We start from the raw sequence: 108,283 nt of genomic DNA, 5'->3' as shown, positions 1-108,283 counted from the left end.
CTCCAACACAGCACGGCTTCTCAGTGGGCTTGTTTTTTCAAAGGGTAATCTCATAGGAGGTGGTCTGGGTACAGGATTACTCATAGAAGGACAATCTCATTAATAGCTTCCCCTCCTGAGATAGATGCATTTATGTATTTTTGGCAACTCTTCATTGTTGTTAGTAATATAATTCCACTAGAGACAATGTTGACCAGAAGTTCTCTTTAAGCCAAGCCAGAAACTCCATTTGCCTTTATTTCCCAACGTGTTTATTATACACACAGACTACAAACTAACAGAGGTTCAAATATAAAGCACCATCTCTTTTCAAAGCAAGGCAATTTGGAAATGGTGAAACCTGCTCTCACTTTGAGCCTAACATGGATGTCACACAGGACTCTGGTCATTATGTTTGTCTAACATTTAAATCCAAGACCTAAAAGCCTTAGAGCCCAGATAAAACAGCTGCAACAAATGATTCAGTCAGTTTTCAAAGGAGAGGCTTTGGGGGGTTTCCTAGGCAGACATTTCAAACATGTGTTAAAACCCTTTTTTAATCCCGTTTTTGGTCAACAAATAATTTATCAAGCTTTTCTCCCTCCCCAGTCCTACATAAGAGAAGTATTTTAATTACATCTGACACCTCCTGCAGAAAAGTTCACATGAGGAATTTCACATGGGTTCTTTCTGTTTCCTTTGTTTTCTGAAACCTTGGCTCTGTGTGGCATAAACTTCAGTAATCCCTGACTTCTGTGAATAAACTTCCTGTGGTAAAGGAGATGTGCTGCTGGATGTCTGAGGGACAGAAAAGTCAGTCCCAGTTTCACACAGCTCTTTGCTTTGGGCAGGTTAAATGTGAGGCAGCAGGGAAAGCCAACAGCATGCTGGTTTGTGCCAACTGAAGCACAGCCAGGAGCTGGAGGGAAGCAATGACTGCCCTTTCCTCAGACACAGGGATAACCTGGCAGGGAAGGAGTTCAGCAGGAAGACAGTGCCAGCAAAGCCAGGCTCTTCCCAGTGCTGCATGGCAGGAGGATGAGAAGGTGAAATAGAAATGGCTCCATCTAGATACAAGGAAATCATTGTTCACTCAGAGGATAAAAAACATCACAACAGGGGCCCAGAAACAGGATTCCATCTTTGGAGGGATCTGGACCCAGCTGAACAAAGCCCTGGACAGCCTGGTGTGACTCCAGTCACATTTGAGCCCTAGATGACCTCCAAACTTCCTTCCAACCTGACTGCAACACCTATGACTTGTGCCAGTTTCACAGCAGAAGTCATGTCAAACCTAAGGGTAAGCAGGCCATCACTACTCGGTCAACAGACAAACTCATATCGATAGTTTTATCTGAACAACAGCTATCTTGGGTGTACTTATTCTCTGTTCTAAAATTTCAGGCTGTGATGCTCTGGAGAAAACAGGTACAAGTACAGAGTGTTTTATTGGTAGACCAGTAGCACCCAAGACTGCTCCTTGATTGATTCTGGCCAATAGATTATTTTCAAGTGATTTTATTCTCCAAACATATTTCTGGATAGAATCAAACTGCAGGAGCCCATTTGTCTGGCCACAGATCTGTTAGAGAGAGACAAGCTAGACAATAGAGCCGATTGAAAATCAGGCAAACACAACTTCTACTTGGTTTCCCAAGTCTTTCCTAATAAACTAGCCCATTACAGCTACAAGAAACAAAAGGAACTGTTGCTGTAATTATTTCTTTGATACCTCACTGTATTTTCATTAAATTCTTAAACAATTAACTACAGTATATACAAAACAGCGAGTGAGTCAGTAAGATACGTAGGTTAAGGAGGAACTCTGGCACACAATATTTATTATAGCTGCCAAGTAATGAATTCATGTGGAAATTAGCAAGAGCACCAAACTTAATTTGTCCCACTGTTTTAATGGGAGGTTCATACATTGGCAGGCAAAACAGCAAGTCTTCCCACTAACTGTGGAAACAGATTACCACTGGCACTGCAAAAGAGCCTGCCAGCATTTGGCATGATGACAATGAACAAAACACTGCCAACTGCCCTTCCCTTAACCAAGAAAGCATTGAAAATATCATTGTCTTCTATTTTACCAGTGGATTAGGAGAAAACTGCTAGAAAATTGTTTTCAGTATTTGCAGATGTTTCATTAGAGAATCCTAACAAAATTAGGAAAAAAATATTTTTGATACCTTTCTTTTGGCTACACTAAGACACACTACATTTTGTTAGATTGTTGCTTTAGGTAACAATAAAATTTTAAGGTGCCCTGATTTCATCATACTCAACTGGAAAATTATCCTCATCTCTTTAGAACTATACCACTGGCTGTGTTTTCTTCAGGAGGATCTATTTTGATTTTTAATGCTATTTATCCAGATGAAGGACTATGTAATTATCTTTCATTTGGAAGAAAATAAATAAGGGAAGGCAGTTCTCCATCAGCTAAAACTTCTGGGGTATTTGAGATTTACAGCTCTCACTAGGAGCAGGGTTTGCTAATGAAGCTTTTGAAGCCACAGTGGCAGTGTCTGATTGTAATTGCTGAAAGGTGACTCTTGAAGAGCTTTATTTGCACTAATCAACACCACGTTGTGCCTCAAAGCTAGAGTTCCCTTAGAAGCACTGTCCCTACTGAGTTATTCTGAAATAACTAAACAGGCTTTTCTGTTTACTTCTGTTTTCCAGAAGCAAAAACTTATCTATGTTTTTCAATGGGATCCTTTGGAGTTGCACTCCAAGCCTGTTATGCAGTTAAAATTTCATCATTTCTTTCTAACACTTTTCTCTGGTATTCCCAACCCTTTCTCTTCTGGTGCCAGAGCCAGAGACCATCTGCAAAAGTGTTGATGTAAAATATCCAAGGGCTCAGGGGTGGCCTGGGAATATCAAACCTGTTAGATGTAGAGTCACAATCATTTCTTATCTTCCTGATGGTGCCCATTTGGAAACTTTACATTCACAGTGCTGAACTCAGCTGGACAGTATTAGAGAGTGATTCTGCTTCACAGCTGAAGCAGCTCTGTGCTTCCTTTATGTTAAGTTGCCAGCAAACTGTTCAATTGTTTTCCTGTAAAGAGGAAACACCTGAACTGAGTAGCTGTGTGAGAAGATCAGTTAGAAAGGTGAGCTTACTGTTCATGTGTCATAGGAACTCGATCCACTAGCAGCCACCATATCACCAAATACATTTTCAGAAAAATAATATTGGTGCCATAGAAAAAATGCAACAACTCACCCCAAACTTGTCCCCAATATGTAGTTTTGGACTTGTTTAATTATCTTGGAATAAACTGTTCTAACTCTGCTCTAAATTCCTTTCAGAACAGTTTGCGCTGCAGTCCATGCTGTCACATTATAGAGATACCCCTATTTTATAAAATCCTCACCCATCAACACTGAGCTCACTGAATTGTTCTAATGCTTATTAACATGAAGCAGTTGTGGAGCTCAGCACACAGCACAGTAATGGTGTCCAACTCCCCGGTCTCTGCAGGCCAGTTACCAGTGGATATCTGTGCTTGTGTCACATATGTGAAAGGAGTATCTCTACAGCTCCATTTGAAGGCATTTTGAGCTGCATGAAATCCTGGTCTGATGAATCATAATATCACCTTCAATGCACAGAGCAATACATGAAGAACAACATCATTAAGTGAAAGGCAGGACCCACAGTGAGATGACTTTTGGCTTTAATGATGCTACTTTTGGAGTTTCAGTGCAATTGCTGTGGCAGCCTAAGGCAATTACAGATGTTGCCTTAACAAACAGACCTTTCCTGCATAGACCCATTCCCTGGATGTGTATAGTGCCTGTGGGAGGCTGTCACTGAAGCCAATTATGGAAAAAAATTGAAAAGTCTGTAAAGGTGTCTGGGAAGTGAGAAATAAATCCCACCTGTCATTTCTTACTCAATCCTGCTAGCAAATCATAACCCTCAGTCATCACCACCTCGGACCTTGGAGCACGGGAAGGATCTAGCTATGAAGAGCAAGAACTGCATGTCACTTTGGGGACTGTGATTAGCCCAAGCCTTAAGTAAATGAGTTTGGATCTGTCAGTTCAGTCAATACTCTAAAGCCACTAAGCAGGGCTGGCACACGCGGTCCCCACCGGCTCTCCGCCTGCAACAGCGGCTTAGCGGGAGCGAGCCCCTGGCTGAATTACGACTCCTCCCGCAGACAGGGTGAAGCTTTCGGGCGAGGCTGAGCTCATCGGCCAGACGCTGCTGAGGAGCCATCTGCCCAGAACACAAATAGAAAGCAAGCACTTCAGTAAACAAAGAGGCTTTTGCAATAAATTAACATCTTCTCAAGAGTGGGACAAAACCATACGAGGGTCTCAGCCACCAGGACTGTGTTTGACCTCTGTAAGGAAAAGGTGCTGCCTGTGCCTGCTGGGCACTGCCGGAGTAAGGGATAAGGGACACTCACGGGGTCCCTCACCTCACCCAGGCTCATTCTTTCCTTCAGCCCACTTCAAAGAATTCCCCCCAGCCTGGCACATTACCAGCACTCGGTTTTGGAAAGGCTTTAAGACACAAACTACCAAACACAACATTATGATACTTGGGCCACTAGTTGCTGCCTGTGTTATGTCTCTCAGCCCTGGAGAAATATTAAGGCAGCATAGAATACCTGGAGTTATTTGACCTGGAGATCAGAATTCAAAGTTGGATTTAACTCCCTTAAGACATAGTTCTGTAAGGTCATTGCCACATGAATTTTCAGAACAGCAAAGCCTTCCCTTGCTCATTTAAGTATACAAATGCCTTATTTTGGTCATAGATTAAGTATTTCTCATGGGTACAATTTTACATTGGACTGTAACAAAAACCAATCTCAGAAAAATTTATTAACATTTTGAGGCTCTCTGAAGGTGATATGTAATCAAGATTTGAGGCAAAAAGAAGGAGATACTTGTCTAAAGCAAACAGAAATTTGATTAGCCTTGAAACCTTTCAATCTACTCGGGCCAAAGCCTTTCCTAGTAGGCAAAGGAGTTACCCTGCTGTAAGTCAGGGTAACAAACCTCGTCCAAAACTGACATGCAGAAGGTGAAGCTTCATCTGAGTGTTTCCAGATCTCATGCCAATGACTGGAATCAATTTTAAGACTTCAAAACTTTAGAAAAAAAACAAGCCCCCAAAAAATTCAGTCAAAATATTTAGAGCCGCAGATGCTGAAGCCATGTGACTTTAGGAGGTACTTAGTTGTCATTAGAAACATCTCATCCACATGATTGCTCACAATCAAGTAGTCCAATTTCAGATAAGGAAAAAAAAGCTCCAAATTTGTTGCACTTTAAATTCAATCTGCTGGGTTTGGCTGCTGGTTTTTGTGTATGTGGAATCAGCAGAATGAGGAAGGAGTGGACTCAATCAATCAGTAGGTCTTTTTTCTTCATCTGAATACTCAGGGAATTGTCATCACCAACAGTAAAGTCTAAAAGCCACTTAGCCAAGATTTACAATATGGATGAATAAGGAACCTCCTTTTCTCAAAGTTGTGGTATGCTCAATCCATGTCCAGATGACACTGACTGTATTTTTTTCCTCACCTTTCTCCTCAAAATGCAGATGTTTTGATTTTCCACAGAATGTAAAATCAAACATCCCTTCACTCCTGACCTACATTTGCTGCAGGTCATTTAATTATGAATGAAAATGTCACTTTGTTTATATAAGTTCAATTTATGACAGAGATTAATTTATGAAATTTGTTCTCCTGGCATCTTATTAATACTGCTCTGCTGTAAAATTCCTCAGGCAACAGGCAAAATAATGACTTAAAACTGCAATGAGATAATTACCTAACAGTGCAGGCATTCTGAAGAGACGTAACTCTGGATTTGAAAACACAATTTTTAGGACCTTATCCTTTATATAAAGGGTATAAAACACTTACAATTACCTTAATTTATTTTCACGACATTTTGGTTTAGATGCAATCAATTCCTAGTACATTAAAGAAAATTTTGTCATTATTCAATAACAGGATTTAGCTATTCACAGCAATTTTCTTAACCTTTAATTCTGAAAAGGTAAGTCTTCAAATCTTGGCAAAATTACCTTTGTGCCATGATGAAACACTTTGATCTATACACTACCTTTATTGCATCTGGTATGCCAAGATGCTTTGATGAATGAAAAAAAAAAAAAGAGCAAATTCAGCACTTCCCATCAACTTCCAGCTGAAATGTAGTTGTACATGTGCAGAGAAGCCAAGTCCTTACTGATGAAAGAGGATTCTTCTGAAGAATCTCTAAAGCAGATGTCATAAACTACATCTAAATCTTAAGTGGACACAATTAATTAATTTATTTTAATTAGCTCCCTCTACCCTTTCAAATGGAAGTAAATAAAATTTCTCTCTGCTTAGTGATAATTCACACAGCTCAGGATCATGAACTTTCCTAAGCATCCCTTTACAGGCAACACCTGATGTAGAAATAGCACAAGAGATGAATCCACAAGAGCGGAGCGGGTTAAACTCCTGGGAAAAGATCTTTAATATAGTGCTTTTCCCCCTAGTCAGTTCTGCAAGGCCAAGAGTGCCAGAGGGGACACCCTGCCTTCTCTACACATGGATCCAGCTCCTCACTGGCCTGCTTATTCACTGTCACAAGAGGACCCCATTAATATGGGAACATTGTTATTGATGAAGATGCACAAGCCCACGGAAACAGTTCACTGTAAACCTACTCTCTGGTGTTCCAGGTACACAAAGCAAAACAACTTGAACCAACCAGGCAGGCTGGAGAAAGTTTTCCATATTTTTCTTATTCCAACTCTAAAGTTGCAAGATTCTAGACAAGCAAGGTGCTTAACTTTGTCATTTCCCCACACAGCTCCAAAACAGACATGACTTACTCAGACACTTATGGTCAGAGCTCACATTGGTTTTCAGAGAAACATTACCCTTGTGTTTTTTCTCCCCTGTAAGAAAAGCAAGACTACTGTCAGGATACAGTCAGGACAGTCTTTCACAAATAAAAAACATCAATCAAACAGGAACCAAAGGAAACATACAGGTCTTTCTGCTTGGACACCAACACATGGGAGATGGCAACCCAGCAAATGGGAACACAAACAAAAATCAGTTGCCTCCTGAAAGTGTTTTCTGACCTTTTTGCAACTAAAACTACAACATCAGTTTTTGAAACTAAAGGCTAATTGGGAACATACATTCCTGCCCCCACTTACAGCTGGTCTTCATGATGATTTCTGAGATAATCTAAGCATCACATTTAGAGAGCATGAATACGAATACTGTAATATATGTGAAAACATTGAAGTTTGCCCCTGATTCTGGTTTTGCTTTCCTGGTTTATTTTTTTAACAGATACTACTAGCAATTTCTGAGAATAAATGTAACGGTTCCCCAACAATCAAAATAATTTTCTGTCTCCATCAAGTGAGTGTAAAAGAAAGGTGAAAGCACTGTCTCTGAGCAAGAAGATGGCAGTTCTCCCCTGTAGCCTCCTAGCACAATCCACCACTCTGAAAAGATTTCAGATGTTCAAAAGCCATTAAGAGCACAAGCAGACAGGATTTATAGGGGTTTAATTCCTCATGCACTCCAGATGTTGTTCTGAGTGTAAATTACAGTTTATAAAAGCTAGCAAATATTGTCCTTTCATGCAAAAACACCCATAATGCCTGTAACATTTAGCTAAGGTCAGACATATTAAAGAAGTGATGACATATGGTTATATTAAAACAAACAGTTTGTAATTTGTCATTACTGTCTTCCTACAAAAACAGCCTTGGAATGAAAGTTCAGGATTTGCATAGGGACAACGATTAGATGCCAACACACATACGGATGTCTTGGATCCAAACTGGTAGCATCATGTGTGGTACTGCATTCTTGTTTCTTGTTAATTCTAAACATGGATTTTTAAAACAAACCTGTCTCATTGGTCCTTTGTTCCCTTCCTATTTTGCAAATGCAGCTTTTATATGTGCAGAATCTCATTTTGATAATATTAATTACAAAAGGAAGTAGTTGCAGTAGGTATAAAAATCCCAATCATTTACAGAAGGCATCGCTAAAAAGTAAGCAAGATGTTACTGAACTGGGCCTTCCAAATGGAAACAACTGAGAGCAGAACAGAAGAAGCCTCTGTGGAAAGTTCTGTACAGAGGAAGTTCTTATCTGCATGTTACATGAATTTTCAAGAGAAGATTTACACAAAACAATGTTTATCACTTGGGCAGAAGGAGATGAGGCTTTTCAGTAATCTTTACTGGCATACTCTTACTGTTTTACACCCAATGGAGAAACACCTTCATTGTATTCCCTTTCTTTAGAAGTTTGAACAGCAAAGTGGTCCTCTTAGCTATTCAACAATTAAAAATAAAGGAAAAAAAAACCCCTCCTATTTTTAATATCATCTGTTTAATTTACTATTAATTAATTAATTAAAACCACAGCACAAAAACCTGTCTTGTTATTTTTAGGCACATCAGCTATGCAAAGAGTTTTCAGTGCAATCCATCAGGGAGAGGCAGCTGATTGCAAAAGGCTGAGGTGTGTGAACTGTGCATATCACAGAGCCAGCAAGCACAGCCAGCTTGTAAAGACAGCACAATCTCTCTCTAGGTTCCTGTCCCCTGCTTCAGATTTACAGCTGATAACTTACATTAGCAATGATCCTCACTCCAGTTCATGGCATATTCTTTAAAGCTTCTTCAATGTGTGTGCATGCACAGCACAGTGTGCACACACCCACACACATCCCACAGTGTCACCAAGAGGACGTGGAACACACCGGTGCCTCCTTTAACTGAGGACCGAGTGCCACTTACCAGGACCACGCAATGAAAGCCTGGCTGACAGCTCAGCTCAGCAGAAATTGATGGTATTGCTGTAATGGAGTTATCAGTGACAAATACCTCCTATGCAACTTCCAGGTCACACTCACTTAAGCAATGATAAATGAGCATGAAACACTGTTAGCACAAAACAAGATCATAAATACTCAATTCTGAGCTTAAAAAACCCAACCATTTCAGACAGCTGTTGTATCTTGTAGTCTCCATGATTTTATGGATGTTCTCACTCTTGTCACAGAGGTGCCAAAAAACAGAAAAAGATGACTTTATTCAGATATTAAAAAAAAAAATTAAAAAAAGAAAGAAAAAACCCAAGTCATCCATCCAGAGCAAACATTGCATCACCCTACACTGGCTAATAAACAATTACCTCAGTGAACCTGACAGAGTCTGTAACAGCTTTTGGAATCCCAAGGTCTGACATCCATCTGTCCATCCTTCTGTCATAGAAAGCTGCTCAGAATCAGAGGATGCAGACTGTGAACACAAACATGAAAAGTTGTGAAACTCAGGTGGTTTGGGATTCCTCTGACCAAACACTGACAGAGGTGGGAAAACAATGGAGAAAATGAGGGAAAGTCCATGGTGAAGCAGCCCTTGGAATTGTGCTTTATCCTCAGGGTTACCTCACAGGCTATGGTTGCCTTTAAGAATTAATAAAGTGTATTCCTGAGGGTGTTTGCTGGTTACAGTGAGATCAGAAAGCTTGGGACAGACTGGCAGCTGCTTCTGCACTGCAGCAGCACAACGGGAGCACCTTCTGTCTCCCCTGCACCTGGGACTTCCGAGGTACATGAAGGGCATCAACCCTTCTCTCCCTTACCAGTTGTCACTCAACCAAAGCCCATCCAGCTCATCCAGAAATTATCCAAACACTGCTTGTGAAAATGGGATCCCTCTGGCCATTTCCACGAGCAGAGCTATCTAGGCACAGTGCAGGAAGCTTCCTGCTCACCCATGACCAACCTGCTCATTCCTGCTCCCCCAGACGTGTCTGTTGGTCACCATTCTTGTTTCCATTGCTGATGTTTGATGGATGAAATCCCTTAGTATCAACAGTGCAAACATCATAAGCACAACTACATATAAAACCTTAGGGAAAATCAAATTATACCTTTATCATAATTTCCTGTAATGCTAAAAAATGTAATTCCTTACTGTCTTAAAACAACATTTTGGAACAAGTTTGAAATGGTTCTATTTAGGAGGATCTCAGCCCAACTCTTACAAACCATAAAAACCCTTATACAACATGTTAATTATTTATACATTTTAGGGGGTTATTTGCTTTTATTTAGTGACATTTCCTTCATGAAGTTTAATGAATAATCCAACATCTACTTGCTTATCAAAAGTTTGGAAACATCAGAATATCTGCATATGCAGATGAAACCTCACACTCCCACTGACACCCATCCAATTTACAGTAGCTAATTGTATTTTACATTGCTATGCAGACAGAAGTAACCTCACAATACTGTACAGGAAGAATAAATTTCTCAGCTCTGTGTAACGTGTCAATTTACTATTGTAACTATTCGCAGTATTATGCCCTGTGCATTCAAATGTGCTGGAATTCTTCTGTCCTGGAAAGCATATTAAGTGACAAGTTACACAACATGGCTTCAGTCAGAATTTTTTAATTGTATTCCTACAAAATTATGTAAACATTAGCATACAGATCCAGAAAAATCAATACAATATAATGGTGCATAAACTGTAAGTTTAGAAGAATGTCAGGAACACTTCATCAGTTTATAAATTAATATATACAGTATTGGATATGCCTCATGGGATAAGGAAACCTCAAAACAGAGAAATCTAGGTGCAAGAGCTGTAGAACAACAGAAGTGCTCAGACACCAAACTTGACTATGAGACAACATTGCAATCGACATGACTGCTTGTTGTTTCATTTTAAGCATTCAATTTAGCTGCTAAAAAGTTCAAAACAAAAGTTTTGGTAGGAAGTCTATTTTTATTGGAAATCATACAGCAAACATCCCTAAAATAATAAAAAATCCCAAACCCAGAATACTCCATCACCAGGTTTCTGGAAGAGTGAAACTGAAGCTTTCTAGGCTGCACAAGGAGATCACTGGCATCTCCATTCCACACTGCTTCCCCCGAGCACTGAAGGCATTGCCAGCTAAAGGAGTTTGGAAATGGGGAGTGGTGGGTGGGGAGAAAAAGAAAGATGTAGAGCACATATTGGGCTGACATGCAGCAATCTGGGCAGTTCAGCTTTTTACTGAATTAGAACATCATGGGAATGTAACACCACTGTTAACTAATTCTGGGCTATTTTGCTTTAAAAAAACCCAAAACAAACAACAACAACAAAATAATCTTCAGCCTGACTGTGATCAAAATCACATTCAAAGCATTCTTACAATGCTGCCCTTTACAAGATCAGGAACACACCACAGAACCCAGGATATATCACTTATGTTATTCAGACAACATATGAAATTAAAAAGTAGTTATTTTCCTTTGTTCCTGTCCATACAAGCATAATTCACAAGAGAAAAAAGCATGGTAAACATATCCTAATGAATGATCTCAAACAAAAGGCATTCTTCCCCATATTAGAAAATGCTCAGTACTCACTGAAACAACAGACTGCATAAAAAGACTAGGATTATCCTGGAAGCATTTGACACTGCAAGAACTCTTTTAACTGCATACCTATAATATGATCATAAGAGAATCTCTCCAAAATTAAATTTTTCTGTTTCTATAGTTGAAGTAGAATTTAATTCCATCATATTTTGGTCCTTTTTTCATACCTGACCAATCACTCCTCACAATGACAATATTGCACTAATGAAGAAGTATTTATATATAATAAGGGGGAGGTAATTTCTAGCAATCTAAAGCTTTTTGTTGTATTTTTTCCAGTTGTTTAGGAACAAATTCTGTTAATCTCTTCTATATGAGATCCTGAGTAGTAAGGTGAAAAAGGTTTGGCTGATAGCACCAGTTTTCCATCACTTGTCATAATTCACAGGGTATATCTATAATCGGCAATACATCTAGAAGCACTATCATAACTTGAACCTAAACGCCCAAATAAGAGCTAATGAAACAGTTATTCCTATTGCTAGAATCTGAGCCAACACTGAAACACTAAGAGCAGGAGAAAAGATTTCTGCTAAATCTGAGGACACAGGTTGCAAACAGAAAAAAGCCTGAAATTCTAGCCAAAATCTCTTCCTTTTAATAGATGGGGGTGGAGAAAACTACAGCTGGTGGGAATAACAGGAAGAAACTTCTGTGTCCATCATTTCCCAAGTAACACACCTGCAAGCTGCCCACTTAGAATTAATGCCAAGGTACAGCACCCTGAAGGTGTTTATAAATGACCCAGACTCTTTCCTGTTTCTTCCCCCAGAGCAGATCAAGCAGTGAGTGATTTATTCTGAGCCAGACTGGCAACAGCTTCTAGCATTTAATTACCATGGTGTGTTTGAGGCTTGGAGAGTTTTATCTGACATAACTCAAAAGGATTCATTGATTAAGAAACTTGGGTCACTACATTTCCTGCTGAAGTTTTTACTTGTATTGCTAACTTGTAATAGCAACTATGACAGACAAAAAAAAATCTAACACAGAAGAGGTTAAACTTAGGAATGAAGGCTGAAACTTAAACTGGGCTTAAACTACGAATAGACAAACGTATCACTGGATTTTCCCTGTACATAGACCTGAAAATGTTTATCACAGATGTATCTGCAGTTTTGTGTAAACTATTAATGTACTACAGCAACACTAATTTGGTATTCACAGATAGTAAAAGCACGGGTTTTACACGTTTTGCCAACTCTTCATTGTTATTCCCATGTCTAAAATGACACAGGCAGAAACTCCTAACAAGACCTCATGTTCTTATCTGTAGCCTGTAGGCTTTCCTCCCACTGATACGTGATTTGTTTCCTCACTCACATATCCCATGGGGATCTTATACTCACATATATGCATACTGAGATAAGGGAGAACTGATATGACAATATAAACACAACTAGCAGACCTTAACTCAAATATTGCCAGCAGCACTGAACCTTGAGAAACTTCCAACAGACTAATGTGTCAAAGACCTTGTTCAATGTGGTAACAGCACCAACAAAATGGTATTGAAGAGTTTCACGTGAAAATCTTTCCCTCTGCTTCCAGCTTTGGTCACACTTCTGATTTTCCCACTCTTGTTGTTTTTCCTCTACTTTTTCATGCTAACTTTTATGTCTAATTTAGTAAAGACCCTGCAGTTGTGAAATACATTCTTGGCTCCCCCAGAACTTTTCAATTTTTAACCATTTATTAAAAAAATAAATTAGACCCAGGACATTTTAAGTTAAATGATGAAAACTTTGGTAAGAACACTGATGGTACCTTGGCACTCTTAAAGATTATGACGATTTTCAGCAATCATTAAAATACTTCTCTCTAACATCATCCGAGGAGTCACACAGCTGTCTGTACTCCAGCTCTAAGCCTCTGTGAGAAATCTACATAAGAGCTCTGAAAAATAAAGGCAAAGGAGTACAGGGAAATCTAAAGTTTTTCAGTAATCTTGAGTGAAATATGCACGTGTACCAAAATATTCTACTTAACAAGGTATAACACAAACCTGACTTACCAAAGAATTTTTTCTGTACACACATGAACAAGATTTTCATGTATGAAACCATCAAACAAATAAATCTTGACTCTCAAAGCTGTTTGTGGGGTTTTTTGTTTGAGTGTTATACATAACTACCAATGCAGTCAATATAAATTAAGCCAGCTCATTCATTATGTCCAGCAATTCACACAATATACCAGTGGGAGGAGATAAACATTCTGATCAAATACATTTCTTTTAATCTTCAAAACACAACCCTTTTTCTTCTTCCTCGTCATCATCATCAGTAGAATCTGCATAGGACTCAATGGTGTTGTATATGAAAGAGTACAGCTTGATATCTGGTCCTGAAGTAGAACAGTTTCTGCATTGTTCATTGTAGTATCTCAGCAACAGCCTATAAATGTCCCCTTCAAAAATCAGAAAGAAATCATTAAGCATCATGTAAGAACATGCCATATGAGCAAAGTATGATTGCAAAGGAAGGCTAGAAATGCACATGCACACTGAGATAGTGGCTAGAAAGATCTCCAAATGAAGCAGTGACAGTGGAGGCAAACCACTGTGTAATGGGAATGTCGGCAGGTTATTCAGAACATAGGATAGGCTCCCTCAACTTCCTGCACAAGCTATCCTAACATTAGGCTTGCATAGACATTACTTACAAATGTATTGCCAATTACCCAGCTTTGTGCTTCTGGCCCAGAAATTAAAAGACACAGAACAATTACAGTAGGACAATGGATACAGTGCTTTTCTAGTATTGCAACTGGATAACATGTCACACCACATCTAGCAGCATCAAGACCAGATCAAGACCAGAACCACTGGAAGACAAATTTATATCAAGAATGCCTAAGCAGCTTTTCCCTTTTCAAAGCATTACTGAGTTACATCAAAACCTTTTGCACATGTATCTGTATTTTTCAAATTCTACAGCATGACTCCTAAGTGAATCAGAAAAGCATTTAGAAGTCTTCTAACTGATTAGCACTGTGCAGTAGATCCCGAATCAGAAATTCCCCATTCTGAAAACAGGTACAAATAAACCAAGACCCGTTTCCTCGTGTTCAGGACCTAGTGGTGAGAGTTCGTATTGGTAAATTTCTACTTAAAGAGATGGTTATGTCTCTTTTGTGCACAAAGATTTCTTTTTGCTCACCAATAGTTTGGCCCTTCTCACAGAGAAAAGTATGCATGCTGTAAATGTCCCGCATCAGCTCCACATCTCCAAAGGTAAAATAAACAATATCACGTCCAGCCTCAGCAGCTGCCAATATCTGAATTAAGGCTGAAATAATGAAAAAAGATTACACATAAATATATGATAAAACAATTTACTGAAGGAAAAAAAACAGCTTAAGTTTACAGCAAGCAACCACAGCATCCATTCCCACGTGGATACTGCAAAGCAGAACAAACAACAGGTAGGTAAGTATTACTTCCATTTTTTAAATTAAGTAAAGAACGCTGGGCACTGCAGGTCAAAAGCGTTCTAGCACTCTGCTAGAGCTGTTAGTGACATCCACCCTTACTTCCAGATAAACAATGTGCTTAAAACTGACAGGGGTTTATTTTGGTCCATGTCTGCCCCCAAGCAGCATGCAGCCATTAATTGGCCAATAAACGCCTGTGGCAGCAGAAGGCAACAGAGCAGCACCTTCCATCCTGGTTTAAGCTGCCCATACAGCCACAGACAGTGGGGTAAAAAGCATCCATGAGCACTTGGCAATTTCCATTCTGTGCCACCTGTAAGAAGGAATGGAGCCAATCCTTTCACTAGGTAAGCTATGGAAAGTGAGAGCTGACCCAGCTTTTAGCTCCAAGAGAAGAACTATGGTTCTGCAGCCTCTTCCTGCATAATTTAAGGTGTCCATAATACCTACAGTAGAAGTATGGAGCATGGAATACGATGGCTTATTCTGACCTGTGAGGGGTGATGTCAGCAATGCAGTTCATGTTATTTAACTTCCAGCTTTCTGTCAAACTCATTGGTTCAAGATGCATCCCAAATTCTGCCAACAGCTAACATTACAATATACACAGACTTTGTTCCTCTATACGCAAAAGAAAGAAAAATGTTTCCTATCTTGGAAACAGTTTTTTGAAGATTCACCTTGAGAAATCATCTGTACTATTCAATAGTGCTGCTGAGCCAAGCTAATGACCCATTGCAATTGGAGAAAGTAGCTCTGGTCCACTTCTCACCCAGCTTCTGACTTCTCTGCAGCTCTCTGGTGCAACTGATGTTCACCAGACATTGTGCCAATTCCATTCACCAAACTGGCAGAAAAGTTATAGATGAAGAATAAAAGCTAATTGCTTGCTGCTAGAACAGCAGCTGAATTGGCAGAGTGAAGGGTTTGCTAAGAGCCAGAGCTGAGGCAAGGGAGGGCATCAGACCACAGAACTGGGAACAATGAAGGGGGAGAAGAAACTATGAGGGGAAGAAGAAAACCAGGATCCTTTTAGGCAGCACCAAACTTAAAAGAGTGCAGCTTTCTCACCAGCCAGCACTACCAAGCTGGAGTGCCACAGAGGTGTCCAGTCAATCACAGGTTCATTTCAGGGAACTGCAACAGTCCAAATAATGGACCCCAGCAACTATTTCATCTGCTGCAGCCTTTCTTCAGAGCCTGTTGGTGTAGCTCTGATATTAATTTTTCTTTTTTCTACCCAGTAAGTAGAGTTAATTAAAATGTGATTAATATTGTCTTTGTAAAGATTAGTTTTAAATAAAACAGCGTACATAGTGCATTACCACCAGCTAGTGGAAGCTAAATAGAAAGCTGTTCAGAGCTCAGCTCAATAATCTTGCACATTTTTAAACAGAGACCTATTAAAACACTGCATTCCTTAATCAAAAAAACCCCACCACTTGTAAACCCATAGCCAAAATTATAAATTACATGATTCACATGTGAAATTAATCTCAATCTGGGAATGATATTTTAATTAAACTACTGAACCAGCTGTGGATTTAGTAAAGCTTCAGTAGTTCAGCTTTTAAAGAGTCTAATTAACTAGCTTGCATAGGGGAACAGAACCTAATGAATCTTATTATTCATTCCAAACAAACAATGCAGTTTCACTTTAAAATATATTAAAAATATCCTACTGTTTATTTTGAATTGCTACAGATCTTATGAAACCAGGATCAAAATTTCTGTCAAGAATCAGACTTCACAATCTCCTGGACATTAATGATACACAATACTGGTATACCATGATACTGATACAGAAAGAAGCATCAGAGCAACAGAGCCTGTGGTATCAGGGTCTGGAGGGATCTGAGCTCTCTTGCCCCTTGCACCCAGCTGATGTAATCCCACTTAACTGCTGGACTCGCAGCTGAAGCAATGGCCGTACTGACAGCCCTTCTACATTACAAAACCATACATGGGATACTACAGTTCAAATACAAGATCTTACGCAAATTGAAGTATTTATTAAATCTTCCTAATATAAATCAAGTATGCTCAGATCCTACAGTAAATATTAGTTGTGGTATTGATAAGATATGCATCTGACAGCCTATTTTATCTAATGCAAATCAAAAAACAACTGCCATGAACTCATTGAACATTGAGAAAAAAATATGTACTTTATGAATTTCGTTCTTAATGAAATTAAGCTGATAGCCTGATGACTGTCTCACTGTAGCTACCTAAAGCTGTTCTGAAAAGCACATTTTAAATACTCTCCAAATGCTTGGAAACAACAAAAAATGTAAATTTTTATTTAGGATTTTATGAACCAAGATATGAATTTATATGTCAGGATCTATCACTTCTTGAATTGATGGAAAAGGTCTTAAATGAATGTAGGCATGTGATATCTGCTGCATTATAAATACTCTAATTAAATATAAAAGAACATGAGAAGTCAGGAAAGAAAGCAGCATGACTGAGTGACTGGCATACAGCAATGTATTAAGCAGTAAAACTAAACATCCATTGCCAGCAAATTTGTGAAGCCTTGCAAATTACCAGGTACTTTAAACAGCTTTGCAGAGATATGAATTTCAGGCAGAATCTAAAAAGACTGCTCCAGAAAGGTCAACTGATTTACATGACTGACAGCTGCAATGAATATGTTCTTCTGTAAACTAAAGCTGCATGTTTGTGTTTTGGAAGGTTTCAGTGCTACAAGTCCTTGCAAACTCTTGCATTTCACCATCACAAGCTTGCCCAAATCTTTAAACTGAAAACAGCATAAAAGTTTAAAGCACAAAGAATAGAGTAGAATGCTCTTTTATTGTTTAAGGCCACATTACTCATGGCCTAAAGATCAGCACTAATGAACCAATTCTATAGAATGCCATTTCTTGGCAAAAATGTATTCACTAGAATGAAAGCAAAAAATGTACTTGAACAAAAACATATGGCCCAGGATCAAAATGTAAGTTATTTGATTAATTTGAACATTAACTAATTGTTATGATTTACCTTTTAATCGGGAGTCCCCTCCAAAGGCACCACATCCCCAGTTTCCTGTGGCTATTGCAGAGAGATGCTGAGGTGGAACGCTGGGACGAGAGAAGCCACAGTAGGCCTGCATGTACAAGAGTCAGAGATGGATTTGAGAGGCAACCTGGTGCCATATTTTCAAACAATAAAATGATAACAAAAATCAGTATTGTCTTCTAGCAATATCAAATTCAAACTACTTCAATATGCCATTAGTCTTCCTTCAAATTCAACATCAATAACAAAAAAAATTAGGGCAGGAAGACTTTTGCCTTATTTGGACCCAAGTTAAAAATTAAAATACAGGTCCTGAGTCCTAGGCATTTCATCACAGCTACAGGAAACTTTTCTGGACAGCCTGAACAGAAAATTAACTCAAGACTTAAAATTTTCTTTATATACCAATCAGTCCTCATAAAAAAACATCAGCAAAGCCAACACACCTTATAAACGTTGCAGTGACCTACCATAACTTATTTTAAAAACCCAAACCAAATCAATACACTGAAAATTGTAGGCAGATCATAAATTTACTGATGTAGGTAATTAGAATTTTGTACTAAGGTATCAGTGAAGTTTATAAACTGTACTTAGCTGTCTTTTTTAGCACTAATTTCATTACCAACCATGAAGAAACAAGCTGATGTATGTTACTTTAGTCAAGATGCTAAGGTTTCACAACTAATTTAAATTAGTCCTTCAGCACTACACATCATTTCAAGAGGGTGTATTCCCTTTCCAGCTGAGAATTAGGGTGGTGTGTTCCTATGTTTAAATTTATTTAAAATACATTCTAGAATACTCTATACCCTCCTGTACTGCAGAAAGCAGGAGGCTTTAACAACAGTAGCATTGAACTCTTATATTCAACACCCACTGCATCTGTAAATGTAGAATCACACTAAGAAGACTCATCAGCATGTTTTGATCCCAAAAATTGGCACATCAGCAGAGTATATCTGAATTAGCATTCTTGTACTTCACTGCCCAGTGAAAACAGCACTGCCACTTCTAGAACAGTACACACACCTCTCGCCACCTATGCCTTATGCTGGGGATGCAAGGCCCTAGTTCTGGCCCATTAACTTTCCTATTAACTTAGGAGAATCTGCTTGGTGACCTGGAGACTGATTCCACACACAGCATGTCACCAGATAAAATTTGTGCATGGGATAACTGCAAAAGCCTTGAAAACATTGGCACAACCTAAGGTCTCATAACCACAAACAGCTCACTGATGGCAATTACTAGTCCCTGTAAAAGTACAGCCTTAGAAGTCGGGAAAAGATTGCTTTAGCTTCAACAAAAGAGCAGCAGCAAAACAAGAAGAAAAACAAGTGACAGGAAAACCTTGGCTATGCAGACAATAAAGCACCTGACACAGCTTGGGAAAATAACCCAATGTTCCCAAACATTATGTAGCATGTAATTCAGGGCAGAGACCAAGGGCTGGGAAACATCTCAAATATCTTACTTAAGGACAAGATCCCAAAGACCAATGGCAGAGAAGAGAAAAAAAACCTATGTCCACCACAGTTCCAGCTTCCCAAAGAGCTCTTCAGCCTGGCATCTTTGATGTGTGAGATTATCAAGGACCACAGTCACTGCAAAGTGCAGTTTTGTACGCACACAGCTGACTTAGGGGAGGGTCAAGGACTGACAACTTTGAATATTTAATGATAATGATTAATAATGTTCAAGAATTATTAGTAGGAAGTGTGTTAGTTTTGAACATCAGCCCAGAAGTTTTGTTTTAAGGATTAAAACTAGCCTGCATTGTCATTTTTGATTGTAAGCTCTGACTGGCATGTACACACACATATGTAGTTACAACAGCCCTTACAGCTATTGCAAAAATAAAGAGGATTTATGAACAGCTGGATCTGATCTCAGAAGACATCAATATAGAAAAAAGTAAAGTCCCAGGCAATATGTCAGTATCTCAAGAGCAAAGAAGAAAAGTGGAAGAAAAGCAAGTGGCACCATATTTATGAACTGCCCCATGTTAAAACATGAGGCACCTCCTTTTCCACCTTGACTGCACAGCTGAGTAGGATTCAACAGCACAAATCATATGGAAAGGACTTATAATTTAGAATTATAGAATAGCTTGAGGTGAAAGGGACCTTAAAGAGTACCTCATTCCAAACTGCCTGCCATGAGCTGGGATGCAATTCACTAGCTCAGGCTGTTCAGGGCCCCATCCAACCTGGGACTGAACACTAGCAGGGATGGGGCAACCACAGCTTCCCTTGGCAACCTGTTCCAGTGCCTCATCACCCTCACAGTAAGGAATTTCTTCCTAATACCTAATTTAAACCTTTCCTCTGTCAGTTTAAAACCAGTGCTCTTTGTATTGTCACTATCTGCCCATATTAAATGTCCCTCTCCTTTGTTTTTTAAAGCCCCTTTAGGTACCGAATGGATAAAATAAGGTCTCTCTGAAGCCTTCTCTTCTCCGTGATGAGCAACCCCAACTTGCAGCCCATCATTTGGAAGCAGGACAGGGAAGAGTTAACAAAATGTATATCCAAGTTTCATTTATATCTTTGAAAGTTACATAAAATAAAACTTTGAATAACACATCAAAGGACAAGAAATATATTTGACAATCTTTTGCTTTACCATTGGACAGCAAAACCCTGTTGTGAGACACAACTAAGGAAGAACTACTTTAGAACAAGACAAAAACATAAAAATATTTGAAAAGGTTGTATAAACATTAAACTGCAGGCTGTTGTAAGAAGTTACTGGCCTTGTTGAGCTCTCTTCTAATTTTCTCTGGACCAAACTGGTCAAGGAAACGTCTGAAGTGAAATGCATCTATAGCAACAATTTCAGTGTAGCGTCGTTGCCATTCATCCCTAAAATTGGAGGGGGGAGAAAAGCAGATGACATTAGTTGTTTAATATCAGCCATATAACCCCAATTCAAAATGAGCAATTCCCTTCAGAACTTCTCTGCTCTTCTCTGCTGAAAAGAAGCTGAAAAGTTGAACTGATAACAGTCAATGGAATACTTCTTTGTGGGTTAGGAACAAAAGCAGAAACAGAAATGAGACATGCCTCCCCATAAATTTAGAAACAACTCTGGCTAGACTTTGGGCATGAAAGTGAAACAAATCTAATTACACAGCACTATTTATCAAGTATGTAAGAACACTGCAAGGTCAGTGTTTCTCTGTCTTCCTCCAACATTTAAATGAGAGTACATTGTGTATGTTTCTATACCAAACGAGTAATTTTGTGTATACACTCTAATAACACTGCTGGAGAAATAAATTCAAGAGCTCAGAGCTTTCTACTCAGATTCATGGTATTGATTCTTATTTTGCAACACATCAGCTGCGCTGTGGCATCTGAGGTATTGCTGTCAAACTTCTTGTGACATTGCAAACCATAGTTCAGTCAGTATCTTAACAAAAATGTGCATTAAATACTTGTATCTCTAAACTGGAAAAGATATTGGTCTAAGAACTGACATAAGGGCAGGTACCACTTATTAGCATTAGTATGGTATTACCAACATGATATAAACTTTCTTAGCTTGTTGGTTCTACTGAAGAGAGCAACATCAAGCAAATGTTAGGGAATACTTAAAATTACCACGTTTTCAAATTTCTAACATTTATTTCTTCCCTCACTTAAAATACTTAGGTGGAACTTTACCTAGGGGTCTTATCTTCATGGCTCCTTGCCCAGCGGTAAGTCTCTGCATAGCCTGTGTACTCACTGTACTGCTCAGTACCTGAAACAAATGATTTTCCAGATTACATATAAAATATGTACATATTTTTTTCACTTGGCAAATCTTTGATAGGAATCGCTGCTTCTCCAAATGAACACGCAGCTCTCAGAAGCAATGGGAAACAGAATTTGTATCTGCACCATGAATACAAGATTTCCTTGTAAAGCTCCCTTTCCACAGGTGATGAGGAGCACCCACCACAGAACATCACGAGTGCAGATCTATATATGCTGCCCAGTATATAAAGAGAAGTGGTCAGCACCAACAAGCTACCTCTGTAAAAGCACAAAGACCCAAAAAACCACAGTTTGGAACATACTTGGCTGCTCTTGAAAAGGTCCAACAGGGTGTCTTGGCAGGTAATAAAGGCTGTCAGAAAGCAGCTCCTTAAGGCCACTAAAAAAAGTAATTTTAGCTACTGTGCTCTGCTATACCAACTCCTTTTCAAAGGTTTATCCCAAGACAAAGAAAGTGCAACTGAGAAGAAGGATCACAACCTTTCTAAAAGGCTGTCTTTCACCTCACTTTATAGAGCTTCAGGACCTTGCCTCAAAACCTGGGCATTGCACAAATGCTTCAGAGAAATACCCCTGAAGTAATGCCACAAAATCACACCTTTTCCCCCTGTTCTGAGCTCACAACAGCTGAGTTTCAGAAGAAATCACAGAACAGTCTGGGTTGGAAGGGACCCTCAAGGATCATCAAGTCCAACCCTTCAGTGAACTCACAACATTGGCATTATTGGCACTGTGCTCTGACCAGCTGAGCTGACTTGTTTGGAGGTTCATGCAGGTATAGCTTGGCACAATTATAAATAGTAAGAGTAAGAAGAGAACTGTTAAGCAACCTCTTAATTTGTGCCACCAGCTATGCCTTTAAATAGAATGGGGAAAAACAGGTTTTAAAGAAACGCAAGCTGACAGCGTAAAGCATCTGATTACTAAGACAAGAATACTGCCTAACTATTGCACAATCAGCAATACCCTGAGAACACAAATGTTGAAATTTAATATAAGTTTTCCAATCCCTACATAAAAATGCAATTGAAGTTGAACAATCAAAAACATAAAACTATTAACTTTAAACCTCACTGACAAGGAAATTTGAATGTTTACCTCCAGTAGTCTCAAGCAGAGGAAACAAGCTGTTAAAAACTGTTTACGATGATGCATATATGTCAAGATATTTTCCTCATTTACCTAAACTGATTTTAACTGACAAGACTTATCAATGCTCATTTAACTCATCTACCCTGTTACCCACTCATTATTTATTTAGTCTAGAAGATTAATAATTCTGAGGGCGCACAAATCTCACTCAAGGCTATTTTGAAAAGTTGCTATGAAAAATGCAAAATGAGTGGGATAGCACGAGATTCCTCACTGAGTTCACTTCCTGATAAATCAACTGAAAAATGTGGATAAGAAGATCTGCCTATGTATTCATACACATCCATGCTCTTGAACAAAGGACAACCACAAGCAGCTTCCATACTCAGAAATCAGACTTCTAATTGAATTGCAGGCTATCAGCCTTCACTAAGACTTTTCCTGACATGAGTAAAATTTAGTTCTCTTGATATGCTTGGTAAAATTGTTGAGCACAGAGCAAGAAAAGTCAGATAAGGAAAGTATGTGACTCTTTTGAGAACTCTTTTTAGGGGACAACCTAGCAAAACTTCCAGCTTGAAAAAGGAAGCATTTCCTTTGGTGTCTAAGATGGTGAAAGAGAACTCAAGGTCATCAAGATATAGATAAAGGATAGATTACATGATAAAGTATTAGGCTGGCTTTTTCAAGGTTCATTGTTTTCGTTAATTTTTATGGAAGTGTAGTGCCTGATGACAAAAGCACCAGGAAACAAACAAACAAGCAAATACATATATATATCTATAAAAAAAAAATCAATACTGGAGAAACTCAAGGAAATCAGACAGACTATAAAGTCATGTCCCAGAAACCTGAAGTTAATGAAAATCAATGACTTTTCATAAGTGAAGCTCTGGAAATTTGTCAGACAAAAATGATTATTCGACTGGCAACACTTCTGCCTCTGAACTACTGGGATACAAACTTCTGTTACTGGGAGAACAGAAGCAGTATGGGATAAGCTGCATACATTAATGTTTCTGGTTAATCTTTCTTCCTACTAAAGAAAATATAGAGGTGAAAAAAGGCAAACCACAAATAAAGTTCCACCAGAACTGAAAAGCAATCTACAAAACCTAGAAAAGCCTACCTAAAATCAAAAGAACATATGTACAAGTACCATTCAAAAATTCATCCTCTGTGAGACTTGTAAAAGTTACAGCATCAGCAAAAAGAAAACTTGCCAAGTGTTGGTGTTTATGGGACCTCACCAATTTAGGCAGGTTTGCAATTATTACTAAAAATAAATATACCTTTCTCAGACTCCATAGTCTAGCTTTACATTTGCATATGATCTGTACAGCACTATAATGTTTCCAGAGATTGGGAAAAATTCCGCTATAGTGTTCCTCTAGTATTTCTAAAAAGCTAGAAATTATACTCCTGAAAAGGCAGGACCACTAGCACTAAATAAAAAGTAGATGTGAAAATTGCAAGAGTTTAGTTTTGTAGTCATTGACATAAAGGCACTTTTAGTGCCATAAGTGAGAGGAAGGTGCTTCTTTCCCTTTCAATCAGTTCTTCCAATCCTTATCTTGTACCACCATTAGTCTTTGGCTCTCCCAACACTGGCACAACCAGCCTGCTAAGTCCAGCTGAAAACAAATTTTCCTCTCTGAATATATTTTCAGCCAAACCAATTATCTCTTTTGCTGCCTGGCTAACGTGGTCAGAAGTCTCCAAAACTACCCTGCTAAAATGTAGTCCTGACTGACCATTGGTAGATCTTTTTTTAAAGAAAACAAGGAACACAGCTTCTTCATCTGCTCTTAACACTGCCTGAGGATGTGTGAGCTCAAACAGGGGGGAAAAAAGAAAGAAAGAAAAAAATCTGAATGAAAACCACTCACACTTATTCACAGCTCTACCAGAAATGCAGGGAATCTCTGGTGTTGCTGCTGACATTTCTGTAGGTAAATGTCTGTGTTGAAGAACTTGACTGTTTGCATGACCAGTTTCATAGTCATTACAGCAGTGATCTTAACCAGATACTGTGAAATCACAACAAATTTAATTTATCTCCCAATTTCTTGGGCTCCTCTGCAAATTTAAGCTACAGTTATATCCATTAGGCTGCCAACTCAAGATGCATCACAAAGAATGTAATTTATCAAGAGGATCGTGACACAGAGGAGACTTGGCTAAGAAACAAGGTGGAAAAGCTCCTAGGATTAAATAAAAATGATGGAATGGATATTTCCATTAGGGAAGAACTCCATATCCCAAATACTAATTGCAAAACACTGCAAGATACAATATCAAGAAAGACAAATGATTGCTGCAGCGAAAAAACATTCCCACCTTTACTTGTCCATGCCAAATCACCATTTTTTTTTGCAGGGAAATGGAAGAAGGTATTTCAAAACACTAATTTAGTGTTTCTCCTAATCAGTTATTACCCAGATTGAAAGCTGTGCTCTGTTTTTACCCTTACCAAAAAAGTCTCTCCCAGAGGACAGTGCTTAAAATATGTTAATATAGTATCATATAAAAACATGGAATAGAAGTCTCTGATGGCCAAGAACCCTTTTTCTGATTAATTTTTTGCAAATGTAATCACAAAAGGCAATTTATCAAAAACTTTTCACAGAAAAGGTATTAATTCTGACAGAGTGGAAAAACAAAATAAAACATCGTCTTAAAAAGATTACCAAGCATAAGACAGGAAGCAAAAGGTGCTCTGCCCAGTACAATCAATAACTCAGGACAAAATAAGACCTGCAAGATTTAAGCTCAAATTTCTACTGTATATGCATGTAAGAGAAAGAATTGCTATTGGATTTTTCCAAGAAATGTGTTCTAATACCTACAGAAACTCTTGACTTTTAAGACAGCTCAGGTAGCTAAACCAAACATTTCTGCTATAGCAGATTGAAAAATATAAACATAGTCTATTATACTATTTACCCAGATGACCTCTCTGATCATATATATTTTTTTTATAGTTGCTCTTTAGTGCAAATAAAGTAGTATTATAGTATCATTTTATTTCTTCGGTCATGAAAAATGCTCATTCATGCATAGAACTGAGACTTGCAGCACGACCTTGGCTGCTCCAGTTCTTAGCAGGGACATTTGGTTTTTCATGCTAACTGTTTTAATCCAATGGATAATAAAAGAATCCAAGTTCTATGAAGAGTGGGAAGCAAAAGAAAAAGCCCTTTCAGCTAAGCTCTGGATAGACAGGAGGTCTCCACACACAACCCCTCAGCGACATACTGAAGAAGCAGGTTTTTTTTGATGTAATTAGGAACCCATAATTAACTTACAAGTAACACAGATGTGGAACTAACAAGACCAGAGACAGTTCCTAGCTTTCTACCCTTTTCTAATGGATGCAGATTTGCTACTCTTCCACCTCCTCCCCTTTTAGGTAATCAGAAGGTAGCTCCTCTTCCTAAGAGTGTTCAATTGCACTGATGACATCAAATGTTATGAATTCAGGAGAGGAAAAAAAATCCCACATCACTGAATATAAGAGAAGCAGTATCAGCTAATAGCTGGAAATTGTGGGTGTTACCTACATTGCCCATCAGCATTCTTTAGCTAAAGACACAAATTCCTCAAACACATTTACAGAGAAGAAAGTAAGTTCTTCTGCTTGCTGTCACTTCTCTTTTCTCCTTTCACAAATCAACTATGGAACAGTGTCCCTTGTGGTGCTAGGTGGGATGAAGCAGGAGGCTCATTGTCAAATGAGTGTCAACTTTTTTTTCCCATTTTTTTTAATCCTTACAGCATTTAACCATACTAAACTTCAACTTGAAATGTATTTTATATATATAAAACCAGAATTCGATGTGAAACATTTTCTGCAAAGACTAACCTGTGATGATAAGACATTCATTGTGATCCAAGACTTCAGTGATGAGCCTTGATACAATCAGCTCTGGATTGATTAAAAACCGAATTTCTTCTTGTACTAGTCCTGCCCCAGTCACACCACCTCCAACAAAACGGTTTGCAAAATCAACCTACCAAAAATACATTCAGGAGGATTATGATAGGATAAGCAAAAAAAAAAACAAAAACAAACAAACAAACAAAAAAACAAAAAAACCTTTCATTACCAAATTAAATAAAATACTGTACAAATTCCAATTATTTTGTTGAAATCTGCTGCTATCACTTAAAACTACAAGCAGAGAGACTGATTAACATGATCATGCCTCTTTTTTTCCCTTCAACTTCTCAGAAAACTTATGACAAATGAGACATTACACAGCAAAAGAAATCTTGAATCTCAAATGCTCCAAATACAAGTTGTGTGGGTTTCCCTTGAAGAGGCATATATTTCAGAATAAAACACATTTCAGTAAATGTGAAAGATGAAAACAGCATTCTTTTCAGGGACATTGAAAAATCATTAGTTTGTCCTTTGGCAAGCATTCTCCCCGAACTGTCTACACTGAAGTATCTTTAGATTAGCACTGTCAATGTAACAGCTCTATACCAAAAAAACCCTCTAACGAATTCTTCTTGAAATGTACTGACAATATCTTACCAATTGTCCATGAAATGCATTTGAACAAGGCAAATAATTTTGACTCTAAAGGTTTCTGCTTGAAATAGAGATCTCTGGACTATTTTTTGCTGCAATAGTACATATTCTGCCAATTACATTTTTGTACAGACAACAGTTTTAAAAGGAGTTTGTTTAGTCAATAAAGTAATTACTATTCACTCAAATTAACTACCCTTATAAAGTTATAATTTTAAAAGTTATTTCATCTTTTGAATGCTATTAACTTCTTACTAGTTTTTACTTAGGTAGCTGATGACAGCATAGGTACAGGAGGAGGACAGTAGTTGCTGGGATAACATGAACACCTGTATAGATTACAAACTGACCCAGAAGGCAGGGTCCAAAGCTCACCAAGAGCCAGCCACTACAGCAGCATGTGTTCCTTTAGTCTATCCTGGAAATACCAACACATTTCAGTTGTTTAGGATTTGCTAAACTTGACTATGATAAAAAGTTATATGAAAACCACTCAGATGTGCAGCGTGCCAGGGTCCCAAAGCACTGGAACTGTGCTGAGCAGCCTCCCCTGGGTCCCCGACCTTGTCCCGCACAAACACCTGCCCTGTCCTGGACCTCACCTGAGACACATCACATGTGGGCTCAGGTCCAGCCCTTTGTTCTGCTGATGCCCACGTGCTGACCAGACATCTCATTGTCCTTGGTGCCCTAACTCACCACCTTGCCTTTGTCTGATGGCCACCAGCCAGTCAGCAGAAACTGTGATCGTCACTGTCCCTGCCCAAGGCTGGGGTCACTGTGGACTCCTGCACTGTCCTGCCTTGGTCATCCTGCTCCCTGCTGGAGTGGCAGCTCTTCATCTGAGCAGAGACCTTTTGTTTGATAATACTTGAAACAGCCAAGAGGAAAACGATCACATCCTAGGCAATACTCCCTTATACAGACTGCAACACTAGAAAAATGGTCTTTATCGAGCAGTTGCTGAGTTCTTCATAATTTCAGCACGCATATGAGTGCTCAAGTTTCATAAATTTATGAGACATTTTAAAGTCTGAGCAAAAATCGTTGCAGAAAAAAGTTCTCATTCCTTCCTCCTCATTCAATGCATTACTTTGTCCCTGGCTAAAAAAGTTCTAATTTTTACTTCATTTTTTGTAAAAGAATTCTAGAAGGCATACCCATTTTAAAAAACAAAAAAAAAGCATAAAGCAAACAACTAATTTGAAAACTCAAACATGTTCCTTCCCATAGATATGGACATGACATCCTCCTTATGAATTTCTTTTGCTGACTGCCTCCCAGACTGAAACAGTGGTGCTGGCAGCAGCAAGAAAGTCTCCTGGAGCACTGACCTGGTCACTGTCTGGGGCACAAGAATAATATTTTTAAAATAAACTGAAAGTTTATTTTTTCACAAGTCATCACGATTACAGCCTGAATCTTTTGTCTTGTCAATCTTTGATCCTGGCTTGAACCAGAAGACCTGAAGCTGTCCAGGACTCGTGATTTTCTGTCAGCCCTTTCTGTAACAGGTACACATGCTACCTCGATGATCTGGGAAACACTGACAGTACTAAGACTGCCCATGGAATTAATTTTGATGGGGTTTTTTATGCTGCATAACATCTTGTCATTTAAGTTAATTGAAGATAAACAAGTAACTTTGTTAAGCTGGCAGACCATGAAATTATGACAAAAAACATGAAAGCCACACAAACTGTTATATGCACTTACCTGTAGCATACCTTGTCCATTGCTTTCGATGGTGCCTTCATAGGTGACATGCAATCTAGATAGTTTTTTCTGAGATCTACCATTGAGGAAAAATATTGTACAGAAAGGATCATTTCAGAAACCCCACAAAAACACATTCATTTTAAAACAAAATTCACTCAAACCCAAACTGTTTACACACCTTAAATATAAGGTGGTTTAAAAAAAAACAACAAAAAACCTGACAGATTAAAGAAAACATGTTTGCCTTGCAGAAACAAGGTGGGAAAGTTTAACAGTCATTTGTTCAGTTTCTTCACCTTTTACCATAAAACTCCAAAACTGAAGCTTTTCTTGCTCCCCAGCAATAAAGCTGCAATGTTTGTGCTCATGCTGGTCATCACCCATTCTTCATTATATTTCCTGTCATTTCTTAAATCAAGCCATCCCTCTCTTTTTTCCCCCCACTCAAGCAATGCCACCAAGGATATACTACTGTTTTAAAACTTCATCAACAACTTGCTTGCTTTACAGACAAACATATGGGAAAACTCTGGACAGAAACTACTTGTGGCAATTCACCCATTGCCCTCTGTATTTCTTTCTGCAACAGTTCATAGCAAAGATTGTTTCCTGTAGTACTTCTATACCTGAATCAATTCCAAATGAATGACATTCAGTTATTGAGGACTTAAGAAATGTCTTGCATTGAAAGGGTGTTTGACTTACCTCTCCCAGTCTGGAAACTCCTGCAGACACTGCCTTGTAAACGTCACCAATCCTGTAGGTTCTACAGGCAGAGCAACCCCAAAGGAAAAAGTATTGAGTGTGGGAGCTTAGCCCTTAGATTATCTTAACTGGCAAGCTTTGAAAACTACAAACACCACTCTTGGTAGATACCAAGAGCTTAACTTTCTTCAAGAGTGACTCTGATTTTACCCCTGACAGCCCATGCTCTAAATGAAGACAAGTAACATGAAGACCAAAATATTACTTCTCTTCCCACTTTGCATTTTGAGTATTTTAGTTTTTCCAGATCTAAGAAAAACTATTTCTTACGTGATTTTCACTTTAACAACACTAAATACTACTAGAAAGACCCAGTATTTGAAGTAAAATGTGCTGCTTTAGAGAAAAAAAGATTGTAAACCTTTAAAATCAACTGCTCAGTGTGAACAGACAATCTAGAGAGTATTCAATCCATGGAAGGAGAAAGCAGCAGCTCGTGTTTCTAAGAAAGTCCAACTACGTCAATAAGCAAGCACTGTTAGCAGATTCCAATTCAAGCAGTTTTTAACCCTGCCAGGATGCAAGTGAAATTCACTGTATTCCAACTGAGAAAAGACTCCCGCCCTCGAGGGAAAAAGAGGAGCAGTTGCTCATTGCATGAAGGATGCAGTATCATCTTTTCTCCTCATTTCACTCAAAAAAGTTCAGTTTTGCAACAGAAAGAAAATATCAACCTTTTATTAGGTGATATAATCTTAATAAAAACTTCAATTAAGACTTATTTCTCTGCTACAGTAAGTCAACTGTGATTTGTGAAAACACTGAGAACACTATGTAAAGCACAAATGCATCCTTCCAAAAAAGCTTTCATGGGTCCTACACTTTGCTTTAAAATTTAGGTTAAAAAAGGGTTACTTTCTCTGAAGAAAAATACGTAACTTTCAAGCACAGTAATCAAGTGCTCTTTCACAATGGAATTCTGGTATCAGTTGTGGTATTCTACAAATCAAGCATTCACCTTTTGAGCACAAATCCTTCAGTTTCCACTGTGTCCTTTTACAATTATTATTAACAATATAAAGAGTCACAAAATTATTATTGTAATTTATAGAACTAAGCTACTTCAGCCTTACTAATTCCTGGGACAAAAAAAAAATAATAAGAAATGGGATATTTTAAAGATATGATAGGAATTTTTAATTCAATAGAAGAGCATTCAAGAATCTCATTAAATATTATTTAAAGTTATAATGTTAGGAAATCTAATATGGTAGCTTCATAAATCATGTTCCCATCAGATTTCACATGCTCAGGGGCTCAAGAACAGCTGCCTAAATTTAGGATTTGGTTTGCACAAAAACATTATTACTCAAGTATTAGAAAAAGCTGGTACACTCTATCTCTTCTCAGTCCCACATATAGATCACAAGTTACTTTTTACCTCAGAGATTTAGTTCTACTGATATTGCTTAAAGTCTGACAGCTGAAACTGGATATAGCAGCATTTATTTTGATGAAGATGGTCTGAACCAAGTAAGGGGCTTTTATATTTAATAGTTTAAATCTGTCTTTTAAAACAAACCCTTCTGAGAAAGTATGAAGTTAATAGTAAAATGCTGACATATCAAGAAAAAGTTCTTAAAAAAATACTTTTGTAAGGGTATTGCTGCAGATCTGATGTATGCTACTACAGTAAAATCTCTTTCTCCCAAAAATGCAATATATAGTAGTATATATGTATATATGGTAGTTATCACAAAAATAAATCTGTTTTTGAAAGCTTATGCAAATGTTCAAATCTCTGGTAATAAGAGAAGATCTGACTATGCACTAAATTCTCCAAGAGCAGCAGATATCCCATGTCTTGCTATCATTTGTTTTATTTGAACTGGGCAAACTTAAAAACAGCTTTGCTTTGGAACCATAGAAGGGAAAAACCTGAAATACAATACAAGTAGGGGAAAATCCCTCACAATGACAAGCATTACAGTCAAAAGACTATGCATTCTGCAGGAAAAGTGAAGCTTGACTAAAAATCTTTCAGCTTGTTATTTTAATGGCAGTAATGGTGCCAAGTTCCCTCTACATCCTCACTTTGATGTGGTATATATTACTAGCATTATATATACACATATATTTATATATGAACATCTATACAATGATACACATACATATTTTTAAATATATATATATATCTATATATATCTACAGGGGGCTAAAAATATACCTCTGTATTTTACACTCACCCCGTATATTCATACATATATATTTATATATATTTATCAGAAAAAAATAGAATACACTTTGGGCAAATAATTTGCATGCAAGGATCATAAATATGGTAAAAAGTACCATTAGTATAAACATCAGTGTACTTTGCAAGCTGTCTTTTGTTAAATATTTTTATCATGCCTGCGTAGCCATTTCTAAATTTAATGGGATTAAGTTTTTCATCTATCTGCTTTGCAGCTCAAAAAAAGAATAAAGGATATACTTTTTTCTGTGACTCTTCTAAAATAGCAGAAAAGGGTCTTAAGTTTCTCAGGCTTTCTTGGTGACCTCCCTTCAAACAATCTGAAAAACAGGAAATAAAAGCAAACAATTAGATCTCAGGGATATAGTGCAGAGCAATTAGTGCTACTTACTAATTGCAATTTGATTTTTTGTAATTATTATGCACACATTTCATTAGCCTTGCATTTAAGTACTGTACTGTTGAAAGAACACTCTAGACAGCCCCTCTGTAATTCAAGATTTTAGGACTAAGGAGTTTACTAACTTCCTATATTTCTGATGAAGATGCCAAGTGAATGCTTCTCTCAGTTTTCTAATACCAAGAAATGTAATTTCAGTATGAACATTTTGGAAAGCTTCTAGTTTTATTTCCAGCAAATTGAAACATTTAACAGGCCATTATGTGACCAAGGGGTGAAAACATATATGTTGAGTACTCCAATATGCAAATATCACCCTCCTTTCAGCTCAGGGAGTTGGTCAGAAGAATTAATGCAACCTTGTTGCTTTCAAGAGCTGCACTGCACCAGCAGCATTTCCAAAGGAAAGAACCTTCCCCCACAGAAATGGCTCCATCCACTGGGCTGTTACAGACATTTTAACAGTCATTTATAAAAAGCCTAAGCATTAAAAGGAAGGATCCTATTTTTAGTCACTAAGTGAATGTATTCTTTTAAGGTTAGCTGAAATACTTTTACTGCATCATCTATCTTCCAGCAACTTGAACACGCATTACTTCATTTCACTTCCAGCAGAATGACAAGGCATTGTTATTGGCAACACATAATGGAATTTATCTGGAAGGAAGAACAGCAGTGACTTCAGAAATAATACCCTTTGAATAGGAAGTTTACTAAAAGATGTCTGATCCACCGAAAGCCCTGAGGATATAAGATTTCTCCCCAATAAACAGTCTAAGTAAAGCAATGACACAACATTATTCAGTTGTTTCTGTGTAGTGGAATGACAATCTGCCTTTAAACCAGAATGCTGAGAGGTGAATTGAACTAGATTCAGCAAGGAAGTGAACTAGATTTTTTTCAGCATTTAAAAATCCTTATTATGTATACAGACTGAAGAGATCAATTGCACCTGAAATCTATATTAAGTCCCAGAGGTTAATTTTATTAGCACTTTATTCTTTGAGCAGTGAATCGGGGTTTTAGGAAGGTAAACTCAAGACTTTTACAGTATATTCTAAAATAGGCCTATATGCAAGTTCTATCAAGGCCTTAAGCTTGCACAGGTAAAAAGGAGTTTATAGAAAGAGTTAATGTGTGCAGGTGCTGCCTACATTATTCCCAGCCTCTTATCTAGAAGTCTCATTTAGTATGAAGCCTTTAAACTGGTTAATTTATCTGTCAGCCTGATCATGTCTTTACTAATTTTCTGCCTCTTCACATCAAAGTGACGTCTTGCTTACGTTGCAAACTCTCGGGAGAGAGTTCTTCATGTAACAAAGGCAATATGTGATTCAGTATAAACAGCAGGCTGGGCAGGAAAGGTGCAGAACTATGCCTGAGGTAAGTCAGATCAAGCTAAAACCAGTCATATTTGTAAATGCAACAGGAAAAGCAAGTGATATTTACAGGATTCAAAAATGGCCTGGTCCTATTCCATTAATTTAAATGAGGACATCACATGGCAAAGTTACAAATCTTTTAACCTTGAACCTTATTTCTGAAATAATCAATAGGGCAAAATTATGAAAATTTTGTTTTTGAAGTAAATATTTTAAAGAATAAAGCTATATGAAGGCATCACTAAGATATTAAATAAAATTATTCTTCAAGTGCTGAGACACACATCCAACTAAAAATGCACCCAAAAATCTAAGTGGAAACCACATAATTTCCTGACAGAACCACCTAAGGCCAAACCCCATCAATTTCAATTAAAGAACTCATCCAAACAAAGTGCACTTTAAATCACATGCAAAGCACTGCAAGTCCACTTTCAGGTGAAGTAATTGAAATCTTACTGGCAACTGCATATGTCAGCTTTGTACAGGATGTTCCCACTGCCATGCAATAACTTCAATTTCTCAGCTACAGGAGCTGAGAAAGCCTCCAGGACTGATCACCAAATTCATCTCTGGCTCTCCAGCCAAGCCAGGGGAGTAGCAGTGTTAATCAAACAGAAGACTTCCATAGAGATACATTTAAGTATTCGAGGCCAGAGATTTTAAAACATAAGAAAGTAGATGTGTGAACTTTGTGTTTATGACATTGTAGATTGTTAAAGTCAAAGCGGCTAAATGAAAAATCTTTCCTAGCAAATATTCAGACATTTAATTTTTCAGAAGAGAAATCCAATACATGAGAAATAAAATACTAAAAATAGTTAGAGCAAATATTGGGAAAATGTAAAACAACTGTCAGTAAACACACAGTAAAGTTACAATGCAACAGTTCATATCATTTCAGCAATTACTACAAAAACACACATATATTTTTGCATTAGCATTTTCCTAAAAATTTTGGGGTGGAAAAAGAAGCATTTAAAAAGTGCAATCAATATTCTGACTTTTGCAGTCTTGACTGTCAACTCAAAATTGTCATATTTGCAACCAACATTTCCACCTTCTAAAGCTGGAGTCAAAAGCTCCAAAGAACCACTCCGAACTCCTTCCAGTGCTGAGGCAAGTGGACTTCAAACTTGCAAGGAACTTCAAAGGGTGCATTGAAAATAACACAAGAGAAAAAATATTTAAGAACATTAAGAGCTTTACAAAAGTGACCTTGGCTTGCATGGAGTTTACTGGGGAGAATTTGAACCAGCTTAAGTAACCAGTTCCCAAATACATTGTTTCTAATTAAGGCAAAATTAAAATACAGTATTTACCTGTAAAATTTAATTTCCAAGGAGTTAAATTGCTCCCCTGATGGTTACTCTAAGAACTGGCTCCAGAAGGAGCCATTACAGTCATGTGATTTAATCTCCCAGTTCAATAACCTCATAATGATATTTCCATACCCAGGCTGGGCTTCCTTTGAATGTTTCTTTTCAAAGAGAATAATCATGTCTTTACATTGAAGTTGGAATCTATTTTAAGACCCAGAAAGGTGTATGCACTGTAACAATATGCAAAAATTTGCAGTATGGATCATGCTTCAAAGAATAACTCCCATTCATAAATCCATGGCATCCCATGGCCACTCTTTGCAGACGTGTGGATACACGGTTTTGTACTCGTGATCCCTACAATTAACCATGTGTACTGTTTTCCTCCACTACCCCACAGGCACTAAAAAGTGTCTTTACTACTGGACTTGTGTTGTTTCTTATATTTTAGTATCATCTCAATAAAGATAATGAAACATCTGAACAAGTACAAAACATTTTACTAAAACCTGATCTTCTCCTACAAATAAAAGTCAAAGAAGGACTTAAACAGAAGTCATATGGATAGATTAATTTCACCCAGTAAAGGGACTGAACAGGGGAAGGATGGAAAGTTAATGCAGAAATGAAAATATTGGATAGACATTTCCTTCCACTTCAAGAAGACAGCTAATCACTAAACAGTTTTAATCTAAGGTATTGGATGACAAAACACTTGGAAACGAGAATAAAACAAATATCTTGCTTTTTCTATCTTGCTGCATTTCAAGCCTATGCTTACCTGACGTATATATATACATGTGAGGGTAGAAATAATATGCTTAAGTATATTATTATCAAACTTACATTGCCCTCCATATGACTGAGGGGTATTTTGGTTAAGTGGCTGAGCATCCAGAGTTCCTGAGCATCCTCAGTGGGAGCCACTGAAATTTCAGGCTGATACGCAGCACCCCAAAGGAAAAACTAATATAGTGCTGAATGGTCCAATAACCTCATCATTTAGGACTGCATTAGCTGCACTGGGGAGCACATAAGCATCTCTTCCATCTTTCTCCTGCAATTCCCAACCTCTTGGAATAAAAAAGTGAAGTTCTAGAAATAAAAAAAAATATAAAACTCTCTTTTTTCAAAACCAGTATCATATTTCTAATTAAGTATTTTTTGAGCTTTGACTTCCAATACTAAGCACAGCTTATCAAAACAGTTTCAAAAGGACTCTCAGTATGATTTTTTATTCAATTGTGCTCAAGGCAACCTTAGTCACATCCACATTTACGGAATGCCTATAGATATTAGTGTATCAAAGGTCAAGCAAAGCTGTGTGCATTAATGTGCACAGAGAGAGAGGAGGCCACCATGTAAGATTTGGAATGTGTCTATAATTATGTGTGCTTATCACACAATTGCATGGGACAGACAACAATTTCATTCTCTAAATATATGAAAGCAAACCTGTTTACCGCATAGGAGTAACTGGAATTACATTAATTACCCCATATCCTTTGCCTTCAGTATTTTCTGAGAATGCTGTTTTGTTCACTATTTATTGGATGAGGTTCCCCCATATAGAAACATATATCTATGTTTTAAAATGGAGTTTTAAATCTCTAAATCTTCACTTCAGTGAAAAAGATAGGAGATAGGACCAGTCAAGGATTTTTCATGAAGAATGGAGCTGCAACAAGTGTTTCATTGCTATAATTTATGCTTTCCTTCCCAAGAGAAACTAACTATATTTTGTGAACAGCAATACCCCAGACCCTCTCTGGTCTCCAAAGTACCCCACGGGGTGTGCAAGACAATCCACTAGGCTGCAGAAGGAATATATTTTTGTTTATTCATGAAAAAAAACCAAAACATTTTGAAATAGTGGTTATTTCATCCTTATCCTTTATAAATGTTTTGCTTGTTTTATAATGCAATATATTAGTAAACTAGTACATATACGTAATTCCTAAGTAAATAAATACAAACACATGGGGGGCCCATGATCAAAAATGTTTTACTGATAGGTATGTGTGACCAAAAAAGTTTGGAGACCACTGCCCTAGACAGCTTTAAATATAAATATTTAAACATCAATTAGATAATGCAAGATGAGGAAACTTGAGCAAATTTAAAATGGGACATTCTTATATCCAATATAAAAAATAAACCCTTACTAGAAAGTCCTGCAGTCGCTAAAAATATTTTAAGTGATAATTAGAAGAAAAAACATTCATTATATTACAACTTTACTTCCTGAAATTTGGAGTTAATGGAAATCAAAAGCAGAACAATCCAAATGAGAAATTCCTTCCAGAGAGATGAAAGGCAGGCAAATTGACCATCCCTCTGACAAAACAAAAGGAAATGCCACTGCCCACATCTTGCACTTCCTGATAGAAAAACAGAGCACAACCTCAAACAAGTCATGTACAGCAACCTTGGTTCTGCTTTTCTGTGCCTGGTGTGTGCCTCTTCCACTCAACATGAATTCTGTCTTTCTGTATTAAAACTGCCTTCCTTCTCTTGGCTTATAAAGGACATCATTTTAAAGTTTTCTAATTTCCTTCATATCAAGCAGGACAAAAACAAAACATTCAATATTTCAATCTCATGGGCAATTTCTTATTTACTGTGATGCGTCATATGTAGAAGCTGTTGTCATCTGAGAAGTTATTTAAGAACACTGCACTGTTCAACAACCTTATGTTGAATTAGAATTTCATCTCTAGATTAAATACTGACTTTTTAAGATGTAAACAAAAAAATGGAGCAATGCAATTTTGTTGGGAAATCCAGATGAAAAAAACTATCTTTTATCTCAGACACTCCTATATACTCACATCTCTCCTCTCTGTGCTTTTCATTTTGTAGTTCTGTTTATTGTGGCAAGTAACTTGGTGCATTATAAATCTGTTTTAACAAAAGGTTTTGGTGATTTAGGAGTCTTAAAATACATCAGGTTGATATCTGATCTTGATGAAATGGTAAGATGCTAACTGTGAGTACTCAGCACCACAGAATAGCAGGGTAAAATGTTTTACCATGGGGATCAAAAATAAAGGACAACCAATAGCATAGTACCGCTAAGTTCTGGACTACATTATTATATTTACTAAGCTAAAAACTAATCAGATTCAGTACAATTTTAATCACTGCAGTAATTATGCCAGATTCATAGTGTCCTTTTGAAGTTGTCTATTTAAAGAGTGTTTCCACATTTACCAAACACAAATGTTGATTTAGATTTTTCTACAGAAAATTATACTTGACTTAAAGTAATCTATCCAAGGCTAATCAGTTCACATGACCAAAGTAGGCATGACAGAATAAGTTTTGTAGGATCAGTGTCCTTTAACTCAGAAAATCTAGAACTACTTATGAGAGGAGCAATAAATCTCAGTCCAAACCAAATTCTCTCAAAGTCATTAGATATTTTATTCCCCAGAGAATATTCATTAGTGTTGTGAAATTGATGTTGTTTATGGAGAGATAATTGCATTACTTGTAAATTAGATTTCAATTCTCCTGCATAAATGTACCATACAGTTTCCCATTTCCTTTCATATATTATATATTCCATAAAAGAAATATATCTTAACTAGCGTGTTTTTCTCCTCATTTCCCATCACTTGAAATTACTTTAAAGGTTTGTTTGATAAAGATGAAGAAATTCAGTCCCAGTGGAATACTTGTGATTTCAGACCAGAGCATGCACTAATATATGTGCCAGAAGATCTACCAGGCTCATGTTGTTAGACGTACTGCCTTCAGTTCTGAATTCCACCCCAGTGGCTTTGATGGGAGCTATCATATCTCCAGTTTAACTACAGAGTTTTTGAACATGGAAAATGGAAGAGTTCTTCTAACTTGACACAAGCTAAAACAGATCTGTAGCAGGTCAAAGACACAGCAGAAGCAAAGCAGGTCCTTGACAAATCCATGTCCTTTCCAGAGCACTGATTCAATATTGCAGACATTTTTCCTCACATTTTGCTTTTACATATAACCAAACTAGACAGTTTCCTAAATTAACAAATTCTATTGTGTCTACAGTGTAATTACAACCATCACCACAATCAACTACTTTAAACTCTGTAACCAACTTCATAAATGTAGAGAGTCAATGTAATTCAGGCTCTACACTCAACCAGAATGCAACTTCCAGGAAAAATACATCAATAAAATAAATAAAATGGCAAATTCAATTATTTATTTCTTTTGTGATAGGTTATTTTGGAATAAAGCTGCATGATCTATTGTGATCATCGATATTATAGCACTTTTTTTAAAAAGAAAAATTGAACACTTTAAATTTAGCTTGATATTTTGAAAAGAAGAAATATTTTATGCCATTTAGTATGATCTAATGTTTGGCCACTGAATGGATGTCATTCTATCTACTCAAATTCATAAATATTAAAGCTCTTAAACTATGAATTCCTTTTTATCAACTATATTTGAAATTAATTATGTTATTAATGACTTAAGACTCATAATAGTCACATCCCTGCTGAGCAAAAAAGGGAAGAATTCAATTAAATTACTGAGTATTTAATGATACACAGGTGACTTTCAGTCTGTAGCAAGATAAGGAAACAAAATTGACAGTCAGGGTCACATCACACAATTAAACCAAGTGCTTCAGTGTCAAAAGAGGAATGGCCACATTGATTCTCCTCTCATTTGGCAAGACTAACAGCAGGAGAGGAGAGGTAAAGCATTGATGATGTAAGTTAATACTAACATACACAACAGCCTTCCTCTCAATCAGCTGCATTTATGTATCTACGAGTCTTAAATTTTAAAGCATCTTGCAGTGACTGTCTTGTTTTGTCAAACAGATTTCTACCTTGGGGGGAGTAGGGGTAGAACTTACAATATGATAGCTAATAACACATAAAAGCCTAAAGCAGGGAGAAGACTGGGAGGAAAGAAGGAACATATAAGCATTTAAATGTAAAAACTATAATTATTTTATAGTGTATAAAAAGGTACTAATGTTAAAGTCTGCATAAAATGACCTGATAAAAGACTACTGTGTAAAACCAAAAACACAAGAAAATTTACACAGTTGTGTTTCTAACTTAGATGTGGCAAATTTCAGTTTTTCAGTCTCAGAGATTTGAGGGGAGGAATGGGAGCCTTTTGTATGAATGTAGACAGGACATGGATAAAAGAATCAAGGAACACTATCTTTGCTGAAGAAAAACCCCTCAAATGCTAGCATCTGTGCACTCAGTAATTTGGCTTTGTTAGGGAACAACAGCAGATTATTTTTGATACCTTAAGAACAGAGTCATTCATTCACAGTCATGTAGCAAATAAATTATGCTGAGGAAAGAACTAAGTCTGAAAAAAGCTACAGACCATAATACTGTGGGGACAAAAGGTTGGTGTGCAAACAATCTGTTATGCCCATCTCTAAGCAGAGCAGAGCAGCAGCCTCCAAAGCCTTTACATCAAAACATTTTTATATGCAGGAAAAAAAGTCACAAATATTTTAACTTCAGTCATTGCCTACTGCCTTTTGAGTACATCCAGCTTCCCAAAAAGCTGAAAACACACTGCAGTGAACCAAATGCTGTCATCTTTACAAGTCTGAAACAATAGCTGAAAACATGATAGCTTACTCTGTCCTTGGTACTAAAGACTTTGCAGGGCAGGAAAATACAGGGTTGACAGGAAGAAGAAAAGACATAAGATACTATCTATCCTCCTTCTCCACCCTCATTTTAGATTTTAACTAAGTCAGGTTATATACAGTAGCAGAAAACTATACAGTCTTGTAGTACTCTCTGCACAACTCTTCCTTTTGCTTTTATTCTACCAGTCCCACTCTCACTGACACAGTCTCAAATTTTATCCACTGCCTGCCACACCTTGTATTTTACTTCACTAATCTGCTTATTATCAAATTCAAAATACAGGGGGTACAGGAGCGTGGATTTGGTGCAACAAATGGTTAAGTAAAAAAAGGAATGGAAAAGGAAATTGTACTTATCTAATAAATGCATAAATTGGCAAACACCAAGGAAGAGCCACTTTTAATCTTCAATAACAAGAGGACATTACCTTCCCTCTTTTCTCCAGTTTGGCAACAACACTGTTGTTCCTGCACAAATAAAAATGCCTTTCTAGCCTATATGACTTGAAGCTGAGTATTGCCTCACTCATAATGCAAAAGGAAAGCCTGAAGGTTGTCTGCTCTATTCCCCTTCTAAACAACATTGTGGGACCTTACTATGATAGCACCAGGCAGCCACATCAGAAAACAATGCAGCACTGGAGCAGAGCAGAAAATTCTGAATGCTTAATACCTTATACTGGTCATTCTTTGAGTCCACAGCAGGAAAATATTTGCCTAATAATTTGCCAAGGTTTTTTATTTAGTAGTAGTTTGCCATATTATTGCCCTGAGTCAACCACAAGTAGAGCACTGTAATACTATCACCTTACATTACTCTGCAATGTTCACAGAGGAGTATATGAATTTACTACAGCTATTTAACAGTATTTTATTCTGTAGTTGGTAAGAAATTATCCAACATGCAAAATTTAACTTCTTGGTTTATAAAATGCCTAAATTACAACAAAAAACAGTAGCTTAAAGTCCTTTCAAAATACCACAAATACAGCTGGAAGTGTGCAAAGAGAACTCCTTCCAGACCTTTCACTCTCTTCTTTCAATGCTCTGAACATCAGTATTTTTTAATGCACCCATGGTACTTATCATTTCTTTGTTCTTGGGAACTACTGGTAGAAAAATACATTAAATTGTGTGGTATAATAATGTCCACCCACACTTCTCTTCCATAACCCACTGCACTCTTGGGATAATCACCAAGACAGTGAGCCTGGTCTCTCCTCTGAAATACACAATATGGACAAACCTGTGATAGCCCTCAAAGGCAGCAGCTACCAAAACCATCATTAGTACATTGGCATGCCTGACAATTTATTCTGGGAAGCCCTAGTCTAATACAGCTCTCATAATACATGCACCAAACTGTGCTGGATCACAGGCAACACTGTTTTTATATTTCATCTCAGCTGTCAGAGCACATACACTACATCTGCTAACAGTTAGGAATAAGAAAAACTCTAGATCAATAATCTATCCAAGCTTCAGCCTAATAAACTTACCGTTGATCTACACTTGTATGGAAGTGCCAAAAAACAATGGACTCATATTTCTAATCTACAAGTCCATGTGAACCATAATATTCTGCAGCAGAAAATGTCTCCAACTACTTTTCTCATTTAAAATTGAGCTAAGCATATAAATTATAAAAAAGATGTGAAGAAAAATTTCTAATCAAATTTCTAAACAAATTTTCAAATCTATAAGTTAGTGCTAAGATAAAAAGATTAAATGTTTGCTTAGACATAGGAGAATCTTTAAGTAAATTCTTATTGTGGCCTTGTCAGGCTAACTTGCAGCAAAAAGTAAAGGTTAATTTTAGCATGCAGCTCTACAACTGCCTTAAAATAATGGTATGGATGCTGAAGAATGAAGTCTTACTGATCTGACTTAATGTGCAGATCACCACTGATAACACAGGAGACAACAGAAACGTGGCTGGGGAAACACCAACCTTTAATTTAAATACACACAGAACACTTGAAGCACAACTAAGATATACCATTTGCAGACAATTGGCTTATGAGGAGGCAGGGAATTACATCAATCTAATTATGCCAGAGCAAGAGGGTGTCTGTGCATGCTCATGGACAAAATTTGGAAAATTAATCATATATTCCTGTGCACAATATCTTTTCTTACATAGATTCAGTCTTCTTCTCCCTTAGAGGTTAATAGGAAAAAAAAAAACTAAAAAGGAAACTAGTGAATTTAGTGAAAGGAACATGTAACAAATGAGTTTCTTCCCAAAAGGACGACAATATTTTCATGGCAGGGTTATCAGGTTCATTTACTGCTGAGTGCCATACCTGTTGAAGTTAATGTCTGGATAACTGGAATACTCAGACTTCATCTTCGCATTGCGACGTGGAAAAGTACAGAAGAAAGCATTGGCCAGAAAACTGGCGATCTGTTCCTGTGACATTGTGATGGAGTGATTCATCTTTTGTTTCAGCAGAGGTATTGGCTACCAACAAAAGAAATGAGGGGGTGGAAGGGGCAGGGGAGAAAGGAGGGAAGGAGAGAGAAGAATAATTAGCTTACCCTTTTTGAAAGAAAAAACAGAAGCACAAAATTACATTTGTTATATTAGAGCAAGAGTAATTTAGGCCATTGGTACAGCCTTTAATCAGCAGCACCATTAAAGTCAAGAACACTTTATTCAAGACAATTCAGAAAGGGGTTGCCTGGCCAACTGAAGATTTCTAATCAATAATAAAAAGATCAGGAAAACACAACGTAACAAACAAAACCATCAGGAATGCAGAGGGGGAAAAACAGATGGGATGTTGCAAATCCTGGGCAATGTTAAAAACTGAAATAAAAATCCACTTTAAATAGCTGCATAGTTAAGAACCCTTAGGGAATGCTTTCAGCTACAATAACCATGTTTTGAATTTTACACAGAAACATGGAAGTCATGCCACAGATCATAACTCTATGACTTGCTTTGAACTTTTTTTCCCTACTTGAAGAAATAACACTGATGGTGTTTGTAGAAAGTGTGTAATTATACGTTCTTCTATAATCAGAATGAACAAAAAGCTTAGCTTCACTTTGGTCTTCAGTTTGAAGTTTTATTTTACACTGGTCAGGGTTTCCTTAATATAAAAAAGAATAAAAGGGGCAGAGGGAAGAAAGAACTCCTCAACTTGAAGCATTAGATACCTTTCATTTTATCAGACATTAGCCTTCTGATTTTGAGCTTTGGCTCACAACATCCATGGTATTTTATTAATTATGTGACAATATGGAGCATGGCAGGGGTACATAATTCTGACTGCTGAGTCCAGTAACCACTATGATAAACCCATCTGACAGGAGAAAGAGAACAGTTTTCACCTTCTTCCAAAATTCTCAGCCGTCATAATTAGCTGAGCTCCAGTACAGCTTCATTTTCATCCTTCTAGCTCTGAATACAGAAACTGCTGTTGATTTAGACCATTAAATACACAGCTCTGTTTACTCCAGAAAGCAAGTAAGTTTTCCTTCATTCTTATAACTACTACATTCACATTCACTGAATCTCATTCTGTCTTCCGGCTATTTAATTAACAAGCTATATTATGATGCCTGAAGTTATACAGCTAGAGGGGGAGAGAAGCCTGACAAGGTCACTCTAATAAGTTCTAGAAACCTATAAAACCAGAATATTTTGGATAGTGTTGTACTGGAACAAATTTATCTTTATGTCTAACCAAAAACTGAGTCTTATAGAGATCTTCACAATTTACGTTGCCAAGCAGTATGTGATCTCTTAAAGTCTTGCAAGTCTTGTGCTTTACTTGTATTCAGAATCTTCATGGAATTTTCAAACAACTTCCCTCATCGAGTTACCAGCAAAAAAAAAAGTACGAAATATTCATAGATTGAAATTACGTATCTACTTCAGGGCCCTTGCAGCATAAAAAGTAGGGAAAGATTTTCCCTGCTTATTCCCAACAGAACCAATTTAGGAAATGGTAACAAAGGAGTTGACAAATTGTTGTCACCCTACTAATGTTACCTACCATGCATCTTCATTTGACCAGCCCTACTCACTTTCATCAGCTTTACTCCTTACAGAACTAAGTCCTATAGCATTAATACAGAATTAGTTAAGGTTTGTATGTGTGCAAGTATTACATGCTCTGAACGGAATAAAGTATGTTCCCAAGTAAATGAAAGCTTTATCAAAATACCACTTCTACGATTAAAAAAATTCCAAAATAAAAAATTAGATCTGATTGAAATAAAAAAATTGAATCAGATTATTCAGTGGTTCCAGTTTCTAAGCGTGATTTTAAAACCTCATTTGTTGCATGGTCATTTCATTTAAAAAATGCAAGAAGCCACTTCAGCATATAGAAACTTACTGAAGTTCAGGCTAAAACTATGACAGTGAGATTTACTTTTTTTTCCACATTCTATGACATAATTCCAGATGTGTATTGTCCATTCTGCTCCCTAGGTCTCATCTACCTTTAAGAAAATAATTACAGCTTTTATTAAGAACATAACATGATATGACCCTGATGTTTTTACCTTAGCCATCAGCTGCAGTTTGCAGAGAAGTGCTCTGCCACAGAGCACCTGCTAGCTGTGTTTGCTTACCTGGGTGCAGATACTAGGGAGACAGAGTGCCAGCTTGACCATATCAGGAAGAATGGACTGGAACAGATGTTGAGCCTCTGCATCTTCAAGAACCTGGTAAAAAGAAAGAAGGACAAAAAAAAGCTTTTTACCTCATAAATAACAACTGAATTAAAAGTTTGTGAAAATGGGACCCATGCAAAAGAAATGAGAAAATAAAGAGGTCCTCTTAGCTTCATGCCAAATCTCTAACATTTTCACAATAGTGCCTCACTGAGTTTACCTTGCAAAAATCCACTGAGATACAGAAACACGTCTCAAAAGTTGCAGTTAAGAAAACATGTCACCAAGTGTCTTTTAAAATAAGCTTGAATATGTTACCATTTTACTCTTTTCAAGGCAATGAACCAAATTTTCAACTGAAAAATCACTACCTGACCACAGAAGTACTGAAATTATTTACTCAAATTTCATATTCAGGTCATAGTCCAATACAAGTACCTGCGACACCCTCCTATTAAGGACAGATAAAATGCACTTCTGGCTCAGATCAGTGGGCCTCTGCAGCAGCAACAGGAAATCCTATGCAAGAGGATGTAATCCTGGGCATTTTCTGCCATCCATCCCCACCATGTTTCCTCAAGAATTACAACCATTACATAACAGGTGCAGCCTGCCAGGCCTCACATGCTAAAGCTGCAATCTTCCTACAGGAAGAGACTATTTCAGCTGTCTCACCCTCTCTTCTAATATACCATCTAAGAAGGGGACACCAGAATTGACAACACTGAAAACAAATGGGCACACCAATGTTTCACAAGGCTTCTCAAAGCTTTTATCCCCAAGAACAAGTCACACCAAACCTTTCTTGTCCTGTTCTCAAGTGCCCCCCTGACACTGTCTGGCTCACTGTTGATGTGTTTGGCTGCCAAAGCCTATCAAGCCAATATATTCAGAGCAAGTCCAGGATCTCCCTTCCAGTTGCAACTACCAATTCTGAGTGCACCATCCCACACCCAGGGTTTAGATGAACCCTCCCACATGCCTATTCATGTATCACACATCTATTTTTCAAAGATGCAAAAATTTCTTTCAGGTGGGCAATGCTCTTCTAAGAAAAGCTATGATAGGTTATAAAAAGAAATGCAACATAAAGTGGCACAGTTGCAATATGTGAAGCAGCACAGAAGCCTCAAAACTCTCACAAGTCTGCTGAATGAACAGGCTGAAGGGAGATGCAGAGAAAAGCACATTCCTATGCCGTGGAAGTTTTTCCTGTTATCTGTGGATATGGGCATCAGATGTGAGTGCCTGTTAGATTTGCATACTGCATTCAAGGCAAAAAGCAGAGAGAACACACAACTTGCTCTATAGCTGGGGAATGGAAGGCAAAGGTCACAGCTCAGTTGTCTGCCTCCCTCCTTCACGACACCCTGCATCCAGGGAATCCAGACTTTCTACTAGTTTCCAGACTAAAATCCTCAAAATTCTGAAATGATGGCTTTAAAACTACACAATATTATTGTTCAAGTAACACTTAAAAAATTTATTTGCTACCAGTTTTGCACAAAACGAGCTGCAGACAGAATGGATGAAACAGCATGAAGGTATTATCAACTTTAGTCTCTATAACACTTAAGGGTAATTGTGAAATCACAGGAAGTGATCTCTTTAGTCATGGTATCGGGGCTTTGTAATTCACATTTCAATGGAAAGTTCCACATAGACTTCAGAATATAAAAAGACACTGGCAATTCTCTTGAGAAGAAGAAAATATGGTGCCTCTGACTCAAGATACAGTGATCCTCATAAACACCAAAAAATACTGCTTGAAGGCTAACAACTTCTGGTCTTCTGAGATCATTAAAATAACTATAGAAATATATTGGCTCTGTTGTCTCCTGCTCCAAGTAATATAAAGGGATTAGAGTATTCAGGAAGAAAAAAACCAAAACACAAATGCTCAAAGCACAAATTACTTATTGGGAAAAGGGGGGAAATATAACAATGCCAAGACCTGCACAGTTACTTTCTATGCATTATGTGGGGTATTTGCGGAAGCACAAAATGAGGGTTTAATATAAAATTTTAAAATTAAAGAAGAACTTAAAAAGAACAAGCCCAGGAAACATGAAAATCATTTGATATGAGGAAGAATCCAAGTAATAAACAAATTACTTTTGAAAGTAAATTTCTTTTTAGGATGGGAAATGAGCAAGATGCATCTCTCTCTCCTGTTGCTGGCTGCATAGGCACCTACATTTTTACACAGCACAAGTCAAATCCTGAAAGCTATGACCTAACCTTTAACATTATCTGCTCTAGCAGGAAACTTTGCTCTGTTCTTAGGCACAATGTTTTTAAGTGCCATAAAGTAACCAAATGAGCATTTAAGTCTGGAATTTCAGATCTCAACCCATAAAATGAATATGTAAGTTATAGCTATTTAAAAACTGACATTTAACCCCAGATGTCTACCAGGCTGTCAAATTCTGATATTCTCTTCCCTTCGGGTAACACTTCCTCTCTTCTAAAGCTGACATATAAATAGTGGCTGCTGTGCTTTGCTGACTGCCACAGACTATACAGTATCACTTATCTGGTGACACATTATGGCACCGGACTTTGTCATAGCTGTCAAGACTTCAACCTTTTCTTTATGCTTCTTTGAAAACAACATAATGGTGTGAGACAATTTCTTCTGCAAAACAGAGGCAGGCCAGCAATTGCACAGCTCAGCTCTGATGCAGAATACTTAATTATGAAGTCCACTTCTACTCTGAAATCCTACTTTTCCCTCTTCTTACCTTCCTAATGATGTACTAGAGTATGCTTTCTTTTCTACAGTATTTCTATGCAATGAGTTTTACTAGATCTCCACTAATGAAAAACATCAACATTTAAAGTTATTATTGCCCCAAAGTGTTCTCTTTTACTTCTGATTACTCTTACATGTGAATGAAGTGAATTTTGAAAAGAGTTTTGGGTGCCATGAAGACCCCACAACTTCAAATATATGATTGCACAGTTCACAGACCTTGTCAAGAAACTGCTAACTCAGCATTGCTCTCTATCAAATGGTCACATCCATGTAATTAAAGCTTACCCTATCTGCCCATACACTCTTCCTGTACAGGTAACATTCCTTTGAGGTTTCTGTGAAAAAGAACACCTGTAAATCCCTGGCTGCTTGGCCCTCAGACTCTTCTGACCACTCACCCCACACACCATAACAGGTGCAGCTTTGCACATCTACCACTGCCACTGTATATTCTCAGCTATGCTGAATGCAACACAGAGCCTGGTGTTACCTGTGACAGCCTTTTCAGGCTTTGAAAGCAGCAAAAAAGGAACACTCAGTCGTGGAAAGTAAAAGAATTCCAGGACATGGAGTGCTGACAACACAGCTACATCTGGCAGACATGCCAAAATGTAAATGCCTACCTGGAGAACCTAGCATTGGCAGACAGAACACCTGGCGACAGAACTGAGGGAAGATTTATTTAGAAGGCAACTCTCTTCAGGAAGCAGTGACTTGTACTGATGTAAAATCCAGATATTTAGATATTTAGAGTGACATTACACATTTTACTTATTTGATGCCACTGAAAGAGGGATGTGTTCATTCTATTCACCCAAACACACACACACGCCTCCCCACACACCACATTTCAGCATTTCCCATGTTCACCTGACAATTTCCTGAGATCCTTCATCTTGCTGATTCTACAGAAAAATAACCTGGAGGTGGGGGTAGTCTGCCCATGCAGTAATAAGTTGAAGCAGCCTACCAAAAAGTCATGTATAATTAGATGTGTGCAGAGTGGGCGGTGAGAAAGAATCAGTCACGACCCGTATCAATGGGCTACAAAGGCAGATCTCAGTTGCAATTCTCACTTGAAAAAGCAGGAATGTTCTAGTCAGAATGAAGTTGTTAAAACAAGGACCTCACTTGGAAGTAAATCTACTAGTACAGGAATGTCTGTATGAATTCACTAATGTGCTTTTAAGTGTGTACAACTTTTTCAAACAACTCTGCAAACTTTAAGAGAAAGGACTGAGTTTCCATTTTTAAAGGAGCTAACATTTGTTTTATAACTTAAGGAATTCTAAAATATGAAATGGTTGTCAACAAGTTTTTATAAAGGAAAATACATTTAAGTACAGTAGCAATTTTTGTTTTAAACAATTGATCAGTTTCTCCTTCCCTTGTTATGCACTATTGTCCTTTGCAGTTTCCTTCAGTATTTGAAACGAAAACATAAATAGAGTGTTGATTTTATTCAGTGCTCCAATCATGCAAAATATGTAGGAATTAAATACATGCAGGGGTTGTACCTTAAGGGAAAAGTATATGGAGTCAGAGTTGCAAAGCATGACTTGCTCTTTACTAAAGAAATAATTTGGCAATTCCATCACTATCTTCACTGGAGTGACTGATTAAATGAACAGAACTTAGGGCTCCAATTCCTAAGATGCAAATTGCTCAGTGAGCCGTAGCAGAGGTACGAGCTCTTGGCCAAACCTGCATTGCAATTTAGCAAAATGAACATTTATCCTGCAGCAGAGGCCTGACTAAACACGGCTGTAAGTAATGGCCTCTTGTCACTATAAACAGTCCTCCAAAACGCAGCGGACGAATATGCCTGACAGACCTAATAGGAAGGATCTGAGGTAGCATGGGTTGATAGTGATAGTAGAGAGTTTAAATCTAAATCTGACAGCTCATCAAAGCAAACAAACTGCACATAGGATACACAAATTTGGACAGCTCCATCTATCACATGGGAAGGCACAGCCGTCATGCCCACAGGCAGCCAGCACGTTAGGACAGCAATGGCCTAATGTTTTCAATTTGTTTGGTTTTATATCCCCATATTAACTTTTGTGGCAGGACAAGGACCAATTGAACCATGTTCTTAAGGATGAAGAGGAAAACCAGAGTGCTTCCTTTAGACTGTGTGTCTCTTATTTCCTAATTCCAATGGATTTTGACCTTCTGACTTTTTACTTCATAGCTGCTATAATGCCTCATGCTCTCAGTGCTCTGAACCATCTACAGTTAATACGCTGAAGTTTCCAGTAACAAGTTTCAAAATTATTTTAATGTAAGATATCATATGGTTAGAGGTGATAATGCTGAAGTAAATAATTGGACAAGCCAAATAACTTGTATGTATTCTGTTTACAGTAGCTTCATTCTCTTAATTTCACATATAGGGTTTTTTTCTTTTTCCCTTCTCCATTATCTTCAATTTGCCTCAAATAAAATAACTCTTTGTATTTTTATAGGGTATTTTGAGGCACATTAAATACTTCAAAGCTGAAAATGACATCCTTGGAGGTATCTTAAAAATTCGTGGATGTGGTGCTTAGGGACATGGTTCAGTGGTGGAGTTCGCAATGCTGGGTTAATGTTGGATTCTATGAACTTCAGGGTCCTTATCAACCTAAACATCCCATGATTTTGAGACAGTAAAGTGACACTTGAGTGTGCTCAATTACAACATATGGCTGCTCCTTTATTGCACTGTTTTCATTTTCTCTTCCTTCCAGAGCAGCCTGTACTTATTTCCCTGTTCTCCTGTCTCATCCAGAAGTCCCATGGGTTTTTTTTGTACACTGTTTAACACTTTAAACATGGTGAAGTCTAAATCTATGACTAGAACTCAGCAGTGCCAATAAAACAACTAAGTCACTGGTTACAACATTGAAGAACTTTACCTGAAAGTAACCAACCTCAGACTGGCAATCTGTACTCCCTTTCTTCCTCTAATCCTGCGACAGGTGACAGGTGCCTTTAAACATTACAGAATCCTAAGAGGAGACTTTCTCAATCTGATACTTGGAACAACATCAGACTGGGGAAAAACAACAAACACACACACAAACAACAAAAAGGCCTCTGCAACTTCTAACTGGGTGACTTAAATCTATTTAGATTCCATTCCCAAAACAAGCTTCACTAAGCAGCACTCTCTACAAAGCCTTTCTTTCTGAAGAGGGAGGAGATCAATTCTACTTAAAGACATGATGTGACAACTATCACTGTACTCATACCCAGACAGAGACACCAGGTTACTGCAGCCCAGTAATTCATATGCCTCCATAAAACAGACTCATCATAATGTCAAATACGGTACATATTAACAAGACTGAAACATAGAAGAAATGTGGGGTGAGGGGTGTGGTATGAGTGCATTCTAGTTCCCACTTAATCATGTCAATGAACTTCCAAAACTGCAGGAAAGAATACTCTCATCTGCCTCTCCCAGTTCCCTTACAAAGCTAATTCAGTAGGAAACACACTCAGCTGTCAAATCCATCCCATTTATTGAGCACTTGTCTGATTAGAAACAAAAGGAAGGACAAAGTAATCTTTGGAGGAAAGAAGAAAGAAACCGTAACATTGGATTATGCAGAAAAGAATCTTATTTGAAAACAAGAATGCTTCTGACATTTATCAAAACCACAAACTGACACTTAAAAAGGAAAAAAGAAGACAGCTTACAAGGCAGAGGTTAATTTGGTTTTGTTTAATTTTTTTTCCCCAAAGGTTCATTCATGTCTTCTGCCAATCCAACCCTGGAATAACCTCTCAGGTGTATCATCCTTAAAAACTGCTGCTTTGTTCTCAAACCTTTTAAATATTCTAAATAAAATCTGAGAGAAAATTGTGTGTTTGTTTTTCAATCTCCTCTTAATTGTTTTAGAAGCCCAGTTTTTACTTCCAAGGAACTGGAAATCTATCCTCAGTCATTTTCACTACTCTTCAGACCACCAATAGCTTCTACCTCTATGCTCCTGCAGAGTGATTCTGTCATGGGTAGAAGCCATTTCCATCACAGCCATTTCCAAAGCAGTGGGAGAGTCCTGGGATGAAAAGTCAAATATGACTTTCTAAATACTTTCAAGTTATTCCAGGGAAGTAAAGCAGTAAAGAGGACAGTGACCTTGTCTCCAGAGAATAACTGTAACATGAGGGAAAGATAAAGTACCTTTCACCTGCCGGATACAAGTTACAAGTGAAAGGGATCTGTTTCCAGGCTCATTCAAAACTTTTATCTTTCTGAATACAGTCACAGAGAAAAAATATTTACTACTGCTGTGATTTATAAAACACAATATATAAACACAATTTATAAAACTAAATACGATCTACAACCACTTTTGAAACCTTGGCACAAAAAGTTTCATGAGACAACACAGCTGTTACCCTTATGACACTGTATTTTCTTTATCATGCCAAAAAACCAAACCAAACAAGTCAAGCACAGGGAAAAGGGAAGAAAAAAAGGATCAAGTAAAGATAAAACTATACCATTGCATATTTTAAGCAATCTATAGACCATTTTTTGTTTGACTGGCAGCTCAAAAATGACCAATAATTAAAGAAAAATATCTAGTAATTACTATTACTCATATTTATTTATATTTATTAATATTTATTATGAGGGCTAAATAAGACCCTCAGACTATTTTGAGGGTAGACACCTTGCCACCTTTGTAAATATCCTGTTCAAAGAATGCATAGCAGCAGCAAAAATCTCTCCAAGGAAATCTTTAAAGCAAATTCAGTTTTTCAGATTAAAAGGAAGGAGAAAAAAACCCAGGAATATAGTTACAGTCCACTTTATTTATACTTCGTAGTCATCCTAAAAAATGGCAATGCCTCTTTAGCACTTCCTTACCTACACATACACCTTTTCAGCAAACATTTCTCTTGAAAGCTTTGACCATCAGGATTTGTTTCGTGGGGTTTTGGTATTCTAACTGCTCAATACATTAAAAATAAAATTTTTAAAAAATATCTGAAAGCACTAAACAGTTAAGGAAAGCCCCCCCCCACCATAAAAAGAAGCTTCTCTTAGTCATTTGGGATACATAGGTGAGCACAAATAAATGATGATTTACACATAATCCAGTGGAAGAAATTTATTCAACAGTTCTCTGACCCCAAAACAAAACAAAGCAAATATCAGAAGGCAGCCTTTAAACCCAGAATTTTATATTTACTGGGGTTTTTTTTCTTTTGTTTTTCAAACAGGAATGTTCTCAATACAGTGAAAACCTATGAACGAGATGCTTAGATTGTGTCTTTACATAGATCTTTACTAAAGCATTGAGTATCCACAAGCACTTTGGACACAGTATAATTACATCTCTGCACCTGCTATGTGCAGCTATCCCTTCCCTGATAATTCCAACTCAGCAGTCATTGCAACAGTGCTTACAAAACACTACTTAAAAAACACTCAACTGTTCTGCCAAGAAAGTACAGAAAACTAAGAATAAGCCTGTAATTCAATGCTCTTTTTCCACAATGCTTAGTTTCTAATGTTTTTGAATGTGTACAAGATGCATATTCCCCCCACCACAGAAAAGCTCACCCTTTGTTCAATACGGGAATAAATTCCTTTCTGCTGCTGTGAAAAGAAATGGCACACTCAAAAGACCTTTTCAGTTTAGATTTTAAAAAGGTAATCTGATGTAATGAAAATTGCTTGAAAACATCTGGACTAAAGTAAAATCCAACAAGGAGCAATGGATAGGCTATTTTCAGCCTCGGGACATTCTGTTTCTAGCTTAAAAGCCTACATTTGTAGTGCTGACATCTCTATACAATGTTCACTTCTGTTAGTACTGTCCAGACAATTATAAAAATGATTTATCAAAAACCCAGTCACCAGAACAATTTGGTACTTCAAAATTCCTTCTATTCCAGTTTCACTGATTACAGCAATCACTTTTTCAAGCAGGTCATTCAAACAACAAAACAAACAGGAAAAACTGTCATGGTTCATAAGACCTACAAGGAGACAGAAGTGGGGTGAAGCCTTATTAGAACATAAAGACTTCCCAAGATATGCACATATTTAACTGTAGCAGTGTTCTGTGTTTGATCTTTTCCAAATGAATGAAAATCTAGAACTCAACCATAATCCAATTAAACTATACTTCATTTGCATCATCTTCAGTTGTTGCATTTATAGTCTTTTCTTTTTAGATGAAAGTTTGAAAAAAATGTTAAAAAAAATGGAACCATAATTTCCAAAATTACCTAGGTAATTTGAAAATTTTCTCAAGTTAATTTTGAGGTTATTAAAGATAAGATTATACACCCACAAAAGCTGTGTTGTTCTGTGGCTCCCTGCAATTGAAGTAGAGTATTTCATTGACAAGACAGTTCTTAATTTTATTCAGTTATCTCAAAACACAACTGATTCTTCTTAGAGAGGAAGCAGACACACTGCCAAATATTTGCATGCCTGATTGTTTTGGGCAGTTCTCTATCATTTAGTATGCTCTGTCTTAACTCAATTACTTCTATCTGACATTTTCTGAAAGTAACAAGTTCAGGCCAAACATGCCAGTATGCTAGGTAGTGGCATACACTTAAAGGAGAAACTACACTATGGCCAAAAAATGCACTAAGCGCATTCTGTAGACATTATCCCAGGTTTTACAGGTTTGCACCCCAATTAGCAACATACATGTGCTAGGTGTTCTAGTGAAAAACATTAGTGTTCTATCTACTTTAATTATTCTTAAATGCAAAGCATTGACTAACAAGACTCATTGTAACAAGCTCCATGACTCCTCACTTTCAGAACATTCTCTTACATTCTGAAACCTGCACACAACATCTGCAGTAGAAAAAGTGGTGTTTTAGAAAGTGTGTGTGCACATACCCATGTAAATACTGCTAGGCCAAAATTAAAATGGCAAGGATTTGTGAAAACAAAAACCAATTTCTAGTTAACTTCAACTTTTCAAGATAAGGAAACTAGACTTATGCAAGATCAAAACATATATAATATGGATGTGTGATATTTGTGGAAAATAGAAAAAGCTGTGTTTATAGACAAATTTATTTATGCATTTATCTTATTACTTAGTTTATGTGCCTTTAAATTATATTTATGGAAAATTCTAAAATGGCATTAAGTGAAGTTCCAAAATCTTACAGAGACCTGCATGTAAAAGCAGACTAACAAAGTCTCACATGCCAGCTATTCTGGACTGCTAAAAGGATCCAGCATGCAGTTAGCACCTGTCATGTAAGTTTTAGTTGAAAGAAGTGAGAAATGGAACTCCTTTTCTAATCTTGTATCACAACTATTTACAGCTGTTATTCTAAGACAACACTTTTAAAGGGTGTAGAAAAACAGCAAAAAATTCCTTCAGTTTGACAAGTGACTTTGTATCCTTGCTATATGGCTTTTAATCAGATTTTAGAATAAGCTGAGATTTGTGCCACAAAACTCCAACTGCTAACAGTGTTTTCAGGCTAAAGCCAGTGAACTCAGGCTTGACTGGAAAAGGAGAAAGAGGAGCACAGAGAAAGTAGTCTAGTAAATTCTTCTCTCATGCTGAAGGTTCTTCTCTGTAATTAAATATAAAGAAGGGAAGAGACTGGTCTTTTTAGACATCATTATAATTTTACTTTCAGTCTCCTAGAATACTTTTACCAAAGGTAAAAGTTAAACAGCTTATTTTGTAATATAAAAGGATTTCCTGAATTTACATAGGAATCAAAAGCAAATATGTAATTAATGGCCATTAAATAGACTCATTGGCTTCAAACAGCTTTCTCAAAAGACTAAAAGACCATAAGGCATCCATACACAGGCACTGCAGACACAGACACAGTTTTCTCTATACTAGAAGCAAATATAACAGTTGGAAACTGACTATTACACAGTGGAGAGTGTCTTTGTAAAGATACTGATAGCATACTCCCCTTTAAGTATTCCTACTTGAGTTAAGTAGGCACCAAGGATTTAAAGAGAGCCTGGAAAAGCAAATTTTGAAAGGCATAAGTGCCTTAAGTGATTCAAGCATTTAAAATGTCAATGACCTTTAGTATTTTTGCCTCTTTAAAAAGTCTATTGTATAGATGCCATACCCTTCTGTCAGCAACATCTCATATTGTACACAATGCAACAACAGACCCTGCATTGACAAGGCCACTTGTCTCAACTTTCAGCTTCAATCCAGACAAGCCATAAGAATGCAAAAATGGACAATAGTTCCATATACAACACAACAACAGTACAATGAAAGCACATCAGCAAAGCATTCCTAGGAAAGTCTAACAGCAAGAAGCACAAATAATCAGCAGCACTTCCTCATTTGCAGCAATCAGTATCAGAAATTCCCAGAGTCCACAAAAATATCTCTGTGAGTGTCAATGAGATCTTTCTAACAGTAACTTCTCCAAATTCCTTCAAAACCTGATGTAAGGCCATAGTATCTTCTAGCTCCCCTGACATGGGGTTCCACAGCCCTCTATTCAGTATCTCAGTAAATACTTTTGTCTGGTGTTGAAACCCTTACCTGCCAAGAACACTCATCTGGTGTCCTTTAACTGCTGTACCAAAAGAACAGACAGTCATTTCCTCTTCACCCTCTCTTACATTTCTTTTGGCCAGTACTGTTATATCCCTTACTCATGTCCCTCAACTAAGACGAAAAGGTGAAATGATCCTAACTTATTTAGACATTCCTCATATGGAAAATATTACATACCTTTGCATCAGTCCTGACTCTCCTGCCTGTATCTTCTCTATTTCCTAAACTTTCCACCAAGATGATCAAACAAACCATAGTTATGGATTCACTGTATTGTAACTGCAAGATGTATTGTAATCCACTTTTCACACCACTTGCAGAAACTCAGAGACAATCACTGCCTATGCCACACAAATTTACCTAAACTCAATCTTTGGTCTATGCCATTTTCAGATTTAAACACTCCTTTGTTCCTGAAAGGGCAGGACAGATGCAAGCAATAAGAGGAAGAGTTCATTGACAAGAATTATGCTTAAGCTCTAAGAGACTTTAAAGCAATATAATAAAAACAAAGTGTGTCCAGCACAAGGAGGTCCAATCTAAAGCATCAGACCACGTGATTCTCTCAAATGACAGAGCCCTACTTTTTCCTTTAGATGAAGTTGCTGCTGTCACAGATTAGTCTAAGGCATAAGCCCTGAATGACCTAACTAGACTTTCTATTTCATGCACTTGGAAAAAAGAAAAAACTTGATTTATTTTCCAAGTTTTGCCTGAAAGTGGAATGGCAAATCTAGAAGACAGAAAAATAAAAACTACTACAGTACATAGCACTGCTGAGCAAAAGCATGTAATTAATACCCAGCCCATCATCATTCCCAGAAATAAAGCTCATCTATAACATGCTGTGGGCTCCAAAACAGCTCCATTCATAGTGGTTTTCTCACATTTCCTTTTCTGCTTGTTGGTTATTCTTTCCTGGCTTTTATGTAAGTTCTGGGAAAATATATGCAAGGATGACTTCCAAGTGACAAGAATTTTGCACGTAAAAAGGAAATTATTAGCAGTAATAACTTTCATTCAGAAAGTAATAACTTGAAGAAATCCTAAGCATGTATGTCAATATCAACAGAGAGATGGCAAATTAACACAACACTGGAAATTCTGTAGAGATCAGCAAAACAATCAGATGTCTGAAGTAAACTGACACCAAGATCTTTATATACATTGCTCTATGAATAAGTTCTATGTTCTGTGTAAAGGTTCTATGAAACTATCAAAAGAAACAGAAAAGAATCCAAACTTCCCAATTTACTTCACAGTACAAACAGGAATTATACTTCCACACATTAACACATTCAAGAGAATATTTTGAAAAGTGTGAGGGCTCCCTCTTCTGACAACACATTGACCAGACTGCAGAACTTGTAGGCTTGTGTTGTTCCAGAAAAACATCTTGACTCACATACGTAATATTTATTTCCTATTAGTTAAGAAAGCCGGGAGTGTTTTCATCTTAAGGGAAAATAAACCTAAGCCAAATAAACTAGTAATTATTGTTGTTACAAAAAAAATTGACTTGAACCTTACAAAGTAGTGTTTAAAAATAAAGCATATTTTTATAGTGTAACTTGCAAAGAAATACCTAAAATATGAAGCCCAGTGTAAGACTGATATGACAGTATTTAAGAGATTAAGAGATGAGGTGAGCTGCGTCCATAATCAGAAGATAAAATAACAAATGGTACTTTATAACCAAATATAGACCTATTGAAGTAATTTCTGAATAATCCTCAAAAGCAAGACACCACTAGATTTATGGACAGCTACCTTCTAAATCAGTCTACAAAATCTTTGGTAAAGCAGGCACTGAAAGCCAATAGTGCCCAACAATATAAATACATATCTGACAATCACAGACTCTGTTTTAGTCTTCTTCTTTTTTGTGACCACATCTCCTTCTGTTGAGCTGCCACTCCCTTTGGGCCGATTACTCAGGCCAGCTTTCCTTTTAACCAACCCCCTCAGCTTTGGGTGGGCAAACCTGAAACAGCTCCTCTGTACCCTCAAAATCATAGAATAAACAAGAAAATACACAGACCATAGCCCTTAATCATTAACTCACAAATACAATAATTCAAAAACACTACAGCTCACTACAGCCAGTATATTCAGGTCATTTCCACAGAGGATGTCAACTTCACACAAGTGCTGCTCACTTGAACAGACTGCAAGCATTCTTTGAAAGCAGATGCCTTGTTAATTTACAAAACTTGGAACGTTCACACGTGCCCTTAAATTTCTCTGCAACATCTATCCTCTCCACATGTCCTGTTCATACAAAATGAAAACTCTGTACATTCAACAAAGCAAGCCAGGGCTTGCTTTTGCTCCTGTGGTTTACAAGAGGCGACTCTGTCACAACCCCTTCACTGTTTCTTATTTAAAATACTGCTGCACACTCTTTTAACTTAGTTGAAAATCTGTGTATGAAACAGATCTCCTCCCTTCATCTGAGAACCACACAAATAAATCATCATTCCCAGGATACAAAAATTTTCTTTTCATCCTCATGCAAGATTGATGCCCGATCCCTTGTTTATTTCCTGATTGTTCCCTCTCCTCTGGAGACAGCTGATATTACTTACGCTCTCTGGCTGATGATCTCTGAATCTAATCACCCAGAGTTTCTGAAATCCCATTCACAATGTGATGTGAACACATCAGGACAAGCCCAGTTGTACTTGTAGCAATACAATGCAAATCTGGTACATTCATGAGTCAGATTTTTAAGTGAACAGCATTCATACTTTAAAACATCCTAACTTAAGTATGTTTACTTCAGTAGCACACAAGTGAACTGAACAGGCCATGGTAATTTTGCTTAGCAGGAGAGTCAACAGGAGCAGAGATTGACTGTCCACAGCCTTTACAACAGAGCCATGGCAGCAAGCCCAGAGATAGAGGGGGAGCACTAAATCTGCAAGATGGGTGAGCACAGCAGCTCTTGTAGCTTGCAAGTACGATACCACTGGGATTTTTATAGATGCCTTTTGTCCCCAGTAATAATACTGCACTGCATGCAAAAGAAAATTCATTCTGTGAAAGAGCAGTCCCCACACGCAATGGAGACAGGCAACAGAGAGAACAGAACAGCTCCTCTGATCACATGGTCTAAGCAGACATCTATTTACATATATAACAAAAAAAATTCACTTCAAATTTAATTTCCACTGAGTCTTACTGCAGCTTAGCAAGCCCCTTGCAAGAAAACAAGAACCTGTGTTTTAGAAGTACTTCTGAAGTGTTGAAGAAAAATACAACAATTTCTACTGCATCTCATTTAATCTTTCATTATGCTTCAATTAATAGTTTCTGATTTTCAGTCAGGATGTACATTAATAATCCAACTTGCATTTGAGACCTACAATTCATTTCTCTTTTCCATCCTCCCCATGAAAGTACTAATACCTAATACTTGAAACTATAAAACCCACCACAGTTTTTCAAAGACTCTACAGTTTAAATCCACCATCTCACCAGATTGCAAAATTTTCCTGCTATACCAGCAAGGCACAGTCAATACAAACACCAACCACTGCAATATAACACTAAAGTTTTACAAAAAAAGGAAAAAAAGACTAACACTTTTTAAAACAAAAAAAACCACATTGCACTGGAAATATTAATACAATTTCTTAATAAATATGGTTGTCATAAAACAGGAAAAGGGCATTTTTCACCTTACCTTCAGGAAGCGCAGACATTACTGAAGAACCCAAACTACATGTATAAAATTTAAAATTAAGCCATTTTATAAAGTATAACTATTGTTTCAGCTGAAGTTACCAGCCACATAGCTGCTCACTTAGATGTCTGACAACTGGAAACATTTACTCTTGAAATTGGAAATAAAGTCAAAAGCATTGAGATATATAGGCAAAATAGTCACTTTTATATTACTATTCTTCCTATTTTAAATCAACTTGTTTTACCTTCTCACAGAAGTCAGTAAGAGCTGTGAAGTCCCATTTCTTGGAATAAGCAACGTTGTACCTCAATATGGCCTCCTAAGGAAGAAGCACAACAAAACAGAGCTTAAGAGATAATTATTAATGGAAGAAAAACCATTTTAGGAAATTTCCCTGTTGAAGGAACAGCACCATCTGGTGGCTAAAATCTGCCACAGAGCCTACCAAAATCTGTAACACTTAATTTGCTCTACTAATATAGAGCAAATCCTTGATACTGAACCCTCTGTTTTGGGTTAAGAATAAGGAATAAGCTTCAGTCTATAGGGTTTTTTCTCCTAATACAAAACAAGACAAGGCATATCTCCCAACAAAGAACATAAATGTTCCCCATACCACACTTGCTTTTGTTAACAGTACCAATAAAAGGTATTTAAAGTATAAAAACAATATAGCAGAAGTTGTACCGGTTTAGGAACTTAATCAGAACCACAGCAAAATTAAATAGATCCTTTACGACAATATCACCCTTAAAAATTCACAAGAAGGAAAAAAAAAAACCAAATAAAATAACAAAGTTGCTGGGGAAGCTCTATTTATTCAAAGGTTATCTATGGCTTTTGCATCCTCCTCCTTCCCTGTCTTTCAGATATAACCTAAATTACATCATTCTTCACCAAAAAATATAATAGCAACCCTAAGCTGCTCCAAATCAATATTCATGTTACTGTAAGACTTTGTGTCAACATAAGAGTTAAAGAGCGTTAGTCTCCAAAATCTACAGATTTTTGTTTGCAGCTTGAATTGTGATTTTAGTGGAGTGAACTGATGCGAAGAGTTATTATTTCCAACTCTCTCACCTGTGCATCCCCAACCAGCTGGCTACACAAAACCCTCACACTATGTTTACCACAGACTAGTATATACTGCTGGACAAACATAGTTTTGTGTAGACTTAAAAATGGCAATTCATTTAAATATTCTGAATAAATTCACTGGTAATGCTAGTTACCATTGTAACTCATTAGAAGTTAGTACTCATTAAGAACCTTCATTCTTTAGGAAATCCCTTGAACAGCAGAGACTTTTTCATACTTTATTTTTCTAAGTCATTAAACAAACAGAACCAAGCCAGAATCACTGGCAGTATACAAACAACCTGAATGTATTTACATGCATAAAGACTGGATTTCAAACTAACAGGCTTACCTTCAAATCATGTGAGCAGGTAAATCTGTTAAGTAAGGCAGTTTGGATTAGTTCCCATCGACTTCCAGCAGTTCTATCTCCATTCTTTAAAATAAAAGCCCAAAACAAAGTCAAATTAAGTTACTCAAAATATAAAAACACATTTACTGTCATCTGTAAAATTGTTAAATGAAAAGACTGAGTGTATTTAATAGAGGCTGTAAGAATTCTTTTTTTCTGAGTCAAGTATCAATAATCATTGTAGAGCTTTTACTACAGGACAGATTTGCTGATTATATTCATCCTAGATTGAAGTATTTCAGTGGGTATGTTTAAGTCTCAAGCAGTGACAAGAAACATTAGACTAATAAAGCATGCAGGGCTACTCTCTGCAATTGTCTTAGCAGAACAACAGTCGGATACACCTCACTATCAGCAATACCTGATAGAGTATTATAATCAAACTGTGCTTACATATTCATTCACATCTGTTGGAATAGCAAATTGCTTCACTCACACAAAAATATATAACATATAAATATGTTAGTAAATAAAGTGTCATTTATAAGGAGTTCAAGTTTACACACCATGTAAGTAGAGAAATATATATATCATCAAATCATTAGCTAAGCAAAATAATTACCAGGAAAAAAAAAGTCTTCTATCTGAAGCATCGTGACCCAAAATCCAGTTTTTCAGACTTGATTTTCTAATTCCATAATCAGTCTAACAATTGAGCAAATCCAGTAAACTGAAAACTCATCTATGTGGAATCAAACTTATTTGATCACACAACTGTAAATACTTAATCTTACCTCATCCTCTACAGGGTATAAATTTTGTTCTGAGCAGGGCATTTTAACATGCTTGTTATCCCACAAATCTTTGTAGTGAGTTGGAAAAGGTTTAGGTACCTCTCCTTCCCTTAGAAGATCTACCTGTAAGAAAAAAGGACAGGAAAAAAAAATCAGATTCTACTTTCAAGTTTTTAAATGGAAGAAATAAAAAGTAAGCAAAAATACAGTTTAAAAAGCTCTCATCTACAGCCATCCTTTTTGGAAAGGGCAAAGCTACAAATTAAACATAGGATAGCTACTCAGAAAAAAAATCCATCTGTTAACCTCACATTATACTTGTTGAAAAGAACACCACCTTAACACACTCAAATAAAGGCAATATATTCAATTACTATATATCAAATCACCAGCTAAAGATTTCCTCATTTATCAATGTAAGTATCTACATATTTTCATCCAAGTATTTTCAAAATGTAGTTACAAATGTAACCATAGTAATGAGCAGAAATAGTATTTTTAACCTAACACTGAAAGGGATGAGGAGTCATTATACATAGAGCAATATCTCAAGTTTACTCTGCAGAACATCAGAAAAGTAAAAAGAAAGAACACCACATTCTTAAAGACTCAATTTGCTATTCAGCCCTCTAGCAGCACTAAGTCTCTCAGAATATGTATTTAAACTCAATGTTTATCCTTCTTTTGGTTGGGATTTATCCACCCCATAGTTTTCTGGTCACATTTTGTTTCAACAATTGGATTGCATACTGCTCCAAAGGATTAAAGGAAAACTTATCAGATTTGATCTAAAATGCAGCGGCAAAATTGCAAGAAACTCTGTTTCATTCCTTGTCCTTTCCATATCTTGACTATCTTGAGCCTTTTGTGTGTCTTGAACGCAAACCAGAATCACATTAAAATGAAAACATAGCATGAAAATGTTGGAATTACCAATTTTACTTGTAGACTTATTTAAATTCCCAAACTTTACAGTTCAGTCAAGGAAGCACTCACAATCCCCCACAAAACAAAAATACTTGCCCCTAAAAAGACAGAGGCAGAAAAACCATTATTGTGTTTCTTCTGGATCTTAATATCCTAAATCTATGGATCAGAATAACCAATTTTCAGGAAAATCAGTTGCCCCAGTCCACTTGCAAGGAATGGCAAGAAATAGTACAAGCAGGATGTCAAAATCTAAGACTAACACATGGGATTTCATAATACTGAACACTTCAGGCAGAACTCTGACTTGAGGCAATGCAGTGCATTACTGTACCCTGACAGTCACGGTGTGGTTGCCTGAGGGTCGCAGGTGAGGCAGACGAGCCCCACACGCCGGCATCCTTCTCATCTCTTCAATCGGGGTTCCAAACCATTTCTTGTTGGTTGGCAGAGGAGGTGGTGTATATTTAGCAATCTTCCTTCCTGGCCTCTGGGGTTTGAATTCACACTTTTCTTTCCTGCTGTTAAAATACAATACATTGAAACATTTTACTTCCCCTGAAAAAAAGTGATGGGCAAATAGAAACTTCCACCCCAGGGTTACAATAATAGCAGTCAGTTTATTTGCCAGCCTTTGCTGCGGCCTCATGTCAAAGCTTTATCTGGGGAGAGCTCCCACCACCAACAACCTTCCCCACCTCAAGACACACAGACACATGTCTACCAAAACACTCTACAGGCTGACAAAGCTCTTCACAGAACTGTAGTAGGTTAGCAAAGCAGGGTGCTCCTCTAGAGAGTCATGCTCTTTCCCAAAAGCATCTGTATCCATGGACAATGCCCCAATAAAGATGTGGAAAACTACCTTCTCGCCCTACCTGAAGGACTTGAGTCAAGTCAAAGAACTGCATGTTATACCAAAATACACTCCTTTCATTTCTGTGCACTCCTTAGATGCTTATTCACTTTCTCAGTTCCCACTGAAATCTAGGGTCTTCAGAGCAGAGATTATCCTTTTGTCCTTCCACAACACCTGGCATGCAGGGTCCTGTGCCATGCTCAGGGCTCCTGTTCTCATTGCTGCAGTGTAATCACCAGTCCTTCTCTCTCCCAAATTATTAATAGAGCCAAACAAAACAATCAAAAAAATCCCCACTCAAATCCAAAAAATCAACAAAAAAACCCAAACATCTCTACAACTGCTCTTGAAAGTGAATTTTTCCATGTCTATTTCAACTAAAGCATCAATAGCATTGATAGTTCAACAAAAGAGATTCACTATTTTTGACAGATCAAACTAATAAGAATTCTAAGAATTGCACTGGACAAACACATCCTTCAAAATCTCTGCAAATAATCCCATTAAAAATAAGTTATTTCAATCTTACGTCAGTTGTCTTTGTATCTTAAAATACATTTTGCAAAACTCTTTATACAATCCAGCCTCTGAAATTCTACCACCAAGGAGGAAATTTCCAAGCATGTAAAAACCAGATGAAGAGGCAGACAGAATGCTACCTTTTCTCCTCAACTTTAGGTATCCTCATGAAGTGAGAAGTGATTTTGGAGTCTCTCTTCACACCCGGTTTTGCACCTTTGCACTCTGATGATGGAGCAGGAGAGATCCCAGGTGCCTTTGTATGCAGACTGTCCTCTTTAACAGAATTATCTACTTCCTCAAAGCTTTCACAGCCCTTGGCAGAAAAATGTGATTTCCTTGACTCCAATTCAGCATCCCCATATTGAATTTTAAAAGATTTGTTTATGGGTTTTGACATATTAATCTCCTCTCGTTCATCCAGAAATGGGCTTGTTTCTTCATCAGCCTCTGACCCATGGCAGCTATTTTTAGAATTATCCACATCCATCGGTGACTCTGGTTCACTTTCTTTCTCAAAAGCAGGCGAGTCCCCTGAATTGCTCTGACATTTGCTCAGTTTCCCAGGATCCCCAAGATCAGATGTACAGGCATCACAACCAGCATCTGAAAGTGGACTTTCTGGAACTACATCCCCTTCCTCTTGTTCACCCATTAAACAGACAGAATTGCAACTCTTCAGCTTCTGTGAATTGCATGAAGCCACTTGTCCATCTGTCTCGACATCTTTTGAAGAAGTTTTTGAATTTCCCGTTTTTGAAGCCCGGCCTGCTGATAGTTTCCTCTGAGTCCAAGTGGCATTGCTTTCTTCACAGGCTTTCTGCTTGCCAGTTTTGTGCATCTGATCAATGTTGGCATTTTTAAAGAGGTCTGCAGACTGTGGCCCCTTCATGGGATCTGTATCTAAGACTGCATCTTTTTCCTCAGCCTCCCAGTTACACATGCTGCCTGTCTGCGGCAAATTTACTTGCTTTGCACCAACTTCCACAGATATTTTTGCATAATTTTGCTGACAAGTATTCTCTAGCATTTTCACATCGTGCTCACAAAAGTTCTCTTTTTTAATGGAAGTCATCTTAGGATTTGCTTCAGTATTGTTATTAATTTTGCTGTGTAAGCTGTGGAAGAGAAGTAAGGGAATTCAATGTCTTATTTCCAAATTAAATTTCTGTGCATATTTTTTTTTTTAAGGAACAATGATAAACTTAACAGAAAGTGAGCTCACTAGCTCAGTGCAGTAAAATCATCAAAGGATGATTAATCAGCTGCTTACCTCAGAAATATACTTCAGTCATTCATATCCTAATCTTCAAATCTAAACATTTTGACACTATCATCTAGCTATTTTCTCCAGATTAAAAAAAAAAATTGAAATTGTAATAAAGTCCTCCATAACTTCCATTTTTATACACTAAATACAATGAGCAAGGAAATGATTGGTTTTATGACCATTCCCTCACAGTTATAAATTCACCAGAGGGCACAGCAGTCCACAGTCTCCTATTACTCTCTTACTTTCATATAAAGCCCATGACTTCAAAAAAACTCCATACAAAAGTTCAAGTATAAAATGTATTTCAAACCGATAATAAAAAGTAAAAGATGCATAAAAACTTCCTGATTTATAAAGAACCTGATCTGTCTTCATGTAAGGCAGGGCAGGATAGAAACGTGTCCTAATGGTTACACAGGGAAATTAAGTGAAGTGTATGACGAGATGTCAGAAAGTCATTTCACATTTACATACTAATTTATGTGTCACTGTATTGATAAAGAATTAGAGGACACATGAATATTAAAACAAAAACTGACTAGTCTTGGTGAATACACCACTCTGAACAGTATCTTCTCCTGAATGTGCTGTTACAACACTGTATATTCCCAATGCAAACTGAGCCCACTAAACTCCATACATCTGGTCACTGCCCAGCTTCCCATTTACACTAAATAAGAAAATATACAATTACCACACCATCCTAAATTCAGCCACTGAACATTTTAATAGACTAGAGATTCCTGAAGGCATTAACTTTCTCCATGAATGGTAACAGATCCTCTTCTAAAAGACCACTCAGGATAAGCAGAGATGATAGCTTGGAACTTCATCCACAGAATGATTATTTGAAAACAAAAGGATCTTAGAGGTCCTTATTTCACAATAATTTAACTTCCAATGTATGTATTTATTCCTGCAAATTTTGATGAATAAAACTAAGAGTTACAATACTGCTGCCTTCTCAATGACTCTTTAAAGGTACTGCCAATATCTGTTGCCAACCTGAGAAATTGAATCTAACACAAATTTAAATTAAAGTTGTGATGTTAACTGCAATAGAAAAGCACATGAAATATTTACACAATAAATCTATTTCTGAAAGTTGCCTAGGCTCTAATCTGTCAGCAGGGAAGCAGGGATAGAGAAGGGCATAGAAGCACAATACTCTAAAGGGAATATAAAAAAAAAAAAATAATTCATTCCCTCCTTAAGAATCCTCTTGACATCCTTGATTTAGTGGAAGCTGTAAGCCTCTAATTAGCCCTGCATATTTCTGTATTAATCATTATCACAAGTCCTCACAGCTATTTTTAGCACTGCTATGGACTTAGATCTCTATTTATTAGAAAACATCAAAGAAAAATAAACCAGCACATTTATAACTGCAACTAAAGAAAAATAATATCTGATATTCCTCTGCACCAGACAGTTAAATTCTCTGGAGTATAACTTTAAGGCAGCTTTGCAATCACTGCTCCTGACAGAACATGTTGACCAAAAATATCAAACTTTACCTGGTACCATTCAGCAGCAAAAATTTGTAACATGTTTCATATAAAAAACCTCAAGGCACATTTGAGCACGTGTAAATCCTGTCTGTAATTAAATCAAGCTGCATATTTTAAGCTACAATTGCAGTCCAATAAGACAAACCAAAACAGATTTTTGTCTGTAAATTAAAAAAACAGTGAGCTGGCCACAGGACTATCAATGCAAATCTGTAACTGTTAGTGCCCCATGTCAAACAAAAATGAAAGCAGAACTTGACCAAAGACATAGTCTGATATTACAACTAAATTGATCCAGTGTTTCGCTTCCACTGGAAGCAGCACTCCCACTTTGCCTTCCCTTGCTCCAGGTTCTAATCTTTTGCTTTGCAGGAGCAATGTATTTTTTCACCTGAACAGTGACATGCTTCAGGAATCTATGTCAGCAATAAGTTTGGACTTGGGTGATTAGAGAGGATGGGTGGGGGACTAGTTAGCTGTTTGTTACTCAAGATAATGTGCCAAGGTAAGGAAAGCAGCAGAAATGGGGCTGCCTCCATTTAGCCAGCTGTACTGGCAACCTGCACTTCTGGCTCCCCCTAGGGCCCCTGAAAGGACACAACTTTTGAACAGGTTTATGTTGTGCTTTTTACCTTCTGGACTCCGTTGTCTTGGGTCCTTTATTCTCCAACCAACTGGTAATTGTCCGCTGTTTACAAACTGAAAAACCACAGTTCACTGTTATTACATGAAACATGATAAAACTGCAACATCATTGCATATGAAAAAGATAACTTGTACTGGGTGAAGATAAAAACACCTCCAATTAATCCCTTATTAGCATCTCTACTACAGGGAGCATCCAGACACTAGCAGTATTAAAACTGCATGTGATGCAATGTTTAATTTGCATCAGTCAGCAGCTGTAGGTTTTTTTAATAAAACATATAATTTCCAGGCTTGGTGTATAGTGGAATTTGTTTCATCCAACCTCTTTTTAAAATATAGTTAAAAGGTTAAAAATATACAGTGAATGTGTAGAATTAAAAACAAAGGAGCTTGAACTTTCTAGTGCTCACCATTACCTTTAATCATCACCACAGTGAGCCCCAAAACCTTCTGATGAATTTTGGAATGAAGAGGCAACATGACATAACTTAAAATCAATAAAGAATAAACAACAAGGCATCTTTGATGAACCATCCAAGAACTTTATTGGCATGTAGCATACTGTGAAACATAAGGCTCAATATAAGCATAACACACACTAGAAGTAACAAGCACTCAGAAAAGGACTTTTTATTTTCTCCTCCATCCATCAGCAGCTTGAAAAGCTTTTCAATGCTTACTCCCCTAAACAGCAACAAAACGAAGGACACAATTTCTTCAGATTTACTATCAATAACAGAGTTCCAGTTTTATCTGTGTGCTGCTGCAGCTCAGACAACCTTTCAACAGAACAGCAACATGTAAACTGATTATGGAGAGACTTTGGGGGTGGAACAGGGAGAAAAAAATCAAAGCAGTTCTTACAGAACTGGAAAAGTTTTTACAAGTAAAAAGGGTGTTTAGTTTTGTTGTTTTTATTTAAAGATATTCTGCAAATTTGGCAACTAACTTCAATTCCCTTTCTTTCCATTTGCCAAGAGAAAGCACCTCCCTGCCACTGCTGACTGTGCAAGGTGTTTGTTCACTGCTTTCAACTGGGTAGGGAACAGCTGGAGTACCTTATTGTAACAATAGTTGTGCAGAACTTCAAAACCAGCAAATCAGATCTGGCTCTTCTGAGTATGGGAAGTCTCAGCAGTGTTCTGCAAATGGAGGTTGTGTAACTTGTAACAAAGATGGCTTAGGCCATAGGTAACTTAAGAGACATTGTTTCATAAATACTTCCCTAGCATTCAAGGCCGTCAACACTTTTATACAGCTGCTTATCAAATACCCTAATCAGAGGACACCATAATTTTTAGAATGAGAAGTAATCTCCAAAAAATATTGAAATTATTTTCTGATATTCCGTAATGGCACAAACAACAGTGCAAAACTACCACCATGTGACTGGGTTACCAGGGAGCAGTGCCAAACTGGATGTAGGCTACAAGGATACCTGTGCCATAATTAGCCACAATCATAAACAAGTCATAAACAATCAGCTTTCCTCCACTCAGACACAAATACCAGACTGACAGATTTTATGAAACAAAATATTTTTATTTCCAAAGATTCACTAAATTTAAGTCTAGTAGTCATTCTGATTTGAAAATTTCACCTTCTTGTACTATTTGAAGTGTTAATCCAAATTGCCTACAGGTAAGCAGCCAGAAAAAAACCCAAAAAACAAAACAAACAAAAATCTGAAGAGACATGTTAAAACATGGGACAAATAAACCTCTTCAAAGGCAGCTGACTACCTCTTGAGGTGTAAACTTGTGCTAAGAAAGAAATATTTATTCATTAGCACAATAAACAGAAATAATGTCAGCAGCAGCAGAACAGAACAAAATGGCTTTACTTTGGACTTCAACATCTGAGCAGCCATGTAAGCCCTCCAACCAACATAACACACATCACTTTCATACTTCCAGCATGGCTTTTTGCTACAGATAAGGTGGTGAAAACAAGAGGCAACAAAAAGACAACACAGGCTTATTCTCAGTGTAAAAAGAACCAGACTTTGCTGTCATTTTTTTTTTCAATGGCATTTTTATTTCTACTCAAAACTCCCCAAACCATTCCCATAAAACAAATCATCTCCTACAATCTACATAATTTTCAGACGATTGTAATTTACTCTGTAGGAGTGTACACCACTAACACCAAACTATCATCTATTCAAAGTTGCCTCTTAGGAGTTAGTGAGGTTTAACTCATCAGCTGCAGATCACAGCAAATCTGTTTGGGCTTTTTTTCCCCTTCCATGCACTCCTTTCTATTCCTGAAAGAGGTGCATTAAAATTTTATTTTGGCAGCGTTAGCTCCAAACAGAAAACAAAACTAAGGAAACCACGTGGGAACTTCGTCTACACAGCTTTGTTAGGCGGCAGGAGCAGCCACCCCACCCCAAGGGGCCAGCAGCGCTCCAAGCTGGCAGCCACGTGTTTGTGTGAGCTCCTGTCATTAGTCTTGGCTCTTGTGTGACAGCCTGGCACAGCCACCGCCGAAAGTCTTATTTCCCGCAGTATTTGTCCCCCGTCTTGCGGAACACGCTACATTTTGCGGCTCACACCTCTCTTCGACGATTTGCACTCTCAGTGGAAACTTGCAAAGAATCAGGCACAAAACCAACATAACGATCCTGCACCTAAAGCCGTCTCTAAGGGGAACCAGCGCACAGTGACCACACCAGCGGGCTGGGATACAGGGGACACGCTGGCACCGGGAAGCGAAGTTAGAGACAATTCCAGCCCAACGAGGAAGGGCAGCTCCGGGCAAGCTCCGTGCAGACACATGCGGCCCCCGCCGTCCAACGCTGCCCAGGCAGGCAGCAGCACGGCGGAGCTGCCCTGAGCGGCAGAGCGGGACACGGCAACTCGGAGCCTCCGGCTCGGTCGCCCCCTCCTCCTCCCGCCCAGCCCCCGGCGCGACCCCGGCGGGGGAGGCCGGCGGGGGGAGCCGAGCAGCGCCCCCAGCTCGGGCCAGTTCAGCGCTGCCCGGGCACCGCCGGCCCGTCCCGCACCCCAACAGCGAGCAGGCTGCCGAAGGGGGCGGGGGCGGCACGGACGCCAGAGAGCCCCGCTCCGCGCCTGGCCGCGCCCGCCGCCCCGGGGCCCGTACAAACCTTTATTCCCCACGGCGGTGGCGGAGCTGCTGCCCCCGGGCCCCTCCTGCCGCTGTCCCTGGGAGCCGCCGCCGGGGCTGCCGGGGCCAGGCCGGACTCTCTTCAGCGGGGGTTCCCGCTCGCAGCCCGCGCTCATCCTCGGCGGGGCCGCCCTGCCCGCCGGGGCCGGCCAGCACCAGTCCCCTGGGGACGGCGCGACGCTGCGACAGCGGCTCCGCCCGTCCGCATCCTCCGTCCCGGACGCCGGGCTCTTCCCAAAGCGCGGGGGGTGCGGCGGGGCCGGGAACGAGAGGCGTCCGGCGAGCGCGGCCCGGCGCTCGCAGCAAGATGGCGCCCGGCGCGCCTCACCCCGTTGCCATGGCGACCCGCAAAGCAGCGGGGCCGGGCGGCATTTTTCGGCTCTTTACGGCGGCGCTTTGCGGCAGCCGTTGGTGGTGGCGAGGGCGGCGGGCGCGGGGCCGCCATGGAGGGCGGCGGGAACTCCAAGGGCACCGGGCTCGGCGGCCTCTTCGGCGCCGGCGGGCTCGGGTACTCTCACGCCGACCTGGCCGGGGTGCCGCGTGAGTACTGGGGCGGCCGGCGGGGCCGGCGCAGGGGACAGTGTCCGCGCACTGGCCGCTGCGGGGCCGGGCGGCCGGGACCGATGCCGGTGGCGGTTCCGATCTCGGGAATCACGCGGCCCCTCGGGGCTCCGCCGCCGCCCGGCCGCGGGAAGCCCTTCCCGACCGGCGGCCCCTCCCGAAGGGCTCCGCGCCGAGCCAGGGTGGGCGCGGAGGTGGCAGGCCTCGGCGGGGGCCGCGTGTCGCGACGGGCGCCGGTCGCAGGGACATCGCGTTCACCTCATCCCAGCGGCTCCCATCCCGCTTCCCGGAAAGGGGGGGTTGCCGACCCGTGCCGGCTTTTAAGGAGTTGGGCAGCCTCACGGCAGAATTTTCGCTGCTGCTACGCACGAGATCTGCCCCTTTTTGCCTTACAGGATGGAAATCGTTACTACGGAAGTTGGTATTGAAGTGTTCTATTTTTTTTTCCTTTTAGTAACTGGGATGAGCCCTTTGTCACCGTATTTAAACTTGGACCCCAAGTACCTAGTACAGGTGAGAAGGTGGCTTGTATTTATTGTGTTGAACTCTATTTCAGTGTTTGCATGATCATACGTGAGCACCTCAAACCTCCTGCAGTGCTGGGCACTGTGCACCGAAGTCTTGAACTGAAGAGCAGTGGAAAGAAACAATTTTTTCAGTATTTTCCCTAATATCAGATCTGTCTTGGAGTACTGTGACATCTAGAAGAAAATGAGCACTGGTAAGGCAGAGGATAGGTAGGGCTGTTGTGTCAATAGGAGCCTGCTGCTGCTGGAAAGAGATCTCCCTGCCTTGAGGCAGACAGCCCAACACCACCTCACACAAGTGCTGGCACTGCTCACACCTCCACTGAGCCGTTTCAATCAGTAAGAGCAGCCAAAATCTCTCCCCTTTTTTCATGGATGAGTTTTCTGAACTGAATTCTATCAGTTTACTGAGGTGTTCAGCCAACCTCCAGACCTGATAACAGGCTTTGCCATCATGGCAGCTGCAAATTTTACATCACTGTCCTTATGTCATTAGCCAGCTGAAGGGAGACCATCATGAAGTAAAACTAGTAATTTTATTCTATAAAATAATGTAGCTGTCACACATGCGTATCTTAATATCAGTTAATATAAAATGAGGCCATCATAAGGAAAAAAATTCAATCAAGTAATGTTTTCCTTTTTCATAAATATTAACTGTAGCTGAAAATGTTTAAGTTAATCCAAGTTAGGATGAAAGTCAATGATTTTATTTAGTAAGTATATTTCTACATATATGGCTCATATTATCTTAGAGCATGAAGTTCTGTAGAATTAGCACTTAAAGGTCAACAGTTGCATAGTATCTCCTAACTTTTGTGCCTTGTTGCCTGGTACGCTGGGTCACTGTTTCTTTTCTAAGTGGGAGCTCTGCATGCAGTTCTGTGGCCTGGAAGCTGTTGTAGGCCAGATTACAATGTAACATTCCCAGAAGGATAGAGAACCACAGCTATGCCTCTGGTGGAAGTGGGTTCAGTACTGTGGCTGCTGTTGTTGAGTGGTCAGAAAGAAGCTACGATTATTTAGACTTTCTCTAAAAACACTCTCTAAAGTTGTTTTTTTTAGAAAGTTTGTCTGAGAACATGTTGGTGATAAAAATTGTGTAGCAGGGATTTTGGAACAAAGTGTGTGTGTGTACTAAGAGATTTTAGAAACAAAAGAGAAGTTTGCTTTAAATGCAAAGGGATTTGCATTAGTGTCATGATACAGTTCTAAAAATATCTATTGATGTAACACTAGAGGCTGCAGTCTTCGTTGTAACACTTCTCTGCCCTTCATGTTTAGCACTAGTGTGTTGAAGTAATAGCAAAGTGCATTGAAATAAAAAAGAATTCAAGTTGCCCATACAAGCAGTGAGGTCTCCTTCCTTAGAGAATCACAAGACATGGGAATGGCTCTGAGTGCCCAGCACTAACTGACCCTTCTTTTAACAATGGGGATTGCACTAAACAGTCTCCACAGGTTCCTAGGATTCTACATACTGGAGGAAAAAGACATAGCTAGTATTTCAGAATATAAGAAATTATTAGCCTTCAAATTTGGGGTTCCTGTGAAGGTGCATGTGGAGGGAGAGGTGAGGGTCTCCTGGTGTTTAAAGACCGTCTGTTTGTTTTCAGAATGCAGCAGGAAAGCCAGCCTTACTGTTGAGAATCTTACATTTGGTTCATAATAACAAATCCCGTAATAACAAATGGTACACTGGTACTTGTTACTTTAAACCTGACATTTCTGGTTGGTCTATGAATGCAGGCACAGAACAAGATGTTTTCTGCAATGCTGTGTTGCAGCATTGTTATAAATTGCGTTTATAACAGCACTGTGTTATAAATTTGCATGTCAGCCTTTGGCAGAAGCCTAGAGGATGGGCTTTTCAGGTTGTCTCTAGAAACTTAGATGTTACATAGGCAAGGATTGCTTCATCTTGACTTTTGGGACAGTAGTGAAAACTTAGAAACTGCTGACTTGTGTAAACACTGAATTATTCCAACAGTAATTACAAAGAAGATAGAAACCATATTATAGGTTAATTTTATTGGTAACACTTCACAATTTTAGGATCTATTTTTCCTGTATTGCTCTTTGCATTCAGTGTCAGGTCTGGGCCAATAAAACCCCTTAGAATGCATTTCCTTGAGCCTGCAGCTGTTTGAGTCTTGTATCAGTTAAGTAGGGGCGGATAATGCTGTGACTGGAAAGTACAGGAGCTTAAAAGAGATCTGCTGCTTTAGCACCTTATCAACAACAGGCATGTTCAGTGTCTCCTACTGAATAAGTGCCTTGGCACACCTTGTCTCTACACATATGCCAGTTTCTCTAGGCCATTTCTCTAACTTTCTAGACCACTGATTTGCCAGAACACAAGTGTGTCCTTGTGGGAGAAAGATGGACAAGTAAAAAGTCAACCAACCTCACAAAAGTGATGCCAAATCACGACTAGTTTTCAGTGATTTCCCTGAGTTTTTCACGTCCCTAAAATAGGTCACTTAGTGCAAGGAAATACCTCTTTTCATAAAAAGGCAGTTTTTACTTAGTATCAGAGTAGTTGGAAACTTAATTAATGCGCTGTTGTATCAGACTGGGTTGCTCAGTGAGGAAACAGTGCTATGTAATCAGACAACAGGAATGTTTTTGGAAGGCTTGTATTGCCTGCTCCAAGATGTAATTAATAATTAAGCAAATAGTCATTGAAAACAAAACCAACCAACAGCCCACACAGTATGAGTTCCTTGGCTGACTGATGTAATTTATAAAAAGTTAGCACAGCTAGGGGAAAAAAAAAAAGTCACTCAGCCAATTGACCTTTTTACAGTCATTTTTCATGCTTAATGCAGTTTACATGTAGTACATTCCATTCTTGTACTGCTGTAGGCAAGAATTTTCCAGAAATACTCATCCATCTTTAGTTTACTGCATGGATTAAGGAAAAATGAATATGGCTTACATTTTGAACTAGACTTGGAAAATACAAAAACATTTGTTTTTGTTTTCTCCCAGGATACAGATGAGTTTATCTTGCCCACAGGAGCCAACAAAACTCGAGGCAGATTTGAGCTGGCCTTTTTTACCATTGGAGGATGTTGTATGACAGGTAGGTAGTTGTGGTTTTCACTTTTCCGTGTGTCCAGCTGTCCAGGTAACACCTATGCACTGCAGTGATTGATGAGATTGTAAATGTCTTGCTCTGCAAAACATTGTCTGTTCTAGTCTTAAATGAAGAGGTATTTATTTGGTTTTAGTTTATACACTGAATTCTATTCTCAGTATTTACTTCTAGTATTGTTTATTTTTTTCTTCTTAAAAAGTAATAACTGATAATATTCCATCTAGGGGCAGCATTTGGTGCACTGAATGGTTTAAGACTTGGCTTGAAGGAGACACAGAATATGGCATGGTCAAAACCTAGAAACGTACAGTAAGTGTTCCATGTAAAAAAATGTACTTCTTAGTGACAAGAGTTTTTTCTTCCAGTTTATGCAAGGTTAGATCTGAATATACTGCAAAAATAAATGTTTTGGGGTTGTTTTTTTCTTTAGTGGGGACAAATGGCAGTCAGTATTTGTCTTGATCAAGTTATTACATGTTTTTACAGGGATGTTCAGTTCAATATTTTTGCTTTTTACGTAGTCACAATTTGTGTGTCCTGTGACTTAACTTATATATTTGAAAAATAATTGCTACTTTGATGTTCACTAAAAATCTACTTCAAAGTCAAAGCAATGCTTTTCTATGTAGAAATATTCCCAGAAGCAGCAGTGTTTACTTTGAGATATTTTTTGCTGTAATTTATCTGAGCATGAGTCTCTCTTCTTTCCCAAGCTTTTCACAACGAGGATAAGATTCAAATGCAGAGCTGACCCTGCCTGGATTAGCATTAGGGATGACATTGGTGCATGCTGCTGAGCAGGCATTGCAGGGTGGAGCTGTTCTGGGTTATGGCATATGTGAACGTCCATGACATTGCCATGTTTTTGCCTTACCTGATTTAAAACCAGCATTTGAAAGAACACAGCAAAGACAGGAATATTTGTTTCAACAGGATGCCTCTTCTTAAAATAATGGTAGCTTAGACATAGCTATAGGAAAACCTAAGTGAAAGAGTCATTGGAAACCAGAAAAAACATGGGAAATTTTCACTCCCAGAATACTTTGGATCAAGGAAACTTTAGAAGAGGAATTTCATATTTCCTGGTACAGTTTATATTGGCTTTGCTCCTTTTTAAATTGTTTCTATATTCATCCCCTTCTTTATTAAAATATTCAGCACTATAGTTACGACTTTCATAATGCTCTAGATGAACATAATTGTATTTTAGGGTTTGGAATGAGCAGAGTTGGACAAAGCCATGATAATCACAAATTTTGGCAAGTCAAGCCCAGGAGGTGGCAGTCAGTGCACACGCTGCTCTTATCCTGGCTCTGCAAGGCAAAGGTCTGCTAAAGGTCATCACCTTCCATTAGTGCATTAAGTTCTGTTTTTCCCTCATCCGGTGCAGAGAACAGACTTGATTAGCTAGATTTCCTCCAAATTTATCCCTAATGTACACAGATTTCTTTCTTAATGAATTTTAATTTTGCTGTTATTCACTTGTCATCAAATACTTCACCATACCATGGTTGTTAGAATTACTGATTCTCTTATCAATTTAAAATTAATATAAAGTTAAAATGTGGGAATTGTAATTAAGGAGAGGTTATCAATACCCTAGCCTTTTAAATTTTTTTTCCTCTTGTTTCAAAGTGAAATGTTCCATTATTGTTTACTTCATTGCCTAACTATATTCAGTAATGACCTGTGTCCTAATGAAAATTATAAAAAAGGAAAAACAATAGAAAGTTAAATCAGAAGGAACATAAAGCAATGAAAGTGTCAGACATTAAATGCTGTTCCAGTTCCAGTGGTAGTCAGCTGTCCAGAGCGATACTGTGCCTGTGATAGTGTTACACTGCTGGGAGATAAAGATCAGTCATTTCTTCAGGCTGCTGTTGTCACCATTCTGGAGACAGCTGGTGGCAGCAAGAAGTGGCATTGTGCTTCCCTGAGAGCGCACTAAAGGTTCTCTCTTCCTCTTTAGTGCTAGTCTGGAAGCGTACACACAGACCATACACACAGACACGCTTCTTGGCCTTTTGCTGGGTGCTGGATGCACAGATGGGATTCTAAGGCACTGTCTCTTTCCTTCCCAACTTGCTCAGTCCAGACTTGCTTTATTGCCCCCAGCATTTGCTCAGGGATCACCACACTCCCTGACACATGGTCCTTGTAGAGGAGCACTGAGGCTTTCTTGGAGACCTTTCACCCAGCTAAGTGTGCATAAGTGTATCCCTTATTCCAGGAGCTGTATGTAGTCACCATGGAAGGAAGGAAAACTCAGCTTAGAAAGTCATTTGAAGGGAAGAGATTTGAGTCTTGGGGAGGGTCAAGTTTGCCTTGAAAAGAGAGAAAGATTTTCTTAAGACTTGACAGGACTGAATATTGCTTTCAGAAGCTTTTAGTTCATCACTGCAGTTTTATTAACTACATATATAATGTAAACACAGAAGCCCTACTGTCATAAACACTGCCTTGATGTAAATACAGAGTGCTAAAGGTTTTCATACCTCTTTAACTCCTTTATAGAATTCTAAATATGGTGACAAGGCAAGGAGCGTTATGGGCTAACACTCTGGGATCACTGGGTAAGTAAAGTCATTCCTTCATAGGGAAAGGAATTTAAAGATGTAATTGTTGAGAAAGTGTATTTGTGTATTATCTCAGTAAGAGTATTCTCTAAATTTTCATTATTAAATACATCAGGAAAAAGAGCAGGTTTATTTTCTTTGGGGGCTTGAGGGTATTTCAGTAGACATGAAAAAAGAAATTAAAGGCTAAAATAGGATTTGCAGCCAAAAGCCTTTAATTAAAACCCCTTTTTTTTACATATTATAAACAAACTCTAGTCATAACAGAAATAATTAGAAATTACAGATCATGTTTGCTTGCTAATAATTTCCAGTTGAATTACAGCTTACAGAAAAAATATAATTTAATATTTCTGAAATAACTTTAATAACCTACATTGAGACTCTGTGGTCATATGATCAACTGCCCAATGTTTCTTTCCTGTTAGAGTTAACAAAATGTTTATGTGAAGAAGAAATGTGATACTCAGTACAAAGATTTATCCTTTAAATGATGGTACATTAGCTAGAAAAATCATACATGATACCACTGATTCTAAACCTAAATGTTGCTTGTAACTAATGTGGGTTAGGAAAAAATAGAAAAGAAAATGACCAATGGCCTGATGTAAGAGAAAAAAACTTCTATGAACTGAAGTTTGGTGGTAGGGGGCTGTGAAATAAAATCACATCAGTTGCCTCAGAAAAATGAGATTATTTCATAAAAGTCAGTGAAATAATTAATGCCCTAGAAACTACAATTTTTTTCACCTCCCCCCAGTCTTCCACAGTCTTAAAAAATGCAAACTGATGCAGTAACTGTAAAAGGTGAAATCAAAAAATTGATTAAATTATTTTGAAGAAAAATAATGATGGACCTTGTTGTCCTGCAAAGTTGTAGTAGAAGTTAGCAATATTTTAATCAGAGACTACATCATGTTATAACCCAGTCTACATCTGTTTGACTTTTGAGAAATGCATCAAAGCGTAGGCTGAGTTGCACCTATGACATTTTATTTCAATCTTATTTCTGAAGAGCAGATTAGCTGACTTTTAATTTAGGCATTAGCTTTTGGGGCATAGTATAGAGGCATGGTTAGAGATGATTTTGAGCTACAGCAAGAAAGACACTTTTTCTATAAGAAATGTGTATTGCCTGCTGAGTTTTATTGGGCCATTTTTTGTTTGGATTTTTTTCTCTTTTTTTGGTACAAGTCTAACAAAAACATGTCTGAGAATTGAGATGCAGCCACACTGCAGTTCAAGGTTTAAGTGACACATTAACAGGTTTTTTCAGCTGTGTTTGAAGATTACTCAAGAAAATGTTTGTGCATTCCACTAACAAATTGCTATTTTTCTTACAAAATACGGCCTCCAAAATCACGGAGTTAAGCAGAACTTTATATTTGGGATTCTGGTAGACCTCTGTCTTGTCTTAGCTCCCAGAGAAATTCCTTTCAAAGAGCTCAATTATTTTTGCATCTTACCTCACCTTGTGCAGCCTTTCTGTACCTCAGAGATTATTTTTGTCACTACTGACAATTTTTGTCATTCTGTTCCTGAACAGAGGCAACAAATGTGGAACTGTTTTAAAAAATTACGTTTTGTTTTCCTTCCCTCATTGTTAATCTACTTGCTGCTAAGACAAAAATACCCTTGCCTGTGCTGAATGGAGAGCAATGCTGCTGTTAACTCATTGACTTCATTGTGGTTGCTTATGAAGAATTTACTTCCTTTTAGCAGAAGGAAAGATTTCAAATGCTTGGAGGGCAAGGAAATAATTAAATGGCATTACCTTTATCACTTCAAAATGATGACATATTCTACTGTTCTTTGCCAGCATGAAATATGAATGAGGGGTGAGGATATGGGACCTTTTCCTTTTCATCAAAATTCATAAATTACAAATGCATCCATGCTAGAAAGCCCATGGACTCTTTCTTATAGTCCTTTCCAGGACAGTCCCTAAAGTTATCCCAAAGCAAAAGGCCCTCTGGGGATAAAGATTTCATGCACAAGCAGAGGTGAAACGGCTGCAAATGTCAAATCCCAAGCATTCCAATAGTAATTTTTAAAAGGAACATAGTCCACTGTACTCCAGCTCTTGGTAGCATTATCTGAATGCTGTACTTAACTCAAATTTCATCACTGTCACACAGGACAGCAATTTTCTCTGCCTAGAAAGTGATGGGTTTAGTTTCATGTCATCCACAGAAGACAGTATCAAACTGGCAGTTCAAATTTAAACCCTGAATTTTCATACAAATTCGAACTAGCAAAACAGGCTTAAACTTTAGTCAGTGCTTTATAGCACATGTCATGAAGAATGCTACTTTATAATCAAATTATAGCTCAAGCAAAAAGAAATAGCTATATAGAAAGAGATATGGAAAAGAAACACCAATGATGGGATTTTGCAGAGGATTCCCTTCAAATAAGCAGCAAATCTGTTCTTCAGAAGCATGGTCTAAATAGCTGCACCAAGCCAGGATTCCAAGCCTTGGGCCTCAGACCATGGAAGGTTTTTTAATCTTTTTTAATCTTTTTTTCCTCCCCCAGCTCTACTTTACAGTGCGTTTGGAGTCATCATTGAAAAAACACGAGGTGCAGAAGATGACCTGAACACCATAGCTGCTGGAACCTTGACAGGAATGCTATACAAAAGCACTGGTACAGTAGCAAAATATTTCTCCTTTTCCTTCTCTTGTGCTTATCTTAGTTATTAGGATTCTCATTACTTCTACTAAATACTGTCCTGCTCTGAAAATTGACAGTGTAAAAATGGCTATTAGCCCAATGTCCCCTAATCCACATTTTTCACCCAACTAAAGCTACTTAAGGAAAACTTGCACTAAAAAAAAGTCCAGCTGAACTAAATTTGGTTCTTTGAAACTTCACAGGACTAACAGTAACCATGAGAGCCAAATTATGACTGTTGTACATATATACTGAAGAAACAGTCATTTATTTCCTCAGATATGTGGTGAGGTTGTATAAAATACACACCCACCTCATTCCTAGCCATGTTTTCAGCAATAGCAGGAATAAAAGTAATTGTTCCTCAAGTCCATGAGTGGGTGCAGGCAAATGGGAATTACCTTCCAAAGAGAATGGGGACAGGGAAGGAAAACACAATATAGAGCTTGATTGCATGAAGATTAAACCTACTACAAGTGATCCATGTGATAGTAATGCACATGATAGTGGTACCTGGAGCTGCAAAAACCCTACACACAGAGAAACTGATGTATTTATGAAATTATTACTAAGGTGTTCATGAAACTGTTGTCTTGTGGTAGGATTCTAGTCTTTGCATAGTGGTCAAAACCAACAAACAAGGTTATTTGAGAGCAGCATAGATTTAAGGTGAGTTTACTGATGCAAACTGAATTGTTTGCAGGAGAGAGGGTCTGAGCTTCATCAGCAAAATGGCTGTCAACACATGTTCCAAGCTTAACAAGTGGAGGTGTCATCTTTTTTAGAGGATTGCTGGGTACCACAGGTTGACATTGGCACATGGAAAAAAGTTTTATGTTTTAAGTAACTTAGTAAATGTTTGGCTGGATGACTCACATGCATTTTATGGAGGAGATAATGCAAGAATTAACCTATGTACTTTTGTATATCTAACTGAGCTGCAGTGTCTTCACAGTGTTCCTGAAGGGCTGCTTCATGTATGGGGCAAAACAGTTTGAGTAGCTATTTTCCTGATGGCTTAGACTACCTGAAGCCGAAAATAATTGGCTGGAGCAGCCATCATAAATATGAGACTCTTAATTTTGCAAGGGCACAGAGCTCTCCTGTAATCCATTTCTTCCTTGGAATTTCATGAGTGATATGACGGATTACCAAGAACAGCCAGAAAGGGTAGCATATAGAAGCCTAATATTTTCTGTAGGAGTTTATTAACAAGGAGAACTGTCATCTAATACTCCAGCAGAAGCATCCCCCTTACCTTTCTGAAGTATAGAGCTGGCATTATGTGTAATCTTTTTTTTGCACAGTGCAACCATGGATAACTACTCCAGTCACATGCACAGTCATCTGACAGCACTAAGGTTTTTATTACCAGAGCACAGTGGGACATTTGTTTTGTAACACAAGATCTACAGAGCTAGTGGCAGCCCTGATAAAAGCAAATTAAGTCAGTAAATCTCTATTCATTACAGTATTGTATTTCAAGTGTGTGTTGGGTATATGAACCATAGTGCAGAGAAACTGTTGCCTCTCCTGTCACCTTATGCCAGAATACTCTTTCTTCTTTTGTATGGTAAAACTTTAAAGTTCTGCCTTTACACTGCATCAGTGTGTATATTTACCTTAAAACCTTGAATATTTAAACCATGCAAAAGATCAGCACACATCTGACATATCAAGACTGTAATAATCACCTGTGTTACATGGAATGCCATGACATGTTGGCATTAAGAAAATGTAAAAGCTTGTCAAAGACACTGAGTTATAAATCTCCATATTTTAGTGTCAGCTGGGAGCTCACACAAACATGCCATTGCAAATCAAGGCTGCTCTGTAGTCCACAAAGGGTGGATACAGAGATGCAAGCAGTGCTGTTGAAACACACAAATTTCCCACTTCCATCATTCCTGCTTTGTAAGGAGATCAGGAACATACTTAAGAAGAAATGGAATAATGTATGGCAGGTCTTTTATAACTTCATGCTTAACCACAGCACTGATGGAGGAATCACATCAGCAGCCCTGATGCACTGCAAAACACTCCTGTGTACCCTGCAAAACCTAGATTGAATTTCTGAAACCAGCGATTAAACATCTGATGAGTGGACAGGAAAAAAACATAGTGGGAAGACTTTGTTAAGGCTGAGATTCGTTGCCCCAAACTGGTCCCAGTTTTCACAATTTGTCCTTGTAGAAGTGTTAATCATTACCAAAATGGCAGCAGTCAAACAGAACGTGCACGTTCTAAAGCCATTGATTGTGAGCAGTTTTGTGTAAAGCTACTTGACACAGCTTGTGTGGGAGAAGATAAGAGAGGATTGAAAGCTCTGCAAGGGAGGACAGTGGCAATTCAGCCCCCTCCCTGTGTTCACTGGCAGTGCCATCACTCATTGAAACTTGCCATTGAAGTGACTGAAGCAGTTCAGTCCCCATTAAAAGCAGGTGATAGCTGGGCTCCATCTCAGCAGTATTGCATGGCTTAAGTCAAAAAACACCTATTGAGTGGGAATGGAAAACTGATGTGAGGGGTTTTGAAACAACTTCTTGATTCATCTGACCAAAGTGATCTCCAGCTTTCACATTTATTTCAATTTAAGTTTAATGCCACAATTACTGACTAGATTTTAGCCGAAATGCAGAAATAAGAGTACATATTAATTTGTTACACCAGTCTTACAACTTCATGGGAGCAATTTTGTGAGCTCACCACTTGACTTCCACGCAGAACATTCAGTTTGGGCAACAGTTAGGAAAAAACCCTTGGGATTCCTCTGCCAGTGGCATATGGAATAGAACTCAGTTAATTTGAGTTTTGCTAAAAGGAGGTCTGATATCCTAAGTCCACAAGGATGACTTTTCTGTTTAATAAGATACTATTCTTTATTCTTCAGTTTTAAGCAAAGGCAGAAATTAGTATCTGTTATGCCATGTTTCTTCTGATAAATGTTACAAAATACAGATATATCTTAAAACAAATGTTTAGCCTCCTTGCATGCGTTTCCAACCTCTTTTTTAAACTGACCATTTTTATTTGGTTTTCTTATAATTGTATTAGTCATGAAAGTAACAAAAAAAAACCACCAAACAAAAGTGATTGTCGCTGTGCACCATGTTGCTGTTTTACCCTCCCACCATGAAAATGCATGGTTCCAGTTGTCACAAAGGTACAGCTCCCTGAGGCTCCTACAAGCATGCAGGATTGATCACTCAGGAAAAGATACTGAGCTAGGTGGGACTTTGGCCTGACCCAGTGTGACAGCAATTAATTTCTCACTGGAATTCCTGACGGACTTCAGTAAGCAAAAAAGTTAACCGACCTTTACCTCTTCTCTGAAGTAGAAGATCTCCACAGACTGCAGATATTCTTTTTCTTGGATAATTTTTTTCCTCTCTTGAGGTTAGGGATAACAGCAACAAAAGTAAACTAATTCTTTGGACAGACAAAATTCCTTTGTTTACTTTTGTGCAGTAGGAACCCAGTCCTAGGTACAGCATCTCATGCCTTTGAACAATAGACATTATATAATTTGGTACAGAAAATGGTGTGTGTCTGAAAAATTACATGCTAGCAATAGATGAATGTCATTTTAAGACCTCAGAACACAACCCTGAAAAGTCAATATGTTATGAATTAGGAAGGGCTAAATGTTTTATTGCCAGCAGTAAAATCTGGCTAGAGCTAAAGATCAGTTTTCTGACATCCAGTGGGTACTTCAGGGCAGTTATGTTAGCTGACAGCTTCTTGAGCTGTAAAAAGCCTGTTCTCTGAGCCCAACCCATGTATTCCTTTGGGCCAGACAGGGCTGTTTCCTTGCTCCTTTTGGCTGGAGAGGGGGAGAGAAGAGCTCTGGGGGGAGTGTATCTACAGGCCTGGGATATCCTACTTTTCTGCAGTATTTAGAAAAAACTGAAGACCTTGCTTGTCATCACTTAAGTTTATGGCTGGCATTTTGGAAATTTAAGAACCCCTTTTCACATAACAAGTCTATAGGATTACCAATCAAATGATGTTTAGAGAAAGGATTTTTTTTAAATCTGAAATAAGGAAGAGATAAGGATAACGTACAAGCAGCACTACAGGTAACAGCTTGTTGAGGCCTTCTTAGTTACTTGAGGACTGATGTCTGAGAGTATGTGTGGCCACTGAGCGCTAGCTCTGCTGGGCAGGAGCAGTGAACTCAGAGCTGCAGAGGTTTGCAGGGTTTACAGGTGCCATTTACAGTAGCTGAAGTAGCCTTCTGTCAGTCAGGTGCTGCTGCTTTCACTCAGCGAGAAGACAGCAAATTTTAATCATGTTTGCAAAGTAACTTCAACAGCTCTAGTATTTCCAAACCAGTAAATTAAATTGTAGATTCCTACTGCTTTTTCTAATTTAGCCTTCATACCACAGTAACTGCAGGAAATGTTCCCTCTTTTAAACTTTGTTGTTTCTGTATTCTAAGCACAATACTGCCTTAGCTGCAGCAATATGAAAAAGGAAGATGCTTTTCTGGAATATATCTTGCTTCCAAATAGAAGTTTATCAGTTTCCTCAGTAATTTATGTATCCACAGACTGCCCACTGCTTAGAAAATTTCATGAAATGAACCCCATGGAGCAGCAAGAGGAAACTCTTGATATTTTCTAATGACATCAGGCCACCCACAGATGTTCAAACAAATGACTGCTTGATGGTTCAGATGGTCTGATTACTGAGCTTGAATATGGAGCAAAACTGAGATTGCTTTGTATACTTGAGTCCTTTAAAACATTTTAAAGTATTCTTGTTCCTGGGAGGCCCAGAAGGAAGAGAAGCTGTTTTCATTCAGAGTATCCAAGAGAGATTGGAGGGCAGAAAACTAATTGCAATTTAAAGATTATTCTTCTTTTGTTCGGCATAAATATGTGGGTCTGAGGTTTTGGTGAAGTTATTTGTAATGTTTGCTGCTGGATGGTTCTTGCTTTAAACATTCCAGGAACTATCCCAGGACATTGAAGTAACATTCTGAAAACAGGGACCGTAAGGTTCTAAATGGAAGATTCTGCCCTCACGGTTTTACCTATGGGACAAGTGCAGCTCAGTGTTAGGAGTGGCTCCTGCCTTGCTGGAATGCAGAGCTATGCTGTGGGAATGCTGTGAGCTGTGGCACAGTGCACTGGGACGCTGAGCTGTGCCACAGCACAGTGGAAGCTGGGACCTATTGAAAGGCATAGAGGAGGGACAACACTTGGTGGTGAAAGGGTGCAGCAGCTGAAGCCAGAGAACTAACTTCCCATTTAGAGAGCATCAGATCTATCTTTGGAAACCCACAGCAGTTCTCAACTCTTGTGCAAGGTGCCTGATCTCAAAATACCTGCTTCTAGAAGTGTCTGTCAGCTGGAACCTTTATCTTACTGGGACATGCAAGATTAGGGGCTCACTGCCATGTCTCAGCTGGGCTTGTCAGGGCAGACTTGGTATCAAAGGCTTGCAGAGAGTGATTGCAGAGGAGGGGTGGGAACATGTTCTATCATGCAAACACAGCTGGGATGGGAGTGGAGAATTTATTTTTTATTTTTGCTAACAAGTTAATTTTCTCAGAGGCCCTAAGATTTTCTGGCCAGCGACGGGGCTGCATTCTAAAGGGCATTACTGTTTGTAGTCTTCCACAGACCTGGACACACTTACTCAAACACAAATCATGCCAGTTAGGGAAAAGAAAGTTTTCTTTCCCTTTTTTTTCTTTTTTTTGTAATTACTCTCTGTAGTTCAGAAACCAGGAGCAACTGCTACAAAAAAAAAACAAACCACAAAAACAAAAAACACCCCAACATTCCGTAGCAGAAACATTGTATGAAACACTGATCAAGAAACACTTCTTGTATGTTTTCTTGGATATCTTCTCTCTCAGTCATGCACCTGTACCAACTGCACAAGTTTAGTACCCTGTTCATGAAACATCTCCAGCAATGTCCCTAAGTTGTCTGCAGGCCTAGAGGTGGCTTTAAGCCCTGTGGTTGACTTTTGCCAGGAGGGTCAGAGCTGCAATCCTTACCTGGCTGGGTCAGCACATGAGAACACCAATATCTATTGTGGTAGGAGCAGCACATCTAAAGTCCTCATACATGGATGCTAGAATAGAGCTTGGAAATCCTAATGAAAGATGACACCTTTCTTGTACAGCCCTGACTTTACAGAGTCTGGACCCGGATTGATCGTCCTTCAACTACATGTTCTTGCATAGGAAGAATAGGATTTTAAGGGGAAATGAGAGAAATTGAACCTGGGGGGTGAGGAAAGAGCCTCACAGTTCCGTAGTGCATTGCATTCTGTGGGGATGTTCTAAATTTCCTTGTACACCTGATGGTCATGAGCCCCCTTTGGGGGTCCCTGCTGTGATCTCTTGAATCCTGATAGGAACAGGAGAGAGTTGGGCTCTAATGTTGTATTCATTTACCTCAGCAGGAATGAAGAGTCAGTATTTTACAGATTATCTCAAATACTTGTTTTGTACAAAGTGTCCTTTAAATTTCAACTGTGGCTTTTTGCCAGACACTGCTTGCACATGGTTAGTTTTGTGTACCCAGCTGCAAGCCCTTCATGTGAAAAGCTTTTTGTGCAACAAATTCAGGATCAATTATCAAACACAGACATCTACATTTGCTTTCCTAAATGCTGATTTAGGCACATAGATCATATTCAGTAGGGCTTTTCTTAGAGCTGTGAAATTCTCAATAGCTACAGCAGTGAACTCAGCCTTACAGCCTAAAAACCTCTCAAATTGTCACAGCTGGTCTGTCAATTAAATTTTTAGAAACTATTGCTAGACATGGCTTCTAATACCAAGTCCCATTTCTTGTTTTCATTGCATGCCTGGGCAGTACAGGGGGGTTTAACAACTCCAGTGAAACCCATTTAACCTTACAGCACAGTTAACAGTGTCAGTCTAGCTGATGCCAACAGCTTCTTGCCTCACTAAAAGCCTAAAGGCAATTCTGTGAGACAGCTTTATGACCCATAATGGAAAGAAAAAAAACCAAATACATTCTCTCTGATTACTGAGATAGATTTGTTTTCAAGTTTGAGAAACCTGAACTGCTCTGCCAGTTTCTCCAATAATGAAAGCAGGGTTTTTTATCTTGCTAGCAGAAACTGGCCTTGTTCTATACACTGTACACATTATCTAGCTTGGTTCAGCTGCAATGATAAACATTGCAGAATCAAACTCACTGAAATTTTCCTAGCATTGAGGGTCAAATGCCCAGGTGTTCTGTGCATTTACAGTGCATTTTGGGAGCTCTCTCAAAGCACAGAAGTGTTTTGCTGTTTAGTAAAAGCAACAGAAGTCTCTACTTGTGCCCCTGTGCATCCCAGTCCTTATGTGGATGGAGTGGAGGTAGGATGCTGCCTGACTCCCAGCTCCAGCCAGGTGCACTACCTGCAGGCAGTAGCCAAACTTGTCCTGTATTTCTCAAGGTGCTCACCAATACCTTAAGATTTCCTATGTGACTCTATTTTTACAATTGCAAGGTGATAATTCTGATTATTAATAAAAGAATAAAGAAAGCTGTTCAATATACAACACAGTAAATACCTGCCAGTTAACCCTTTTCATCTACTTCCTATTTTTTAATCAAAAAGTTTTAAAATTCCAAAGACACAAAAGCACTTACAGGTTTTGTATGATGGCCCTAATGAATCTCTGGAGCCCAATGTCATGTCCCTATCAGCTGCTGTTTTGTTCACTTATTTGCCACCTGCCCAGAGCTAATTATCATAACTGAAAACCTGGAGGCAATCTTGTAACAGGAGGAGAGTGTGTCTAACTGTAAAAAGAAATGTAATAAGGACAGAGAGAATGGATTAAGTAGGACTTGGGAAAAGCCACCTTGGCTTCCAGTGCTCTGTAATGGTTCCCTGAAGCAGTAGCGCTAATACAGTTTGAGAGGAAGTCATTGCAGCAGAATTAGTGTCAGGATCAGGAGTGAGTGACCATGAGCCTGGCAGCAGGTGTGAGAGGAAGGTAGAAAAAGCACAGGGACTCTTTCTGGAGAGTTAACTCAAGAAAGAACTGTCCATTAAGATGCCTCTGGATTTAAACAGCTTCTTGGAAGTTGCCACTCACTGACCATTTCCTGAAAGTAACACTAATGAGCTGCAATGTGTTTTGTTTTTCGCAGGTGGAGTGCGCGGGATAGCACGAGGTGGGATCGCAGGCCTGACGCTGACTGGCCTCTACGCCCTGTACAACAACTGGGAGCACATGAAGGGCTCCCTAGCCCGGCAGTCCTTGTGAGCAGGGCAGAGGACACGCTTGCTTAGTCACCAATCAAATCAGTTGTGAGATCTATCTGGTGCCCCTTGCTATTTTATTTACAATTAGTGTGAAACTGATGGAAGCTGTGCTGGAAGGAACGTCTTGACACCGTGTGGCTGGACTGGCCCTTCCTGCCAGCCAGTTGCTGGACAGGCAACAATATTTGTTGGACGTGCAAGTGAACAGAGTGGCCATGGCCACCGAGACAGAGTCTCCCTGCCACGCTCCCCAAGCAGCCCTGGCCAGAGCTGCCAGGCATGCTGGGTCCCCATAGCTGCTCCTGCTAGCTGCCAGATTTGTTGGGTGCCTGTAAGGTCTGTCCACAGAGCATTCCCAGCACCTCACTGGCCAGGCCAGCAGCATGGCCCCAGTAGCCATGGCACAGGCAGGGCTTGCTATTCTGACAGCACAAGGCAAGCTAGCACAAGGGACATCATCAGAATAAAAAGGGTGGTACTTGCTCAATACCATTTCTATCCTTTGCTCTTCCTGCTGTAGTGTGCTGCATCCAGTGACCTATTTAAGGATTCATTTTAAAGGACCAGTGTGGTGAAATCCTGGGGGAATTGGTGGGTGAGGGGAAGTGGACAAGCAGTGTGGTCATCTCTTGATAGGTGGTTATGGTAAGGCACAGCAGGGCTTGACTTCACTCCCTTATTTGCTCTAACAAATAAGGACCTGGTTGTTTATGGATGAGATACAGTTGCTGTTGCAGAACAGCTGCCAGTTGATTATCAAAACATTTGGGTGCTCCAATATATGAGAACTGATTCAGCCAACAATTATAAACCAAACAGTATAAAGACTGCACTCATTACCTATTACAGAAGTTTTAATTGGCAAGAAAGTTTTTGCCTCAAGTGCCATTCATGGGTTATTGGTGGAATAAAGACTGTGATGAACCTACACGTTCTCCAGTGTTAAAATTAAACCATGTACCAAGCATCATTTGCAGATAAATTAAACAGTAAGTTGGGAATTAGTTCAGCAATTAGAGTTACTGTATAACAGCTCATTCCTTCCACATTTAAATAAGTAAACAGGTGAATTATTAAGGGAAGACAGGGAAGGCAGAGCTAGGGAAAACCAGGAAACTAACTGGTCAGTAAACAACTTAATGCAAACTAAGTTTTTATATTTGAGTTTTTGCTACTGAAATGGCTCTTAATAATTACATTGCATACACCAAAATAACAAAAAGCAGAAAAGGGAAGGCAGTAGCTCTTACCTTCCCCCAAGAAGGAGTACCACTTTGCTAAGAAGCCTGATTGGCAGCAAATAACCACTGAGACCAGCTTTTAATAGAGCAAGTCTCCAGCTAACGAGCCCTCATGGGTAAACTCAATCATCTTTGCTTGGATACCAGGTCAAATTAGATGCTTTATGCCAGTACTTAAAGTAGGATAAAGGAAGCAGGCCTTTTCTCACCCCCTGTGTCAATGCTGGTTTTTGTCAAGCCTTATTTTCCATGGTTCCATAGTGCTCTGCATGTTACTGTTGTGGTGTGAGAGCTGGACTTCCTTCCTAGCATGCATTTTTTGAGGGCTGTACCACCAAAGAAACTATCCCCCACTTGCAGGCTGCAGAGGGGTAATTTGGGCTTCATCTGCACAATGCTGTCACATGGGACATCAGAAAAACACATGCACTTTATCCTGAGCTTTTTCTCTCCCCACTGGCATCAGTGAGTTCCTCCCCTGCATGTTTCCTGGTCACCGTTGGTTGGACTTGTGTTCCTGTACTCATGCTGGATGAAGGATTGAGAGCTGCTTTGGGGGTTGATGAGGGGCAAAGGTGGCTTTTTAAATGCCAGGAACTGCAATATATCTTAGGTTTTCTAAAGACTTTTTCAGGACTAAAAAGTGACCCAGGAACTGTCTGCCCTAATTGAAGCGGGTAAAACATGAAGCTTAACAAGTATTTTCTTCATCAGGTGCACTGGAGATAACATAGAAGCCTTTTCAAATTCATAGTTAGCACAACCTTAAGGCTAGGCTGACTCTTGAACAACTTAGCATGTTGTCTGTTCTGCAGTGCACCCAGATTTCCTGGAACTGCTCGCTTCAAGGGCAGAGCTGAGAGCATTTTTCTGAAGTAGCTGAGTTAGAGCTGTTAAAAGTTTTTGTTGATAATCTGTTTGTATATGGAGTAATCTGTAGCTTGAGCTATGAAACACAACCAGCACAGAGGCAGCAGTGAGGGAGGTGAATTTGTAAGATACAATACAGAGAATGTGTTTACAATATTCTGTGACATGACGTACTGCATTCACGGTTTACTGGCAATCAGTATAAAATTGCTACTTTATATTGTGACCAAAAATATATCCAAGTTCAGTAGGAATAAAAGGATGTAAAAATCAAGTTGAAAACAGGATTTGGCTCAACTTAGAGCTGTTACATGCAGTGTTACATAAATGTGAGCATGGAAGACCTTGACTGTCTTGGAGGAGCGGGGTTTTGGTGCCAGTTGTGATGTCTTTGCTGATAGATACAAGGCAGCTTTCCATGCTGTGGCACCAAGTGAGGGAGCTGAGACGGCAGGTATAGTGGAAGGGTTTTGAGTCTTGTGAAGCTGGTGCTGCTTAGTCTTTGGAACAGAAGGGCAAATCCACTTACACCATTCTCTGTCAGCAGGTGACTTCTGTTACTGTTGGAGGAATTTGTTTAAAAATTACTGCTTAGGGTGGAAATCTCTGGACACCCTGAAGCAGAAGCAGGTTCTGAAAACAGAAGGCAGAAATGTTAGGGCATAAAAACAACCCCATGTTCATAGTCTGTTTCCTGTGATCTAATCTGGGACTTCAAAAGGAGGGGGGAAATCCTTTTGTATGCTTTAACAGAAGGTTACCCCTATGCTTAATAAATTCTAGATAGGAAACTGGTATGTTTAAAGTGGAGCTTTGTGCACTGTGCGAGTACTGGTCTGTGCCATTCAATGCCAGCCAGTGCAGGGACACCAGAGGGTACCCCAACCCCTTTTTGGTACTTTCCCAGCATGATTAATACCTGCTCTGTGTTCCTCACAGGTATTTCCCCCTTTGTCAGCCCCCCTCTCTCCATGCCCTGTGGGAACAGCTGCCCCACCCACTCCACAGCTGCTCTGAGGACAAGGAGTTAAGGGGCTGGTGCCCCTGGAGCCTGTGGCCACCCTGCTCCAGGGAGGTTTGGGACGGAAGGAAGTGTTCCTCAGCAGAGGGCATCAATCTCATAGCTCAGCTTGTTCAAAGAAAGTGCTCCAGCCATTTGAGAACCCATGAATAGCATTCTCTTCCTGCTAGTCTGTCCTCCTTGTCTTGGGCTAATTTTCGCTTTTCCCCATCTTTGAAAGCTAAACATTCAGGATACACATTCAGGAGTTCTGCATGTGACTACTAACAAAGAACTTCCAGTCCACTTTAAAAAAAAACGTGTGCCCACCCCCACAGGAAGTTTAAGGTACCATGGTTGAAAGGCTGCCAGGCCCAGCTGTAAATGTTCTCCTAATGAACAATGCAGGCTGCAGTTTAAATACTGGAAAATGCTCAGTGGAGGAACCAATCATGCAGATGCTCAAACAGCAGGGAGACAGAGAGGAACTCGGTCCAATTGCACAGCCAGATCATAGATGTTCTTCTTCAGCCACGGGAGAAGGGGACCAAATGCTACTAAAAATCTGTAAATCCTCACTAAATATTTGAGAGTAGCAAGAAGCAAATGGGTCATTTTGTCCAAGTCTATTTCTTCCAACAGCTGAGCAAATCCCAGGTGACTGAGACACCCACTGCATGTCCAGGGAGTCACATTGCAAGGCAGTACCTGACAGGAGTTTCCCACTAAGTGTGTAGGATTGTGCCAGCTCCCAGAGGTTCCCTGCTCTGGAGCTCAGTGCAGCTCCAGGCAGTGGTGAAATGAACTAAAGCACGTCACTCCCACGTGGATGGAAGCACAAGTGCAGCAGCTTCCAGACAGAGGCAAACTGCACATGTGCCACAGCAGTTTGTGCTGGCCCTCTTGTAAATGAGACATAACACACACTTTGGTTGCAATTATTTTTTTTAATGGAAAAGACTAATCAATGTTTTACATAAATATCAATTAGTGACAAGAAGTCAGTTGAGTAAAGGAATACATACCCCCAGGTTTTAAAGGCTCATAATGAACTGACAAAGTAGCACACAATGACAACTACGTGGAATTAATTGGAAGAGGTGGGCTGCACGTCAATCACCTTCATTAAGTTCAGCTGCTAATCACATCAGGCTGTTACTGGAGTAAGTCACAGTGCAGTCTTCCCAAGCAGCAACAAGGACGTGTGAAGGGGAAAGTGGACTCCTAAAACACCTCTCTGCCTCCAGCAGAAAGCCCTGGCTATGAAAGTACAAAAGCCTCAAGTGTTTTCCTGATGTTAAGCCCTTTCAGGGTCTGGTTTCAGATGTGCAGTCTCCCCTTCTCAGACTAAAAACTTACTTTTAAATGAATGTACAGGATTGATCAGACAGGAATGTGTTCACACTGCAAAGTGACACCAAGGTCAGCTCTTAATTTCTTTTCTACAGGGTTATGAAGAACTCAAATCACTTTTATTCCCAGACAGACTGCACGGATGGGGAGAAGAGGGGCCTTTTCTCATAGTCACTAAGAGCAATTTGTTAAGTGAGTAGAAGCTGCACTAGAAACTATGGAATTTCACAGTTTTTCCATGGAGCCTGACAGGCATGATCCACGTTTCCATATAACATCTTTGCACTCGTTCCTACAGGCTCAAAAGGCTAAATATCTGAAGAGGTAATTGCTCATATTATGTCCACAGCTTCAGGAAGATCCGAGTTACTGGACTCCACTTTCACATACATAATCACATGGAAACCACAGATTAAATACCTTTAAACTGCATCAGTGGGAGCCACAGTTTGCCAAGTTAGTGTTTCCCAACTAAACAGCATGACATCAATCTGCTGAAGGCATCTAATTCCCCAAATATTACCTTTAAATTTTAGGTGGCTAAGATGCCTCCTTTCCAGTGGTTTAGTCAATAAAAATTCATTAGGAATTACCTAGAACTAACAGAAACACACATTTCATTTTACAGCTTTTTCAGTGACATTCAAATAGTTTGTACATGCTGGGGGATAGTAGGGTCTGATCTACTGGCACATGAAAATTAACACCCTACCCTGTTCTCTGAAAGGCTCAAAATTTACAAGTTTTGATTTAAAAGTAAGTTACCATTTCTCCTGTCACGTGTTAGGTCCCATAAATCCATGTCTTTTTCAAAGTCTGGATTTCACATATTTAGCTGGGAAATGCACCAACACAGGATGCAAATGAAACCTCTAAAGTGAGCAACTGCTCCATAAAACAAATTGCTTGCAAGTACAGCCTATATAAGCTGGAACCCAACACATGACCAAGTTGTAGCAGCTGAAAGGAACAGCAGCACTTCTGAAGTCACTGTCAAAGGTGGACGTTCCACAGCACCAGGAAGATTCTGCTTTATACCTGCCCCGGCTTCAACATACTTCAAGTGACAACCCATTCAAGATCCTTGTATTCCCATAACATACAAATTTGCTAACACCTCTAAAGCATCAGATTGCTTATGGTCAGTGGGTTTACATTTCAGAATTAATGACAACAAAAAGGGATCTTCTGCACCATAACTCTGTTAGATAAGAAATCTTTCTTTGTTATAATTTTAGAAGAGAAAGCAGACGGCCAAACACAAAACACAAGCACTCAGCTGGCTGCAGTCACTCAGCGTGATGTGCGACTGATAGCAGGAAAGGGATGATTTCAACACTTCCAGTTCTTCACATCTAAACAAATTTAAAATAGGGTTATTATCTTTGATAAACAACAACACTTTAAGGAAAAAAAACCTACAAGATACCCTTGAAAAAAGTGATATTAACATTACGAGAACTGAATATCCTGCCTTTTAGGGTTTGAAGTACTGCTAAGGACCATTTTCATTAATTTCAAAAACAAGAAAAAGTTTATCATCAGAAAGAAAAAACATGATGTCAGCTATAAATACATTACTAAGGTAAGAAAGAAGCCGCCTGGAGATAGACACATTAATTCCATATCTTGGTTACAGACTTATCAAGTGCCAATCAGTTGAGAGATTTATATTACACAAGAGCAGAAGTAATTCCCTCCCTGGCCTGTGATAAAAGGAGGAGGAATAATAACAAAGGAGACTGGTCCAAGCTGTTAGAAAAGTCTATGAGGGCATAAATTACTACACTGTTAAACTAACATTTAAAGAATTGAAGATGACCATTAGCTGCCAGTGTCTATGTTCTGTATCCCCAAGTGATGATTAGGTTCAGCTGTTCTAACACATTCTGTATCCTACCTGTAAAGGAGACCGATACAGCCATTTTTCGTTATCTCCGCTGAGTTTCATACAGGCAAAAAGGTCACAAACTGTAGGAAGGCCAAAGTCCTGAAAGAGAAGTTATCATAATTACCAACCCCAAACATAAATACATTTTGATGTATCTTCAGCTTCTGTAGTGTTCAAAACCAAAATCAATTTTTGAGTCTCTGAGATTAATGCTTTCTTCATTTAGTATAACATATTTACTTGTTTAGTGCTAAGTATCTAATAACTGTGAAAACATTAAAAGAGCCAAGAAACCTAAAAACTTTGTCTGTATTCTCCAGAAGAGCTACAACTTTGGAAGAGAATGAAGTCATTAAACTCAGCAAAGCAATAAACCTGGCACATAAGACACAAAAGTATCAAAAACTTATGCTCACTTGTGCTTTCTTGCGCAGAAGCCATTTATCTTCCACTGGAGGTGGGTTTGCATTTTCTAGGTTATTTGAAGTCAACACCCAACTGTTTACATTTAAGGGGAGGTGGAATGGAGCCAAGATGTCTAGGAAAGGACTCCTGAAACTCTTATCTGCTTTTTCCCGACTCTCCTTTTCTTCTGTGCTTTCTGATTTGTGCTCAGTCTTGACCAGCCAGCTTGTCAGAGGCCTCTCAAGCAATGCTTTCCAGGGTTCTGCGATCTCTGCTGAATAATCTGCTTTCTCTGCACTCATGGGTTCCCCTGGGAGCTGCTGTGCAGGGCTAAGCCAGGAACTGGCAGCAAACTTGGTCTTCTCATGCTCAGGGTCTGGTACATCTCTCTGGCTGACCAGAACTCCATTTTTGTCCTTCCCATCTTTCTTCAGAAGCCATTTGCAAAGAGCCTCTTTTCCACAGTTTTCATCACACACACATTCTGAAAAGCTGGCACACAGATCATTAGCTTTACACACATCTTCCACTTTAAAGGGGGCCTGAGGATGCTGAAGAAGCCAAGCATTTACAGCAGATGTAGTGGGTGATTTTTTTCCATCAAGATGCTCATTCAGGCACTTCAGATTTCCCAGGTTCTCAATTTCCACACTTTTGCTCTGGCTGCCACGACAACTGGTACACGTTTCAGCTTTGAGAAGCCAATCATTCAAATTGCATTCTTCCCTAAAAGGTTTAAATTCATTCTTCCATTTCTCATCTGAAGCAATACTTCCATTTTCTGTGTCAGGAGTAAGCAGCCAGTCAGAAAGGTCCATCTCTTCCTGTTCAAGGGATTCTAATTCCTCCACCTTTTCAATAGTGGAAAAGGATGAGTTGAGAGTAGAGGTGGAGTCCTTGCGACCAGGGGAATCTGTCTTCCCAGCAACATCACGCTGCTGATTGTGCAGGAGCCAGTTCTCCAAATCCTTCAGATTTCCCCAGGCTTGCTCAAAATAGCAGACTTTGGAAGAATTTAAATCCTAATAAAGACACATTGAAACATCTATTAAAACTAAAAGGCAATGTTCAGTAACTGTTTGCATAGTTAGAGCTCAGAGCATTCAGCTAGTAAGTGCCAAAGCATCAGTTGAACATGAATGAAGAATACTAGAGAGGGTTTCACTCCCACCATATTCTGTTTGCAATCAGATACAGTGTTTTCCCCTCTGTTCAAAACTACATTAGTGCACAAAAGGTTTACCTGGCTGGGCTCTGACATACACTTTTGGGTAACCCATTCCTCAAGATTGGTGCTGGGAACATAGGGAGCCTGGCGCACACCCACAGGTCTGCTTCCGAGTAACCAGTCAGCCAGCGAGGCACTCACTGTCCCACACAGCATCTGCTGCTGAGAGAATGCACTTGGTTAGGAGAAATACTGACTGCTGAGCCAATCTGTGCTGATCATCAACACAGGCATGCAGCAGGCATCAGTATTTCTGCACCAAAAGTAAAAACAGTCCCCTTTACTTACAAAAATCCCATAGGAATTGGATAGTTCCAACATCAAGGAACATTCAATTAAAAAATCCCATCAGTCACACCCCACATACATTTTCATACTCTCTTCTTGCCTGTCTGTTCCTGGAGCAGCTGCAATATCAGATTACTCTGCTCACCATAGCCACTGTTACTGGCTACTCAAGCATCTTAACAAACAAACACAAGCCATTACTCAAGCTCACATAACATGCTTGAGTTCTCCTCTTCCCTCTAATGCAATTAAACACTCACAGACACAGGGCAATCTTACCTGCTCACAGTTCATTAGGGCACAATTCTGCCCTGGGAACCAGGGAGAAGCATTCTGTCTCTCTGAGGTTTGCTAAAAGAAAAGTAAAAATTAATTTATATCTCCATTTTATCCAGTTTCTAGGACAAATTCTACAATAAAGCAGAAGTAAAGCACAGTTACAAATACTTAATGCTTTGTGGCTAATAATGTTCTCAACATTTACAAATGGAGAAAGACTGACTACCTTGAGCCTGCTTCCTTCAACAGAATTGTCTCAAATAATACAGGAAATATGTCGCTTACATAAGAATCCCAAAATACTTTTATCACAGAAAACATCTACAATGTCTTAACTATTGCAATCTAAAGAAAACATTTGATGGAATAGAGTAAGAATGCAGTAGCCATTCCCTCATCCTCTGCCAAAATACATTAAAATAACATGTGCTTAACTAAGCTCAGTGAAAACTACATGCAATAATTAATAAACCACTGTGTATTTATCACACAGCTAAAATTATATGATTCATGCACAGGATCCATTCAGGCTGTCACTAAAAGCAAAATATCACTTGGAATATATTGCACTATTGAAAAAAAAAATCTCTGAGGCAAGTATTCCAACCCAGGCAAGTCCTACTGCTTACCATCGTTTTAATGGAACCAAATGAGGTAATAGCTTGGCGAAGGTGAGATGTGTCGGCCTCAAAATTCAGGATGGAAGACTCTTCAGGTTTAAGTGTAAGACTTCCCAGTCTGAAAGAATAAGGTGGTAGTTACAGAAAGGAAAAAAAAATTACCATCGTCTTCATCCATCCTGTTTTGGAAGTCAGTCCATTATTTCATAAAAAGGCTTTCAAGCTAATCAGCAACTAACTAGGTAAAAAAGAAGACTTTTGATGCAGCATACAAGAAAGGAATCGCTATCTACAAACAAAAACAGAATAAATTGCCAGCAAAACACAAGTTTCACCTTCTTACTTCAACTGCCATCAACAACTAATATTTGAAATAATCTGCATAAATGAGTACCTCTCCTGCTCATTATAGTCCTGGTTTATCACCTCAGACTGCTTTAAAGTTCTTATTTCTAGGAATTATTAAAAGTGTAGGAACAGTCAGATCTATTATTAGTTCTATTAGAATGAAAAATCAGATTAAATTCATAAACTAAAATAAACCAAACTGTGTTAACTTGCATCATAAAACAGCTTTACCTCTCCAGGCAAAGTGCAATCTGGTTTGCCAGTTCATTACTGTAGGAGCGTTCCAGCTGATGAATAAGGCAATTAAACTGTCCCAAGTACTGCATGGAAGACAAAACACACATTATTGTTTTGGCCTTCAGGAATAAAATTGAGCCAATATTTGCAAGGACAACGTTTGCTTGAAAATGCCAGTACAGCAACTGACAACCAAGGCTCACCCAGTAGAGCTGCTGTGCCTGCTGCTGCAAGGCCTCCTCTTTGAGCTGCTGGATGAGATCCACCTGCTCGAAGAGCCACACCTCACGGCTGCGCAGGCATTCCAGCTGCCGGCTGATGTGGCTATGGATCTTGGCCTTGACCTGTCAGAGAACACACACCATGTGTACATCTGTCAAGCAGAGTGAACCTACATGTGCTGCAGTGATTACAAACTACTGTTTGTCAGTGGCAAGTGATAGTTTTGGAGTTCGTTATTTCTCAAAAATTCATCACAGTCACCCACAGCACCACATGACTCAGGTCAGTAACAGTTCCAAGGCTACCTTTAAAGAGTTATCAAAGAATAATGTTCTTTGTAATCTCTCTCTATTCTGAGGTTTCAATCAACAGCTTTCTGGAAATTCTAGATGCCTAAGTTAGCAATACAGGAATACCTTTATCAAGAGCATGGCCAAATGACATAGCAATGTGTTTGCAAGCTGCAAAGAAAATTTCAGTCCACCATAACGATAGTAAATATTCTGGAATAATAAAAATTCAGTTAATGTCACGTTAGTTATTAAAAAATCTTTAAGAAGTAATTTAAAATTACCTCCCGCCAGTTTTCTTTAATCTGCTGTTCAGCTTTGACAATTCCAGATATAGCTGTTTCCAAGTCCTTCTTTGCTTGAAAGCACTTTGCCAGAGTCTCACTGCTGCAGGAATTTCTATTTCTATCTTGTGGTGGACTCATTCTTGAAGTGTTCCTAAAACACAATGGAAAAAACCGATTTCTTAATAGTTTCTATTCCTCTTTAACAGAAGAGGAAGGGCATCATATGAAGAACCATCTGTTTTACTTCACTATAGAGGTGAACAAAACAGCCTCTAAGACCCTACAAAGATGCAAGTTTTCTAAACATAAAGCTCTCCTCCAGGAGCAATAACGGTGTCTCAAACACTTCAGCCCAAGGAATTTGCACAATCACAGGAAAACCAACAGATATTTGACAAAAGCTTCAGCCACAGGAGTTTAGGCAATCCTCCCCTGCCAGTCACCTTCCTCCAGCTTTTATGCCTAGCCAGCAAACTCCAGAGCTGAGGGGCTGATTCAGGCAAGGTTCAGCAGCAATGCTGAAGCTGGGGGAGAATGGCCTGGCCAGGGGCAGGAAATATTTCAGTCATCCTTTTTTCCTTTGCAGGCAAATTAGCTGATTGCCATAAATGAGAAAATTCCAATACAGTTTCAACAACTGAAAACCCACATGCTACTATGAAGATCACTCTTTACTAAGCTGCAAAGGCCAGAACTTTTAACAGCTACCCATTATTTTGTCCTGGTCACAGCTGTGGTAACTTAGCTTCAGCATAGTCTCAAGAAAAAGGGGCTCAAATACAAAATTTCTACAAAAGTTATATTATTAAGGATTCTGCAAGTAAGGTGAAAAATATAGTACTTAGTAACTTTTAGTAAAGATGAGAAGGATCAGCATAAGCACTTTTCCTAAACTGTGGGTTATTTTGTTACTGAAGAGTTTGAATTCTCCTGTCAGTTTCCTGGGATTCCTAAAGCACTAAACATTCATAGTATTTGTTCTATTTAAAACAAGTCCTCAGCAATGACAGCTATGGAAACTCCCAGCAGATTTAAAAGCGTACACATGTGCCAATCTAAAATGTCAGAGATTTTACCACTGCTCTGGAGGGAACTGAAAGTAGTTTTGAATATGACAAGACAACCATGAGCTTGTGGTACTGAGCAGCTATTTAGTCTGCAACTTCCAAGCCCCACAATCATATAAAGTGCAACTCAGAAGTCCTTCTCTACAGCCAAGCTCCACCAGACAAATATAATAGTGTGTTTCACACAGGAGAGGGCTAAAAGCGGCTTGCAAGTGGAAGGTGACAGAAAAAGCAATGTTCGCCATGGGGCAGGAGCAGAGGCTGCACCCCCCCTTAGTTCCCTCAACACCATGGGCCGTCCTGCCTCTCCAGTGCCTCCAAACACAAGACATAGATGCGGCACAGAAGCCACCCCAAGACCCTGCACGTAGCTCAATCCCATCCGCACCATAACATCTCATCTTCTAGGAATTGCAGAGCACAAATACAAGAGAAGAGAACTCGAATATAATCTTTAAGCTTATGTTATTTTGCATCAAATCAGCGCAGAAGTCCAAAATACACAAACCCCCACACTGTGCTATGAATGCCAGTTTTGTCCTGGTATTTGCACAGCCTAGCTTGTTCACAGGTTCACTTCAGTAAAGTTTCATGATCTTCACCATGTCAGCAATGTTCAATAAAAGGTAAGCTAAGCTTTTTCTCACAACACTCCGTAGACTTCATCTTGCTTTTCAACTCTCATGTACAACCTACAGGAAGTAGGAGCCAACAGTGTAAGTGGGAGCCCTAGCTCTCAGATATAATCTAACAAACAGAATGACAGCAAAACACCCAACCAAGAAAACAAGGATCTTAGATACCTTAAGAACTATCACATAGTCAAAAGTAAATTTAAAAATTCATATTGGTTATTATTTCATTTTTTATATTCTTACATAACAAGTCAAAGTGTGAAAGACTAAATGAAACTACCATCTTTGCTCACACAGTAGTTAACATACTTAACAACACTTGTGAAAATTATGTTAACCTACTTTATCTGTATTAGCAACTTCATAATGGCACAATTTAAGCTTACACACTTCTCTAAAATGATCTCTGAAATTACTGTTCATTACTTTTCCTTTTATCGATGATTGCAAGAGACTTACTCCAGAATGTACAAAGAGAATGAATGCTGCCTTCCTCCAGCCAGCCAGCTCCTGTTAAAATGGCTGTTCTTAGGCTTTGTCGCAAATAAGCCAGTAAAACTCGCATATTGCTCATGAGAGCCAATCCACCCTTCCTTTCAATTTCCGCGAGCCTCTAACAAAACTAAGTGGAGGCAAGCACCTATTTCCTTGTTCCCAATTACTCCCAAATAGCACTGAGAATTTAGACATTTTCAGGTCACGTGCTCTGAAACACCCGCGATCACACACTTCGGCTCAACAGTAACAAAATACAATTACTTCTGCAAGAAAACGCAAGGCTCCATCACACCGTCACCTGCTCTGGCCATTTCCTTGCCATCAAACTGTTTCCAAGCACACGGGGGTCCCCACCAGTCCCTGCTATGTGCGTCACGGGATGCACACCCCCAACACATGAGCTCGCACTTACTTGCCGCGCTCAGAAAGAAATCTCGCAATGTCCTGTTTATAAAGCGGCTTCCATTCCCAGGCACGGCCTCCGGAATGCTCTCCGGAATGCTTCCAACCCTGCAAATTCCGCTCCAAGCCCTGGCTCGCCGGAGCGGCCCCGCGCCTTATCGGGGCGGCCCAGCCCGCGCCCCGCCCCGGCCCCCGCGCCCGGCCGAGCCGCACGTCGGCAGCGCCGGGGCGGGCCCGGGGCGGGCCGCGACCACCGGCCCCGTGCGGAGCCGCATCCGCTCTGCCCCGGCCTGGCTCCGCTCAGCCAAAACACCAAGTGCCTCCCAATATCCCACTAGCATTTCAAACCGCGAAACCTCAACGTTTTGCAACAAAACCGCTATTTCTTGCAACTTCAAACGTGTGGCAATGTGCCTTCTTCATGCAACGACAAAGCAGACCCGAGCGCTGAGGCATCCAGCGCGGATGCAGCAGCAAGAGCTAAAGAGCTGCGAGGCGATCCGGCCGCCGAGCTCAGCCTTCTGTCCCTGGCCAGGCACAGCCCGGCAGTGAGGCTCCCCATCCAACACTGAGCCTGCGACGTGCCAGAAATCCTGACACGGAGCTGCTCGGACACAGGTTAGCTCCTGGAAGGGCCAAAATGACACGCACACATGCACAATTCTTGTCACATCTACTCTTGCTTCCACAATCTCACACACACCGCTGAGGAAAGCACACAGAATGGCCTCGGTTGGAACGGACCTTGAAGATCATCTTGTTCCAATACCTCTGCCATAAGCAGGGACACCTCTCACTAGACCAGGGTTCCCAGCGCCCCATCCAGAATGGCCTTGAACAGTCCCAGGGATGGGCCACGCACAAGTCCTCACCAGCATGTAATCAGTAAAAATGTTATAGCCATGAAATCAAAAGAACTGCCTGAATCATGAGGAAGATGACATTATTGTTCCTAATAGTAAAATAACCACGTTTTTACAGGAAGACTTTTGGCTCGTTGGAGAGGTGTCACCACCAGACCCTGCAGCTATAACTCCTGGTCACAGGTGCTCTGTGCAACCTCCTGGCTACCTACACTCCACCCTGAGATGGTAATTCCCATAGGTCAGAAACAGCTGGACAAAAATAATTTTAAGCTTTTAATTAAGTATCCGGTGGCTGGGGAGCAGAGGAGGAGACAATCCTGCATCTTCTGCACAGTATGCAAACAGGCTGGCAGGAAACTGGTTCTACCAGCTTTTCACTCTCGGCAAAACCATCCATACTGTCCTTGAGAAGAGCATTGTTTTACATTTCAAATGGGTGTGGGAAAATCACCTCAAAAACAGAGCTGTGCAGAGCCTTTGTTGGGGAAAAGCTGAAGGGAATGAAGCCACCCATAGAACAGGCTCTATTTATAAATGTGGAATGATTTCTTCCATTTGGCAGGACGAGGCTGCTCCAAAGGCCTCCCTGACCTGTCTTTATGTAGCTTTAAACCAGCTGGCTTGTTTGAATTGAAATCCCCATGGATTTCCATCTAACCCCACCAAAAAACAGTAGTTCCTCTTAAGAAGCACTCCCAAATTAGGTACATGGGAGTTGTGGTCAGGGAGAGAAGTACTCTAAGCACATGAGCTGAATCTGTGAACTTCCCATTTACATCCAAGCATAACAAGCATTTTGTACAGTGCAGCATCAGCATTACATTCCAGTATCTGTATGGAGGTTCTGCTGGGGAGATTATTTTACTCTAAAACAAGCATACAACACCCTAATTTTAAAGTCACAAGCCATGTGAAGAAGAAAAAGTAACCTTTAGCAGTTTCAAGTAAGAGAAAAAGTGAAATAAAAACCTTAAGAAATTGTAACAGACGTTTCAGGTATTACATTTTCTAAAATTCAGGTAGTTTTCACCTCTCTGCACAGTATATGGCCTGTGCCACACACCTGAACACGTGTGACTACCTTTTCTGCCTGTTTTAGCCCCGAAACAGCCTGGCCAGTGCACAAAGCACTTGTACTGAGATACCCACACAAGAGCTGGACTCTGAGCAGTCACAAGTCACTAATGCAACTGTGAAGAAGTCTGATCACAACTTTAGTCCATCTATCATAAATATATATTTTATGCACAACAAGCATATTACTGAAATCACAAAGTATCTGAATATGAAGGCCTGAAATCTCTATGCTATAATTAGTGACAATATCAAAGAAGATACCACAGAGTGGGGAAGACACACACCTTAATGCAGATTGCACATTACAACGCATATTCCAGAGTATTGCACTTAAAAACCCTTCGAAAAACAAGTGAAACCCCTGGTTCTGCCTGAAGCATTTAGCCCCAGAGATACCACTCCCATGCTCTCTGCCCACCCATCTATCCAATACTATGCACTTGCAGCGTGACGAACAGTGGTTTTTACATGGGTGCCAGCTTTCTTCTGCTCCCGTGACTGCATACCTTATCGAAAGTCTTGGCGGAAGGCAATCTTGCTCCTCTGTCAGTTTTTCTCTTTAATCCCAGCCATAAACAGAGCTTAAAGCTGTCAGGATGCCTAGCACACAACCCCCGGAAGGGCTGGCTCACACAACTTACCAGCATCCAACGACACAGGTCTGCCAAACTTTCAACAAGCACGATTCGGCACAACCCCGACCATTCCAAACCCAGACATTTACTGCTTATGTAACCTCTGAGAAGCGCAGCTGCTAACAAAAGGCTTTGCCTTTGCAATTAGGAACGCGGCTTTAGGAGCGCTCGCGGCACCTCTCCGGGACACGGAGAGCGAGATCGGTACAAAACCCCGTCTCCGTGTCCCGTGTGAGCCCTGCGCCGCGGAGCGTCCATTTCCCGACCGACCTAAACCACCCAGGCCGGGTGCCTGGGCACTATCCGCAGCGCGGCAGGGGGTGCCTCCGGGATGCCTTACGCGATTCCTCGCGGAATTCCCCGCGGGACTGCTCTCGGATCCTCCCGGATGTCTCCCCCGCCGTGCCGGCCCCGCCGCCCCTCACCGCCGTCCGCGCGCCGCTCCCTTCAGCCCCGCGCCGGCCGGCCGTCCGCCCACTGGCCCCGCGCGCTCTCGCGAGACCGCCGGCCCGCGCGCCCCCTGCCGGCGCGGCGGAGCGGCTGAGGGAGCGCTGAGGGGCGGTGCTGCTGCTGCTGCTCACGGCAGCCAAAATCCGGGAATCGCCGCTCACCCGGCACGGCAAATCCTCGGAGCACAGAATGTGTATCATGGGGCGAGACACCGGTTTGGGTTTTTTTCGTGTCCACGGGAAATTTCCCGGAGTACCTGGCTTGGTTTGGCTTTCTACAGTACAGGTTTTGGGTTTTCCTTTCCGCAAGTGTGAAGCACGGCAGAACACCTCCCAGTACTGCCATCCCGCTTTCCAGCTGGGAAAAGGCTCCAGTTACTGCTCCCCTTCCGCGCGCTCTATTTGGTCAGGGGCGAGGAGATCCGCTCAGCTGGCCCGAGAGTGGTGCCCGTAACGCCGAGGGTGCGGGCTCCGTCCCTGTGAGGGCCATTCAGGAGTTGGACTCGATGATCCTTGTGAGTCCTTTCCTACACAGACTATTCTGTGATTCTGTGAGATTTTAGCCTTTCCGTGACCGCCGGCTAGCACATTTGTGAAGTGCTGCCTTTTGTAGGTGTGTGCATAGCATTTAAAACCTAACAGATACTGTATCCTTTCTTCAAGCAGGAAGGACTTCAAATGGAAATCGAAGTAGCTGAGTACATGTGGTAACTGAGTCGCAATTTCCTACACGTTTCGTCCTCTGGGCACAGATCAAGGAGCCGTTCTTTTGAACAGGACCTTACTCGCGATTACAAGTACAAATTATTCAGTGCTGGCATAGAAAGCAGAAGTTCAGCCACCTAATCCCAGATGTGCTGTTACCCTAGGAACAAGCATTTCAGGTATTTGGCTTCCTTGTCTAGACACGTAAGAGACACGGGGTGTGTGTTATATAATCCTCCTCTGTGTACTTGGATTTAAGAGGAAAAATAATACCAACCCTGCCTGACCTTGGAAAACCAGGAGTGCTCATACACACGTGTCCCCCCATGCACTTACCTAGCAGTGCTCTCCAGAAGAAAGCAAGCTGCCTCTCCTGGGCAAGCAGGCACACAGGTTTCTGTCATGTCTTCAACGGGTTTGACCAAGACAATATCATAATCCAGATGGTCTGAGAGATTTTTTTGTTGGTAGAGTTGCTTCACACAGCACACTTTTTTTTGTGGATTCATTGTGGTTAAGGTCATGCCTTCCTAAGAGGATTTGCTCTTTGGATTCATCTTCCATCTTACCCCTAAATGAATATCAAGGGTAAGGAACCACATGCATCTTTTAATGGTCTCTCTCCTCCCACCCTTCATGGCAGTACACTCTGCTCCTCCCTCAGCCACAGCCTTTGCCATACCACATGTGCCTTTTTACACAAACCTGCATAGCTGATCAGAAAAATAAATTCAAATTGCATCAACTTAAGCAAAATTCGTGATCTACTAAAATAGTGGCAAGAGGTTGGGTAGAGATACAGTTTTATGGAAAAATAAACAGGATAATCTGCTCATATTAAAACAGCAGCAAAGCTAGAGATGTAGTGGGCATTTCCTCAGCACTGGATAAAACTGTGTATCAGTGTTCACAATAAACCTCCAACCAGAGTAGGAAGAAAAGGATTTTGGATGCATAAAAGGGATCTAAATACACATCAGAAATAGTTAATGAGGATAATTCAGAAGTGTGTGACACCACATAATGCACACCTATACCCAAGATTCAGTGCTATTTCTTGCTGAATGGGAATCCCACTTACAGTTCTGCAGCATAAAGCAGCAGAATAAAGCAAGTTTCCTTGATTTGGCAAAAGCATATGATTCCCTTGTCACACTCAAAGACATTCTTCCTTGCTCATCTGTAGTGCAGGAATGAAGACCAGGGAGAGTCATCCCATTCCCTGGAAAGGGAGGTTTGATAGAGAACTGGAAGCTTCTTCTAAGTTTCTTAGGTATGGGCCTGCAAAACTGTACTACAGGGCACTACTCAAAACACAAAAATTTGAAGAATATTCTCTGGTGCAATGGCTTTAGAGCAAATTTTATGGGGTTTAAAGAACAGTTCTGTTTTCTGTTCATATTGTTCCTCTTTGAATAACTGCAATAATGTAGTTGAAGGGCATCAGCTGAGTTAACTTCTCTGTTAAGTGCCCCAGAATGTGATTTCCCTGTTCTGCGATGCTACCACACAGCTGAGCAGTCCATCCCTGCCTCGTAAAGGGGGAGTTAGGAAGCAAGCCTGGCAGAGCTGCGGGTGCAGCCGGTCGCCAAGGCAGACCAAGCCGCCGGCTGCTCCCGTCAGAAGCAGCAAAAGTCCCAAGGCAGAGTATGAAGTTCTAGAAGAGTCGTCATTGTAGCTGTCAGGAAGCCTCAGGCAGCTCCCGTGGGAATCGCCAGTTTGCCCAAGTTCTGCCGCTGGAAAGGGACTGTTTTCCCTTCGTCCCTGTCAACATGACCCTCCCTCGCACGTATCCTCTCTGACGTATGTCCTTGGTCCCCTTCCAGGCAGGCCATGACCTGGCACTCGGTCCCGCAGCTGTGCGCCAGATCCCTCCCCTGCCTTCCCGCAGGGGCGACCCTCAGGGCGACCTCAGCCCCAGCCCGGCCAAGGAGCCGAGCGGAGCAGCCGCCACCTGTGCTGAAGTCCAAAGACTTCACTGCCCTGCAGGGCACTTTCAAAGCTCTCTGCACTGTATTTACTCACCTTGAATCTCTGCTGTTTGTGTCGAGCTACCCCAGTGCCAGAGAGGAACTAAATGTTTTTGAATTCTCACACGAACAGTTTCATATATAGACTGTAAACAGATGTTTTAACAGCCTTTTCCTGCACACCACACACAGCCTTTTTCTTTTCTCTAGTTTAGAGATTTCTCATTTCTGCAAACTTTTTAATTACAATTACACTTCAGTCTATTCTTCTATCCAATTTCACACTGAACAAATGTA

General features: G+C 39.4%; 3 protein-coding genes and 1 non-coding gene across 10 annotated transcripts; 2 read left to right on the top strand and 2 right to left on the bottom strand.

Moving 5' to 3' along the window:
* Positions 1–10,445: 10,445 nt before the first annotated feature.
* Positions 10,446–71,744, bottom strand: PARG (poly(ADP-ribose) glycohydrolase). Of its 2 annotated transcripts, none has more exons than XM_014250418.2 (18): positions 71,408–71,744; positions 68,283–68,349; positions 65,007–65,984; positions 63,823–64,009; positions 62,562–62,684; positions 61,768–61,851; positions 60,583–60,657; positions 45,314–45,406; positions 43,030–43,187; positions 32,225–32,304; positions 29,731–29,791; positions 29,023–29,098; positions 26,632–26,779; positions 21,579–21,657; positions 20,666–20,774; positions 17,890–17,995; positions 14,604–14,732; positions 10,446–13,851 (listed from the first exon to the last, which is right to left on the bottom strand). In XM_014250418.2, the coding sequence occupies exons 1-18, from the start codon at positions 71,541–71,543 to the stop codon at positions 13,679–13,681; spliced, it is 2,862 nt and encodes a 953-aa protein (XP_014105893.2). In that variant the 5' UTR covers positions 71,544–71,744; the 3' UTR covers positions 10,446–13,678. The 2 variants fall into 2 exon arrangements, with proteins under 2 accessions (XP_014105893.2, XP_005520515.2); XM_005520458.3 differs by having other exon boundaries at positions 63,823–64,006.
* Positions 71,745–71,827: 83 nt separating this feature from the next.
* TIMM23 (translocase of inner mitochondrial membrane 23) lies at positions 71,828–89,612 on the top strand. Its single transcript, XM_005520457.3, has 7 exons — positions 71,828–71,967; positions 72,443–72,501; positions 75,510–75,603; positions 75,843–75,927; positions 78,133–78,191; positions 80,733–80,843; positions 89,009–89,612. The coding sequence occupies exons 1-7, from the start codon at positions 71,871–71,873 to the stop codon at positions 89,122–89,124; spliced, it is 621 nt and encodes a 206-aa protein (XP_005520514.1). The 5' UTR covers positions 71,828–71,870; the 3' UTR covers positions 89,125–89,612.
* LOC148183762 (small nucleolar RNA SNORA74) lies at positions 77,407–77,609 on the top strand. Its single transcript, XR_015773310.1, has one exon. It is a non-coding gene; the product is annotated as a small nucleolar RNA SNORA74 (small nucleolar RNA).
* Positions 89,613–93,161: 3,549 nt separating the features above from the next.
* NCOA4 (nuclear receptor coactivator 4) lies at positions 93,162–106,370 on the bottom strand. 6 transcript variants are annotated; one of them, XM_088060030.1, is made up of 10 exons: positions 106,353–106,370; positions 99,680–99,833; positions 99,087–99,227; positions 98,878–98,966; positions 98,308–98,416; positions 97,679–97,750; positions 97,127–97,273; positions 95,895–96,905; positions 95,488–95,577; positions 93,162–94,942 (listed from the first exon to the last, which is right to left on the bottom strand). In XM_088060030.1, exons 2-10 carry the CDS (start codon positions 99,818–99,820, stop codon positions 94,937–94,939), a joined length of 1,806 nt encoding a protein of 601 aa, XP_087916156.1. In that variant the 5' UTR covers positions 99,821–99,833; positions 106,353–106,370; the 3' UTR covers positions 93,162–94,936. The 6 variants fall into 6 exon arrangements, with proteins under 6 accessions (XP_087916156.1, XP_087916158.1, XP_014105713.2 ...); XM_088060032.1 differs by lacking the exon at positions 106,353–106,370 and adding an exon at positions 105,288–105,339; XM_014250238.2 differs by lacking the exon at positions 106,353–106,370 and adding an exon at positions 105,203–105,336.
* Positions 106,371–108,283: the final 1,913 nt, after the last annotated feature.

This window comes from Pseudopodoces humilis, chromosome 9 (genome assembly GCF_049639895.1).
Source record: "Pseudopodoces humilis isolate 2021_Gansu_Grassland_sample_001 chromosome 9, ASM4963989v1, whole genome shotgun sequence".
Lineage (NCBI taxonomy): Eukaryota > Metazoa > Chordata > Aves > Passeriformes > Paridae > Pseudopodoces > Pseudopodoces humilis.
Note: the sequence above shows the minus strand (reverse complement) of the source record. Positions and strands in the feature narration are given on the sequence as shown.

Coding starts and splice junctions, on each gene's coding strand:
- PARG (XM_014250418.2), bottom strand. CDS start 71,543: ATGAGCGCGGGCTGCGAGCGGGAACCCCCGCTGAAGAGAGTCCGGCCT. Junction 65,985..68,282: donor AAGACAACGGAGTCCAGAAG/GTAAAAAGCACA, acceptor TCTCTTCCACAG/CTTACACAGCAAAATTAATA. Junction 26,780..29,022: donor ATGGACAAGGTATGCTACAG/GTAAGTGCATAT, acceptor TATTTTTGGTAG/GTTGATTTTGCAAACCGTTT.
- TIMM23 (XM_005520457.3), top strand. CDS start 71,871: ATGGAGGGCGGCGGGAACTCCAAGGGCACCGGGCTCGGCGGCCTCTTC. Junction 75,604..75,842: donor TGGAGGATGTTGTATGACAG/GTAGGTAGTTGT, acceptor TATTCCATCTAG/GGGCAGCATTTGGTGCACTG. Junction 75,928..78,132: donor TCAAAACCTAGAAACGTACA/GTAAGTGTTCCA, acceptor ACTCCTTTATAG/AATTCTAAATATGGTGACAA.
- NCOA4 (XM_088060030.1), bottom strand. CDS start 99,820: ATGAGTCCACCACAAGATAGAAATAGAAATTCCTGCAGCAGTGAGACT. Junction 98,967..99,086: donor AGGCACAGCAGCTCTACTGG/GTGAGCCTTGGT, acceptor TCTTCCATGCAG/TACTTGGGACAGTTTAATTG. Junction 96,906..97,126: donor GTATGTCAGAGCCCAGCCAG/GTAAACCTTTTG, acceptor TGTCTTTATTAG/GATTTAAATTCTTCCAAAGT.